Here is a 144,179-nt window from a genome sequence, read left to right on the forward strand (position 1 = left end):
CCAGTAGCTAACATCAAACTAAATTGAGAGAAACTTGAAGCTATCTCAGTAAAATCAGGGACTAGACAAGGCTGCCCACTCTCTCCCTACTTATTCAATATAGTACTCAAAGTCCTAGCCAGAGCAATCAGAGAGCAAAAGGAGCTCAAAGGGATACAAATTGGAGGGGAAGAAATCAAAATATCACTATTTGCAGATGATATGATAGTGTACTTAAGTGACCCCAAAAGTTCCACCAGAGAACTATTAAACCTGATAAACAACTGCAGCAAAGTGGCTGGGTATAAAATTAACTCAAATAAATCAGTAGCCTTCCTCTACTCAAAAGAGAAACAAGCCGAGAAAGAAATTAGGGAAACGACATCCTTCATAATAATCCCAAATAATATAAAATATCTTGGTGTGACTTTAACCAAGCAAGTGAAAGATCTGTATGACAAGTACTTCAAGTCTCTGAAGAAAGAAATTGAGGAAGATCCCTGAAGATGGCACTATCTCCCATGATCCAGGATTGGCAGGATTAATACAGTAAAGTTGGCCATTTTGCCAAAAGCAATTTACAGATTCAATACAATCCACATCAAAATTCCTACTCAATTCTTTATAGAGATAGAAAAGGCAATTTGCAAATACATCTGGAATAAGAAAAAACCCCAGGATAGCTAAAACTATCCTCAACTATAAAAGGACTTCTGGGAAAATCACCATCCCTGACCTCAAGCAGTATTACAGAGCAATAGTGATAAAAACTGTATGGTATTGTTACAGAGACAGGCAGATAGACCAATGGAATAGAATTGAAGACCCAGAAATGAACCCACACACCTATGGTCACTTGACTTTTGACAAAGGAGCCAAAACCATCCAGTGGGAAAAGATAGCATGTTCAGCAAGTGGTGCTGGTTCAACTGGAGGTCAACATGTAGAAGAATGCAGATCGATCCATGCTTATCACCCTGTACAAAGCTTAAGTCCAAGTGGATCCAGGACCTCCACATCAAACCAGATACACTCAAACTAATAGAAGAAAAAGTGGGGAAGAGCCTTGAACACATGGGCACTGGAGAAAATTTCCTGAACAAAACACCAATGGCTTATGCTCTAAGATCAAGAATCGACAAATGGGATCTTTTAAAGCTACAAAGCTTCTGTAAAGCAAAGGACACTGTGGTTAGGACAAAACGGCAACCAACAGATTGGGAAAAGATCTTTACCAATCCTACAACAGATAGAGGCCTTATATCCAAAATATACAAGGAACTCAAGAAGTTAGACTCCCGAGATCCAAATCACCCTATTAAAAATGGAGTTCAGAACAATGCCAAGCAACCAGAGCTTCCAGGGAATAAGCCACTACCTAAAGACTATACGTGGACTGACCCTGGACTCTGACCCCATAGGTAGCAATGAATATCCTAGTAAGAGCACCAGTGGAAGGGGAAGCCCTGGGTCCTGCTAAGACTGAACCCCCAGTGAACTAGTCTATGGGGGGAGGGCGGCAATGGTGGGAGGGTTGGGAGGGGAACACCCATAAGGAAGGGGAGTGGGGAGGGGGATGTTTGCCCGGAAACCGGGAAAGGGAATAACACTCGAAATGTATATAAGAAATACTCAAGTTAATAAAAAAAAAAAATGGAGTTCAGAGCTAAACAAAGAATTCACAGCTGAGGAATATCGAATGGCTGAGAAGCACCTAAAGAAATATTCAACATCTTCAGTCATAAGGGAAATGCAAACCAAAACAACCCTGAGATTTCACCTCACACCAGTGAGAATGGCTAAGATGAAACTTATGGCTGAGATAAAAACTCAGGTGACAGCAGATGCTGGCGAGGATGTGGAGAAAGAGGAACACTCCTTCATTGTTGGAATGACAGACTGTTAAAACGATTCTGGAAAACAGTCTGGAGGTTCCTCAGAAAATTGGACATTGCACTACCTGAGGACTCAGCTATACCTCTCTTGAGCATATACCTAAAAGATGCTCCAACATACAACAAAGACACATGCTTCACTATGTTCATAGCAGACTTATTTATAATTGTCAGAAGCTGGAAAGATCCCAGATTCCCTTCAACAGAGGAATGGATACAGAAAATGTGGTACATCTACACAATGGAATATTACTCAGATATCAAAAACAATGACTTTATGAAATTCATAGGCAAATGGATGGAACTGGAAAATATCATCCTGAGTGAGGTAACCCAATCACAGAAAAACACATGCACTCTTTGATAAGTTGATAATAGCCCAAATGCTCAAATTACCCAAGATGCACAGACCACCTGAAACCCAAGAAGTCTGACCAAAATGCGGTTGCTTCACTCCTTCTTTAAAAGGGGAACAAGGGCCTGGAGAGATGGCTCAGCGGTTAAGAGCACTGCTCTTTTTCCAGAGGTCATGAGTTCAAATTCCAGCAACCACATGGTAGCTCACAACCATCTGTAACAAGATCTGATGCACTCTTCTGGTGTGTCTGATGACAGTGTACTCATCATATACAAAATGAATAAATAAAATCTTATAAAAAAAGGGGGGGGGACAAGAATACCCTTGGGAGGAAATAGGGAGGCAAAGTTTAGAACAGAGTCAGAAGGAACACCCATTCAGAGCCTGCCTCACATGTGACCCAGACATATACAGCCGCCAACCTAGATAGGATGATTGAAGCTAATAAGTGCAGGTTGACAGGAACTGGATATAGATCTCTCCTGAGAAACATAGCCAGAGTATGGCAAATACATAGGCGAATGCCAGCAGCAAACCACTGAACTGAGAACAGGACCCCCATTGAAGAAATCAGAGAAAGGACTGAAAGACCTGAAAGGGCTTGAGACCCCATATGAACAACAATACCAACCACCCAGAGCTTCTAGGAACTAAGCCACTACCCAAAGACTATACATGGACAGACCCTGGGCTCCAACACATAGGTAGCAATGAATAGCCTAGTAAGGGCGCCAGTGGAAGGGGATACCCTTGGTCCTGCCAAGACTGAACCCCCAGTAATCGGGATTGGTGGGGGGAGGGCGGTAATGGGGGGGAGAATGGGGAGGGGAACACCCACACAGAAGTGGAGGTGGAGGGGTTAGGGGGGTGTTGGCCTGGAAACCAGAAAAGGGAATAACATTTGAAATGTAAATAAGAAATACCCAATTTAATACAGATGGAAGATAAAAAACAAAAACAGAACAAAAAAAGAAAAAAAAAGTACATGTGCATGTTTGTAGAAGTGTATGCTTATTCACCCCACTTGTTCAATATTTTACTAATGTTAAAAGTATTTGTGAAAACATAAGACTAAATCACCAGGCATTCTTAAACATCTTGGTAATTATCTGCTACTATAAATGATTTATCTGATATTGACGCTAATTATTAGTAAAAGCACAACAGCACATTTGCACGAGTTCAATATTTGATAGTAACAGTTGGAACACAATTATTTTTCTACCAGAAATTTTAAATTTACTTTAAATAATGGTAATTACTCATTACTATGTGTGTTTACATGTTCAAATAAAGAAGTGGCTTTCTGGAAAAAAAAATATTTGTGATACCCAGGAAGCCCCACCCTCTCAGAAGAGAAAGGGAAGGGGAGGAACTCTTTAAGGACAGTCATCAGGATGTTAAAATGAATGAATGAATGAATGAATGAATGAATGAATGAATGAATGAATAGAGAAAATTGTAAATCAATAAAATAAAAACACCAAATACAAAAGCAAAAAAAAATCAAAAACCAAAAAAGAAATGTGGATTATATATGTCTCATTTACTCTATTTTGAGGTTCAGTGACCCCTTCCCAGAATCTCCAAAAGTGTATTAAAAATATATTTTAAAAAACTTTTTTTTGCTGTTGATAATTTTTTTTTTACAAAAGTTAAAAGATTTATCAAGTGAATTAAGCATAGAGTCTTTAAAGCAGATTTCATACAAATTGAGATAATCTTATATTTTTGACTGTTTTTGTAAGGGAATTTTCCTGGATTCACCAGCTTTCAGTCAATACCATCTATGTCCTCCTCAATTTCCCTGTTCTTCCCCTTTTGTCCCAGGTACTGGCTTTTCATGCTGCTCATACTAATTCCCGAATCACACACAGGGCACAGAGTAGCGATACGTCAAAGTATTCTCTTACTATGAAATTGCCTTTTTAATGACAGCAAAGCAGTAATAAACTTCAGCCCTGAGAAGAGAAATGTTAAGCATACAAGTTTTGAATGTTTATAAAAAACATTAAATAATGCTTACCTTTGACCTGACCTAACAAAGGTCACTGAAATATCTCAAACATTTTCATTCCCTGTGAGATAATAAAAGAAATAAAGAGAGTTAGAAAGAGATAGAGAGAGAATGAGAGAGAGAGAGAGAGAGAGAGAGAGAGAGAGAGAGAGAGAAGGTGATTCTATATAAGAAAATTGTGGCTTTTGAGTATTCGTTTTCATTGGCCCAAATTAATAAATGAGAGATATATTTTCCATTAAAAATACTTGTAGCTACTTAATCTTGAAAGTTTTTTCAAGTTAGGATTAATGAAAGGATTAATATAGGCACATTTGCTATTTTATAGCTTTAGATTTAATGTAGCTATTAATTAATTTATAATATTATTAATTAATATTATTAATTATTTATACATAATATTATTTTTATTATGACTCTCTATCACACAATATCTCTCCCTCACTCTCCCCCTTCTCTCTCTCTCTGTCTCTCTCTGTCTCTCTCTGTCTCTCTCTCTCTCTCTCTCTCTCTCTCTCTCTCTCTCTCTCTCTCTCTCTCTGTCTTCACTCTTCCCAAATACATTCTGATCTCCTTAAGAATGAAAATGACTCTGATGAATCTATGACTTTTATTTATTTGTTGCACTGAGAATAGTGGTTGACTCAGAGTCACAGGAAGTTAATATGAAAGTATACAAAATAACAAATCAAAATAGAATACTCTGCTTTCTCTTTTATGGTAATAATGCCGTTTGTTGTTGTTGTTGTAGTTGTTTTATATAAAAAATGAAAGCAAGTAAGGTAAGGTAGAGATATTATAGATAAAGATCAGTGTAGAACACCACAAAAATGGTATCTTTCCACAGGACACTCTGAAGGTAGGCTTAGGAATTATGTACTTGCAAGAGAACTCTGATGGGGAAGGCAGTAGGAAAACAACTGGTCATGTAAGTTCATAGCAAAGCTGAGTGGCAGACCACTGTAAAAATCTGAGAATGTTTTATTCAGGAAGTTGTCTCCTCTACCAATCTGTTCACGGTTATCCCCTACTTTCTCTTCTATCAGGTTCAGTGTCTCTGGTTTTATACTGAGGTCTTTGATCCATTTGGACTTATATTTTATGCAGAGTGATAAGTATGAATATGTTTGCATTTTTCAACATGCTTTAGCAGACTGTGTGCAATAAGCTAAGCAAAAGCAATTGAGATGAAGATTTTATTTTGATATTAGTCCTCCATTATATTTGGAGTTGGTAAGAGTTGTTTCCAATTCTATAGACTGCCTCCTTGTCCAATTGCCTTTAGACAAGGCAAAGAACAATTGACGTCCTTTGCCTTACAGAAGCTTTTCAATTTTATGAGGTTCCATTTATTAATTTTTTTATCTTAGTGCCTGTGCTTTTGGTGTTCTCTTCAGGAAGTTGTTTCCTGTACCAATCTGTTCAAGGTTATTCCCCACTTTCTCTTCTATCAAGTTCTGTGTCTCTGGTTTTATGTTGAAGACTTTAATTCATTTGTACTTAAATTTTATGCAGAGTGATAAGTATGAATATATTTGCATTTTTCTTTCTTTTTTTTTATTAACTTGAGTATTTCTTATATACATTTCGAGTGTTATTCCCTTTCCCGGTTTCCGGGCAAACATCCCCCTCCCCCCTCCCCTTCCTTATGGGTGTTCCCCTCCCAACCCTCCCCCCATTGCCGCCCTCCCCCCATAGACTAGTTCACTGGGGGTTCAGTCTTAGCAGGACCCAGGGCTTCCCCTTCCACTGGTGCTCTTACTAGGATATTCATTGCTACCTATGGGGTCAGAGTCCAGGGTCAGTCCATGTATAGTCTTTAGGTAGTGGCTTAGTCCCTGGAAGCTCTGGTTGCTTGGCATTGTTGTACTTTTGGGGTCTCGAGCCCCTTCAAGCTCTTCCAGTTCTTTCTCTGATTCCTTCAATAGGGGACCTATTCTCAGTTCAGTGGTTTGCTGCTGGCATTTGCCTCTATATTTGCTGTATTCTGGCTGTGTCTCTCAGGAGCGATCTACATCCGGCTCCTGTCGGTCTGAACTTCTTTGCTTCATCCATCTTGTCTAATTGGGTGGCTGTATATGTATGGGCCACATGTGGGGCAGGCTCTGAATGGGTGTTCCTTCAGTCTCTGTTTTAATCTTTGCCTCTCCCTTCCCTGCCAAGGGTATTCTTTTTCCTCATTTAAAGAAGGAGTGAAGCATTCACATTTTGATCATCCGTCTTGAGTTTCGTTTGTTCTAGGGATCTAGGGTAATTCAAGCATTTGGGCTAATAGCCACTTATCAATGAGTGCATACCATGTATGTCTTTCTGTGATTGGGTTAGCTCACTCAGGATGATATTTTCCAGTTCCAACCATTTGCCTACGAATTTCATAAACTCGTTGTTTTTGATAGCTGAGTAATATTCCATTGTGTAGATGTACCACATTTTCTGTATCCATTCCTCTGTTGAAGGGCATCTGGGTTCTTTCCATTTTCTGGCTATTATAAATAAGGCTGCGATGAACATAGTGGAGCACGTGTCTCTTTTATATGTTGAGGCATCTTTTGGGTATATGCCCAAGAGAGGTATAGCTGGATCCTCAGGCAGTTCAATGTCCAATTTTCTGAGGAACCTCCAGACTGATTTCCAGAATGGTTTTACCAGTCTGCAATCCCACCAACAATGGAGGAGTGTTCCTCTTTCTCCACATCCTCGCCAGCATCTGCTGTCACCTGAGTTTTTGATCTTAGCCAATCGCACTGGTGTGAGGTGAAATCTCAGGGTTGTTTTGATTTGCATTTCCCTTATGACTAAAGATGTTGAACATTTCTTTAGGTGTTTCTCAGCCATTCGGCATTCCTCAGCTGTGAATTCTTTGTTTAGCTCTGAACCCCATTTTTTAATAGGGTTATGTGTTTCCCTGCGGTCTAACTTCTTCAGTTCTTTGTATATTTTGGAAATAAGGCCTCTATCTGTTGCAGGATTGGTAAAGATCTTTTCCCAATCTGTTGGTTGCCGTTTTGTCCTAACCACAGTGTCCTTTGCCTTACAGAAGCTTTGCAGTTTTATGAGATCCCATTTGTCGATTCTTGATCTTAGAGCATAAGCCATTGGTGTTTTGTTCAGGAAATTTTTTCCAGTGCCCATGTGTTCCAGATGCTTCCCTAGTTTTTCTTCTATTAGTTTGAGTGTGTCTGGTTTGATGTGGAGGTCCTTGATCCACTTGGACTTAAGCTTTGTACAGGGTGATAAGGATGGATCGATCTGCATTCTTCTACATGTTGCCCTCCAGTTGAACCAGCACCATTTGCTGAAAATGCTATCTTTTTTCCATTGGATGGTTTTGGCTCCTTTGTCAAAAATCAAGTGACCATAGGTGTGTGGGTTCATTTCTGGGTCTTCAATTCTATTCCATTGGTCTATCTGTCTGTCTCTGTACCAATACCATGCAGTTTTTATCACTATTGCTCTGTAATACTGCTTGAGTTCAGGGATAGTGATTCCCCCTGAAGTCCTTTTATTGTTGAGGATAGCTTTAGCTATCCTGGGTTTTTTGTTATTCCAGATGAATTTGCAAATTGTTCTGTCTAACTCTTTGAAGAATTGGATTGGTATTTTGATGGGGATTGCATTGAATCTGTAGATTGCTTTTGGTAAAATGGCCATTTTTACCATATTAATCCTGCCAATCCATGAGCATGGGAGATCTTTCCATCTTCTGAGGTCTTCTTCAATTTCTTTCCTCAGTGTCTTGAAGTTCTTATTGTACAGATCTTTTACTTGCTTGGTTAAAGTCACACCGAGGTACTTTATATTATTTGGGTCTATTATGAAGGGTGTCGTTTCCCTAATTTCTTTCTCGGCTTGTTTCTCTTTTGTATAGAGGAAGGCAACTGATTTATTTGAGTTAATTTTATACCCAGCCACTTTGCTGAAGTTGTTTATCAGCTTTAGTAGTTCTCTGGTGGAACTTTTGGGATCACTTAAATATACTATCATGTCATCTGCAAATAGTGATATTTTGACCTCTTCTTTTCCGATCTGTATCCCTTTGATCTCCTTTTGTTGTCTGATTGCTCTGGCTAGAACTTCAAGAACTATATTGAATAAGTAGGGAGAGAGTGGGCAGCCTTGTCTAGTCCCTGATTTTAGTGGGATTGCTTCAAGTTTCTCTCCATTTAGTTTAATGTTAGCAACTGGTTTGCTGTATATGGCTTTTACTATGTTTAGGTATGGGCCTTGAATTCCTATTCTTTCCAGGACTTTTATCATGAAGGGGTGTTGAATTTTGTCAAATGCTTTCTCAGCATCTAATGAAATGATCATGTGGTTCTGTTCTTTCAGTTTGTTTATATAATGGATCACGTTGATGGTTTTCCGTATATTAAACCATCCCTGCATGCCTGGGATGAAGCCTACTTGATCATGGTGGATGATTGTTTTGATATGCTCTTGAATTCGGTTTGCCAGAATTTTATTGAGTATTTTTGCGTCGATATTCATAAGGGAAATTGGTCTGAAGTTCTCTTTCTTTGTTGGGTCTTTGTGTGGTTTAGCTTTAAGAGTAATTGTGGCTTCGTAGAAGGAATTCGGTAGGGCTCCATCTGTTTCAATTTTGTGGAATAGTTTGGATAATATTGGTATGAGGTCTTCTATGAAGGTTTGATAGAATTCTGCACTAAACCCGTCTGGACCTGGGCTCTTTTTGGTTGGGAGACCTTTAATGACTGCTTCTATTTCCTTAGGAGTTATGGGGTTGTTTAACTGGTTTATCTGTTCCTGATTTAACTTCGATACCTGGTATCTGTTTAGGATATTGTCCATTTCCTGAAGATTTTCAAATTTTGTTGAATATAGGTTTTTATAGTAAGATCTGATGATTTTTTGTATTTCCTCCGAATCTGTAGTTATGTCTCCCTTTTCATTTCTGATTTTGTTAATTTGGACACACTCTCTGTGTCCTCTCGTTAGTCTGGCTAAGGGTTTATCTATCTTGTTGATTTTCTCAAAGAACCAACTTTTGGTTCTGTTGATTCTTTCTATGGTCCTTTTTGTTTCTACTTGGTTGATTTCAGCTCTGAGTTTGATTATTTCCTGCCTTCTACTCCTCCTGGGTGTATTTGCTTCTTTTTGTTCTAGAGCTTTTAGGTGTGCTGTCAAGCTGCTGACATATGCTCTTTCCTGTTTCTTTCTGCAGGCACTCAGCGCTATGAGTTTTCCTCTTAGCACAGCTTTCATTGTGTCCCATAAGTTTGAGTATGTTGTATCTTCATTTTCATTAAATTCTAAAAAGTTTTTAATTTCTTTCTTTATTTCTTCCTTGACCAGGTTATCATTGAGTAGAGCATTGTTCAATTTCCACGTATATGTGGGCATTCTTCCCTTATTGTTATTGAAGACCAGTTTTAGGCCGTGGTGGTCCGATAGCACGCATGGGATTATTTCTATCTTTCTGTACCTGTTGAGACCCGTTTTTTGACCAATTATATGGTCAATTTTGGTGAAAGTACCATGAGGAGCTGAGAAGAAGGTATATCCTTTTGCTTTAGGATAGAATGTTCTATAAATATCCGTTAAGTCCATTTGGCTCATGACTTCTCTTAGTCTGTCTACATCACTGTTTAATTTCTGTTTCCATGATCTGTCCATTGATGAGAGTGGGGTGTTGAAATCTCCCACTATTATTGTGTGAGGTGCAATGTGTGTTTTGAGCTTTAGTAAGCTTTCTTTTACGTATGTAGGTGCCCTTGTATTTGGGGCATAGATATTTAGGATTGAGAGTTCATCTTGGTTGATTTTTCCTTTGATGAATATGAAGTGTCCTTCCTTATCTTTTTTGATGACTTTTAGTTGGAAATTGATTTTATTTGATATTATAATGGCTACTCCAGCTTGCTTCTTCTGACCATTTGCTTGGAAAGTTGTTTTCCAGCCTTTCACTCTGAGGTAGTGTCTGTCTTTGTCTCTGAGGTGTGTTTCCTGTAGGCAGCAGAATGCAGGGTCCTCGTTGCGTATCCAGTTTGTTAATCTATGTCTTTTTATTGGGGAGTTGAGGCCATTGATATTGAGAGATATTAAGGAATAGTGATTATTGCTTCCCGTTATATTCATATTTGATGTGAGGTTATGTTTGTGTGCTTTCATTCTCTTTGTTTTGTTGCCAAGACGATTAGTTTCTTGCTTCTTCTAGGGTATAGCTTGCCTCCTTATGTTGGGCTTTACCATTTATTATCCTTTGTAGTGCTGGATTTGTAGAAAGATATTGTGTAAATTTGGTTTTGTCATGGAATATCTTGGTTTCTCCATCAATGTTAATTGAGAGTTTTGCTGGATACAGTAATCTGGGCTGGCATTTGTGTTCTCTTAGGGTCTGTATAACATCAGTCCAGGATCTTCTGGCCTTCATAGTTTCTGGCGAGAAGTCTGGTGTGATTCTGATAGGTCTCCCTTTATATGTTACTTGACCTTTTTCCCTTACTGCTTTTAATATTCTTTCTTTATTTTGTGCGTTTGGTGTTTTGACAATTATGTGACGGGAGGTGTTTCTTTTCTGGTCCAATCTGTTTGGAATTCTGTAGGCTTCCTGTATGTCTATGGGTATCTCTTTTTTTAGGTTAGGGAAGTTTTCTTCTATGATTTTGTTGAAGATATTTACTGGTCCTTTGAGCTGGGAGTCTTCACTCTCTTCTATACCTATTATCCTTAGGTTTGATCTTCTCATTGAGTCCTGGATTTCCTGTATGTTTTGGACCAGTAGCTTTTTCTGCTTTACATTATCTTTGACAGTTGAGTCAATGATTTCTATGGAATCTTCTGCTCCTGAGATTCTCTCTTCCATCTCTTGTATTCTGTTGGTGAAGCTTGTATCTACAGCTCCTTGTCTCTTTTTTTGGTTTTCTATATCCAGGGTTGTTTCCATGTGTTCTTTCTTGATTGCTTCTATTTCCATTTTTAATTCCTTCAACTGTTTGATTGTGTTTTCCTGGAATTCTTTCAGGGATTTTTGCGATTCCTCTCTGTAGGCTTTTACTTGTTTATTAATGTTTTCCTGTGCTTCCCTAAGTGTGTTCAGGTCTTTCCTGAAGTCCTCCAGCATCATGATCAAATATGATTTTGAAACTAGATCTTGCTTTTCTGGTGTGTTTGGATATTCCATGTTTGTTTTGGTGGGAGAATTGGGCTCCGATGATGCCATGTAGTCTTGGTTTCTGTTGCTTGGGTTCCTGCGCTTGCCTCTCGCCATCAGATTATCTCTAGTGTTACTTTGTTCTGCTATTTCTGGCAGTGGCTAGACTGTCCTATAAGCCTGTGTGTCAGGAGTGCTGTAGACCTGTTTTCCTCTCTTTCAGTCAGTTATGGGGACAGAGTGTTCTGCTTTCGGGCGTGTAGTATTTCCTCTCTACAGGTCTTCAGATGTTCCTGTGGGCCTGTGTCTTGAGTTCACCAGGCAGCTTTCTTGCAGCAGAAAATTTGGTCTTACCTGTGGTCCCGAGGTTCAGGTTTGCTCGTGGGGTGCTGTCCAGGGGCTCTCTGCAGCGGCAGCAACCAGGAAGACCTGTGCCGCCCCTTCCGGGAGCTTCAGTGCACCAGGGTTCCAGATGGTCTTTGGCTTTTTCCTCTGGCGTCCGAGATGTGTGTGCAGGGAGCAGTCTCTTCTGGTTTCCCAGGCCTGTCTGCCTCTCTGAAGGTTTAGCTCTCCCTCCCACGGGATTTGGGTGCAGAGAACTGTTTATCCGTTCTGTTTCCTTCAGGGTCCGGCGGTGTCTGTGGCAGGGGTCCTGCCGCTCCTGGGCCCTCCCCCACGGGAGCCCAGAGGCCTTATACAGTTTCCTCTTGGGCCAGGGATGTGGGCAGGGGTGAGCAGTGTTGGTGGTCTCTTCCGCTCTGCAGCCTCAGGAGTGCCCACCTGACCAGGCGGTTGGGTCTCTCTCTCACCGGGTCTGGGAGCAGAGAGCTGCTGCGGGCCGGGATCCGCGGGTGTGGGACTTCCGGTAAACACAGAACGTGCCCGGTTCTAGAGAAATTCTGCTTCCGTGTGTCCCAAGCTCACCAGGCAGCTTTCTTGCAGCAGAAAATTTGGTCTTACCTGTGGTCCCGAGGCTCAAGTTCGCTCGTGGGGTGCTGCCCAGGGGCTCTCTCATATTTGCATTTTTCAACATGTAGACACTTAGTTTGGCCAGCATCATTTGTTGACAATGCTGTTATTTTCCAATGTGCATTTCTGTTTTCCTTATATAAAATATTAGGTGTCCCTACATGTGGATTTATTTCTTGGTTTTCAATTTAATTTCCTTGACCAATATATCTCTTTATGACAACATCATGTGGTTTTATTAAATAACTAAAGAAACTAAACATTGTTCTGGAGAGATGGCTCAGTGCTTAAGAGCCCTGAGTGCTCTCCCAGAAGTCCTGAGTTCAATTCCCAGCAACCACATAGTGGCCAACAACCATCTGTAATGTGTCTAAGGACAGTGACATTGTATTAATACATAAAATAAATACATCCTAACAAATAAAAAAACCCAATGGTTTTAGAAAAGAAACTATATACCAAACAAACTAAAGAATCCAATTTAAAGTGGGACATGGGTCTAAACAAAAAATTCTCAATAGAGGACTCTCAAATGACTGAGAAATACTTAAAGAAATGTTCAGTCCACCTAACCATCAAGGAAATGCAAATTAAAACTACTTTGAGATTTGATCTTACATTTGTCAGAATGACTAAGATCAGTAACACAAGTGACCGTTCAACCTGTCTATAATGGAGATCAAGGGGACACTTACATTGCTGGTGGAAGTAAAATGTTGTACAGCAACTATGGAAATCAATATAGCAAGAAGTTCCTCAGAAAATTGGGAATTGATCTACCTCAAAGCCCACTTATACCATTCTTAGACATGTACCCAAAGAACACTTCATCATACCACAAGGACACTTGCTCAATTATGCTCATTGCTGCTTTATTCACAATTCCTAGAAACTAAAAATGATCTAGATGTCCCTCAACTGAAGAATGCATAAAGAAAGCGTGGTATATTTACACAATGGAGTACTTATTCAGTGGTCTAAAAAAGAGACATAAGGAAATTTGCAGGCAAATCAATGAACTAGAAAAAGAAAATCTGAGATAACTCAGACTGAGGAAGACAAATATTGAATGCATTCACTTACAAGTGGATATTAACCATCAAGGAAATTATATTTAAGCCACAGTCTGTGAATCTAGAGACACTAGGTATAGAGGAGGGCTTTTGGTGGGACACAATGATCTGCCTGGGAAGGATAAATAAGATAGATTTTACAGGTGATCTTAGGGCAGGTGGGAATGGTAGTGGGAGGGTTTAGTTTGGAAGAAGAGAATTCAGGTAGAGACAGCTGGAATTGAGGGGCATTTGAGAGGCAGCCTGGAAACCTAGTGCAGTGGAAATGCCATGGAATCTGTGAAGGTGATCCTAGTGATGCCTCTTAGTAATGGGGGATCAGAAGTCTGAACCGGCTATCCCTTGTAACCAGGCAAGTGGCAGGACTGTGGTGCCTTTGGTGGAATTGTTGGCTGAGGAGATCTAGTGGAGATCACCAAGCAGTCCAGGCTAATGCTAGCAAGGACAGACAGTTGATCTCTGCAAACTGACAGTGTGGCCTCATTGCAGAGGACAATATTCATACAGCTCACTGAAAATAGAGATGTTTTTCTGGTGTCTGCATAGAGTCCTCACCTCTATGTTCTTGTACCTTATAGTCTACTGAAAGAGAAATATGGGCACTAACCCAGCCACAAATCCCTCAACCTACAATCTATCCTGCCTATTAGATATACTGGGGCAGTGATAGCACAAAACTTGTAGAAGTAGCCAAACCAATGTTTAATTTCACTTGAGACCCCACTCCAGAAGAGGAAGCCCATGCCTACTACTGCTTGAGTGGTCAGGAACCTGGGAACGGATATTCAAGAGACCTAGGGTAAAACCAAACACAACTAGTCTTTAAAATTTTTCACAAAATGACTCCTGCAGCCATCAGAGAGGTCTTTTCAGAAAGCAGGTGGAGTTGATGCAGAGACATATAGCCAGACTATCTATTCAGACAGAGAGAGAGAGAGAGAGATGCCCAAAATTGAAGGTATCCATAGGATTTCTCCCCTATGAGCTCAGGAATCCCAAGGGAGATGGGGCAAAAAGATTGTACGTCAGAGGGAATGGAAGATACCAGGAGAACATGGCCTACTGTATCAACTAAGTATGGTATACATGAGTTCACAGAGACTAAAGCCCAAATCGCAGGGCCTACAGTGGCCTACAACAGGTCCTCTGAATATATGTTGCTGCTGTTAACTTGATGTTTTCCTGGAACTCCTAACTGTGGGAGAGGGTGTGCCTTATACTTTTGCCTGCCCTTGAGACTCTTTTCTTCCTGTTGAGTTGCCTTGTCCAGGCATGGTGTGAGGGTTTTTGTGCTTTTGTATTGTTTTACTGTATTTTTTTTCTGTCCTGTTTGGTTATTTTCTCTTGAAGGCCTGTTTATTTCTAATGAAACACAGAGAAGGAATGGATTCTGGGATGGAAGGGAGGAGGTGGTGGGAGGAGTAGAGGGAGAGGAAACTGGTCAAAAGATATAGTGTATGAGAGAAAAAATTATTTCCAATTTGAATAAGAAGGATCTACTTTGATACCTTTTTTATATTCTCAAAAAAAGTATTTTGACAATTTAAGGTAGTGATATTTGCAACTTAGAAATAAAATAAAGACAAGAAAAAATAGATTTTTTTTTACATTGGCCACAGAAGGAGAGAAATTTTGTCCTAAGCATTCATCCAGAGTTTTAGGCCTGCAATAATCACAAAATCAAACAAAACCAAATGACCACATGTTGTGGTTTGAGTTAAGCAAACAGCTAGGGAAAACATGGTGATCACCAGGTATCTGTGTAAACTTACAGTTGGTTCTCACGTTATGCATGTGTATTCATGTGAGGTGTTGACCCTGCTTTATGAAACCTTGCTTGAAAAAAAATGCACTGGTTTTAGGATTTTATTAGATTTCTTCCAGAAGAAAGAATTCCAAACCTCTTATAAATCTTGCCAGTCTCCCTAAGTCTGTGAAAAATATTAGAATACTCTGAGCAAAGGTGAAATGCTCTGTTTATTTTCACTCCTATTTTTCAGTGGGGAAATCTCAAAGGCAAGGGCAGTTTTGTGCAGAGTTCTGACTGTTTTGTGTCTAAGCCTCACCCATCATTCTCATAAGAGATCACAAGCTAAAGACTAACCTTGAATGAGAGAAAGGACAAAAGAAGACATCAGTTTTCAAAAGGAAACTTGAGGAAGACAAAGACAGGAAAACGTTGCCAAAATGAGCTTTAGACATCTGATCCCCTCCTTCTATAGTTAGACATGATGGCACTGACCTTTTAAGTAGCTTAAACATATCCACCTAAACAGTTTATTAATGCTTTCTCTGGAACTGGAACTTTTCATAGTTCTTACTTTCAAGCTTTTATCCTAATATCAATTTGTCTTCCTTGTAGGTATGTAGGGAAAAGAAAACCTGTGTTCAGGTCATTTGCTAGGCTCTTAAGCTATTAAACCTAATGTTGAAGGCTGACGAATCACCATAATTTAAGGGAGAATACGGCCGTGGTTACAGAGGTACGTCTGGGATATTGGTAATAGAGAAATGAGTACAAACTGACTGAGAAAATAAAATGAATACCCATTCTTTGCCATTGATAATATCAAGAAGCCTTTGTGCTATTTGCATTCATGCTTTATTCATGTAGGTGTCAAGACATGTTTTGTTGTAGACAAGGGAAGACCATTTTGGGGTGCAGATGCTGGCACTGCCTGAGCTGAAGAACACAGTGCATTGAATGAACATATTCCGCATGTGCTTGTGGTATCAAATTCTTCATCACAGAGCAAGGAGAACGTGTAGAAAATTTGTGCCCATTAAGTGGTTTGATAGCTTGAGAAGGAGTGACCTGCCAGCATCTCTGCATAACTTGACTGGCACTATAGGAGGAATGAGAGACTGTAAGGAACATTTGTCCCTCGTAGATAGTGTGAAGAGAATTTGACATAGCCATGATAGTTTACCTTTCAGAGTCTTTGGCATTCTTCTTAATGACAATATCCAAAAGCACTGGTATTTTTTCAATTAAATTCTGTTGCTGCTGCTGCATATTTCTCTTTTAATCTCTCTAGTGAAGGGAAGGTGATACGTCAACAGACATCCCCTCTTGACCTTGAGAGCGCAAGCAACACATGCAAGGTTCCTATTACAGTCCTTAGCTCAGTCAGCTTCCATGAAACCAAACAAACCTATTGCAGCGGCAGCAGCAGCAGCAGCAGCAGCAACAACAACAACAACTAAAACAGCAACCAAAAATTCACCTATATTCTAATTTTTATAGTATGTATTAACTTAAATGTCAGAGAAGCTACACCCGTGAAACCACATCAACATGTCTGCCTAAGAAAACCTATGTTTTCAGTACCCTATTTTACTTTAGTTTAAAGTGAGTTAATTGCCAATATGGAGGAAGCTAAACAGATCTCAAAAAAAAAAAGTATGCTGTGATATAGAATGTTCTCTTGTCGCTTCTGTCAAGCAACTATTTTTAGACTGGTGGAAATTAAAAATGGAATTAATAAGAGACTAAAAAGAACACGTTCATGCACCGATTCATCTGGAGATCTCATTCTAAAGCAAGATCTAATAGATTAGTGACTACATGAAAAGACTTTTAGAAGGAGATCCTATGTTTTATAGTCTTTGCAAAAAAAACATGTGAAATAATGGCAATCCATTATTCTCCTTGTCAAGAATCACTTTACCTCTATGACTCTGAAAGGGATCTAACTCATCTCCCAGTGCCTCCTATGATGAACAGGAGGGAAAAATGGCATGACTGGGATGCATGGGGACTCAGAGATTATAGAGGCTGTAGGGAATTGACCTACATCCTCTGCATACTTGCTATAGCTCAGAAGCTCGGTGTTCCTCTGGTATTCCTAAGAGTTGAGGTGGGGGTGGGGAAGGGGCTGTCTCTGACTCTTTTGATGGTTTGGGTGACCCTTTTCCTCTTACTGGGTTGCCTCATCCAGCCTTGATGTGGAGGTGTATGCCTGGTCTTACTGTAGCTTGTTGTTGCTCCTGGGGAGTTGGCTCTTTTCTCAGTGGAGGTGTATTGTGGGTGGATCATGGGGAGAGGGAATGTGGAAGGAAGAGATGGGAGAGGGATGAAAAGAAAAACTGTGGTTGGGGTGTATATGTAAAAGAATAAAAAAAGGTATTTTAAAAAATCAGTACCTTTGAGACACACTACCCCCTCTTCCTTTCTTGTCCCACATTTCCAAAGGCTCCAATGCCCCTGCCTCATGCCAGTGGGAAGTTCAAAGCACTGAGCCCTGCCATTGGTATGCAAGTCTCCCCTTGAATGAACTTATTAAACCTACGAATGCCTAAGTCACTTACGTTCTATTGTCTATTATCACAGTGATTTTCAGACTTTTGAGGAGATTTCCTATCCTCCCAAAAGGCCTCACTATGTAAAGAGTAAGCTTTTCATATCTTCTCAGGCATATGGTATAATCTATTCCAATATTTGACTCGACTTCTAGGTGAAGACTTTCTTCCCATTTCTGTAGTTAACCATATGGTGCTGTCATCTGCATTCATGTGTCCATATGGATGCATCGTCTGTCAGATGTGACATTCACCACAACCAGTAGACTAACCTCCAGGGAAAAAACACACTCCATGTGTACACATAGTATGGAGTTTCAAATTCATATGAGGGTCTGACAACTCTTAGCAAGACTAACTCCCGATGGGCAGCTGTTCCCCTGCCATTGCATGGTGAGCTCTCTGACATTTGTACCATCTCTATACTCAGAGCCTAGACCCAGTGAAACTGTTCGTGTCTCTCTCTGTCTCTCTGTCTCCCCATCCCTCCCTCCCTCTTTCCCTTCTTCCACCTCAAAACCCAATTAAAATTACATCATCCCTACTCCCTCTCCTCTCTCCAAATTACCTCATATTCCTCTCACACTGTCTCTAATTCATGAAGTCCTCTTCTTTAAGTATTACTTTTATACTTTTCTCTCTCTCCCTCTCTTCCTCTATATGTGTGTGTTGGACACATGTATATATATATGTGTATATATATATATATATATATATATATATATATATATATATATATATAATAGGCAACAGTAATGGATGCAAGCCGGTTATGATTATTTGTTTGTTTATACAAACACTCATACCACACATGCAAAGAGACATGTAAAATCATATATATAATACATATTTTACATATATAATAACCCTATGTATATTTTTGGGCTGATGACTTGGTATGGGATAATCAATTAGCTAAGTTATCCCTGGGAAAATCCAGTTGTTCCTCTCTTAATTTTCATCCATTTCCTGTATTCCTTCACCTAGCATTTAATGAGGGCCTAGGAAATTTCTCCTGTCCACATGGGCATGCCAACTGTTGCTGTCCTTGTTCAGGTCTTATTTAGGCAACCACATATTTGCGGTTTTGTGAGGTAAGCTTCCCTGTCACATATATAAAACACAATCTCACAGCAGACTTGCTGGCCCTCTGGCCCTTGCACCCTTTCCAGCCCCACTTCCACAATGTTCCCTGAGCATAAAGTGTAGGTGTAGATGTTGTGTTGCAGATGTACCAGTTGTGGCTAGGTACCCTGGGATTAGTGTTTCTGCATTTGGCTAGGCATGGCTTTCTGTAATGGTCTATGTCTGCTTCAGAAAGACGTTTCTCTCATAAGAGGTGAGAGCTACCTGCTTGTATAAGGATAAGTACTTAGAATGCGGTTAAGAATTTTACTGATTTAGTAAAGTGCTGTCAATAGGCTTTCTTTTAAAACCCATGGCCTCCTGAGTCACAGGTAGTTGGCTTGGTTTCCAGTATCAAATATGAGCTCATTCTCTCACTTTTAAAGAAGCCCTGCTCTAAATAAATTACAGTGATAACATTGGTGAGGGAGGATGCATGGAAATTAGCCACTCATTTAAAGGTTTCAAAAGAGATCAGGTTATATATTTTTTCTTTTAATTTGACTTGCCAAAAAAAGAAGTTTAAGTAATAACTTAGAATAACAAATGTGGAAGGAAAGAAGGGTAGGTAGAAGAAAGGAATGATATAGTAAAATATGTTCAAATGCTTCACACACACACACGCACACACACACACACACATATACACACTCACACATGTACAAACAGATGCCATGTGTGAGTGTGCTCAAATGCTGTTTGAAATTAATCTAATCAAATAGATGTTGTTGAGATGGGAAATTATGGCTAACTGGCTTAAGTATAAGAAATATATCAGATCATGAAAACCAAAACAGGAGGACTAGGGAGGTGGCATTGTATGTTCAAGCATGAGGACCTGAGTGCACTGAATGCCTTAATGGAGTTTTCTAAATTTTTTAAAACATACTATAGGTACACAAATGGGTTTTCCTCCCAATATATGACAAAATAAAAGAGTCAACAGCAATAATTTTGCTCATTCGTTCTCTGTGTATAATCAATTTGCTAATGCAAAGGTTTGTTTTTCTTTCTTGCCTGTTGTTTCTTGTTTCCTCTAAAGCCCTAGTGTGGTATATAAATTTTAAATTGTGGAAGACTGGTACTATGAACTAGAAGGCATACAACAATAAAGTCTGATAGGTAATGATTGACCATCATCCAGTGGTAGGTTAATGAGCCATGACACAGAGCATGAAACCTCATGGTTGCATGGGGAAGATGATGTACGCTGCTCTTCCTTTAGAGGTGAAATTCCATTGATGTTCAGTGAAGTTTTACATAAACCCCAGGGAACCATGCATGGCCACCCATTAGTGACAAATCCATGTCATGCAGATTTTCTGGTAACTACAGGTACGAAGAAACAGAGAAGGAGAACCTGAATGAAGAATCTCAGAAAATGGAAACAAGAGCAACAGAGAATTCCTGACACGGCAGTATGAAAAATGTGACGTGCTGGACAAGTTGGTTCTTCAACAGTCTGTGACAGTGACATGGTGACTCCCTGAAGCCAGTAGGAGTTTTGTTTATTGATACCTTGTTTCTCTGCCGATGGAATATCTATAAAGATTACAGTTGTTTTGTTTTTGTTTTTGTCACTTGGAGAATAACTATGACTATTGGCTCTGTTTAGACAATGAAATATGATAACTGGTATTATGTGTTATTAGTTAGGAAGTATTTATTTCTTTTTTTTTATTAACTTGAGTATTTCTTATATACATTTCAAGTGTTATTCCCTTTCCCGGTTTCCGGGCAAACATCCCCCTCCCCCCTACCCTTCGTTATGGGTGTTCCCCTCCCCACCCTCCCCCCATTGCCGCCCTCCCCCCAACACTCTAGTTCACTGGGGGTTCAGTCTTAGCAAGACCCAGGGCTTCCCCTTCCACTGGTGCTCTTACTAGGATATTCATTGCTACCTCTGAGGTCAGAATCCAGGGTCAGTCCATGTATAGTCTTTAGGTAATGGCTTAGTCCCTGGAAGCTCTGGTTGCTTGGCATTGTTGTACATATAGGGTCTCGAGCCTCTTCAAGCTCTTCCAGTTCTTTCTCTGATTCCTTCAACGGGGGTCCTATTCTCAGTTCAGTGGTTTACTGCTGGCATTCGCCTCTGTATTTGCTGTATTCTGGCTGTCTCTCTCAGGAGTGATCTACATCCGGCTCCTGTCAGTCTGCACATCTTTGCTTCATCCATCTTGTCTAATTGGGTGGCTGTATATGTATGGACCACATGTGGGGCAGGCTCTGAATGGGTGTTCCTTCAGTCTCTGTTTTAATCTTTGCCTCTCTCTTCCCTGCCAAGGGTATTCCTGTTCCCCTTTTAAAGAAGGAGTGAAGCATTCACATTTTGATCATCCGTCTTGAGTTTCATTTGTTCTAGGCATCTAGGGTAATTCAAGCATTTGGGCTAATAGCCACTTATCAATGAGTGCATACCATGTATGTCTTTCTGTGATTGGGTTAGCTCACTCAGGATGATATTTTCCAGTTCCAACCATTTGCCTACGAATTTCATAAAGTCATTGTTTTGATAGCTGAGTAATATTCCATTGTGTAGATGTACCACATTTTCTGTAACCATTCCTCTGTTGAAGGGCATCTGGGTTCTTTCCAGCTTCTGGCTATTATAAATAAGGCTGCGATGAACAAAGTGGAGCACGTGTCTTTTTTATATGTTGGGGCATCTTTTGGGTATATGCCCAAGAGAGGTATAGCTGGATCCTCAGGCAGTTCAACGTCCAATTTTCTGAGGAACCTCCAGACTGATTTCCAGAATGGTTGTACCAGTCTGCAATCCCACCAACAATGGAGGAGTGTTCCTCTTTCTCCGCATCCTCTCCACCATCTACTGTCACCTGAGTTTTTGATCTTAGCCATTCTCACTGGTGTGAGGTGAAATCTCAGGGTTGTTTTGATTTGCATTTCCCTTATGACTAAAGATGTTCAACATTTCTTTAGGTGTTTCTCAGCCATTCGGCATTCCTTAGCTGTGAATTCTTTGTTTAGCTCTGAACCCCATTTTTTAATAGGGTTATTTGTCTCCTGCGGTCTAACTTCTTGAGTTCTTTGTATATTTTGGATATAAGGCCTCTACCTGTTGTAGGATTGGGAAAGATCTTTTCCCAATCTGTTGGTTGCCGTTTTGTCCTAACCACAGTGTCCTTTGCCTTACAGAAGCTTTGCAGTTTTATGAGATCCCATTTGTCGATTCTTGATCTTAGAGCATAAGCCATTGGTGTTTTGTTCAGGAAATTTTTTCCAGTGCCCATGTATTCCAGATGCTTCCCTAGTTTTTCTTCTATTAGTTTGAGTGTGTCTGGTTTGATGTAGAGGTCCTTGATCCACTTGGACTTAAGCTTTGTACAGGGTGATAAGCATGGATCAACCTGCATTCTTCTACATGTTGACCTCCAGTTGAACCGGCACCATTTGCTGAAAATCTTTTTTCCATTGGATGGTTTTGGCTCCTTTGTCAAAAATCAAGTGACCATAGGTGTGTGGGTTCCTTTCTGGGTCTTCAATTCTATTCCACTGGTCTATCTGTCTGTCTCTGTACCAATACCATGCAGTTTTTATCACTATTGCTCTATAATACTGCTTGAGTTCAGGGATAGTGATTCCCCCTGAAGTCCTTTTATTGTTGAGGATAGCTTTAGCTATCCTGGGTTTTTTCTTATTCCAGATGAATTTGAAAATTGTTCTGTCTAACTCTTTGAAGAATTGGATTGGTATTTTGATGGGGATTGTATTGAATCTGTAGATCGCTTTTGGTAAAATGGCCATTTTTACTATATTAATCCTACCAATCCATGAGCATGGGAGATCTTTCCATCTTCTGAGGTCTTCTTCAATTTCTTTCTTCAGTGTCTTGAAGTTCTTACTGTACAGATCTTTTACTTGCTTGGTTAAAGTCACACCGAGGTACTTTATATTATTTGGGTCTATTATGAAGGGTGTCGTTTCCCTAATTTCTTTCTCGGCTTGTTTCTCTTTTGTGTAGAGGAAGGCTACTGATTTATTTGAGTTAATTTTATACCCAGCCACTTTGCTGAAGTTGTTTATCAGCTTTAGTAGTTCTCTGGTGGAACTTTTGGGATCACATAAATATACAATCATATCATCTGCAAATAGTGATATTTTGACTTCTTCTTTTCCGATCTGTATACCCTTGACCTCCTTTTGTTGTCTGATTGCTCTGGCTAGAACTTCAAGAACTATATTGAATAAGTAGGGAGAGAGTGGGCAGTCTTGTCTAGTTCCTGATTTTAGTGGAATTGCCTCAAATTTCTCTCTATTCAGTTTAATATTAGAAACTGGTTTGCTGTATGTGGCTTTTACTACGTTTAGGTATGGGCCTTGAATTCCTATTCTTTCCAGGACTTTTATCATGAAGGGGTGTTGAATTTTGTCAAATGCTTTCTCAGCATCTAATGAAATGATTATGTGGTTTTGTTCTTTCAGTTTGTTTATATAATGGATCACGTTGATGGTTTTTCGTATATTGAACCATCCCTGCATGCCTGGGATGAAGCCTACTTGATCATGGTGGATGATTGTTTTGATGTGCTCTTGGATTCATTTGCCAGAATTTTATTGAGTATTTTTGCGTCGATATTCATAAGGGAAATTGGTCTGAAGTTCTCTTTCTTTGTTGGGTCTTTGTGTGATTTAGGTATAAGAGTAATTGTGGCTTCATAGAAGGAATTCGGTAGTGCTCCATCTGTTTCAATTTTGTGGAATAGTTTGGATAATATTGGTATGAGGTCTTCTATGAAGGGCTGATAGAATTCTGCACTAAACCCTTTTGGTTCTGGGCTCTTTTTGGTTGGGAGACCTTTAATGACTGCTTCTATTTCCTTAAGAGTTATGGGGTTGTTGAACTGGTTTATCTGTTCCTGATTTAACTTCGGTACCTGGTATCTGTCTAGGAAATTGTCCATTTCCTGTAGATTTTCAAGTTTTGTTGAATATAGGCTTTTATAGTAATATCTGATGATTTTTTGAATTTCCTCTGAACCTGTAGTTATGTCTCCCTTTTCATTTCTGATTTTGTTAATTTGGACACACTCTCTGTGTCCTCTCATTAGTTTGGCTAAGGGTTTATCTATCTTGTTGATTTTCTCAAAGAACCAACTTTTGGTTCTGTTGATTCTTTCTATGTTCCTTTTTGTTTCTACTTGGTGGATTTCAGCTCTGAGTTTGATTATTTCCTGCCTTCTACTCCTCCTGGGTGTATCTGCTTCTTTTTGTTCCAGAGCTTTTAGTTGTGCTGTCAAGCTGCTGACATATGCTCTTTCCTGTTTCTTTCTGCAGGCCCTCAGCGCTATGAGTTTTCCTCCTAGCACAGCTTTCATTGTGTCCCATAAATTTGGGTATGTTGTACCTTCATTTTCATTAAATTCTAAAATGTCTTTAATTTCTTTCTTTATTTCTTCCTTGACCAGGTTATCATTGAGTAGAGCATTGTTCAATTTCCACGTATATGTGGGCATTCTTCTCTTATTGTTATTGAAGACCAGTTTTAGGCCGTGGTGGTCCGATAGCACACATGGGATTATTTCTATCTTTCTGTACCTGTTTAGGCCCGTTTTTTGACCAATTATATGGTCAGTTTTGGAGAAAGTACCATGAGGAGCTGAGAAGAAGGTATATCCTTTTGCTTTAGGATAGAATGTTCTATAAATATCCGTTAAGTCCATTTGGCTCATGACTTCTCTTAGTCTGTCTACGTCTCTGTTTAATTTCTGTTTCCATGATCTGTCCATTGATGAGAGTGGGGTGTTGAAATCTTCTACTTTTATTGTGTGAGGTGCAACGTGTGTTTTGAGCTTTAGTAAGGTTTCTTTTACGCATGTAGGTGCCCTTGTATTTGGGGCATAGATATTTAGGATTGAGAGTTCATCTTGGTGGATTTTTCCTTTGATGAATATGAAGTGTCCTTCCTTATCTTTTTTGATGACTTTTAGTTGAAAATTGATTTTATCTGATATTAGAATGGCTACTCCAGCTTGCTTCTTCTGACCATTTGCTTGGAAAGTTGTTTTCCAGCCTTTCACTCTGAGGTAGTGTCTGTCTTTGTCTCTGAGGTGTGTTTCCTGTATGCAGCAGAATGCAGGGTTCTCGTTGCGTATCCAGTTTGTTAATCTATGTCTTTTTATTGGGTAGTTGAGGCCATTGATGTTGAGAGATATGAAGGAATAATGATTATTGCTTCCTGTTATATTCATATTTGGATGTGAGGTTATGTTTATGTGCTTTTCTTCTCTTTGTTTTGTTGCCAAGACGATTAGTTTCTTGCTTCTTCTAGGGTATAGCTTGCCTCCTTATGTTGGGCTTTACCATTTATTATCCTTTGTAGTGCTGGATTTGTAGAAAGATATTGTTTAAATTTGGTTTTGTCATGGAATATCTTGGTTTCTCCATCTATGTTAATTGAGAGTTTTGCAGGATACAGTAACCTGGGCTGCCATTTGTGTTCTCTTAGGGTCTGTATGACATCAGTCCAGGATCTTCTAGCCTCCTAGTTTCTGGCGAAAAGTCTGGTGTGATTCTGATAGGTCTCCCTTTATATGTTACTTGACCTTTTTCCCTTACTGCTTTTAATATTCTTTCTTTATTTTGTGCGTTTGGTGTTTTGACAATTATGTGACGGGAGGTGTTTCTTTTCTGGTCCAATCTACTTGGAGTTCTGTAGGCTTCTTGTATGCTTATGGGCATCTCTTTTTTTAGGTTAGGGAAGTTTTCTTCAATGATTTTGTTGAAGATATTTACTGGTCCTTTGAGCTGGGAGTCTTCACTCTCTTCTATACCTATTATCCTTAGGTTTGATCTTCTCATTGAGTCCTGGATTTCCTGTATGTTTTGGACCAGTAGCTTTTTCCGCTTTACATTATCTTTGACAGTTGAGTCAATGATTTCTATGGAATCTTCTGTTCCTTAGATTCTCTCTTCCATCTCTTGTATTCTATTGGTGAAGCTTGTATCTACAGCTCCTTGTCTCTTCTTTTGGTTTTCTATATCCAGGGTTGTTTCCATGTGTTCTTTCTTGATTGCTTCTATTTCCATTTTTAATTCCTTCAACTGTTTGATTGTGTTTTCCTGGAATTCTTTCAGGGTTTTTTGTATCTCCTCTCTATGGTCTTCTACTTGTTTATTTATGTTTTCCTGGAATTCTTTCAGGCATTTTTGCGATTCCTCTCTGTAGGCTTCCACTTGTTCTCTAAGGGAGTTCTTCACGTCTTTCTTGAAGTCCTCCAGCATCATGATCAAATATGATTTTGAAACTAGATCTTGCTTTTCTGGTGTGTTTGGATATTCCATGTTTGTTTTGATGGGAGAATTGGGCTCCAATGGTGCCATATAGTCTTGGTTTCTGTTGCTTGGGTTCCTGTGCTTGCCTCTCACCATCAGATTATCTCTAGTGTTACTTTGTTCTGCTATTTCTGACAGTGGCTAGACTGCCCTATAATCCTGTGTGTCAGGAGTGCTGTAGACCTGTTTTCCTGTTTTCTTCCAGCCAGTTATGGGGACAGAGTGTTCTGCTTTTGGGCGTGTAGTTTTTCCTCTCTACAGGTCTTCAGCTGTTCCTGTGGGCCTGTGTCTTGAGTTCACCAGGGAGGTTACTTGCAGCAGAAAAGTTGGTCTTACCTGTCGTCCCGAGGATCAAGTTTGCTCGCGGGGTGCTGCCCACAAGCTCTCTGCGGCAGAAGCAACCAGGAAGACCTGTGCCGCCCCTTCCGGGAGCTTCAGTGCACCAGGGTTCCAGATGGCGTTTGGTGTTTTCCTCTGGCATCCGAGATGTGTGTGCAGAGTGCAGTCTCTTCTGGTTTCCCAGGCGTGTCTGCCTCTCTGAAGGTTTAGCTCTCCCTCCCACGGGATTTGGGTGCAGAGAACTGTTTATCCGGTCTGTTTCCTTCAGGTTCCGGCGGTGTCTCAGACACAGCGGTCCTGCCGCTCCTGGGCCCTCCCCCACGGGAACCAGAGGCTGTACAAAGTTTCCTCTTGGGCCAGGGATGTGGGCAGTGGTGAGCAGTGTTGGTGGTCTCTTCCGCTCTGCAGCCTCAGGAGTGCCCACCTGACCAGGCGGTGGGGTCTCTCTCCCACGGGGTCTGGGAGCAGAGAGCTGCTGTGGGCCGGGATCCGAGGGTGTGGGACTCCCGGTAAACACAGGAGGTGCCTGGTCCTAGAGGAATTCTGCCTCTGTGTGCCCCGAGTTCACCAGGCAGGTCTCTTGCAGCAGAAAAGTTGGTCTTACCTGTGGTCCTGAGGCTCAATTTTCTCGTCGGGTTCTGCCCACGAGCTCTCTGCGGCGGCAGCAACCAGGAAGATGGAAGTATTTATTTCTGATGATTGAATACTCACCTCCTTTCTTGACATGGTAATTGTGGAACCATGCTTAAATATCACCATGAGAATATGATAAAGCCCCTACAACTAAGAAAATACCAACAAATGTCTTGGTGAAGGTCACCTGCTAATCTATTCTGATCCTCTACCGTGAAAATAATTCTGAAAAAACAAAGACATTGTTACTTCCGGTGCTGTGATTTGAGGCCAGCATTGCCAATTCATTCAGAAATTTTCTTCTACATAAGGCCAGAGTGTGGTACTCAAAAATGAGTTTTTCCTGATGATAGATAAATGAAAAGTGTAAGTAAAGTAGTTCACTTTCTATGGAAGAAGTGACAGGAAGAAGAGAAAAAACCTGAGAACAAGCACAATTTAAATGCCTCAGATAGAGTCAAACCAAATGTCATCCTGATCATCAATTAGCAAAAATCAGCAGAAATGTAAAGACCAAAGAACACAGTTTATCTAGCTACAGGAAAATAAGTCTTCTTCCAACACTCTATTCTGAGAACTTGCTGTGAGCAAAAGAAAGGAAACTGTGTTCAAAATGGCTACATTGCTTCTTAATGGTAGAATAAATTTGACCTCTAACTACTGAAGACAATTTTTATAAATTCTTAAAATAACGAGAAACAAAAATAGGGCATTGCTTTCATTTCACAATGTCCTTAGATGATTGACTTAAAACAAATAACCTTTGCACTGGTCTCCGTTTGTCAGTCATCCTAATATTTTCAGGGCAGCTTAATGCAAAAGAATATGTAGAGAAAAATAACAGCAAAGGCTGTTCCATGTAGGCTGAGGAAAATGGCTGAATACTAAGCCTAAAGTGTATAGAGATTAGCATTGGACTGTGTGTTGGGAAGTGGTGAACAGAGCCAGGGGTGGGTTCACAAGTGTGTGAGCATAGAACTCCAGCAGCTGTCAAAAGATCTGTGAGTATCTATTATTGCTGCTGCATGTATATTGAGTATTTGAGATATAAATCACATTCCTTTTGTTTACCAAATAAGGACAAACATGTACATTAATGCATCAAGATGGCCTTATTATAAATGCATGGGTTTGGGATTAGAATGGTCAAAGTCAATGAGCTTCTCTCATTTAACAGGGGATAAGCCACCGTTTTGGTATTATTGTTTATTTGTTTATTTAATTGTTGTTGTTGTTGTTGTTGTTGTTGTTGTTGTTGTTGTTGTTGTTTGAGGTCTGTCTTTCCTGGAGCTCTCTGGGTTGGATTGGTTGACCCCAGATTCACAGAGAGCTGCCTGTCTCTTTCTCTTGAGTGTAAGGATTAAAGATGTCTTCAAGCAGACCGTCTTAAATTTCATTTAGCTTGAATGGTAGTTGCTTGTTACTTTAACTGCTCATTGACATGGGCCCAAGACAGACTGGAACAGAATAAAATAAAAACTAAGTCTTCACCGTGGATAATTTGAGCATTGCTTAGGTTTGTAGGGTTAAACATATACAATAATCTTGCTTTAAGATCTTAAAGTAAGATCACTTAGTTTTTGAATTTTTTTAAATTAACATGTGTTTTCTAACTATAGATAATTATTAAACTGAGCAAGTGGCCATACAAAATGATGCTTTCTTTCCTTGTTAATAGTGTGCATTACTCAAATGTGCTCCTTTTTGTGGGTGGTTTCCTGCCTGTAGGTCTGTGTGTAATTATATTTGCATATGTTTGTATGTAGAGATGAAAGGCTACCTTTGTGTTGTTCTTCAGGAGCAAGCCACCTTGTTTTTTGTTTGATTGTGTGTTTGTTTTGTTTTCTAAGAGAACATCTCACACTAGACTGAGACTTCACTATCAGACCAGGCTGGCTGGCTAATGAGCCCCAGGGACCCAACTGTCTCTGCTAACCAGCACTGGAATTATATGTGTATAGCAAGACACTTGGCATCTTTACATGGATTCTGGGGGTCAAACTCATTATCATTCTTGCATGTCAAAATACTTCACCATCTGAGCTATCTCTCCAGCCCTACGTATATACAGCCTAAATAAAAAATGGTTATCATTGTAGTGAATATAATTGGCAAGTGTATATCACTTTTAAGTGCCAGACTAAATGCTTCAGAGTCCCACGCTACTTAATCTCCAAATTATCTATCATTCCCCACACCATTAGAGAGTGGCAGCAAAGGAGTTAAGTGTAACACCCACGTAGAATTTTGTTGGTGCCAGTGTAAGGGTTCAAGTTTCACTTAGTATTATAGAGTGCTACATCTGCTATCATGGTTCTCTAAGCTTAGCAGGCTTGGACATTATACACTAAATACAGTGGCTTTCAGTCCAATACATGCGAGATTGGCTCATGAGGATGCATATTTAATAGTTTTGCAAAACTGACTTAGGATGTTGAATGCCATCATTTAACTGAGAACATGACAGGATCTGTAGTGCAAGCCACTGAGCTGAAGGGTGCGTTTACAGCTCTTTACAATATGCTATCTGGAGGCAAAGCATGAATGGATCACCACTCAACACCTGAAATAAAAAGTACAAAGCAAACTCAGTGTGAGAAAGGCTGGCAAAATCTCATATGAAGAATAAAATCATATAGGAATTGGAAGAAGTATACAGTTCTAGGCTTAGTGAATTTCTGCAGTACAAGTTCGCTGATATCATTTGAGAATCATAGTATCTACCAGTTAGTACGACTAGAGAAAGCATTTTAGCATAGTGTTGAGTTCATGGAATTTCAAATTCCTCTTCCCCAAACATGATACACATTGTACTACTACTAAACTCAACCATGACCTTTATGCCATTGCTCCAATTTTCTACAAATTTCATTAACAGTCGGCACATGGAGAGTGCATAACAAATTTGCGGGATGTGTTTTATGGGCTTTGTTTGTTTGTTCATTTGCCAAGAACTAGCCTCTGCTTGAAGAGGGGGTGTCTAGGAACAGTGAAAAGAACGACTGAAAGTCAAATCATAGATCCAAGCTGACAACCTGTGTTCTGCTTGATACAACTTTTCCAGTCTGCTTCTCTCTATGTTCTGCTTTCTCTCTAGAGATTTCTCTGTCTACATTCTTAGTGCTTGCTATTCTAAGATCTCTCTTTCTCTCTCTCCTCTTCCCTCTCCCTGTCTCCCTCCTCTCCCTCTCCCCTCCCTCCTTCCCTTCCTCTCCTCTCTGTTTCTCTCTCTCTCTCTCTCTCTCTCTCTCTCTCTCTCTCTCACTCTCTCTATGTGTGTGTGTGTGTGTATGTGTGTGTGTATGTGTGTGTGTATGTGTGTGTATGTGTGTGTGTGTGCATATGTGTGTGTGTGTGTGTGTGTGTGTGTGTGTGTGTGTGTATGCCTATGTGTTCTCTTGGTAGTTCCTCTCCTTCAGAACACAGGTCCAGTCTTTTAATTTACATATCAATCCAGTCACTTCCTCCAGGTTTTCCATTTGATTATCTTACGAATCAGCATCCTGTGACCCCAGACCTTTGATTCTTAGGAGATAGCAAGCAAACACACACACACACACACACACACTATATATATATATATATATATATATATATAGTGTGTGTGTGTGTGTATTTTTTTCTTAACATTGCAAAAGAATTCAGAGATCCCTCTGCCTTTGCTAAGTACAGATAAACTAGGTAGGACCCTGCCCTGAAATTACCATTTCAACCACACCTGAGCCTAACCTTGTTCTGTCCTAGGCTGATCCTGCAGTCAGAAATCTATCTGCCTTTGTCAGCACAAAAAAAAAAAAAAAAAAAAAAAGAAGGAAAGAAAGAAAGAAAGAAAGAAAGAAAGAAAGAAAGAAAGAAAGAAAGAAAGAAAGAAATTAGCTGGGTGGGATCTCCTGTGATCACTGCACCCTAAATCTCTCTATCTCCTTCCTTAGTAATTTTTGAACATGTTGGCTCACAGCACAGCTGTTTCTGTTCCTTTAGATCTGTGAAGCCCTTCATATAATTTATATTGCATCCTTACTTTTGCATAGTTGAGAAATTACATGTTTTCAAGTTTATGTGCTTACAGCTCTTGCTCATAGCCTTAAGGGCTATCCTGAAGGTCCCAGTGTTACTATTTTGCTGAGACTTCTGCTATCTGATTATTATGGAGTCATTAATGTTAACTGGGAGGTCATTCCTCAAAGGAAAGAGTGGCCCAGCGCTAGTGGGTCCAGAAAATATATACATTATTACACAAACAAGCTTTATGCCCACAGCAGACATTGACACTCATGAAAGCTCGCAGAGAGGCTCTGTCCAGGGGCGGGAATCATGTCACTCTGTCCTCACCAAGGCCACACTGGGCAGGCATTTCTTGTGTTCTTATAGCCTAAAGACATTTAGTTCATCATTGTTAAAATAAAAAAGTCACAGCTTCTGAAACAAAATACAGTCCCTGAGGATTCAAGCAACAATTAAAGAAATTTCCAGGCTATCCTTAGCAGATCTAGGGAATAAAGGCTAATTTAGAAATTACTAAAAGTATATACATCTATGGTTCATAATCAATAGATAGCTAATTCTTCCCTTGACAACTATTAAAATCACCTGCTTCAGGCATGTTATGTTTGTGTGTATATAGACACTATGTCTTTTTATTTTCTAATCTGTGTATTCCTTTAGATGTCAGACTGAGACTTATCAGTGAATAAGCCTTTACTTAATATTTACACATTAATTAGAACAATAATATCATATACATTCTAGGTTCAGATGTCTGGCATCATGAATTCTCGTTCTGGTCTATCTTATAGTTTGCACACAAATCTCTTTGTGTGCTTTTATAGGCAAATATAAGGTGACAAGTTAATTCTCAAATAATATGTTTTTGACCTAGAACTTACTTTCACTAGAGAGCATAAATTTTCAATTATTTTCTTATTTTCTCTGTTGCTAATTAAATGTTTTAATGCTTTTTCCCCAGGGATTGATCTGAAAACAGATATGCAGAGAAAATGATGACTATAAAGCTCTTCTAAATTCACGCGAGTCACGAATAGCAACATCGACCTATGTGAGCAGGTGACGCATTCAGACATACTGTGGTATGCAGCACAGCAACAAGTAATCCTGGGGACCCAGGATCCCCAACTGTTTAAATTACACAGAGCCAGCAAAGATTTAATAAGACTAACGCATCAACATTTCTGTACAAAGCATACATTTTATTTGCTTAAGGCTATTAATAAGGCTTTGCTGAAGTAAAATTTTCACATGCTCTGAGCAGTCTGGTCGAGTGTCCAGCATATGGGAACCGTTCATGTTTTGATTGCATTAATTAATGCACTTAGGAGCCTTCCTCTGTAAGAATCTGACTCATTGATCCAATGAACACACAAGCCAGTCGGCTCTGGAGGAGTCTGCATGAAGTTGTTTAGTCTAGTGCTTCTCAAATTTTAATGTGATTTACAAATCACTTGATTTTGTTACATTGCTGACTCTGATTGAGTAAGTGTGGGATGAAGGCCTGAGATTCTGCATTCCTAAGGAGCTGTCAGGTAACCCAATGTTGCTGTATCTCGGCCAGAACAAGGATTGAAGGACTTTCTCTTGAAAAAGACCACACTCCTTCCTTAAGATAAATCAACTGTGGTATGTTAAATATGACAATTTCTATCTGCGGGTATTATAGGAAACAACATTCAATGCAATGTGATGGTTCAGAGCTCTCTTTGTAAATCTGACTTATAGTTTTACTGTATTTGTAGAAGGATGCAGAAGGAAGCTGCCTTGCTCCTAACAAAGAGGCCTTAGTCTTGATTAGGGAACTGAAGTGCCACAGGTCCCCTCAATTGACGTATATCCCTGCTGGAACAAATGGATTTTCTCAGGTGAGCAACTTGGAGAATCATTGTTTTGAATAAACACTTCAGTTCTGTCCTGGCTTCCGTCCCACAGCTGAAAATGTTGTTTTTGAGTGTCCTTTCTTCTTTATGGCATTGAATAAGAATTTTCTATTCAGCAAGTTTTCAGAGAACAGAATGTTGGCAGATATGGCCATAATCTCTTTTGTGTGAGCATAAGAAAAAGTAAAATGTTTCATGTTGGCAGAATGGTAGCACGTTCCAAATGTACTGAACAGACAAGTTATAAAATACACTTGTCTAAATAAACAGTCATTCTTGGGATATAATACAGCCAAGAAAGGGACACCTCTGAAATGGCACCGAGAAATGTTTGATCGTCCTGAAAACAGGATGTGAAAACAGCGTGATGACAACCCGCTCCTTTCCCTGTCTGGGTGGCGGATGATATAGTCCTGAACAATGCACAAGGTAATCCTCAAGGGCTTTGCTTCTCAAGGTCAAGTTCATACTGGCAATTGCAAAGATGTTTGTTGAAGTGACTTGAATGGCAGTATAAATGCTGCCATTTAACCAAACTGGTTGATCGGGTGACTTTATGAATTGTGCTCCTTACTTTTCTTTGAAAGAATCACTTGTGTGGAAAGACAAAGGAGTTATTGGCCTAGACCAATTAGCCGTAAAGCTAACAGTTACTGGGAGATGAACCCGAAAGCATTCCCACAGAGCTGAGCGAAGCCCATTCACACTCAGTTGAACAGTCTTCAGCTTCTTGCTGCCCGGCTTTAGAAACACACATTGCCACCAGCATTTTTCCTGCGCCTCTTATCATCCAAAACCCCAGCAAGTGAGAACACAATCTTGACAGTGACTAAGCTTTTAAGGGTTTTATTTTATCACATTCTATTTTACTTTAAGAAATGAGTTCTCATTATAGCACAGGGTAGACTTCAACTCTTGATCCCATTGCCTTACTCTAATGTAGGGAGGGGTGGCTGCTATGAGCGGAGCCACTCTACCTAACGACCTATAAATGGTGAGCCTTTGTGGATGGGTCACTGTAGCTTAGTATATTCTTACTCTACTTCTTGAGATACCTATAAAATGATGCACTGTGGGACTAGTTCTGTCTGGATCACTTGGACTGAACAATAACAACAAAAAGAATAAAGTCTCATTTTCTGCAAACACCATATTCTAAGAATGGTGATCTTAAGGGAGGAAACAAATCTAAAAACCAAACTGGAATTATAGCATGCCTTTCCATGTTTATTTCTGTGTTTCAAACTGTAAAACGGGGCTTTATTATCAGTATTATCATAGGTCAGTGTAAGAGTTAGTAAATTTTATAGGGTAGTTACAAACACACATCTGTCATTAAAGATTTGGCCTGTGCATCAGCAGTTCACTGTGTTTTTGTTCCTACTGAAGTTAGTGAATTGTCCTAGGGAAGGCAGAAGACTCTGTTGGTAGAGAAAAGAGCCTGTTAATTAGTGTTTATAACAATTTTCTTTTGAAGAAAATAAACTATTTTTAAATTCACTCTTGTTTTTGAACCTTAATATGACTGATTTTTATTTGGGCAGATTAGACTTAATAGGAAAGGCTCTGTGAGTTACAATCTAGATGTCTTTGTTATTCAAGGCTGTGGCAAGCTAACTCTGAGGAGTTTTTTATTGCAGGTCTGGAGGACTCCAGTGGGCAGGACTTTCCTCCCTCAGCGCTTAGTGCTTTAAGGCTCCAACAATGGTTACTATCTGAAGAAAAGTTCAACATACCAAAGAGCCACTTAAGAAGACTGTGGCCGTGCATTGTGGCACATAACTTTATTCCCAGTTCTCCAGAGGCAGAGGCAAGTGGATCTTCATTCGTTCAAGGCCAGCCTGATATACACAGTGACTACGAGGAGAGCCAGGGCTAAACAAATACATATATTCAAATCAGAAGTATAGAGATATGCAGAGCTTTGAAATACCATTGACTTCAGGATTCTCCTTGGGTTTCACGGACAGAACTAGTCAAATGTACTTGCTTAAAAGACCAATAAATGAAGGGAGACGCATGGGATATTTGGTATTTCTGTATTACCTCAATAAGAAAGCTTAAATGAAACATACTTTATTATGATGATAAGGCATTTCATATTACTGGAAGAGAGGTGGAGAGCCATGGACACTTTTTTTCTTGCTCACATTTAAATGATTTACTATTTTCATCAGTACTGTTTTATTCATGACTGATGTATTTTAACACCTGCATGTCCTTGAACTGACTTTTGAGAGGAAAAGAGAATCATTCTTTCCTCGGTTCTTTCAGAAAGATTTTGTGGTAAGTATCCTTCATGTGCTTTAGACCCCTCTCTACTCAGATTTGCCTCCATTACTTTTCTTTCCAACTTAATGTTTTCAGAATATAACCACTTCCTCTTTTATAAACAAACAGTTCAGACTTTATGCAGCTGAGTATTTTCAGTATCTTGTGCTTGTGGATATTTGTTGAATACTCAAAAGGCAGGCTTCTCTGGTAAGACTCCTTCAGACAAAGATGAATTATTGCCTGTCAGGGGTGTTGGCTACAGACATCACAGGCTCTTTCATGGAATCATTTAGGAACACAGGGAAGCTGAGAGGTAACTGTGGTGGTTTGAATACGTTTGGCCCCCATAGATTCATGTGGTTTCATGCTAGGCCATAGGCCACATGAAGTGGTACTATTAGGAGGTATGGCATTGTTAGAGGAAGTGTGTCATTGTGTAGGTAGGCTTTGAGGCCTCTATTCTCAGGCTCCTACAAGGGCAGAAGATAGTCTCCTCCAGACTGCCCGCAAAAAACACTCTCCTTCTGTTGCTTGCAGACCAAGAAGTAAAGCTCTTGACCCCTCCAACACCTTGTCTGCCTGATTGCTGCCATGCTTCCTGCCATGACAATAATGGACTAAACCACTGAAACAGTAAGCCAGCCCCAATTATGTTTTCTTCATAAGACTTGCCTTGGTCATGTTGTCCCTTCACATTAATGAAACCCTAAGAGAGCAACTTCAGGAGAAATGTAGAATGTATTCAAAATGAAGTTAGGCCTGAAACTGCCTGCAGCATGCAGGCTAAAGTACACTGTGACTTCAAATATTGCTGTTAACATGATGTGAGGCATTATCTTCAGAGACTTGTTGCTGTATAAGAACTAGAGTGGGTGAAGAAAACAGACTCAATGGGGCTCTATTAAGTGGTCCTAGGCAGCTTGTAGGGAATTTAGAAGAGCTAAAGAATGAAATAGAAAAACTTCATGTATACATAAAATAAGTAGGAGATGTCTTCAGCATGTGTAGAAGGAAAGAGTTTAGAAGGCCTTGGAAATGGTGTTACCTTAAACTTCCCAAGGCAGAGGATATTTGAATATAAGGGGATAACAGAAATAGAATAATAAAAAGACTGTTTGGTGACTTCTCAGACTCGAAGGGAAAAGATAAAGGAACTTGCAAAGGCAGATCAACACCAAACAAGTATAAAATTGGTTTATTTATTAAGCAAACTGAACGTAGTATTTTCTATGGAGCACATTATAGTATTTTCTTAAGAGCACATTTCCCATTTAGTTTATTAAAGTTTTTGAAATTTTTGCTTTTTAGTATGAATTATCCATAAGAATTAAAATATAGAATTTTCATACTGTAAATGATTTTTAGGCCAACTAGAACAACTACCTCCATTATAATATTTCTTAAGAAGCTTTGAGGACTGAACCCTATACAAGAAATATACCCAAGTGAGGAAGGTTGGGAATGGGGAAGGTAGTATTCCCTAGGAATGAACACATTAATTTGTTGTCCAGTTTTAAACTTTCAACCCCCCAAAACGTACATTTGTGTAACATTACGTGGACTCAATAGGTTATATTGGAAATAAATGTGTGTACATATATGCATGCAATAACAGTTGGTGAAAGAGAGGCCATGAACCTGTAGGAGAGTGGAGAGGGGTATATGGGGAGGAGAGAAGAAAAATAAGGGTGATATGTTGTAAAATTAAAAATATTTAGAGAATAATTTTTGCCAATTAACTAACATTAACCTTTAGCTACTCAGCCTTCTCAAATGTAATTCTGTGAATATGTCTTAACAAATAGTAGGATATAAAAATTAACATCTCATTTTTATGAATAAGAGGCTCGTAGAAATCAAGTGTTTTATTTCTCTGGGATAGCCACTTATAAATTGCTTATCCAGTTATTAATTACTTAGCCAAGTAACTTTTATAGCTACATTTCTCTTGGAAAAAGTGATATCTGGCGTAGCCAGATAATGGGAACAGAGAAAGTCATAAAGCCAGCACAGCTGCCCGAGAACAATCCAGCAAAGCCGAGCCAAGTGATGCAATTGCTGTCATGCAGTCTTCCACTTTTTGTCATCATATCCATGTGTTTCATGCTTGGGGGGCTTTTAATATTTGTACACATTAGGAGACTGGATAGATGGAAGTTTTCTTATCAATCCTTTATGCCTTCTCCCAGTGGTATTGCTTCTGAGCTTCCCAGGAAATTCTTGAGCATACTACCCCTCCTGCTTCTAGGAGATATCCTTATTTGGACCTACTTGAAGGTCTTCCTTCCTTACACTCTGAAGGATGTGTCTCAAAATAAAGATGCCAGGGATTTCCTCATGAGTGTCTCCAAGATACTCTTGGAACATCTGCCCCTGTACTTTCTCAGGAACAAGATAATCAGGACAAAGTAAATGTACGATGATTAACAAGACTCAGTGGTCTAGAGGAGTCGGCAGCAGTGCAAAGTAAAAGCTTCTTCTTACCATACATGTAGGTAGAATATCTGATTACATTAGAATATCTTTAGAATCTCAGATTAGGGGCCATATATGGATTGTCTTGAGAGGAAAAGAAATAGCAAAGTTAGATGGCCAGAAGTGTCTCTGCCCTAAATAGGGGATTAAGTTGATAGACAATGAATGGTAAAGATAGAAAATAAAAGAATAAAGTATTAAGACTCCCTTTCATAGAAAAGTTATCTCATAAAGGGCCACTGTGGTACCATATGAACAGGGAACGAAAGAATAACAAGATTAGACATAGAAATAAATTCTACAAAGACATAAAATATAAATGTTATATTATGGCAGAAATTGAATAACAACTACAATATCTTTGGCCTGCAGATTTTTCTTTGGCTTAATAACAATTACCACTCTGAACATTAAAGATTGATAATACTTGCTTGCGACATGGTAATCTGCCCAGGTTTCGTTGGTGATTTTCTTTCTCTCTAGTGCCCTTGAAACCACAAGATTCTTAAATACTGGGTTATGGGATTGATGAGGGGAAGTCATTGTAAAAGGTAACTTTATTCTGTCACAGTTTATCAATGATGACTAAACTTATGACCAAGAGGAAGTTAAAAACACATGTCCTCAGAGAAAGATGGTATAATCAATTTTTTGGGGACAGCATGAATCTATCCCTGGCTACTGAATTCTGAATAAATAAGCATCCTGACTGCTAGTTAGTCAGGCTGCAAGATTTCGCACTGACTGCAGTGCCTGACTCCTTATCTCCTCTGAGAGAACAGGCCATCACCAGGGCTGGCTCTCAGCAGGTATCAAGTTAACTAGTTGTACTGTAGTTATAAAATGCAATGTAAGTTGTGTTATTCACATATTCTTAACTTGGGCATACATGTTATAAATATCCTGGTGCTCAGTAAATAAGTCTAAAGCAGGAAACACCATTTAAGGAAATACCTTGAGTAATAGAAAATGGTCATCGAAACCTGTGATCTCAGCCCTTCCTACCCTATGAAGTTCTTCGTGACCATTATAAAAGCTAATGATATGCGTCCAGAAATATCATAAGGCCATAGTTGTCCATGGGATGAAAGGAGGCATAGATAGTTTGAATGCTAATTTTAGACTTTGGGTCCTATATTTGTGATTGGTCATAGACAAGGATTGACAAGTGTTTCTAAAAACTTGACTTTAAAATATAATTTAGTTTTGGTTCTTTGAGTTTTAGAGACTAGATTTCTCTATGTAGAATAGGCTAGTGTTGAATGTGTGATACCCTTGCCTAAGAATATCCAAAGCACCGGGGTACAGTCATTTGCCACCCCTCCTGTCTTTCAGTAATTTTCATACTATGGGATTTCAGTTTGGAGGCTATAACCTTGCATGGTCTTCATCTGTAAATTGCAGATGACATTAATCACCTCATGAAAATCATGAGGATTTCCTTTAGTATGCATCTAGCATAGTACCTGTCATAAACATTTTTTATTTAATGTTAATTGACTCACATATTTATTCATTTATTCATCTTTTGGTATATTAATAAGATGTCTCAAAACCTCTTGATCACTTTGTAAATGTGCAATTGTGTTTAACAAATATTTATTGAATGCTCACTTTGTACCAGGAGTCATGTTAAATTCATAAATACATGCACTAATCCTCCAGGGAAATTTATAATATAGTGCTATGTAAAGGCATAAGTACAATGCACTGCAAGTGATATAAGTGGGACCAAGACAGGAGGGTTAGTCAGGAGCTGTAACTGATGCTGTGGAGCTTTGGATGGATCCATGTTGGAATTGGTATTCATGTATGAGCTAGTAATATGGTTATTAATAAACATTAACATTGCTAACTGCATTCCTGATTTTGTCACATGCATTACCTAACTTGTTCCTTAATCTGCTTAAAATAAATCAACAGATGTTGTCACTGAGCGAAAATAGGATGAACAAATTTCAAATGATAACCAAGGAGTCATTAACAGAATTTGAATGTACTTATGTTTCATATGCCTTATCAACCAATTTTTAAAAGTTGAGAATATCACTGTAGAAAAATCAAGTACTATGGCATGTGTTTGAATATATGGGATAGTGTATAAGGGAACTGAGGGACTAATTTTACAACAATGATTACAAGCATATATAATAAATTTTAAATATGTGCTATAGACATCCAAGCACAATAGCATTCGTTGCTTGGAGAGAGAGAGAGAGAGAGAGAGAGAGAGAGAGAGAGAGAGAGAGAGGGAGAGGGAGAGAGGAGGGAGGGAAAGGGAGGGAGAGAGAATAAGAGAATGAGAGAATCATAATTAAACACATTTCTGATGAATGAACTTACAATCTAGTACACTCATAATTAAACACATTTCTGATGTATAGACTTACAATCTAGGGCACACAGGAAATGAGTGGGTATGGAAGAATGATAAAACCAGTATCACGTAAACTGGAGTATTATCAAAGCCAGAGGATGTAAAGGAGTCTAGAGAGAAGAACAGAACTATGGACAGATGTATTAATGTTTCTTTCAAAACAGCATTATGAAATATTAGATAATCGTGTACATAGAAATAGAATTAAACTGTAATTCTTTCCACAAAATTTGTTCGTTTTCTAAAATATATACCCAGGGATTCTTATTTGTTTCTTAATAATTAAATTACTTGAATTACTTACTTGAAATTACTTGAATTACAAATATTCTAAATTTCCCTGGAGATTTTGTACATGTATTTATGAATTTAACATGACTCCTAGTACAAAGTGAGCATACAATAAACATTTGTAAAACAAAATTGCATATTTCTTGCTTTGAGAAAAATCTATATATTGGGTTCTATGCTAAAGATAACTATATCTACAGTAAAAAGTTGGGTAAAATTACCATTGAGTTAATCAAGTTTATTTAGATGAAAACCAATTAAAATAAAATAAAAACTATGTAAAGTGCCTTTTTTTTTAAAAAATTTTGTTGCTGTTATAGTAGAACCATGATGGGATTGCTATCTGCTTTTGTTTATTTATTACTTTGTGATTGGTTAAAAAAAATTCTCTAAATGATTCTTTCTTATAAATCTCTTTTTTCATGTTGTAATTTTCTGATGAACTCTTTGGGTATCTGAAAGAAATTGGTGGAGGCAGATGGAAATTTGGTCTGATTTCTTAAATTATTTTCCTTAATAAAATGCTGTAGCAACATTTCCCACATCACCAAGTTAAGAGTAACAAGATATGATACAACAACCAGAGTTTAATTTTCTTATTATCTTCATGTTAAAATAATCTTAATCTTATCAGTGATCAGCATCATTGACACGTGTAACTTTGAGGAAAAAAAGGTACTGTCTAAGATCACATGGTTAGCTCCATGGAGACAGACTCTTAGATACATATGTATGTTGTACAACTAACAAATGTCTCATTGTTAAGTGAACAGGCTTATGGCCATGTAGCTTTGAAGATGTCCATATGGAGGTTAACATACATTATGCACGGCAACAAAGATAAGGTATGCATTCTGGGTTATGGGACTTCTACAAATTTGGGCAAGAAAAATAAATGCTTTACTGTAACATTTTATACATGTCTGTGAACCCTGCATATTTTTAGAAGCAGAATTTGCAGATATGGAAGAATATTAGTCTGTACTGTCCACTCAATAATTTGTTTTCTTATTCCAAATTTGTCCTGTGATTTTCATCACTTATATATAATGACTAGAGAAGAAAATGATCACTTCATTAGTTAATGTGAGCAACAATGCAAATCCATGTTAGAAAGATATTTGAGCAGGGTAGAGCTATCCATGAAGTCATCCAGCCACTGTTATGAGTGACTAATCTTTTCAGTATGAGTTGTCTGCAGTGGTGTTGCATTTGATGCAGTGCTATGCACCCAGCAGTCTCTGTCTGCTAACTCACCGAAAATATGTTGACTGTGCATTTATAACAGAAATAAAATCAACAGCGTGGTTACAGGCAATATGAAATATTCTACCTTAGCAAACAGTTTAACAGTGGCATCATTTATAATCCTCAATCTTAAGAAGTCGAAAGATGCCTGCAGTTTTAATTATAAGCAAACAATTTATGGGTTGTAACTTATCTGCTGCTTTGATGTTTGACTTTCAACAAGCTGACCACATTGGAGTAAGCAGTTGTTGATCAGATGAATGGCAAGAATTAGAATCTATTTGATTTTTAAAAAATATCGATGGTTTAGACTCAAAGTTATTTCTTCTTTGACTCCTTCCATAATATTAATATTAATAAATCTGTTAAAATTTTTGTGAAGGTTGATGATTACTGAATGGTTAGAATACCATTCTAACAGAATATGTCAGGAAGATTAATTTGTGTGGAATCCATGTTGCAGGATCTCAGTGCCAGAAATTCCAAGTGGAGGGGTGAACTGTGTATTCCCAAGGTATGAAAACTCTGTGCCAATTATTTGACTACTTAAAGAAAAAGAGTAGTACACAAAAAAGAGGAAACCAGAATATGAGATATGAGCACATGGAAAGGTAGCTGTAATTTAATATGAATGAATTAATAGCATTTTGTCATGTGATAAGAACACTAGTCACTTAACAGCTGTGATTGTCTGTCATTAACTCCAAAAGCCGTGACTATCTGCTAGGAAAATAAGATGAGAAAAAAAAAACTTTAATGTCTTTTAATTGTAGAGAACTATCCACATGTGTAAGCAAGTTTTACTTAATATTTGTCTCCATTTACTAGAAACCAGAGAAATAAGAGAATAACAAATAATTAACAGTTTACATTAACAACAATTGGCTTATGTTATAAATTGCTGTTTATAATTAGTTTGAATGATGAGACAGAACCAAAACATATTTACCCTGCTCTCTCACTCTAGAAGAGGGCATAACTAAGGTCTACCCAATGCAAACTTTCCTACCTAGAAATGGAGAAAGAAATTCCCTGTGAAAGATAGGAATGCACACTGCAGAAAGCTTAGGGAGTGAATTAACATCACATTTGTATACCTCAGATGTTATCCTTCATTGGTCAATTAAAGACATTGTTTCGTTCATTTTGCAGTGCAATTGCTATCACACTTTCTCTAGGAACATCTTCTGTTCTTGAAATTGTATCTACAACTCTCAAGAGAAATCACTGATATATAAGTAAGGCGGAGTTTTATGGGACATCAACTATGGTGACATATATGTGGGTGTGTGTATGTGTAGGTGTACATATGTATAACTGACACATATATGTATGTATAACATATATCTCAGCAATATCTGATGTAATTCACTATCCATTCACAGAAGAACATTTGTAAAGTATCTGTGGCACCATATAGGATATGTAGCTAAATTTTGTTGATTTATTTTTCTGCAAATAATGAGAACTTAGGTTGCATTTAATTAGTGCTATCATCCAGCACATTTTACAAATACACTCTAAATTTTCCCATTTTAAAATTGCAGATTGTGATTATCATCACATGGTAATTAAATCATAGATTTTTTTCAAAGATATTTAATTAGGAATAAACAGGAAAGCCATAATACAAAGCTCCTGCATTTATCCCAGGTTAGGGTCAAACTATAGCTAACAAGGATATAATCGAATATAGCTGCTATTTCTATGATTGCTTCTTAGAAATTTAGATGACACAGACTTTTTTTCAAAAAATATTACCAGCATCAATAGAAAAATGAACACTATGAATGACTTCAAATTTTAAAAGGAAGTTCAAAGAATTAATTTTTATATTTCACAGATGAAATCTTTGATCAGAAATCTCTTTTAATACATTATGATTGAAATCCTTACATTTTATATGCAAATATAGGATGCTATTATCATCTAACCTAAGCTAGACTATTTTAAATCCATTAATGCATTCATTTTGTGGTTTCTTTCTTCTTTTCTCTTTTGTGGAATTTTGTTTTCCCATTCTTAGGACATATCATACTTTTAAGATCAAAGAACTATTATTTCAGTTTCAAAATTAGTTACCAATAAAGGGTAGTTACCTACTATTTATTGAGTGGCTATAGAACTGTGCCCACTCAGTAGGAACAATAAAGACAGATAGGATGTAGTCAATGCATAAAAGAAAAAATGAGAAACATGAGCCCTACATAAAGAAACACCAAGCTCCTGATATTAACTTTAACAAAGAGAATTGTAATTATCCTGAACAGGGATCTGACAAAGTGAGTTGGTGTCCTGACAAATTATTTGAGATTTCATGGCAAAACACTTGATCTTAAGTACACTGTGCTCTGTACAAGGCAATGCTACTTAAAGTTAAAGAGATGAATAGAAGTGAGTAAGATACTGTGTAGTCCACATTCACCTTTAGCCTTCGAGATACTGCACTGACGAAATAGGTGGATAAGGAACATGGTACTTCCTTTGTGTACCTATATACAGAGTAAACAATCATGCACGAATTATTTTGATTTTGAGAAGAATACTCCAAATTAAACTTTGGTATAAATGGACTTGATCAGTTCTCTTGTACTGTCATCTCTGTAAGCAATTTCCTGTCTGGCAGACATATCACCTCTTCCAAAAAGTTTACAATAGTGAAATATGCAAAACTTTAAATATATACATATTCTAGATCTATTATAGCTTATGAACACTATCATTCATTTAAAATGGATGCCTACTTTCATATGTGGATAGTACTCGGTGAATAATAAAAAAGCTATGATTTAATGGACACAATGCCAGACCATTTCACATGAAAATCTCTTCTCCATTGTATGGGAAAGGTGCCAGATGGAGGCAGAAGGATTCACACTTGGAGTACATCTCATGAGCTACTGGTGATGGACTCAACAGAAAAGTACCGAGGGAAAAACTATTGACTGCTTGGAGATCATGCCACTGGCCTGACCATCACATGGAACCTTGGACTTGAAACTGAGATCAGGAACGTTGTCTTCCTTCATTGCTGACATCCCAGGGTGAAACACAGCCATTGTGACTGTTCTGAGAGGAGTATTCTATGATGGTAACAGAGAAAGAAGACACAAAGGAGGGAGAGACCATGATTCCTTTTCCTTCATGGTCACTAATGAGTTCGTGTGCTGCTATTGATTTTATCCATAGCTTTCTGTTTATTGCTCTAGTTGGTGGTGTGAACCTAGGAGACTATGGACTGAAATGAGGTACACTAAAGTCTGGTGTAATAGTCAACTTTATTCAGCGCATCAGACAATTTGTACTCTGAGGGTTAAGACAATTGCATGAGTAAGATGTTCAATCACAAGTACAAGACACTTGTGGCAAAAGCATGTTTTTCTCCACAGAGGCATAGAAATAACAACAGCCACTGTAAATACACTTTTATCTGATATACCTGGGAGGAACACAGAAACACATTTCAAGAAAAATTCTATGTTTTGAAGAAACTGAGGTCATAGGACTCTTATCTTCTTTTCTTAGTGTTTTCTCAAAGCACTGAGAATTCTCACATGACTCCACTCTCGGACTGTATTCTGACAGGTTACCAATGTTTTGTTGCTCTCAGAATGTTGTTTGGTAATACATAAAACAGGGAAAATGGTGTGAAGAAATTGCCACAAATTGTTTCCAACAGTAAGATAGTATACATTTCTTCTTTAAAGAAATTTAATTCTTGGTGGGGTTCCAGATTTGCATAATGAGATTAATCAATTAGGATCTGGCTTTCCTTTGCAGACATCAATACAGCCATTTCTTCTAACTCAGTTGTATTTATATACTTTCCCAGATTCCAAATATTATTTCTTAGAGCAGAGTAATACACATGTGAAAACATGAGTTGACTTACCTTCTTAACAGTCCCTTTCCTGTCTGTCTGCTTTCCTCCAGCCAGTGATTTATTGTTTGATTATCTGTCCAGCATTGACCTTCTGTTGGACAAGTAAAGGTCAATGGCATTTTCTCTCCATCCTTATTGTATCCTCTGTTAGCAGCTTTCTTCTATTGATAGACACCATTGACTCTGACTAACAAGATGTTAAATGTGTATTGTTGGGTACTTGTTTTTTAATAGCACATAGTGCCTTTGGGAACTAATAAATCCTCATAGAATAAGTTCATGGCAATTTTGAAAGACTATGGAAAAGAGTAATTGAAATGTGGGAAAATGTTGATACAAAGAAGATATTGCAAGTTGTACTGACTTAGGAGATATAGAGGAAGAGATTGAAAACTGCACGTCTGATAAGAGTCAGTCCACTCAGCCAGGGTGGAGAGTGGAGGGTGTAGAAGCTGATAGGACAAATGCCCGGCATTCCAACTAATTCGAAGAAGTCTTTGGGCAGGGAAGCCCACACGCTAACATCTTACTCCATGACCAGCATGAGCACAGGCTAATCTCCCACAGACTTTTGGTGTCCCTCCTCTGTCTCCCATCTCTGTCTACATTCATTTAAATTGAAAGTCACTCATAATCTCTTCAATGTATTTGTCTATAAAATGATTATGCCTGAGTAAGTCTAAATTTGGAGATGTATTAAAAATGTCTTAGCAAGTAACTAGTGTTTGTCCTATACGAAGGGTTGAATTTACCCTAAGTATTTTCGGCAGAAGAGTACAAAACAGAAAGTAATGTAAATGATGAGCCTCGTGGTTGAGAAAAACTTGACAGAGGGACGGGAGCTTGGGGTAGGATGATCCTGAGGGTATCTCACCTGCACTTGTTTGTAGAGCGAGGTCCACCTGCAAGAGGCCCAGAACAGTTCAAAATTCTTCTGCAAGTGAGATCATGCACTCCCCACCCCTTTCCCTTTAGAACCTTTTCATGGTTGAATGATAGTAAAACACTGGATTCCTTTGGATTTTTTTTGAAAAGAAGTTTCACTTTGTATTTCATTGAAAAATGATAATTGTACACATTTATTGAAACAAAGTGATTCTTTGAAACATGTGTACATTATGACATTCAATGCGACATCAGGCTTGACCTCCTTCTGGCTCTGAGGATTAAGTCTGAGTACTATGGAAGGTTATATGAACAAGAGAATACTTTTTTCACTCCTTTCTTCTGTGTTCTTTGTTGTGGCTCTTTTAAGTAAGTCACACCCAGTTGAATAATTTTTTTTAGCTCTATTAGTATAGATATGAATCATGTCTTTAAAATCCTTCAGGTTTTAAAACAACAAACAAAGAGAATGGCAAAATCATTTTTAGTCGACTTTGTTTTAGTCACTGAGTTTTGTCTGAAACCCAGTTTATAAGCTTGGGCGAGCACATCAGGAAGCATTGATGAAAAGACCATATCTGTCCTCTCAGAGGGAAAAGGGGAAAATGATATGTCATCACAAGACGTGCTGAGTCCTGCCTTGAGGACTTCTGAGTATTTCTGACTGTATATTTGTTCATTTATTACAAGGTTTGGGAGAAAGTGGCAGGGAAGTAAAGAGAGAAAGTAAAAGAAAGAGAAAGGGGAGGGAAAGAGAAGGGAGGAGAGGAAAGATTCCAGGAGGAAAATGAAAGCATCTCCTAAGGTCTCAGTGAAACTTCAATGTCCCTTCAACAGGACAATGGTTGCAAGGGACCTGAGACCCTGCACAGCATCCTACCCAGCTTTACCACATTGAGGATACTGTCAAGAAACAACTAGTCTACTCCATATCTGCACCTCTCTTGCATGCTCGTTAAATGGAAACATATTATTTACTCTGATGCCATCAGGTCACTTTTTCTTCTCTTCAGGACTTTGATAATAGACAGATCCATATAAACAGAACTAGTTGTTCTGAGTACATTTTAATGTAGATATTTGAAGTCTACGAAAGGCATTTCAACTACTGTATTAAAAAAGTAAGAAGTATTTTTTTAAAACAAGGGAACAATGACTGAATATATTTCCATCACGGTGAAGGATTAATAACAGTGGGTAAATGTCACTGGCTCACTCACACAATGTGATGTGAACGTTCAGTTCCTCTTCCTTCTCTGCTGACTGGTGTTCCGGGCCCTGTATACTGCCAACACACTCCGTTTTGTGACTCGGTGGAAGTACAATAGATCATTTTGTATGTGGATTAGTATTTTATTTTCTTTAGAAAAGTTACTCTTTTGAGTCTCACAGTAAGAATAGTCTCTGACTACTTGTTTTTTGAAAACTGGTGGAGACCGATAAACATGTTGTATTGTCTGTATGTAGTGCTTACCTGCCTGATAGGGGCTCATGGGCAAGCTGGAAATCTTCAGTATCTTTGAGATATTCATTGCGAAACGCTGGGACTTTTGCATTTCAAAAACTTTCTATGGCCTGATTTATTAGCCTCAGAGACTTTGAGATGAAAAGTAAACAAACTTTTTTACTCACTTGGGTGTAAAGGACCAGAAAAATAATCTTAAGAAATAGTTGTTTTTAACTGTAACAAAATGTATGCATTTAAAATGTCTATATCATGCAAAATATTATACGTGAAATTCTTATACACATACAACACACACATACACACCAAACACACACACACACACTCACACATACACACACACACAAACACAAACACAAAACAATTCATCTTCCTCAGTGTGAAATTAAAAGCTTCTAACAGACAAAACTTTTTTCTTGTTCTTTCTGGTTAAAACCAGTACAAAGAGGACAATCTTTTAAAACACTCCTTTGGTATTTCTGAAGATTCTATTGTTCAACCTGTCTGCTCAAAATTCTACTCCTACAGAAGAAGAAATAAAAAATCCAACAGGACTCAACTATTTCTTCAATAATAGCAAGGGAATTAATTTTAATGCACTAAATTCACAAGAAATTCCAGCAATAGAAAGATGCCTCTCAATCTTATTATTTAATTGATCTTTTTGGAACAGTTCATTTGTACCTCAGAAAAATAATAAAGTAGGCTATTAAGTTCTTTCCCATGTATGAAAACAACAGTGACTAATACCCAGAAATCTCCTTATGAATGGCTTTTGTATTTGAACCCCCTAAATTCTAATCTCTAGTAGGTGGCTCTGGGCTTACAGTTATTATTATTTTAAGCTTAAAACTTCCTTGGTAGAATTGAAGCAAGTTTGATTTAAATTCCTTTTATTCATTTAAGATTGTCTGGAATGAATTTTACTTGCACAATGTAAAATATGTTAAATTTCAAAGCATTATACTTTACCCTTCACTTCCTGTCTATTCATTTAAAGAAAAGCACACTATCTATGTGTGAAGCATATGCATGCTTGCACACACACACATACACACACATACTCACATACACACATACGGCCTCACCCATGAGCATGCACACAAGTATGCACATGCACATACACACACATACATGTATGCGGAAAAATTGGCCAGTCAAGAGACTGGGTTATTGGGCCTTGAATTAAACTTCAATTAATTTCTTTCTGCTTCTGGGTCAATATCTGTCACAAGAAAAGGTTGTCAGCCATTGTAAACTGGCAACCCTTTAGACTCAGCTAGAAAATATGTTTTGCCCAACCCAAGTCAACTTGCACAATGTAAAAAAGAAAAAAGAGGAACGTATAGTATAGACCTACATCAACAGAACCACAGTAGTACTGGTGCTGTGTACTGGAGCCTGTGTTCTCACCAACACGTGGTATTAGCAGCCCTTCTTATTGACACATCTTGACGTGCCTGTGGGTGGCCACATTACAGAGCACATTTGATTTTGGTTGACAAAGTACCTTTACATGCGTTTTTCTGTCACTCAGATAACCTGCCATGTAAGACAGCAGTTGGATTTCTGGGTGAGAAAGCTGTTTTTAATTTGTTTGAGCACTGCTTTTACTTTCGGGCTGATGTGCAAACACGGGCCTTGCATTCCACTGTATAAGTTTGGTGTTGGAAATGAATTCAAGATAGGTTATAGCACCGTGCTCTGACTTATCCCTCTTTATAATGATTTAATAAATTGAGAACTCTGGATTATAGTGAAAGGTCAATATACAACCTTGAAAATAATTTTTAAGAGCTATCTACCTCCAATGACAAAATGTATTTCTTTATACTATAAAAGTTTTTTTTCTTTTTTCTTTTTTCTTTTTTTTTTTTTCAGAGCTGGGGACCAAACCCAGGGCCTTGCGCTCGCTAGGCAAGCACTCTACCATATACAAGTTTTTTATGGGAACATTCAGGATTTTTAATTTATTACATATCTCTGGTGCACATATCTCTGGCTCCATAGTTATATTTTAAAGTGTATGTACAGTAAGTAGATACACATACATTTGTAGATTACATGATGTATTTATAGGAAGGAAGACAGCGACCCTGTTTATGAAAATGTAAATTAACAGGACAATCACAGAAAGTAGGGGAGCGATTCTTCAAAGTAAAAGAATATATGCTATCTTACAATCCTAGCAGTGAAGGCCCATGAAAAAGAAAACAGATAGTATGTTGAAAAGACAGCTGCATCTCATAAAAGTTATACACTATTCACAAAAGTTAAAAATGAACCAGCCAAATATTCACCTGAGGAACAGTGACATAGTACTCGGCCGCAGACAACACTGAAACCGCTTTGTTTGCAAAAAACATAGTTGGAACTGAAGATTATTATGTTAAGTGAAATAAGGCAGAACACAGAAAGACAAGTGATATGTATGCAGAATCTCTTAAAGTTATTCTCATTGAGGATGAGAATCAAATTGTGCCTACTCAAAGCCAGGGGTATTATGGGAAGGCAACAATGAGGAGAAGCTTATCACTGGTTAATTAGTTTCATTCATTCATTCTTTCTTTCATTCATTCATTTTGAAACAGGGTTTTCACTCTGTAGCTTTTGCTGGAGTAGAACTTGCTAGTAGACTTGGTTGGCCTCAAAAACCAGAGAGATCCACCCAGTGCTGGGATGAAAGGTATGTGGAGCCATGCTCAGCCTTAATTAGACTTAGGTACGATTAAGAGAAGTGCTGGTGCACAGCGTATTAGTTGTAATCTACTAGAAAGATTTCATGTACTTTCATTTGAAGGTAAAGGGAAGAGAAAGTGATGTGTTAAACAACATACATGTCTAACCTGGAAATATCTGACATACATGTGTATGGAAGCATCACATGATACTTCATAAATATACACTATTTTTGTATTTCTATGTATCACATAAAATACATTTAATTTACTTCCAAAAAATAGAATCTATAGAAGAATTTCTCTATAATGGATAAAATTGGAAAGAATTGCTTAGTGATGACGAAATGGATTGTGATATGTTCTTGCAGTACAGTGGAATAATATGCAACAAGGAACATCCTGTAACACGCAGCTGTGTGGTGAAATCATATAGATTTGATATGTATTAAAGAAGCCAGGGAGGTAAACAACAAGAGTTATGGGATTTCCTTTAAACAGTTCTGATGACTGATAACTTTGTGGTCGTTTCCCTTTGGAGATGAGATGGTTAGTGCTTGAACATGGAATCAGAAAGATGCTGGTTTGCTGGTAGCATTCTTTATCTCTGAGAAGTATGTACACAGGTCTTCATGCTCGGTAAAAATACATCAAACTGCATGCAAAATCTGCCTTCTCTATAATACTATCATTAATATGCTTGAATATTATTGATTAATAGAACACTATCTGTGTGTGGCAAACGTGCATACATGTTCATATATGCACATGTCCACAAGTACAAATATATGTGATGGCCACAAGTTGACTTTCCATCGTATTTTTTGAGACAAATCTTTTGCTAAATCTGTAGCTCGCTGATGTACATAGGCTAGCTAGCCAAGGATCTCAACGGAGATGTTTGTCTCTGCTCCCGTCTCCAGTCCTGGGGTTCTATTTGGGTATGATCACACCCAGATTCAATATGGATGCTGTAGGTCAGAACCAGCTCTTAATGTGTGTGCAGCAATCATTTTTTTTTTTTTTTTTTGGTATCTAGCCTATTGGATTTTTATCTTTTTTTTTCCTTTTTTTTAATTTATTTTTTTTAACTTGAGTATTTCTTATTTACATTTCAAGTGTTATTCCCTTTCCCAGTTTCCGGGCCAACATCCCCCTAATCCCTCCCCCTCCCCTTCTTTATGAGTGTTCCCCTCCCCATCCTCCCCCCATTGTCGCCCTCCCCCCAACAATCATGTTCAGTCTTAGCAGGACCCAGGGCTTCCCCTTACACTGATGATCTTAGTAGGATATTCAATGCTACCTATGAGGTCAGAGTCCAGGGTCAGTCCATGTATAGTCTTTAGGTAGTGGCTTAGTCCCTGGAAGCTCTGGTTGCTTGGCATTGTTGTTCATATGGGGTCTCGAGCCCCTTCAAGCTCTTCCAGTTCTTTCTCTGATTCCTTCAACGGGGATCCTGTTCTCAGTTCAGTGGTTTTGCAGCAATCATTTGACTGACAGGCAATTCCTGAACCACAGATAAATCCTGTCCGCAGCTAATATTTTAATCTCATGTAAATTCTTTGACATATGGGCCCCAATTTTACACACTATTACAGAATAATCTCTGTTTCCATGTTTACTTCCCATATGGTCCCTAACCAGTTTTAATTCTAATTTCCCTACTCAAAAAATCGAACAAACAAACAAACAAACAAAACTAGAGCAATCTCATCTAAATGTTCTACATTTGTTAAATCATCTACCCTAATTACTAATATTTCCCTTTACCTAGTTTGTAAATTACGAATCTTAATACCCTTGAGTATATAGAATATGATGCTGGACATGTGGGATGTGGCCAGGGTACAAGGGAATGAGTTATATTATATCTCTTTGGTTACTATGTTGATTTAGTTTTCCTATGGTATCTGTTTGTTAAATAAAATTATACCAGATTTTATATCACAGATTCTGAGTTTAAGACAATCCAAACATCCTCCATTAAAGGGAATAGTAACCATAGCAAAACATTGGGGATTTAAAAGTAAATACTTTTATTCTAGGATAACATATAAATTCTCAATCTACTCCTTCCCAATTCCTCAAGATAAAGTTTTTCCTTCCTCAAACAATCTCCTTTGTATTTTAAATGTTTTCCAGGAAGAAGATACAGAAGAAACATTTACTCTATATTCTGAAGTTTTCACTGAAATTATGAAAATATGACAAGTATTATTACATTGAAAATAACTAAGTTTGGATCCTTCAATTTAACATTAAAGAAATATCACAATAGTAGATATGAAATGGGTGACCAGCAATAATCACAGTTGAGATTTCAGAGGAGAAAAGATTATCCTGACTCTCATGGAGAAGTAAAGTCAGCAATAAAAATAGGATTTGTATTTTAATGTAATTTATTTTAATTATATTATTTTATTTAATTATATCTTCTACATTCAAGGGAATGAATGTTATTGCTTTGTCATGTATGCATGAAAAAGATCTTGATCAACCTTATCCCACCGACCTATCTTCTTTTATTTAAATTGGATATTTTATTTATTTACATTTCAAATGTTAACTCCTTTCCTGGTTGCCCCTCTGCAAATCCCCTATTCCATTCCCCTTTACCAAACTTCTCTGAGGATGCTCCCCCACTTACTCACCCACTACTGCCTCACACTGCCCTAGCATTCCTCTACACAGGGCCATCAAGCCTTCATAGGACCTAGGGCCTCCCCTCCCACTGATGCCAGATAAGTCCCCTTCAGCTCCTTCCTCTAACTCCTCTACTGGGGTCCCTGTTATCAGTCCAATGGTTGGCTTCGAGCATCCATTATCTGTATTGGTCAGGATCTGGCAGAGCCTCTCAGGAGACACCTGTATCAGGCTCCTGTCAGCAAGCACTTCTTGACATCAACACTAGTGTCTGTGTTTGGTGTTTTCATGTGGGATAGATCCCCAGGTAGGGAAGTCTCTGGATGGCCTTTCCTTCAGTCTCTGCTTCACTCTTTGTCCCTCTATTTCCTTTAGACAGGAGCAATTCTGGGTCTATCGTCTTAACGTCCCACTTGGAAGATTTCTGAGTGTGGGTAGGGTTCACATAAATAGAAGATGAGAAGATGCTCTGTACTTTGAAAAACTTAATATGACGAGCTTAAGAAAATGGATAGGTATGTAAGCAGTGTTACAGTATCCTGCAGCATGGCTTCACTGCCGGGAAATTCTCTTTCTGCCTATTCTTCTTCCCCTTCTTGCAAACCCTGGAAACCAATTGATCTTTTCATGTCTTTATAGTTTTATCTTTTCATAAATGTTGTGTGATTGTAATCAAACAGAATATGGCCCTTTTATATGGGCTTCTTTTGTTCAACAATGTATCACCTCATAGCCTCATAATTCGTAAGTTTTCAACTCCTTTGAATATATACCGTGCTGTGAGAAAGCACTGTGACCAAAAGCAAGTGGAGAGGAAAGGATTTATTTTGCTTACATGTCCATATCATTGTTCATCAATGAAAGTAATCAATGCAGTAACTCCAACAGAGAAGGAACCTGGAGACAGGAGCTGATGTAGAGGCCATGTAGGCATGTTGCTTATTGACTGGTTTGTCATGGCTTACCCAGTCTTCTTGCTTATAGAACTCAAGACTACATGCTTAGGAGTGGGACCCTCCCACATCAATGACTAATTATGAGAAATGCCCTAAGGCATGCCTACAGCCTGATCTCATGCATCAGTTTCTCTGTGATGTTTCTGCCTCTCAGATGACTCCCTTTCATGCCACGTTGACAAACTGTACTGTCTTTTCTCTTTGCCATCTTAAAACAAGGTAGGTTCATCTGGTGGGAAGATAGAGTCTCAATTGATAAGATGCACCCTCAGATTGGCCTGGAGGTAAGTCTGTAAGACATTGTAATTATTATTGGTATGGGAAGGTACAGTCTATGTGGGTAGTGCAATCCAGGGCAGGTGTTTCTGTGTTGTATAACAAAGCAGGCTCAATAGGCCCTTGAGATCAAGCCTATACTTTAAGCAGTGTTCAGGTGCTTATCACAACAATAAAAGAAAACTTAGTCATAAGTTCTTAAGGACTTTTGATGGAAGAATGCCATGCTCAAATAACAAAATGCGGTAGGTTAAGAATTGATAAGTTATGGAGAAAAGGTATTTGGGATAAAGAGAGTTAAGAAGGCTGGGACTGGCAACTTAATAACTGTAATTTAGGAAGCCTACCCAAACAATGAAGAGGTGTGGTATCCTGTTTGGATGGTTAAGGACTTGAAGACAAGGATGGTGGCATAGCATTAAACCGAGCCTTGGTTCTTTGAGCATTTAGCCACATGGGGATTAAAACAGCACCCAGAGTTGCAGGAATTATGGACGTTGCATTTGAGCAGAGATCATCAACCTCTGTAGGTAAAGAACATTTCAGAATGACGCAGCGGGGCCCTTGGCATGAGCAGATCTGGTGGTGAGTTGCAAGTCGTAGTGTGAAGTAGAGAGGAGGGTCATTTGTGTCAAAGCTGGCTAGATTTCAGAGACGCTGCAAGGGCAAAAGCTGAGAGCACTGATTTCACTGGAGGTGGAATCTTGTTACTCCTGCTGGAAAGAGGTGGTTGTAGGAAGCAATAGTGATAATAAGTACAGGTGGTGGTGACTGAGAGAAGCAAAGAGTGGATGAAGGGAAGTAGGTGGAGGAGGTGGATCTGTCTACGTAACAGCATCATATTTATTTCTTATAATATCTCAAAAACAATATATCCAATAAGCAACTTTTTATTTCCCTTAAAGTTTCATTAGTATTTCCCTCTTTATAAGATGGTATAAGCATTCCTTATTGCTTATTAATTATTAAACAGAGAACGTTCAATAGATCCCTGCTGTGCTTTCAGTCAAACTCATCTCCCTGGGAGCTACCTGCTTCTGCCATGCACACAGCCTGTTGTTTTATCCTATGCCCATCACTATACACAGCATGGCTCTGGTGGTGCCTAAAATAATATTAACCCCATTGCAATAGCACCAGCTTATGCTAGAAAAAAAGAGTAAGACATAAGATATTCTATAACTCTTTAATCTTACAGTTGATAGTGTAAAATATTTAATGTTAAGTAGCCCATTGTCATTCCATGACCAATATAAAGTGATTCAACAAAGTCATAAAAAGCAAGTGGTTTCTCCGACAATGGAAAGGGAGTAAAAGGCGAGGGCAACCGTGTCTGTTGGCCTTTGGTTGCTTTTGCTCCCTCCTATATTTCTACTCCTAAGCTTTAAATAGCTCTGCTCCCAATGTCTATTCAAATGCTAACAAGTCAGAACACACACTCAGAAGGATGCTTCCCCGCGCAGTCTGTAATGAGGAGATTACACATTTCAACACCTGGAAGTGACACTCTAGAGAAGAATTTTGATCCCCTAGTATAAAGAGTCTCATTAGAGAAAATGAAATGTGAACTCCTCCTCTGAGGACTAGCCTGTTCTCTTAGGTAAGCACGCTGCACTTACACTGCAAAGGCGTTCTTTGATCTTCTGTGAGTCCAAGTACTCTGCATTCCACTCTGTTTAAAACAATGCTTAATGTTTGTTTTGTCATTACGAGCAGTCCCACTTTGGTCTCTTTGAATTGTTGGCAACAGGTAATTCGACTTAAGTCTTTTCTAGACGTCCTCTTCTCTCTATTGGCTGATGAAATTTCCCTGGTGTTAACACCTGAAAACACTGTTCTCCTTTCCCTTTCATGATGCAATTACCAGATACCTTGTTAAGCTGCACCCAGGAAGTCAGTTGAAGAACTGAAGGACCAACTAACTTACCTTCTGACCTTTGTTAACAGGAAGTTCAGAAAGACAACTCAGAAGTTAACCTCCCCTTCTGGGGGTTGTGAAAACCTAGAGTTTGTTAACAAACAGCTTCTGCGTGTCACTGTTCACACGTCTATTTTATATTTGATTCATTGTGTTGTAGACATATCAGAAACCTGTGACAAATGAATTGTGTTAGGTTTTAAAACACCAGCGACAACTTGGTAAACATGCAAAATGGATAAATAGGTTTTCAGATCATTGTTTTTTTTAAACCAGTCCTCTTCATTAAAATGAAATTTTAATCAACTCAAAATTAAAATGTCATTTGTTGCTAAGACTTTCCAGCAATACGAAGTTGTGTAAACAGCTGGCAAATTTCTTGATATCACATCTGGTAGGTGTGGATGAAACTCATTAGATTAAGTCTTCTCCCCATGGATGTGTGCCAAATTTTGGAGATGATAAGCATTTATTCCTGATGGCGGTCGTTTGTTCTTTGCCAGCTCCTAAGTGCTTCCTTCTAGCCATGGATCGCATTTCCGCTGGCTTGTGAATCACTCTGGCCACCACATCCCTGTGTATTATAATCCCTGTGCAAAGTAATTCCTAACCAATCCAAAACAGTCCAAGGGAACTCAGAGTTCGCTGCCTGGCAGCAGCGGCAGCTTCCAGTCTAGGCAGAGTTCTAACAAAAGAAGGAAGTCTGTGCAATTCTGAAGGGTCACTTGAACATTTGATTACAGACTCTGAGAGGCTGCTGTAAAAGGCCTGTTATAGAGAAGACAGGAGTCTGAACAGTGCGATACCAAAGAGAACTTCCGTTTTCTTTTAGATATCCCCCAATAGGTAACTGGAGAGTGTTTTGGTTCTCTTTGAGTGGGTGTGTGAGAAAAGGGCTCAGGCAAGCTATGTGTAGATGTGTGTGGAAGATGGGCAGAAAGATAGCAGCACACGGCTTGCTTCAAGGTGATCTTAAGCGATGGGTACAGTGTGATTCCGGTGGAGTTCTCTATCTTTCTCAGTGTGTGTTTTGAAGAGACAGGGCTTCAACCATGGAAGTGACTGATGCTAATAGAATTCTCTATTTACAAGAAAAGTGTAATGAAATCTGTTACAGGTGACAACAAAGAAATGGATAAATGGTGAATCATATATTTCTATCACTAATACAAGGATGAAATTCAATTTGGGGATGCATATAATCAGTGACCCAGCAGACCGATGATTCATTATTTTCAATTGTACTTGGTAAGATATAATTTAATGTGTAGTATAATATAATAATAAACTATTATGTCTCTATTCTAGTGAAGGTATCAACTTTTGTGTTCCTCAAGCCATTCTCCTCACCATAAAATTGCATTTTGTCTTTTGTCTGGCATACTCACTGATAGAGATAGTCATCACAAAAACATCTCTAATTTCAACGTACTTAGTATCAGATGCTTGAGGATATTTTGAAGTTAGAGGATGAGGATTCTTCGAGCCTGACACAAAACAGAATGTAAAGAATTGAAGCAGTCATCCTGCCCTTTTCAGTAGATTTGGAGTGACTATTCCAATAAGACCTGTCTTCACACGTAAAATTCTGCAGTGGGGGGAGGGTTGGGAGGGGAACACCCATAAGGAAGGGGAGGGGGGAGGGGGATGTTTGCCCGGAAACCGGGAAAGGGAATAACACTCGAAATGTATATAAGAAATACTCAAGTTAATAAAAAAAAATTCTGCAGTGTCATGAATTACCATGAACTTACTGGGATGGCTTTTTAAAACCAGTCATGAAACTAAAACAATGCTGGTTTAGTGAAGTTATCATGGAAATTTCAAATTACCTAAAGATATCTAACAGACTAAATAAAAACACAGTGAGGTAGAATTCAGTTTTGTATTGATGACACATAGATTAAAAGCTCTCACAAACTCATGCAATAACATAAATTTGTTAATAAAAATAAGAAAGGCTATAGCAATTTAGATTTATAATCTAGTCTAATCTATAATTCATCAACTTTACTCTCATAGCAACTGGACTAATTCTGAACAGGGACAGGTGATTCAAATACCTAGGTTTTCAAGGACCAAGGGTGTAATGGAGAACAACTCACAGGGTTTTTAAAAAAATGTTTTAAGAATGTTTTATGGTTTGTGAGTTTCACATCATTCACCCCAGTCCTGTTCATCTCCCAGACCTGTCATAACACACACACACACACACACACACACACACACACACACACACACACACACATACATACACACACACACACACACACAGAGAGAGAGAGAGAGAGAGAGAGAGAGAGAGAGAGAGAGAGAGAGAGAGAGCGCATCTCATTGTGCAAGCCCACACTACCTCCTAAAATGGTAGACAAATGTCAGGGCCAGCTCATCCTTACCAGCTCATCCTTACCGCCAATGTGAGCTCTGCGCTCTGCTGTGCTGTCCAGAGAAGAGGGAATGCAGGGCCTACTTTCCTGAGTTCTGCAGCAGGTGAGGGACAGGGATAGCCCTCCAGCATTCATGACCCTGTGGGCAGCTTTTCTAGTCACTGGGACTATCAAGAGGGGAAGGGAGACATTGCCTCCGCACCAGTGCTGTCACCTGGCAAACAAATGGTTAGGTCAGTTCTCTCATACTCATGCCGTCCAGCCAGCTCACCTACATCCCAGCCACAGGGCCAGAACTTGGTGGCAACTCTACCTAGGGCTCCAGATGGCAGGATTGGGCACTCACAATAAGCTACTCCTCTTCACCCTTAAATCTCCAGTTCCACCTCTCTTCATAATGCTCAAGCTACTCTACTTCTGTGGTGGTTTGTAAATGTTTGGCCCAAGGTGTGGCCTCATTGGAATAGGTGTCGCCTTGTGGGTGTGGATTTTAATACTGTTATTCTAGCTGCCTGGGAACCATTATTCTACTTGCAGCTTTCAGATGCAGATGTAGAACTCTCAGCTTCTCCTGCACCATACCTATCTGGATGCTGCCATGGTCCTGCCTTGATGATAATGGACTGAACCTCTGAACCTGTAAGCCTACCCCTAAAACAACTCTAAAACAACTCTTTGTCTCTCATCTAGGTGTTTGGTGTGGTGGCAAACTGGTTTCTAAGGCCTGACTGAGTCAAGTGCTAGAGGACACATCGGCAGGTGATATAGTGGTCTGGAGATCACTGTCTGTCTTCCTTCTCCCAGGCTATGCTGTGTGTTAGTAGGCATGGTTCTGTGTTTCCAGGGCCTGCCCATGCTGCAGGGTAGAAAGGACAGGTCTGTGGGCCTGTATCTCCTAACCACTGTCCCCACCATGTAGCATGCAGATTTCAGGTCTCTGTCTTCCTTTTCCCTCACTATGCTGCCTAGAGTTGGTTTGGTTTGGTTTGGTTTGATTTGATTTGATTATTATGTGTCCTAGGCAAAAAACAGCTTTGACATCAAGCTAGGATTAACAAAGAACTGCTGCTGTCTACTCTGGCCCAGATTGATATAAGAACAGCACCACCAACATGGTGATTCTTTAAGAACCCAAAGTGCCATGGTTACTTCATCCGCCGCATAGTCAGAGACAAACAGATAGAAAGGTTAACTGTTTCATGAAATGTTCCGTATAATGTATCATAGATGGGGATCACCACTGGTTGCTAACTTGACTCTCCCCTCAAGTGCTCCAAGTTGTCAACGAGGGTGCAGAGGGTACCTGGAAGAGAATGGGGGACAAGAGACGCAAAGAAAGATGCCAAGACAGGAGTCTGATCAAGGTGACAATTTTATTTTTTCCCAAGGCTGAGTTTATACCATAACAGGGGTAACAGAGGAAGGGGGAAGTATGAAACACAGGCCAAGGACACAGTATTCATGTGGTCAGGGAATCAGCTGATGTTGACAGAATGTTAGAAAGGTCACAGTTTTGTTATATCTATTGGTCAGCAGGGTGTTGGTTTTTCAGAAAGGTTACAGGTCATCACACTGGGTACCTTGACATCAGGTGTACTGTTCAGCAAGGTCAGAACTTTATCATATCATTATTCATCCTGATCACCAGATTTGTATTAGTCTTCTGCAGCTGACTGGGGATTTTCCATGAACCCAGTCATACTTAACTAACCATAATAATAACATCAATAATGGAGGGTTTCAAGGGCATCGCTCTCAACACCAAGTTTCATGCATTTCAAATTGGAAACTCATGTCAGGGGGTGAGGATCTAAAATACCCCTGAGTTCAAAAGGCCATCTACTTCTCCTTTACTTGGAAGATATACATTCCCAGTCTTGTTCTTGCTGGTGACCAAATACCACGCTGTGGGGCCTTCGGCCGGTCTTTAGTCTCACATTAAATATATTTAAAGAGCTCTATCCAGCAGAAAACTTTGCTTCTAATTCTTCCAAAAGAATCACACGCATTTCGAGTGATAGTGATTATTACGATTGTACTCGGCAGCTGTTCCTCCCTCTGCTTCTCTCTCTCTAATGTCTCTTGATAGGCTCGTATGTGCAGCTGCCTTGTGACTCAGTCTTCCAGCCATCCCAATCTTCATGACTTAGTCACGATCTTTACAGATTTCAGTTTCCCCTCTCTTCTCTCTGTGCAGGCTGCAGTTTCTATTTTCCCAACATTATAAACAATTTCAATTTTATCTTTACTTCCCATGACATTAAGCAAATAAGAACTAACACAATAGCCCTTAAAAACCAAAAGCATAACAAAACAACCTAGATCAAGATATGAACTTCTGTTCTTGACCCTCTTGTGACCTGTTAAGCATCTCCTCGCCACCTCTCCTGTTACTTATTCTCCTCCACCTTGAACCAGTTTTAACTGGCTTGTACCATTTTTACTTCCCCAAGGCTAATTTGATGCCTCTAACACGGAGAATCTTTCTATTTTCAGGTATCATTTTAGAAATGGTCTCATAAAGTTCTGTAATTTCAACTGTTTCCTATACACCAATAACTCTCAAACCTTTTACTTATAAAGTCAAAGCTATGCAGACATCAGAATGTCTTCAATTCCATGTACTAAGAATGTCTCCAAATTATGTATTTTCAGGATTTGACTCATCATCTTGCAACAAAACTCATTCAGTTCTTTGTATTGGTCAACAACCTTACTTTGTGTCTGTCTATACCCATGTCTACTCATTCTTCTGCATAGATGTGTACATAGATGTGTGTACAAAAAAGCTAAAAGCAGCTTTAGATGTCCTTCCTCAGGGACTGTCTGCCTTTGTTTTGAGAGCAGGTTTTCTCACTGGGTTTAGCTAGTTTTGCTGGCCTTGATCAAGACTTAAGGGTATTATTGGCTCCACCTCTCCAGTCCGGGGATGGAAAGTGTGTGTCCTCAAACCTGACTTTTTTTTTTCTTTTTTTAACATGAGCTTTTTTCCCTTGTTTAGTTTCTTATGTGGGCATGCTTGAGCAGCAAAAAATTTACTGAGCTTTCTCCAGAGCCTCAACAGCTTTTCTTTGTCTTTAAACAGCAAATTTCTGTCTCATTAGTCAGAAAATTTAGCCTTAGACTAGATGATAAATTTTCTCATGTTCCCTACATCTTCACAGATCTCAGGTCCTGAAGACAAGGCATATTACCATTTCCCAAAAGGATATCTTTCCTATCAGTCTACTGAGCTGGTGCCAAAGGTGCCTTTCCAAATATGTATTTTAATTTACTTCATCTTATGTATATGAGTGTCTTCCTTTCTTGTGTGTCTGTGCACCATTTTCAAGTCTAGTACTCATGGAGGCCAAAAGAGGCAATGGTGCCTCAGGACTGGAATTTGATGGTTCTAAGCTGCCATATGGGTGTTGTGAATTGAAACCAGATCCTCTGTAAGAGCAGCCAGTGGGGTGTTTTTTTTTTTTTTCATGTAATCATTGTGATTTTATTCTTTTTTTTTCTTTATTAACTTGAGTATTTCTTATTTACATTTCGATTGTTCTTCCCCTTCCCGCTTTCCCGGCCAACATCCCTCTAACCCCTTGCCCTCCCCTTCTACATGGGCTTCCCCTCCCCATCCTCCCCCCATTACCACCCTCCCTCCAACAATCACGTTCCCTGGGGGTTCAGTCTTGGCAGGACCAAGGGATTCCCCTTCCACTGGTGCTCCTACTAGGCTATTCATTGCTACCCATGAGGTTGGAGCCCAGGGTCAGTCCATGAATAGTCTTTGGGTAGTTGCTTAGTCCCTGGAAGCTCTGGTTGCTTGGCATTGTTGTTCATATGGGGTCTCGAGCCCCTTCAAGCTCTTCCAGTCCTTTCTCTGATTCCTTCAATGGGGGTCCCGTTCTCAGTTCAGTGGTTTGCTGCTGGCATTTCCCTATGTATTTGCTGTATTCTGGCTGTGTCTCTCAGGAGAGATCTACATCCGGTTCCTGTTGGCCTGCACTTCTTTGCTTCATCCATCTTATCTAGTTTGATGGTTGTGTATGTATGGGCCACATGTGGGGCAGGCTCTGAATGGGTGTTCCTTCTACCTCTGTTCTAAACTTTGACTCCCTATTCCCTGCCAAGGGTATTCCTGTTCCCCTTTTAAAGAAGGAGTGAAGCATTCGCATTTTGGTCATCCGTCTTGAGTTTCATATGTTCTGTACATCTAGGGTAATTCAAGCATTTGGGCTAATAGTCACTTATCAATGAGTGCATACCATGTGTGTTTTTCTGTGATTGGGTTACCTCACTCAGGATGATATTTTCCAGTTCTATCCATTTGCCTATGAATTTCATAAAGTCATTGTTTTTGATAGCTGAGTAATATTCCATTGTGTAGATGTACCACATTTTCTGTATCCATTCCTCTGTTGAAGGGCATCTGGGTTCTTCCCAGCTTCTGCAGCCAGTGTTCTTAACCACTGTTCCATCACTCAAGCTGCACAAAGACTTTTGAGCTCTTAAAGGTACTCTGTGCTTCCCACACTGTTCAGTAATTCACTGCCCTCCACACAGAGTACATGTACACAGTGTCATTTTTGCTCTGACTTGCTCCTCGTGCCGTCTCAACACATTATTCTATCCTTAGAGTTCTTGTGCCCAGTACACATCCATTTTAAAAAGGAAAGAGAAATACAGACTAAAATCAACTTTATTTCTGACATCAAAACCTAACAGCATTACAAGGTGCAATGGAAAGAAACTCCAGACACAAAACTGAAGTGTACACTTTATTTTGCAACTTTAAATTCCTTGAGTTCAGGGGTTGAGGATTTAGCTCAGTGGTAGAGCACTTGCCTAGCAAGCTCAAGGCCCTGGGTTTGGTCCTCAGCTCCGGAAAAAAAAATCTTGAGTTCAATCACATTTTCTCAAACTTTAAGATACTTTTTTTAATTGTAAAGGAAGGATATTAATAGTTCTGCAATAGAGTCCCTCTAGGGGATAAATTGGATGTATATGAAGTTTCTATGAGGGTTATTCGGTGTCATTTAACAATGACTAGTTATCTTTCATACATAGGAAAATAGTAAGTATATGAGAGAAACAACTGTGGAATGTTTGGGACCCATTCAGCTCAGTTGCTTAAAGATTTTTCCTATCTCAGCAGAGTAGAATATTAATCAAACTCACTTCAGAGAAATGGTTCAGGAATCAAGTAACTAAATAGAAGTAAATTGCATAGCAAATAGAAAACAGTGCATACAATTTGGCTGTATTATAAGGAATGGCACTTTACCTTTTAAGTGTAGTTTTTTATGTCTTTCTACCATTTTTTCTAGCCTGAAATGGTATAAATTGGTGTAAACTATACAGAGTAAAATAATCTGAGAAGGAAACCTGGGGTATTCTAAAGGTACAGGAAATATCCAACAGCTGTTACTTCCAGTCTTCCACGGTTATTTTTACTTTCTAGTTTTAATTATTAAGCCAAAGCGAAAGAGGTGAGTCAACGGTGGAAATGTTAGCTAGAAAAACGTTGATGCGAAGCAGAATTTGGCTGACTCAAAGGGAGTTTATTTCTCTGTTGTGATCAATGTAGTTAGACAAGGAGTCTACTCCTTGTCATAGACAAGACAACATCTTCAGGAGACTCTGAACATTGAATTATCATATTTTTTTTTTCAGAAAAGAAACATCAAGGTCACTAGGGGGAGGGTCCATAGTGAATTACAAAGAGCATGAGTGTGTTGCACACCTACTGGGACTAAGCTTTTCTGATTTAGTCTTCGAACTTTCCTGACACTACTCTTTCCTGGGCACATGGCTCTGTATTATAGGAACTTGGTACTTGAAATATAGGACTTGGTGTCTTAAATTTTTACTCTGATGAGTTACAAAGTATGATAAGTCTTTAAAGCTCTAAATAATACAATGGTCTAAGTAGTAAGATGATATTATTTTCCACTTCCAAGTATGAATTATTTTCATTTAACTTTTTCATACAATATATGTGGATCATGCTTTTCCCTTCCCCCAGTTCCTCCCAGATCTTCTCTCCCTTCCTACCAACCTGACTTTTATCTTCTTACTCTCTCTCTGTCAACAAAAACAAACACCTAGAAACAAAACTAAAGCCAATTAAAAACAGGAAACCCACACCAAAACCCCGGTGTGAATTTTTTAACTCTTGTTTCAGCCTCTTTCAATGCCTGTGCTAGGATTAAGAATGTTTTGTGGGCCTGCAGTGAACTAACTGCAGCCCTGGACTGCTGCTGAGAGAAGACCTGAGCAGTGTGTTCTCTCCTATGTAAGAGGCAATGGCCATCTTTTTTTTTTTTTTTTTTTTGGTTCTTTTTTTCGGAGCTGGGGACCGAACCCAGGGCCTTGCGCTTCCTAGGCAAGCGCTCTACCACTGAGCTAAATCCCCAGCCCCGCCATCTTTTATTCACACTCACACAGAAATGTTCTGAGGAAGAAAACTCATTTACAGGCGACAATAGGAATTAATATTACTTTAAAATTACATTTGTATTCTTTCATATCACAAGTTCCTAATTGCTGAGAGAAACACATATCCACACATCAGAAAAAAAAAGGCTGCTGTGAAATGTTCAATAGAGGAAAGTCCTACAGAGATAAGTTTAACAGGAATTTTACTGGTTCAGTTTCTGTTAAGCGCCCCACTGGTACAGATACATCAGCCACTGAACATAGGTCCTTAGGATAATACAGCAACCTTGGCCATCAGAGGAAATCTTGAGAGAAATATATATATATATATATATATATATATATATATATATATATATATATATATATGTATGTATGTATGTATCTTGAATTTCTGGGAAGCATTTTGAGTTCGGACATGAATTGTAAAACTACCTTTTCAAGGATGTATTCCTTGTAGATGAGGAAGGGCACAGGAGGCTCCAGTTAAGGAGCTATTCATAGTTACTGACTGCTAAGGGAGGGGATAAATATACACAAGAGAAGGAAGTGTTGGCAAATAGGGGTCCAGAAGGAGTAGGAGGAGGATAAGAGAGGGCAATGGAGTGAACATGAGCCAAATTCATATTTATGCATGAAACTGCCAAAGGATAAATATTATTTTTTAAAATCAGTCTCCACTTAATATCATGGTTGATTAAAAAATGTTTAAAAATCTGTCAGCTAAGATCTAAACTGATTCTTTTGGAACATGTTTTATATTAATTAACGAATCATTAGAAAATTAAATTTAGTGAGATCAGCTGAGAAGTAGGATATGTTGGAAGTTCTAGTGTTTTCTATACTGGTATGGGTCTAAATGTCATTACTGGGAGGACAATGAAGGCATTCTCAGGCTGTGACCTAGGTGATGTCGACAATCTAGTAAAAGGGAAATCTTAGTCCAGGTCTGGACCATCAACCGACATGGGATACAAACTTTCTAGGAGAAAAGTAGGGTTTGCTCCACAGAAAGGGAAGAATAAAACTATGGAGTAAGTGATATGCTATATAAGGCAAGTTTTCCACCAGACTTAGGAGAAACCTGAGTGAGGATTTCACCGTTAAACGCATTTTATCTTTAGTACAAGAAGCTAGGTTATTTCCCACTCTACATTAGGCAAGTGCTATGGAATTAATAGATTCTCGAGCATCAGAACTTTTGATTCTTCTTATACTAAAGAAAGGAAAGAAGTATTTTACTATATATACACATATTTATACATATACATATATGTGTGTATATATACATTTATATACATACACACACACACACATATATATATAACATATATTGTTATATAAAAAGACATAGTACAGGGGGAAAATCAGCTCAGTAAATATTTAAGATTTGGCCACCAGTGTCATTTGTCAGAACAATCCTCCTCTAAGAAGAAGCCAGACAGCAAAGTCTGTTGCTATCCAAGACTCATGTAAAACAGTGGAGAACAACTAAAATTGGCTTTTTCTGCCATCACACAAGTATGGGATGTTATCTACTCCTTATGAGGTGTTTTTCTGTGAGCACTTACACTTGTTTGCTGATCTTGTCAACTTGGACCTGTGACTAGGTTTAACTGACAGGGCCTAGAGGAAGTACCACTCTCTGTTCTGTCACCTTTCAAGCCTGTGCTGCTGGGAGCTTAGAACTCCATGTAAGGACTTTTACTGCACTGCAAAAGTATCTTAAAGACAGAGGCCTTGAACTTAACTTGGGAGAGTAAGTACTGACATAGTCATCTAAGCATTCCAGGCAGACCAAAGGTCACCCATCCTAACCCAAATGAGAGTCTTGGTGACTTCACTTCCCCCTGACTGTGACATGGTACTATGTACCATGCTGTTTTCAGTCCTTGAATCTTAGATTTGAATCCACTGGGCAACCTATAGCTGAAAAACAGAATTCCATAGAGAGGCTAGAACAGAATAATGATTTGTAGAGTGGATAAACGCTCACCCATATGTCCTATTTCTATGGAACTTTTCTGAGATTAGCTTTAGTTTACAAGGGCAATGCATAAATAATAAGTTAATACACCTTTAGAAGTGCAAAAGAAAGAACAAGGCCCAAACTTTACTTAAAACTCTTTCTTGCCTTTCATTTAAATTTTTATCAGCTGAACCATGTATTGTTATGATAATTTATGACTGCTTTCCAATACAGACTCATTGAAAACAGCTGTTTTGTGTGATGAGGTGTTATGTGGCCTGCCCACATATCTTTTCTCTCCTCAATATAGCCATTCACCACACACACACACACACACACACACACACACACACACACACACACACACACACAATTAACAGCACTGCCTTAGAGGATAAAGAGAAATATTTACTCTGGTAACCTGAGGTTAACTTATTTAAACTCAAATTAAATGAGAAAGGTTACCAGAATTCCTCCCTCCTAGAAAGGAAACAGTATGTTATGAATCAGAGACTGATGAAAAGAAAACTCTAAACTTGCCTGGAGACCTAACTCAAGCTGTGCTGAATTATTTAATTATGGGACGATTTTGCATCCTTTTGTAAGGACCGTGATTTACTCATTTCTAACCTGACAATTAACTCTTTTGTTTTGAGTAGAGAAAGAACTTAAGTAGTTTAAGCCCAGATCTCTTCATGCATCTCACAAAAATCTAAAAAGAGCAACAGAAGAACAAATCACACACACACACACACACACACACACACACACACACACAAACACACACGCAAATGCCTTTAGCACAATCAGAAAACAGGAAAGACCTTAAAAGGCTCAAAGTAAAAGGGAAACGATTTCTAGCGGAGCTAAGGCTTGAGGTCCTGTGGCAATGCTTTGAGGGAGCAAGGATGTATGGAAAAGGCCAGTGGGAGAGACAAAGGATGCAAAAGCACCTCCTTAGAAGTGCCCAGTGGGAGACAGAAACAGAGATGCTATAGTATCTCCCAGAAAATCTATTTCAAAAGTGAAAATGACTGTAGCTGCAAAGAAGATTCCCAGCAAATCAAACTCTCCCTGTGTGGAGGGATTTGGGAGTTGCTCCTGTTGTACTGACTTTACCTGGTGGTCCAGAATACGAAAGTATGAGAATAAACAGTCCGAAAGCTTTATTGAGGGAAGAAAATGTGACTGTCACTTTGGAAAGACAGAAGTTGATTTGAACTAGAAATCATTAAAATCCCTTTTCCTCAAAGTTGACTTAAATATTTAAAGCATTTAAAAGAAAATAAACAACAACAACATATAAAACATATATATATATTTGTTTCCTGCCGCGGTAACAAAATGCCTAAGGGGTTGGGGATTTAGCTCAGTGGTAGAGCGCTTGCCTAGGAAGCGCAAGGCCCTGGGTTCGGTCCCCAGCTCCGAAAAAAAGAACCAAAAAAAAAAAAATGCCTAAAATCAGCTTAGAGGAGGACTCTGGGTTTAGTCTACGTCTTCTTGGGCCCGTTGACTTTTGGAGCTGAGGTGAAGCAATGCAGCGGACAGAAGCAAGGGGCAGAAGAAGGCGTCTTATCTCCTTGGCCCATGAGGCCACACCTGATTGTGAGGTGAACGGAGAAGTGTAGCTTCAGTACGCAGAGCCTAGGGCTTCACATGACGTGTAGGGTGGTGGGTGATTGCTGTGAATTTATTTTCAACAGTGGTACCTGCTTTACCGTTGATCCTTAAATGGACGTGTTAAGTCAAGGGACTCGAGTGGGTAAGCAAGTGAAGCCAAAACCCTTTCAGATTTCCGAAAGAGCTTCCGACTTAGAGGAAGGCAGTGTAGGGGAAGAAAGAAGAAGCCAAGTAAACATTAAGGTTGCGAAATTCCTTTAGCTTCCATAATTACTCGGTATAATGACTTACAGAAATCTAGGCATCTTAAAATAACTCCTTTAAGCACATTTTTTTCCTATTCCACGTTAATTAAGCTTGTTCCTAGCTCCTAAACTCCAAAGTGTTTATTGAACTTTGCAAGGGGGATAAAAATCAAGAAGTCCCACCTGGTGAATCAGCTCCACGAGATGTGTAGCTCACATGAAAACGGGTTTTTATATGCATCAGGTTGATGATGCAACTAACTTTGGACTTAAAAGAATCACCCAAATTGTAACTGATCAGATGTTCCGTCAATGTACAGAGCTGATCTTTTGCAGGGATGAATGGAAGGGTCTGCATATTATCTCTACATAAATAAACACTTCATTTAGAAATTATTTTGTTCCTTTTAAAATAATAAAATGTCACTGTAGAGGGAAGGCATGCTGTGTGATGGTGCTGGCTTTCTACTAGGGTAGTGTTTGTAAGGATGCTTAGAACATCTGCTGAGTGCCGGGTGTATTCCGAGAGGTCAACAAACATTGAATTCATCTCTTCACACAGCATCTTCCATGATCTTCAGCTTTGACTGCGTGAAAGGAACAATGCACACTTCTTTCTCAAGTGGAACAAATTTCTAACATGCAGACAGAAAATCTAATAGTTTTCTTCCCTCTCTATGTGAAGCAACTTTTCATAGTCTAAAAGCTGGAATACAGGAGGGAAGGCAGACGCTGGATTTCTGGGCATAGCTTGTTGCTCTCAAAAACAGTCATGAAGAAAAAAGGAAGCTGTTGACCAGCATGAGTGCATGAACTTATCAATTTTACTTACTACAAGGAGATTGGGGTCCATACAGATAGCTAGGTGGGTTAGCATGTATTACTTTCAGAAAGCAGAGTCCATTTTTAACTGAGAAAGAAAAAGAAAAGCAACAAACGAAAACCACATAACTAGTGATCCATTGTCTTGCAGGAGTAGCACAGTATCTGCTCTGCCACTGTGAGAATTTCCCTTTTCCCTGTCTGTTAGGCTACCTTACAGGGGTCAGCATATTTAAGCAGACTTACCATGAGCTCATGCAATGGCTGGGCTCCTGGTAGCCAGGTGTTTATTGTTGTGGCTGCCTAAGGGAAATCAGGTACTTTTGCCTGGTCCTCAAGCAAACACAAGTTTCCGATCTTAACATAAATTTAAATTAAAGCTAAATACAATGCACTATTCCTACTAATATATCATTTGTATCTAAACACAGGCAATAGTAAGACAATAACTTCTTTTACCCAAATATATATACAAACGAGATACAAAGTAAGTCATATCAGAAAACATCATTGCATGTAAGTTTATAAGCTCCAGAGGAAATGGTCCCAGGGACGCCTTCCTAGACCTATACCGAAATGAATGAAAAAAGATCTGTTTTATATTAGGTATTATCCCCTTAACCATTCTACTATGTTAAGTGAACTAAAATGATGGAGAAACCCCTATTATCCAATCCTTTGAGAAATAGCAAAATATTTATGAAATGAGATTATGGTAATGACAATCAGAAATCAGTTTATATTTTGAATTAATATAAATACTAAATCAAAAAAGGTTTATAAAATTGAAGAAGGATTTAAACTATGTTCCTGACTTCCATCTACTAAGATTGCTGGTCAGGAGGCCAAATCATTCACATTTCCAGAGACCTTAAGCACAGACACAACCTTTCGTCTATACATTTTAGCACCACGCCATTCACCCACATGAAGGTGCTTTTAAGGCCTTGCTATTTTTTTTTTTTTTGCCACATAATAATCCACTGCTGTATTATTACATTATAAAGACCTTTCAAGATGCAGTTCATCATTACTCCCTTATTGGACATAGAAAATAGTTCTTAATATTTTAATTTTAACCCAATACTTTAAAAAATCGGCTTCTACCAACATATCTTTACAAATGTATAATAACGAATCTTAACTTAATTTTTCTAAATGGGATGTTTAGAACATTCTAGTGTCATAGAAGCCTTTTTACAAAGTATTTTTAATCAGCAAAGTAATAGATTTACTTATGTTATTATTATTGACACTTACTCTTGGTTGGTCCCTCCCTCCTGTCTGCCCTTTCATCTGTTTCCTATGTCTCTTTTCTCTATATATTCTTCTGCCTCATTAATTCTTTTTTTTCTTTCATATCGCATATGTTCTGTTACTTTCCCTATTCACTATATTACTGCTTTTTTGCATCCTCTCCTGTGTCCCTTTTTATTTTTGGCCTCTTATACATAGTCATTCTCACATAAGTCACAAGCATAAACATTAGAAGCTAGGATCTGCATTGGAAAGAGAACATTGATGTTTGTATTTCTGAGTATGTTACCTCACTTAATACAGCAATTTCCAGTTCCATATACTGTCCTGCAATTTTATAATTCATTTTTCATTACAGGTAAATACAATTTATTTCTGTATATGAACCACATTTTCACTGTCACTCATTTGTTGATGGATGCTTTAATGGCTAATTTGGTTTTCAACTTGATTCACTGAAGAAATGGCTCCATCAAATAGGCCTAAGTATATGTGGCATTTTCTTGACTGTGGGTTGGTGAGGGGAGCCTAGACCTCTGTGGACAAGGCCATTTCTGTGCACATAAATCAGGGACAGTATGAAGAAAAGTAGTTGAATGTGAGTCAGAAAGCAAGGGGTATAAATGGGTAAGATAACTGCATTTCTTTGAATTCCAATCCTTCTCGTTGACTTCAGTCATTGATACTTTGTCCTGTACGGCTGGCTGCTAGAACCAGTTTTACTCTCAGTTCAAAACACAAATCATAGAATCTTTTATTGTATTATCAACATAGTTTTCAATTAGTATTTTTGGAAACCAGAGATGTTAAATAATACAAACTTTGGCATTTCGTGTCTAGTTATTTTAATTTAATCAAAATTGTATTTTTAAATATAAATTTTGCCTACTTAAAATCAAATTCTGTGTAAATGACTCATAATCTTTACTTTTTGCATAATTTTAGTTGTGTTCTATTACACAGAATAATCTGTCATGGTCTGTGATTAATTACAGGTATGTTCTTGATTTTCTCATTTTTTCTTTTACTTGGTCTTTGGTGAAATTTCAGTGTAATTATTTTTAACCAGTCATGGCATGTAGTTTCAGGGTTTTGTCACACTTAAAAAGACTACATCAAAGTTTAAAGTATTTTTTGCTTGTTTGTTTTTTAATTTTGACTGTTGTTGACTTACCTATTTTATATTTTTATTGTTTTTCATTCAGTTAAATTTATTTTGATGTAGGGTAAAAGTACGGATGTAACTCTCTGAGTTATTGTGCAGTTCTAATGACATCATCTATCAGTATCCTTAGCAATTACATTGCTCTGTTTACTGAACACAGTCTTTGTGTGGGTTTAGCAGAGCTTCGATTTACATCTCATTTTATGATAATCTGGCAGCAGCTAGCGTACTAGACAAAGAGAACTGCTAAGATGCTGTGATGCAGGGGAGTTGATAAGATACTATGAGGTCTGGGAAAAGGAGAGCATCATTAGCAAATGGTGTTGGTCAAACAGGATGCCTGCACACCAAAGATTCCAGAATAGACCCACACTTACCACGCTGAACAAACTCAAGTCCAGAGGAACAATGACCTCAACATTAAAACAGATACTTTCAACCAGACAGAAGAGAAAGTGGGGAAAAAAGACTTAAACCTATTGGCACAGGGAAAGACTTCTTGTTTGCTTATTTATGGATTGATTGATTGATTGATTTTTTCCCTGAATAATAATTTTTCACATAATATATCCTGACTGTGATGCCCCTTCCCTCCTCTCCTTTCAGTTCCTCCCTACATCCCTTACCATCTCTTTCTGTCTTTCTCCAAAAAACAAATAGGCTTTTAAAGGGTAGTAGTAGTAGTAGTAGTAGTAGTAGTAGTAGTAGTAGTAGTAATATAATGTAATAAAATAAAACAAAAACCAACACACTGAAATTATACATAACAAACAAACAGAAGATAAAAAGCCAAAAAGAAGGCACAAGGGACAGACCCACTTATTTCTACACTCAGGAATCCTAAAAGAAACACTAAACTGAAAACCCTAATATGGACACAAAGGACCTGGTACAAACCCATGCAGGCCTCCTTTGGGAGTTCTTATGTGCTTTGACAATGTTGATTTAGATGCTTTGGTTTTTTTATTGTTTTGTTTTTTCGTCTGTGTGTGTGTGTGTGTGTGTGTGTGTGTGTGTGTGTGTGTGTGTGTGTATGAGTGTGTTTTATATCTCCTCCCACATTTTTTCTGCCTCTTCTTCAGTTGATTTCCCTGAGGGGAGGGGTTTTATAGAGACATCCCATTTAGGGCCAAGGTCTCTCACTTCTGTAAAATATTTACCTGTGAGTCTCTATTTGTCCCCATCTGCTGCAGGAGGAAACTTCTCTAATGCTATCTAGGAAGGGACTTATGTATGAGTGTAGGAGAATGCAAACTCTTATGAGAACAGCACAGGAAGGAGAGGTAATTTAAGAAAGCAGAGCAACAGGAGAGAGAGAGAGAGAGAGAGAGAGAGAGAGAGAGAGAGAGAGAGAGAGAGAGAGAGAGAGCGCAGTTTTACAGAGTTAGTTTTACAGAAATACTGCCCGGTGGATATCCATGTCTCTCTTGTGATAATCAGGCCTGTTGAGCACTGAGCTGGACTGGAGGTAGACAGGCATAGCTGGACACTGATGGGTGAAGTGAAGGATCTTGTTCAGCAATAAGTATGAAAGCAATGAATGAACTTTGGAACAGCTTCATAGAACTGGTCTGTTTATTGAGGGGGAGAGGTGAGAGAAGGTTATTTGTGCCCTTGGAGAAGTCGCCATGGTCTCTCAGGCAAGGTTTATGTAGTTATGTACCATTGGCCAGGGCAGAAGTATAAGAAGATGGCCCATCTACATGCTCAGAAGCTGTAGGATATTAGGGGAGAGTTGGAACCTTATAAGGTCAAACAAGGAATAAAGTTTCTGGAATTAAAGATCCTTCAGCCCCTCCTCTGTCACCCTTGACTGTTAGGTTCTACACTGAGACAAGTCGCAGGTGAAGACATGTTGAACCAGAGAATGAGTAGGAGCCAGAAGATTGGAACAGATTCCTAGTGTTAGTTTGAGGCCAAGCAGAACAATATCCAAGAGAAGCCAGTTTGAATCAGTCAGCTTGAAGAGAACTTTGAGCCAGATCACCTGAGTTGAATCAGCCAGCCAGAGTTCAGAAAGAGATAAAAAAAAGGGGGGGGGGTGCGTTTATTCAGCAGTAAGATTCCAAGATGATAACTACCTCTGGTGAATAAAAGGTACTTTTCAGCAAGAATGTAAGTCCAATAAGAGTGTCCTGTTTAGAAAGTCTTTTCCTCTGACAATGAGTTCAAGGTTATTCCCTACTTTCTCTTCTATTCCATATTTTTCTTTTCTTAGTTCCTGTGCTAACGATAAATGCCAATCAATTGATGGAAAATTAAGTATTTTAGAGTTTGTTTTCATATCATAAATTTGTACAAGTAGCAAAAGTTCCTTATCACACACTTACTATACAATCAACCAATGACAACTATAAATCAATCAAACAAAAATATAATATTATAAGAAGCCTGCCTATTTTCATCTGCATGCTTAAGAGTGCTTTACAAATCTGCTATAGAGTCCAAGATTCTCAGTTTTTCTCTGCTTCAGAGATAATTCTGACAGTCTTCTCAATTAGGCACAGCTACAGAGACTCTGCAATAAAAAGTTCCAGTGGAGCTATGCAGTGACTTCTTAGTGTTGACGTAAATGGCTCATGAGTGTTTGTAAGCGGTTGACTCTTGTGATTTGTTTACTTCACCAAAGATAAGGCAAAGTGCTTTCCAGTCTGCAGAGACATAGACTTTAACGATCATTGATGGAGATTATTTAACAAGCATGATGAACTCAGAACACAATCTGATCATGGTTTGCAATAGTGGGGACATCATCATCTAGCATAGACACTTGATATTTGACATGTGAATGCTTCACCAAAGCCTTAGGACTTAGTTGTAGACAAAGACTAGCTCCCTGCCCTTCATGTATACAGATCATTGCAAAATGAAGAGATCTGCCAAGGAAGCCACCATGCTGAGTGAGCAAGAGGCATAACAAATTGACTAGTATGAATGTTTCCTATGGAAAGATCCCAGTGAATAGTCATTTCAGCTTCTGGTTCACTGATTTCTACTATTAGCTATATTGATTCAATGAGAAAAGCAGCTGTTAAACATTTACAATTTTTTTCTTTTAAAAAAGATTCAGGATGGCCAACTGTTTAGAAAATATGAAGGAACTAAGGTGTGTGGGGTGTCCTACTTAATCCCAAGTGTTCTACCTTGATTTCCATCTGTCACATAGTAGTCATTATGATTCCTGTTGACTAAGACATGCCAAGGTATTGCTGATACTCCATTCCAAAGAGTAGCTAAGACAATTCTCTCACATTTCATGGCACTCTCGCTTATTTTGCAATTTTACATGTATTTTGATGCATTTCAGCTTGACCAGAATATAATAATTATGACATAAAAACGATGTCTTGTGACATTAGATATATGTTGATAGCAAGCTTTATATAAGGCATCCTTTGGATGATGTTTGTTTCCAAGTCTAAAGCAAGAACTCCATTGTTTAAATAGTTCCAAGACAGATATTGCTGCTGTTAGTAAGCATGCAGATAAGTTTGACCTTAATTGGTTAATATATGAGTCCATAACTAATTATTGGGCACTGTGACTTGCATAACACCAGAATATTACCTTTTCGGCAGCTTGTCAAAGACTGACACTGAGTCCCTGAGGTGATTAGTAGTATATTTATCAGCCATCTATTCCTTTGCTCCTCAATATCACCACTCCTTACTTCTACCATGTATAGTTATAGCATTAATAATCAACAATATTTGATGATAGAAAATGTTTGAGATATGGTGAAGTGACTAAATTAGATGTTCTGATTTCTTTCATTATTCTTGTTGAAGTTTAAAGATCAAAGAAGGAGATAGTTTATAATTAAGTGTTAAATTCTGAAGGCAATATGAAAGTTTATAAATGAGATTGAACATCATGCGTTAAAAGCATTACCGAAATTTCACAGAACCAAAGGAATTTGGGCAAGGATTTGAAGAAGGATAGGATTTGGGCAGGAAGGAAAAGATTGAAAGTATATTTCAGATGGAGTCAAGTATACAATTAAAAAAGGGTTGAAAAAGAGTTCACATATGCATAAGGACTTGAGACAGTACCTTATCTGGAGAACAGGCATCTCAAATAGCATTGTGATTTCTCTATATACTCATCAATTGGAAGTTTATTTGGGGCAATCATGTGGAACAAGGCAGTATATAAAATATTTCTGAGAGATAGGTCTTGATAAATGTTTAAGAATCAATGGGGATTGTTGAGATAAAAGAATAAAATACTCATGTTTAAAGATCTCAAAAAAAATCAAAGTATTATTCTAGCAGATTAATCATAGGTTAAATAAGAAAAGTCAGGTAGGGTTGGAAGAAACAATGTGACCCAAATATACAGGGCAGGGACATGTTCTAAAATCCATTGGCTTCTAAATATATTCTTCATTTAACTCCTTCAGTGTGATTATATGAAAAAATGTGAGATTTCCATCACTGAACACTTTTTAATCTGATATTCATTTTGTTTCTGAAAACATCTGAAAGGCAGTCATAGAAGGCCTTGACATTTCTCATGGTTCAGTCCTTGCATGGATGTGTGGTTGTTTTAAGCTTCTACTTGATTCAGTTTCCCCTCTCAGTCAATGCCTGAGTTTGATGACACACTGCCTGATAAAGGGAAACACTTTGGGATCAGTACTGCCTCTGCAACGGCAATGCCATCTGTTGGGTTACTTCTAAACATGGAACTTCAAGTCTATATTTGTAACACTATGGAGTGTGAAAGAGGTGACATACAGGACAAGGGCCTTTCTTCCCTAGAGCACACTCCAGTGTATATATGGGTGCTGTCAAGTCTGTCTAAAACACTCTACTCTGAATCTTTCCCTCAGTGTTTGTTCTTATATTATTTAAACTCTCCTCTTTTACAGCAGTTGTTACCTTCCAACTAAACCCTTGTTCCTTTGTGTTATAATTTAGGAGTTAGGGAAACAGAGAAGCCTCTTTTCTGAAACTATGAAATGTGCCAAGAAAAGGAAAAGGTTCTGGTTGTGACAGACATTCTTGAGGAAAAGCAAAGAAGCCTCACAGTGCTAAGGATCAAGGCAAGAAAGGGTGACAGTTTCCATAGAGCTGCAGAATGCAATAAGTCCTTGATAATTATGATCAGAGAGGGCAATGGTGAGAGTCCACCAGCCTTCGAAGGGTCCCTTTTTTAAATTCAGCAAGGCTTCCCTTCATATGCTGAAGATTGTGGTATTATAGATTGCCTGGGGGAATTGGAACTACAAACATGGTCGTGGTAAAATCCATGAGAAGCTAAATGCCTTGATGGCTGAGACTGGAAGTTCACCCTTTTGTTAAGTATGCTTACCACCTGTGTGGAGACCTGATTCATGCAATTGACACTATTGTAAAAGACCTCAGATCCCTTTTTGACACTCCTTTAATTATCTTTATCAGGTGGAATGAAGAAAAAGGCCCCCGATTCTTTAGGAAGTGAATGATACCAATAACAGGGAAGACCAAATCGACAGGGTTATTGGAAGGATACAGTAAGTTGTTTACTATTGTATTTTTGTATTCTAGTCAGTAAATATATCTTAAATGAACTCAAGTGGAAAACTAAATAAAAACTACCCAGCATGCAGTAGTACAGAGAAGTTACCAAGATCGCTGTCTCAGTGCAGAGTGACATATTGTGATATAATTTAACGTTTATGCACTACCTTAACAAAGTCAAGGGAAAGGCAGAGCTGAAGCCTGGACATTGTTGGCAGAAAATTTCAACATAGATTCAGTCAATATTGGGGACCCTCTTAGATACATACACTTCACATTGTATGGTATTTACTAGGTAGCTGAAAAGTCTTTGTAAGATAAATTGCACTCCACTAGATGCAATGTAATGTTAATTATTTTACCTATAGAGATAGTTATTTTTCTCCTTTGATATTGCTATTGACTGAAAAGTATTCTTTGGTATAAAAAGAAGTGAGAGTGAATTTGAAGATTGATGAACTGTGGTCGTGGTGTTTTTAACTCCTAGTACTACAAAGCAAGACCAATTTATAGAACAGGACAGGGCTCTCTTGTCGTATTATCAATAAAGAGGATAATTTTGCACAATGGAGACTTGCAAGCAATGCCCATCTGTTCATTATCTCTGCAATAGTCTAGTGAGATTTACATCTTCAGTCAAACATACCGAACATAATCAAACTTAGGCATATACCCACTTAGAATTTGAAGCGGATACAAAATATGGAAATTTCTACATATATAACTGATATATTTGGACACGTGCATTTTTTGTCTCAGATAATATTTAGTATATACATTGTCCTTTGAGCTTTGTTTTGTTTCTTATTTACTGGATATTAACATTCATCAATTTACTCTGATTATTCTCTTGCATTTCCAATTCATATTCTGATTATTAGTTCCTTGGGTTTAGAATAACTGGGTTTGCGAATTGAAAAGAGATCAAATTCTTAGAAGGTGGGTCTCACACTACTAATCCATACATGTTCATGTGTTCAATTATAATGTCTTTATTTGTATAATGTAATTGTATCAGAAAATAGCAATAAGTATTCCAGTACTTTCAAATACATATTTGATCTGCCCAGTTTACAACACTGTCCATAGTAACTGTCCAGGGTCAACTCATGTAATTTCTCACTTTGAGCTATTTTAAATTCTTTATATGTAATGTATTTAAGTAGTCCTTCAGTACATATTTACCAGTCCCTGCTAAGCTCCTGGCAGCATTTTCTGCTGTGAAATTTCGGTGAAAAATAAAATAATAGAGTGCTCGTTCACTCATGGAAAACTCTTTTTCAGCGACTGTCATGAGGAAGCATATTGGTAAACTATATGCTACGTGAAACACTGAAACAGTCCAGCAAAACGAGCAAGAATGTGCTTTGCCGTGTGTGCCTTTCAAGTAGAGTTATGCGATGACGTTTCAGAGACTTCTCTAGGGTTTTCTATTACTGCGATAATGGTATGATTACCAAGAGAAAATCAGGAAGGAAAGGACTTATTTGGCTTACGTAGCCTGATCATACTCCATTAATAAGGGAAGCCAAAGCAGGAACCCGGAGACCTGAACTGAACTGAAGGTCATGGAGGACTCTGCCCCCTGGCTTCTTTCCCTATATTTCGTACACATCCCTCCTCCCCAGCCTCTTCCTTATACATCCCAGGAACACTTCCATCTCAATGATTAGTCAAGAAAATACCCCCCTAAGCTTACCTACAGGTCCATCTGATGGTGAAAGGTGGGGTTCCCTGTTTCCAAACATGTCTACATTTGTGTAAAGTTCAAGAAACCAACCAGTACATCTGAACAAAGACCTGAATGCATGCAGAAGACATCTGATTCACTGGAAGGAAAACATTCCAGGTAATAGAAACAGTATGGCTACGTACTGATTATGGAAAGTTCTAGCAAATTGGAGTCTGGAATTCTGCAGAAAGTGCAAAAAGAAATGAGAAAGTGGAAGAGGACATTTTCAATCATTGCTAGAAAATTGAGCCTCAAGTAAAGCAGAAACCACTGTAGGTGTTGAATAGAGTTTTGATTCTAAATGACCCACATCATCTTATTGGTCCAGATTGTTTTGTTTGGACCAATCCTGATGAAATATCTGAAGTACAGTAATTCAGGTGGAGAAATGATGGCTTAGCTAGGGGGCAGTGCTAATGTCAATGAGAAGAATATTTCTGAAATACTTTACAACCGAATTGTTGCCAGGAAGATAGGAAGTTAAAGACTGAGCAAAACAGAGGTATCGTGGGTGATTCGGATTTTTCTGGACTTTCAAGGACAGATATCTGACTTGCTAAAACAAGGCTGAAAGGAGAGTAGAGAGTTTGAAGAAAATGTTTGGAATCTGGTTGGTGATACATTAATTTTTATACATGTATTTTCTCTTAAATTTTCACTTAAGGTGGAGCATGACAAACGGAAGAGGACTGGGCTCTAGATGCTGCCAAGAATTGTCTTTGGAGAGATGACATTTCAAGCCTATAAACTCACTAGGGTGAGGATATGGTGTGGACAGATAGGAGTATGGGATCAGTGAGATGCTGTGCTCTAACGTCAGAGGCTTGAGAGATAGGGAGAATCCAGCAATACTGCTACAGGAAGAAACAGCCTATTTCATATGGAAAAAACCCATCCTAGAGCAGAGTGGGTAACTCCCTCCCACACAGCTGCACGGCCATTACAGGAACATCCAGAGCATGGCGTGATGATCTGTTCCGGGTATAGATCCCAGTACTACACTGCAGCTACAAACTAGGGTTTGTATGTTTTCATACCTCTGTATTTTTTTGTTTGCTTCTCTTTAGTTACCTTTTTATGAAATATAGTTTGGTCATACTATTTCTCCTTTCAATCTCTTCCCAGATCTTCCTTACTAAACTTAGGTTCTTTCTCTGTCCCTAAAAACAGACACACACACATACACATACAAAACCCAAAGGATTCCACTCAAAATGAATAAACAACAATCAAGAAGGCAAAACAAAAACAACCCCAAAGAGACCAAAACAAAAAGCACAGAGAAAACATGGAGTTCATATAACCTGGTTAAATATTCAGACAGGCCCAGAGAGAAAATGCAGAATGGAAGGCATTGGATCCCTTAGCCCTAAATGGGATGTCTTTCTTTTTTTTTTTTTTTTTTTTTTTTTTTTTTTTTTTTTTATTATCTTGAGTATTTCTTATATACATTTCAAGTGTTATTCCCTTTCCCGGTTTCCGGACAGACATCACCCTCCCCCCTCCCCTTCCTTGTGGGTGTTCCCCTCCCAAACCTCCCCCCATTGCCACCCTCCCCGCATAGTCTAGTTCACTGGGGGTTCAGTCTTAGCAGGACCCAGGGCTTCCCCTTCCACTGGTGCTCTTACTAGGATATTCATTGCTACCTATGGGGACAGAGTCCAGGGTCAGTCCATGTATAGTCTTTAGGTAGTGGCTTAGTCCCTGGAAGCTCTGGTTGCTTGACATTGTTGTACTTTTGGGGTCTCGAGCACCTTCAAGCTCTTCCAGTTCTTTCTCTGATTCCTTCAACGGGGGACCTATTCTCAGTTCAGTGGTTTGCTGCTGGCATTCGCCTCTGTATTTGCTGTATTCTGGCTGTGTCTCTCAGGAGGGATGTCTTTCTTAAACCCTTCCTCTCAAAGCACAGCATTCTATACGGAGGAGGAGGGGAAGGATTGCATGATCCAGAGTTGGTAGGTAACTCCAAGGACACAGAGTCTTCCAGCCACAAAATGCCTGGAGCACATATGATTTCACTACGACTGGGACAATGGGTCCAAGCTCTGCACAAACTCTAACTGGACAAAATCCTGGAATAGTTTGTCCATGTGAAGGTCAGTTAAAGCTCGTTGGCATTGTAGCTTTGGGAGGTAGATTTGAAAAGTGATGAAGCGAGTTAAGTGGAGAGATGGTTCTTCTTGGAGAGTGAGGTCAGGTTTCGAGGAGGGGAGAGATTTCTGCTAGGGCAGAAATCGGTTCCTTTGCAGCAGAGTGGGTTGCTATGAAAGAGAGCTGCCTGTGCGTTTTGTCTGTTTTACATACACCTGCTCACTGTCTGTCACTTTCCCATGTACTGTTGCCAGGTAAGTCTGTCTACCACCTCATTAGGCAACATGGGGCCCTTGCCAGACACAGCACCAAATCTCTGACTTCCAGCTTAGAACACAGTGAGCTAAAAGCACACAATCCCTCCACATATCACCCGCCTTCTGCTGTTCCTTTGCATAACAGAAAACAACGACTAGTAAAAGCAGATTCTGGTTAGTGCTGGGGCTGACATATATATATATATATGTCAAATATATATGTCATATATATATATATTCATATATATATTTATGAATGACAAAATAAGAAAAGAATCAAGGAAAGAAAGGAACAACAACTACTATGGAAATTTTGTTAAAAAAGAAAAGAAAGACATCATTTTAGTAACTGGAGGAGAAATTTGGTCAACGGTGTGGAGATTTTCTTTTCCACGGAAGTGATTTATAAACCATTTTCTGTCCTCTATTCCCAATGCAGAGAGCATGTCTTACTGAGGCTCATTAGTGCTGACACAGAGTCATGTGTCAGTGCTGCAGGAATAACTTTGGCTGCAGTGTATCAGTTTGGTCCGTTGTAGGAGGCTCCCCTGTCCTCATACAGCTAATTTATGTGAGAGCATTTTACATTTTAAGATTTTTTAAAAAAAATACATGTAGTTTTAACAATCAAAATAACTTCAGTCGAACTTGGCTAAAACTTTTCTGAGGTTTTCCTCTCTACCTCACCACAGTTTAAAATCTGTGAGCTCTAGGCTATCTCAACACGATCCATTGGCGTTGTGGGGTATATCATTCGACTTGCGAAGCATGACCAGGAGCCTTTGCGGATCACCTGGAGAATAACACCTCAGTTCCCACTGGCTCTGTGCCCAAGACCCGTGGTGGCAAGCCACTTCTGAACAAACAGCAAGAGCAACAACAGGCTAAATTTAGACTTGCCTCAATAGAGAGGGAGTTGGAATCAGGCCTAGCAGTGGTGGGATCCTGGCTGAGTCGGGACTCACCTCTGCCAAGCTTCGATTTCCCTGCGAACGTTAATAGCTGAGCCAAGGACTCAACAGATGGAGAGTGGCCAGTGAAAGGACGGAAGAGGAAAACACCAAGGGAGAGGCTTGGAGCAAGAGATAAATGCTAGCATGTCCTCAGAGTCTTTAAGATCTGGTTGTGCATTTTATCTAAGCCTCGATTCCTTATCTGTGAAAACTTTCCCTTGAACTGTGGCATGATTAGTTTGTCTCTTCATCCGCTTCAGGGATGCGGTACTTGGTTGCCATCCTTCTTCCTCCTTACCAAGCAGACTTAGTTCCCTTGACTGGAAAGAATTCTTCTGGAAGAAACTTTGCTGAATGCCTCTGGCACCAACATGGCACCAGTGGAGGCCACAACCACAACTGCAGTATTTTAAAACCAGTGTGCATCTTTTATTCACTTTCTCAGGCCTGTACTTAAAATAAAATAAAAAGAAAAATTAGCACTGAGTGCATGCGGGCGTGCGTGCGTGCATACGTGCCTACGTGCGTGCATACGTGCGTACGTGCGTGCATACATACGTGCGTGCGTGCATACATGCGCGCCCAGTTTTTAAATGAAAAACTGTTAAGGTTTACTGAGTTGCTTAAGCAACCCCCCCCCCCCCGGAAACTGACTTTATCTGTAAAATTCTCTTATCCAACAGACTTAACTAATAACCAGATAATACTTAATGCTCCCCCAACTCTAAACAAACAAAATGGCTCTGCTTTTGTACGGGTTTTATGGGGCCGAGCAGATGTCTGCAGCAGCTGACATGACACAAAGCACACAGCGTAGCAGATAACACCACCGGAGCACACTGTTCAGAAAGGTCTCCTCTCACTTTGCTCCGCCAGCAAGTTCAGGGAGTTAACAATCAAAACCGCCTCATGTATTTAAACTTTGTGCAGTGGGTCATATAAACATTCTTTGAGTTAAATGGTGTAATAGATCTAAAAAAAAATCTCTTACCCGCTTTCTTTTCTCTCTCAGATTTATCACGCTGTGATATAAATACCCACAGTATTTTACAAGACAATGAACTTGGCTTTTTCTAAGGCCAGTAACTTTTGCTGATTAGTGGAAACCCAGAGAGCTGTAAAATAGCGGTTTGACACAATCTTGAAGTTTTGAGAAGTGCATCCCTGGAATATAGTTTGAGTTACAGTGTGATCATATTTCTTTTTTTTTAAAAAACCCACTTTACATTTCTGAAACAAAAAATGAATATACATAAATAACCTTACAAATGGCAAACTATGCCAAAATCATGCATGCAAGAAAAGTGCTAATCGGCAACAGATAGCCAGTCTAGAATACATACAAGACTTAGTTTTCATCCGTTTGTTTATTTCTCTTTTTCTAGCCTTCTGGGAGACGGGCCAGTTGGATGGAAGTTGGAAATAAGGACCTGAAAGTTTTAGTAATTTCTTCATTCTTGCCTTAATACAAAATGACACTGTTGGTCGCATAGCTATTTGTTTGGCTCTTGGAAACTATTAGTTGTAGGTCTCTGGAGAATATCATAGTTTCTAGGGAATTTTCCTCTTCCTTGTCTAATAGTATTTTCAATCTAGACTGTGAGATGTCACCCCAGCTCTGTTAGCTCTACCATGACAAAACATTTTCACAATATAAATGCTGTCTTGTGAATCACGAGAGAAGTAACCATACTGATGATTTCTCCTCCCCTCGTGGGGCTACCTTTTACTGACCAGATTCCTCTTAAAGTAGAGGGATCCTGGAAGATGAAGACGTGGAATGCTCTGCTGGGAACCAATGGCATTCCTTTTTTCCATTCCTCCCCGAAAGGCCTGAAAAGAAAGTCTACTCATTTTGGCTCAACAAAACTTGAACAATGGGTGGTGTGTGCAAAGCCTCTTTCCCACTAGACCTATGGCGTTAGGCTGTGAGTCTATTCATAGAAGACAATGCAGGGCCTCGCAGCTTAGAGCAGAGCCCTCTCTATCTCTAGGCTCCTCTCATTTGCTTTCTGGCATTTTAATCCTTAGCATTACCTAAGAATTAAACTAAGAAGAAAACGCGGATGTCTCCAAGCCACAGGATGCTGTTCTTTCACTCCATGACTTATCTTCATTTGGAATCCTGGGAGGGGCCCTGAGAGGCTGTCACCCTCCTCCGGAGCCCTGTTTATTCTGTCAGACGCTAGCTGAAAGGTTTTTTACTCTTAATTCATCTTCATCTGGTAAAAACTCTCTTTTGGGGAGAAAGGGATCTATGTTTTATTTATTTTTTTAAAGTTTTGCCCAACAAAAGATGAGGTGACATTTCGTAAGAAATCTTTTGTACTTGATTTTAGAGATTTAGTTTGGTTTGTTTCGTTTACTGACTACTGAATTTACTGATAGAAGTATAAAGGGAAACCATTTGACAGATTGGAAAGAACACGAGATGAAATTCACCGAATTTGGAGTCAAAACCTAAATCACGGTTGAACTGATAAACTATCTAATACATAGACAAGAATTTCCAGTATGTGTTTATTGGTTGAAGTTTGAAGATAAGCAATCCACTGGCTAACAGAAAACAATCTTTCCTGCTATAGTTGACAAAACTGTGACTGAGAATAGAAATGCAGACATCAGAGGATTTACTACCCATCTAACTTTATCTTTGTCTTTTTGGACTATTAATACAATGTCCTAATTGTTCAAGGATATTGAGGAATCAGGGGTTTGTGTGCTGGCTAGCTTTCTGTCAACTTGACCCAGCTGGAATCTCTCAGAGAAAGGAACATCGATTAAGAAAATGCCTCCATGAGATCAAACTGTAACCAGAGAAGCCTGTAGGTACTTTTTAAAATTAGTGATTGATGGCAGAGGGCCCAGCTCATTGTGGGAGGTTCCCTGTCCGCCCTCACCCCCTTGCCTGGTTGTCCTGGGTTCTATAAGAAAGCAGCCTGAGCAAGTCAAGAGGAGCAAGGCAGTGAGTAGGACTGAGTCTCTGCATCCACTCCTGCCTCCGGGCTTCCTTTCATGTTTGGAAAACTGGTCCTTTACTTCATTCTCTGTTGAATTAGTATAAGCTAAATAAATCCTTTCCTTCCCAAGTCAATTTGGTTCTGGTGTTTAATTACAGCAAAACACTGACTAGGACAGTTAATAACTGAATTTTCTCCATGATGTTGCTTCCATTTTAGATTTGGTCTTTCTCACAGAGGAAGAGAGGTACATGAAGTTTGTTGACTATAAAAACATACCTAACTCCTAAGGGAATTTTTATAAAATTATTCTGACTAGAGAATGAAAGCAGCTAATTGATGGGTATATTAAGAATTTTCTCATAATTTTCATTTCATCAATGGTAGTTTTGTTTTCCTCTTACAATGATGACCACGTTATCCTCATTCATATAGTGTCTTACCATGTCGCCCAGGCTACCCTCGAATGCTCAGTCCTCTTCCCTCTGCCTTAAGTTTGCTAGAACTACAGGTACCCACCAATGCTTCTGATCCATTATCAAATTTTAATATGAAAATGTGACCTGCTTTCATACTGCATCCCTTTTATGTTTGGTCCCTAAATCCTGAAAGGAGTAAGGAAGTAATTATAATTAGCTTCATGTGTCTTAGACCTTGTATGGGAAATGTCAGGACTTGTTTCCTGATTGTTGCTAGCATTGCTTCTCTAAGGAGATTTGCTTGGTAACACATAAAAGAAGCTAATGATCAAATAGTTCAGTTTTGAACAGAACACCAATGGCTTATGCTCTAAGATCAAAAATCGACAAATGGGACTTCATAAAATTGCAAATCTTCTGTAAGGCAAAGGACACTGTCATTAGAACAAAATGGCAACAAACAGATTGGGAAAAGATCTTTACCAATCTTGTATTCGATGGAGGGATAATATCCAATATATACAAAGAACTCAAGAAGATAGACTACAGAGAACCAATTAACCTTATTAAAAAATGAGAAACAGCGCTTAAAAAGGATTCTCAATTGAGAAATATCAAATGGCTGAGAAACACCTAAAAAATGTTCAATATCCTTAGTCATCAGGGAAATGCAAATCAAAACAAGCCTGAGATTCTACATCACACCAGTAGAATGGCTAAGATAATAAACTCAGGTGACAACAAATGCTGGCTAGGATGTGGATAAAGAGGAACATTCCTCCATTGTTGGTAGGATTGCAAGCTGGTACAACTACTCTGGAAATCAATCTGGAGGTTCCTCAGATAATTAGACATAGTACTACCTATACCACTCCTGGGCATATACCCAAAAGATGCTCTAACATATAGCAAGGAAACATGTTCCATTATGTTCCTAGCAGCCTTATTTATAATAGTCAGAAGCTGGAAAGAACCCAGATGTCCCTCAACAGAGGAATGGATACAGAAAATGTGGTACATTTACACAATGGAATACTACTCAGCTATTAAAAACAATGACTTCATAAAATTCATAAGGCAAATAGATGGAACTAGAAAATATCATCCTGAGTGAGGTAGCCTAATCAGAAAAAAAAAACTCATATGGTATGCACTCACTGATAAGTGGATATTAGCTCAAAATCTTGGATTACCCAATATCCAATCCACAGACCACATGAAGCTCAAGAAGGATGACCAAAGTGCAGACGCTTCTGTCCTTCTTAGAAGGGGGAACAAAAATATTCACAGGAGAAGATATAGAGACAAAGTTTGGGGCAGAGACAGAAGGGAAGGCCATCCAGAGACTGCCCTACCTGTGTATCCAGTCCATAGAGAGTCACCCAGACAATACCAGACAATATTGCTGATGCCAAGAGATACATTCTGACAGGAGCCTGATATAGCTGTCTCCTGCCAGAATATGACAAATACAGAAGCGGATGCTTGCAGTCAACCATTGAACTGAGAAAGGGGTCCCCATTGAAGGAGTTAGAGAAAGGATTGAAGGAACTGAAGGGGTTTGCAACCCCATAACAACAATACCAAACAACCAGAGCTCCCAGGAACTAAACTACTATCCAAAGAGTACACATGGACAGACCCATGGCTCGAGCAGCATATGTAGCAGAGTATGGACTTGTTGGGCATCAATGAGAGGAGAAGCCCTTGGTCCTGCCAAGTCTCGATGCCCCAGTGTAGGGAAATGTCAGGCTGGGCAGGTGGGAAGGGATGGGGGTGGGATGGGGAACACCCTTATAGAAGCAGGGGGATAGGGGATGGGATAGAACATTTATGGTAGACAGGAAATAAAGGCATATCCTTCTAATTGCTGTCTGGCATCCCTCTTGCAACACTTAAAGGAATTTTCCAACATTATTCATTGGTAACATAAGCCAAAATTATGGGCAGTCTTAAAGATGACCAAATTGGATTCGTGGTTTCACTGTCCTTCCAGGCTCAAATTTATTGTTGCTCCCATCTTTTGGTAGTTACTGCCCTCATATGGACGGAACTCAGTAACCCCAAGAATGACTATAATTTGTTACAGCGACCACACTATCTCCCTCTGTGGATTAGTCTGTGGGTTGTGGGAGGTATAGGTTGATCTACAGCAGCCTTTCCCCAGACAGGGAATTAAGAGATTTGCTGACCACTTTTGAAGACTAATTTCATCCAGACTCACAATTTGAAAAATTGTAGTGTTTCTTCCTGTAGAAAGTGAGTAATCTCATTATTTCTACCCCTTATTCTAGGAATTACCATACTTTTAAGACTATTTTGTTGTCTTAGTGTATTTTCTAGTTTTGAGTATGGGCATATTTTCCTCATATTTATCCTAGTCACATGTGTAGGGTATCTTGTCAGTGAAGTGTGGTAGCTTTTACTGTGTGGGAAAATTATCTCCTAATGCTTCTTTATAAATGATCATTCCTTGTTTTCCTTCTCCTTCCTTCTAGGACTCCAAATGCTGTGTCCTTTGTTTAAGTACATTTTTATGAATCATTTGAAAATTTCATACAATGTATTTAGATTATATTCCACCCTTTTTCACCATTTAACACTTCTTGTCTTCCCCCATGTTACAACCTCTCAACTTTTTATTCCTTTTCTATATATAATAATTTGCCCAATATTATTTGTCTTGTCCAGGTACACATGGATGTTGGGTCACACCCGGAGCATGGTTGACCTGCCAGGGACAATATTCTTATTGAAAATATACCCCCCCAAGCTATCAATTGTCCATAACTTCTCAGTCAGGAATGGGGGTCAATATGAGCTCCCCCCTCTCTCTCCATGATAGAATGTTGACTGGCTTAATCTTGTGTAGGTCTGTTGTAGGCGACCAGAGCTGATGTGTTCCGTGAATGTAATAGTCTTATCATTTCCTCAAGATATGGCATAGCTTTGGTCTTCCCTGACCTCTGACTGCTATTATTTTTCTACCCTCTTCTTCTATTACATTTCCTGGGCCTTGAGGGGAAGGATAAGAGAAATAATCCAGGCATCCCTTTTATAGCTGAGAATCCCACTAACAACTGTTCTGTGAATTGTGACAAATCATGAGTTTCTGTGTTAACTACCATCCAATGCACAGAGAAACTTCTCAGATATAGTCTGAGAGCTGCACGAATCTATAGGCATAGAGATACGGATTTAAAAGGCTAGTCCCATTGGCAGGATCATAGTATCCGGCTTAGCCCTGTACCTGTCAGATTTGTAGTACTAGGTATGTATTTCTCTGTCAAGTTGGTTCTAAATCTAATCAAAAAATGATGCTCACCCTGACAACTTTGTTCTAGTGTTGTGCCCATGAACATATATTGGCACATGGCCCACTATCATTGTCTATAGGGTTCACAGCTAGTTAATGCTCCCTTTTTTCCCCTCAGTATCCTACATAGAAACATCCAGTATTAAGAAATCTATCAACAGGGACAGAGATTACCAAGACTTGTACGGCATCTTGGAGGAGCAATCCAGTGCTCGCTCGCTGTGGTGGCTATTCCTGGTTGTCAACTTGACTATATCTAGAATGAACTACAATCCAGAATTAGAAGGCTCATCTTTGATCCTGATTTTGAAGCTAGGAGATACAAGTTTCTGACCTAGATCTTGATATCGGGATCTTGAGGCAAAGTGGCTATAAATTCCAGGAGCTTAAGGCAAGGAGATCTCTGAGTTCAAGGTCACCTGGGACAAAGGAAGTCCCAGATCCAGGCATGGTAGTACACACCTTAAATCTGGGACACACCTTCTGTTGGAGACTTATATTAGGACATTGGAAGAAAGAAAACTCTCTTTTTTGCTTGCCTGCCTTGTGGGATTGAGCCACCACTAGATCCTTGGACTTCCATTCACGACTGCTGCTGAGTTGGACTACAAACTGTAAGTCATCAACAAATTCTCTTACTATATAGAGATTACCCATATGTTCTGTGACTCTAGAAAACCCTGACTAAGAAACTCTCTCTCTGTCTCTCTCTGTCTCTGTCTCTGTCTCTGTCTCTGTCTCTCCCTGTCTCTGTCTCTTTTTCTCTCTGTCTGTCTCTGTCTCTCTCTCATAACACACACACACAGACACACACGTTTGTTTGTTTGTTTATTTATTTATGAGTGTGTGCCTCTGTGAGTTTATGTGCATCAGGCATGTCAAAGAGCCCACAGAGGACAGAAGAAAGCATTAAACCTCTGGAACTGGAACTATAGGTGATGGTAGCTTGGCATGTGGGCAGAACACTAAGTCCTATAACAACAAAGGCATTTTTTTTGTAGCTCAATTAGAGGGGTTTCTTATGAAATATTTTATTAAGACCTTTATGTCTATAAATTTCAGGTTTCTTTGGACGTTTTCCATCATTCTGCTGTTTGGGAATTAGGAATGGCTTCCACTGACTCCAATCTCTTGAAGGGTTTAGTAATTTTTAATTTATAATTATAATTTTATAAACATTTATTCTACATGATACTATCTGCTTCCAAAGAACTGACTTCCCTTAAGAAGATAGATAACTGAGGCCTCTTAGTGGCACAAGTCTATATCTGCTGCTCCTCTCCAGTAGGGTTTAGTCCTTCTGGGATCCCAGTGGGGCTGGAGATTTTGCTTAACTTCTTACCTTTTGTGCTTGAACAGTTTATGATTTCAGTTGACATCCCAAGTAGAAACCAACCACAGTCATTCTTACTTCACTGTCACATTTTCATGACCAGGATCTTGAACTTCAGGTGTAGCCGTCAGAAAGCCATCCATTCCAGGTATTTCCTGTCCATTGCTGTCAGTCACCAGAAACTCTATTGAACCCTGTGCCCCTTTCAACGACTTCTGGATTTTCTGATTATTTCATTTCAATTCTTCCCTGTTCACTGAACTTACTGTTAGAGTTCTGTTTTCTCAAGGATGGGTTGGGTGAGTCAGTTTTAACAGACTGTTTATTTCTTACTTTAATGTTCTCTAATAAATTGCGTTTTTCTTATTGTTCTCAGCAAGAGAATTTTATTACATTGAGAATAGCAATCTAAAATTAGTTTCATTTTCAAAATACCTTTTTTGTTTAAGCTGACATGCTAAATTCTAGAGCACTCCGCTATATAGAAATAAGAGAAAAAAACCGAGACAAGCTATATTTTAATGTCTTTGATCAGTGCTAGCCTTAAATTTTTCAAAGCAAACATCAATATTATCAAGAAAAAAAACAAATTATTTCTACTTCATTTAAGATCTTATTATTTAAGGTATATTGAAGATGAAAATTAATGGTATATTTTGCATCGTTTCTTTCAAACTATGGCATGAAGTCTACATGGCATTTGTACACAGCTAAAGCTCACTTTTGCCAAGCTATATGTCCCAGACTTGGGAACCACATTTGCTTAGATGGCTACTACCTCTGGACACACAGGTATAGATAGATAAAATGAAATGTATTTGATTAAAATGGTAAAAGGAGTTCAGTTACACTGTGAAAGAATTACCCATTTATTTGTAAGATTTTTGTAAATTATGCTTTTGTATGTTGTCTGCCCACCCCACCCCACCCCCAATAGAACTCCTTCAAGAATTAGCAGAAGACTGAAGCAGACCTTGTGAAGACCCTCTGCTTGTATAGAATGAGCATTAGGTCTCTATATATTTTTTTAATTTTATACAGTGGAGCATTAAAAACACATATACTGTCACACATTTCAAAATTGTTTCAGAAAAGATATAACTTTAAAGTTCTCATATCCACTTTACCTTTTTGCACGTTTTTATACAAAACATTCTCTCATACCCCTGATTAGTTTGTCACAGTGGGGCTCTCTGGTGTGTCATAGGTTTGTCTTTGCCATTTTTACATGGCTACTATGTCTGTGACATATAGAAATTAAAAACAACAACAACAAAAAACTCCTCTTAATTGCACAATTTTAAAAGAGAAGGAAAGGAACACCTCACAAGCTAAATCACACACACACACACACACACACACACACACACACACACACACACACACGCACACGAGCATGCGCGCGCGCACGCACATAGAGAGACAGAGATAAGAGAGATGAAAGAGTGACAGAGACAGAGAGATCGCTAAATGGCACACAGAGAGAGTTAAATAATACAGAGAGAGGTCATTTGGGCCCTTCCTCTGACCAGTGGTGACTTGTGACACAGGATGATCAAGTGTTTAAGCAGTGAGAGTTTAAAAGTCTGAGTGAGACTCAGGACAATGAACATGCCTTGTTCTAAGACCTAATAGTCACTGACTGAGTCTGACAGTCTTGGAACAGTTTATAATCCTGGTATTGTAATTGTTCTCAACTGTGTTACACATATACGGAAATGTAAATTCAGAAAAGGTAATTGCATAGAAAATGAATTAAGCAGCTCTAGTTCAAGGTTGATGCAATGTCTGAAATCTGAATTGGTGCTCTCCACTGTCTCCTGGATGATATACTTTACATATTTAAAAAAGAAAAAGGTATAGCTTAGCCAGGAAAAAATTTCCCTGCCTGGACAGGCGAGGGCCTTGTCAATACTCTTAGTTGAGGAACTATAAGCAGTTGATCGCTCTTGGGGGGAGCGAGTGTCAGTTTTCTTTTCATGGCCGCTGATAAGTTTGTTCCTATGTGTGGCCCTGTACTGTGAGGATTCTAAGCCCATTCAGTGGATTTGACAAAGAGGACACGCAGGTCAGAGAATAAAGTGCAGGGGAGGGGAGTGTGACCTGAGTTGGAGAGGAGATGGTGGGACAAGATTTGCTCAAAACACACTATACTCACGTATCAAATTCTCAAACAATAAGCAAAAAACCAATTATTAAAAACTGCTTGACTTGAAGTTGGTCTGATATGGTTTTAGGAGATGAAAACACTTGTTATGCAAGTCTGACAACCTAAGTTTGATTCCCAGAACCCAGGTAAAGGTAGAATATGAGCACTGACTATATGAGATTGTCCTTTGAGTTCCGTATGTATTCAGACACACACACACCTTACACACTCAGGCAAATGAGAATAAAATTATTTTAAAACTTGTTTTTTAATAGCCCATGCATTTCACTGATGAAGATATTAGAATGAATGTGGCTTACAGGGAAATATAAAGTAGAAATTACACGATTTATTATTTCACATATGTCTAATTTTAAACAGTGTTGGAATCGTAGGCTTAGGGCAACAAAACCACCTAATAGTGTCAGTTTCTACAATTTTGAATAGTCAACTGCATGGTGTCTCCTATGATTCAAGGTCCTCTGACAGCTAAGGCAATATAAAAGATGTCAGAGTGAATATTCCTTTTCTTATTATAGTCAGTAGGGCATTCATAGTGAATAAGTCTACTTTCATAGTCTGAGATGTTCTGATGGCAGACAGTTTTAATCTTCATTAAGAGGTATCTGCTCTGAAGATAACCACATTTGATACTACCGGGTACCAGGACTCAGACACTCCTGATTTTCCTAACTGTTCATTCACACTCGTCATGCGCTTCCCTTTAGAGAGGCAGAAGCCATTCACTGTTAGCACCGAATGCTCTAAGCATGCACATCACCCCAGTTTTCATACAGCGCCACTGGCTTTTCGAGCAGTCTCATGCCTCAGGTTACTACTGCAGCCTCTTGCCAAGGAGATCTATCCTAATCTCTAAATTTCACAGAAATCATTATGCCTTTGAGAGGTAGCAGATGAACAGGTGACACACATTTCTTTATAGTACATGGAGAGCTGAGACAGGCACCACTTTGTGGTCGCTTGCCAGCATGGCTGCTTTGACAAGAGTAGAAGAGACCCTCTTCCCCCACCGCCCCACACAAACACACGTGCGCGCATACACACACATGCTGCTTTCCCAGCTGTGTCTTGGTGAGTGCCAAGTGTAATTATGAGTCTGCTAAGCTCAAGCTCCTGGACTAACAGAGAGGAATGAGCTCATAAAGAGCTTCACTGGGCTCTGCTTTAACTATATGTAAAGCCACCCATTTTTAGCAGTACTGTCAATTCCATTACAAGTCTGAAAAATAGACACCTCATAAGAGAACTGTGTCAGTGCTGAATTTAAACATGGAGACAGGAGAAGAAGCTATGCTATCATCAGTGAGCACCTCGTTTTGCCTCTCTTGGATAATGGAAGACATGATTTAAATTTAATGCCCATAAGGCTTGCAGTCAGCTTGATTTTGGGTGACTGACAATGAAGAACTTGATCCACCAGCTCTGAGTTCACTGCTGTAAAGGTGCAGCCCTGACCAAATTGCACTAGTAAGTAGAAACACAGTATCCCACACTCATGCTTTCTTTCCTCTCCTTTCCTCTTCCTTCTCCTCCTTCTCTTTTAAAATTTAACTTTACAGATGACATAGTGAAATGATTGAAGTGTCACCCAAGGAGACCACAGTCCCTCTAGTATAGTCTAATAAAACATACTTGAGACCATAAAAACCTTTTGGTTGTGCTACATGTATGAATGCACACAAAATTATCTAGCAATTCCGTGTATATACAACTGCATGAGAATAAAGACCTGACTGTTCCATGATTATAAAAGAAGGGGAAAACCCGTACACTTTCACTATTCAACCGAAAGAAACTCACTGAGCAAATCGTTAATAGTCATGGCAGGGTTTTTTTCAGCTTTTGGATTGGTGATTACTTAAATGAGTGTACATATTAATTTAGAAAAGCAAGAACCAAAACATCAAATATATAATCGCACTTTGAAAACATAAAATTCACTGTCTGTCTTATCCATGTCCTCACTATGTATGCAAAGAGAAAGGCATGGGGAATGCCTTCTGAGATATGGAAAAGGTTCTACATGGGTAGATATGAAGGAAGGAAACAAAGGAAGTTACTTAAGCAAGCACAAGGACACTTAGATGTAAGTCCATGATATAATCAACTGTGGACACATACCCAAATCACGTGGATACTCCTTCAATTGACTACATGTTTTCAAATGTAATAATTTCATTCATTTTTAGGGTCTATAAAAGCAAACTATTCTTGAGTCATATAATAGTGAGTTCTTTCCATTACAAATATTTGTCATGTCTTCTCTCTGCTCTCTCTCTCTCTCTCTCTCTCTCTCTCTCTCTGCTCTCTCTCTCTCTGCTCTCTCTCTCTCTGCCTCTGTCTCTCTCTGCCTCTGTCTCTCTCTGTCTCTCTCTTTCTGTCTCTCTCTCTGTCTCTCTGTCTCTGTCTCTCTCTCTCTCTCTCTTTCTCTCTGTGTGTGTGTGTGTGTGTGTGCACGCACACACCCATGTATGTGTGACAAGATGTGCTTTTGACATGATGTATTCCTAAAACATTCTTAAGACAGATCACTGTATCAAGTTTAGTTATCTAAAACAGAAATATGAATAATCAGGGTAGGGTAAATATTCATTTTGTATGCATTTAGATATGAGAATTTTTTTAAAATATATGTTCCCATTAACTCAGTGGCTTGGTTTGTATCACACTTTATCCAACAATAATATTGTCAGTAACCATGTTAGTTCAAACAAAACCCTGCACTGGACAAAGCCTCAGACAGGTTTGCACAGAACTGACTCTTGTAGATAAAGTAGACCCTACAGGCGGGAAGAAGAAAGAAAGGCATGGGTGGTGACGAGAGCAAATAATGAATTAGTGATAACACACACAATGCCTTCTGAGTTATAGATCATAGAATTAAAATAACAATTAAAAACCTACCTTGTTTTGAAATTGAAGTCGTGTTACCTACAGTTTTTTCTCTAAGTACTGACTGATAACTTCTTAAATGAATAAGTCGTTTATTTTGTTCATTTCTCTTCCCCAAATACATGGCTTACACATTCTTCTTAGATTCTTAATTCTGAATTCTCTTCCCCTTTGAAGGGCTAGAGGGAGATGTGATGTTGATTAACATGCAAGCTTTTTAATTTTTTTCAAGGTTACATCTGGACACTTAAATTACTGACCATACTTGTGTTTATACTTTCTCAGGAGTCTTAGCTTTCAAGAGGGTCTTTTTTTATATTACTTCTGAGTGTTCATTTAAAAAATACCAAATAGCTAATGACTTTTAATAACAAAACAAATACTGGATTAAGCTTTAGGTAAATTAATTTCAGAGAAATCAAATACTTATCTGTGCAGTGATTGTATCTTATTTGCTTTTGATATAAATTTAAAATCAATATTTATTGCATTTGGGATGTGTTAGCGTTTATTTTGAAAGTCAAATATTCAAAAAACAAAAGCAGCAGGCAGAATTTTATTTTACTAAGTTTTGAGGCACTGTAAGCATATTTCAAAAATGAAAGGTAGGGGTTGGGGATTTAGCTCAGTGGTAGAGCGCTTGCCTAGCAAGCGCGAGGCCCTGGGTTCAGTCCTCAGCTCCGAAAAAAGAAAAAAAAAATGGAAGGTAAATAAAATTATAATGTCACCGGTGTATTTTATCTAAAACATCACTATGTTACAAAAATTACATTTAAATACCCAATATTCATGTGGCATTTGAAGTAAACCTAACATGTAAGTGTTCTCGGCTTAATTTCTAGATAAAGTATACTATAGTTTGTGTATTTCTTTTTTTTTTTCCTCTGTTACTTTCTGCAGCTGTTCTCAGTCTGTGGGTCACAACCCCCACAGGAGTCACATACCAGATACCCTGCATATCAGGTAATTCTGTTACAGTTTATAACTGTAGCAAAATTACAGTTATGAAGTAGCAACAAAATAATTTTGTGGTTGGGGTCAAGATAACAACACGAGGAGCTGTATTAAATGGTATTCCCATCAGGAAAGTGGAGAAACACTGACTGATTTTATAAATGGTGAACTTGAACAGGAACCCAAGGGACACTTAAATTTTCTAGAACATACTACTGTGAATGAATCATGGGTAAGATCAAGCCTTGCAAAACTATTTTTATGACTGGAAATCCCTAAGAATTAGAAATGCAATCATGTATTCAGTTGTTACGCAATGGAAAGAGATAACACCGATATCATTTGGAGTATACAGTGCACATATAATTTCAGATGGAAACTCTATATCCTCGTACTCAGCCAGACAGCATAAACCGAAAACATACCAGTGCTCTGTGGGATGACCTAACTAACTGGGTCAGGAATCCACAGCTGAGCGAGAAGACAGGCAACAGGAGTTTGTAGTCTGTGTTGCTTGCAGCCAGAACAAAGAACGGGAACTGCTCAGGGCAGTGCTCTGTAAGAAGGCTCCTTAATACTATCCAAGAAATAAATCTGCCACTGGCTATGATCAGGAATAGCTGCTCCTGAGTCTTGGTTTTCTTTATTCCTTAAGATTCAGAGTTTGGTGATAAAATGGAACTGGTGATTTGTACCCCATTTAACGTCGGTTTGTTTTCAGCCTTGAATGACGGTACCACCACCAGCACTTTGTTAGACTCCTGCCTCTAGATTTTTGTATTTTTATTTTTAATTAGCTATGTTTTTATAATGTATAAAGTTCTATTTTATATCACTACCCAAGGTATTTATATAGTATGAGAGAAAGGAGAGAGTGATAGAGAGAGAAAAAGAAGGGGTGGAGGAAGAAGAGAAGGAGATATGACAGGCAGGAAGGAGGAAAGGTCAAACTGAAAAAAAAAACTGAAAAGGAATGAGATAATCTCCTTGGTTTTCTTCATAAAATGAGGCATAGAACCTTGACAAGAAGAGGAAAAATAAAACAGAATTGATGGTTCTCTAGTGTAAAATAAAGATATTTTCCCATGGAAATATAAGCATTTTCTTGGATTTATGAAATGGTATTCATATTAACTCTTATTTAAATATAAGTTTCAAACCAAAACTACGCTCAGAAGTTTCTAGCAGTAGGTAGCTCATGTAAGATGATGTGGCAGTCTAAAATTATGCTTTAAGCAAAATCTGGGTTGCGTTTTCAGTCACAGGTTTGTATTACCTTTTTGTGATGTTCATGATTTGGGCTACAAATTAAAGCAAATGAAGGAACCGTTCATCAAGATGTTACCATAGTAGAAGAAAAAAATATCCCGAAGATGATTTTTTGAAGGATGTTACCTTTTAACAAGACATTAAAAACATTTTACTAATAATTATTAGTATATCTTTATTGATAATTGAGTGAAAAGACAAATGTTTCTACATGTGTTGGATCAAAACTTTATTTCAATTGGTTGTTTTTTTTTAATCAATTATGGAAAATATTGAGTCCAGAATTATGAACAGCAACAACAATCACTGTTCGATGCTAAAGCCTTCACTGGAGAGATATAATCGTTTGAAAGCGTTGGGTTCAAATCAGGAAACTGGACGATGGACCGCACCTCTGCCCACTCCCAGCTTCCGCCTTCTTGGACTGCTAATGCGGTATTCCTGTTATCCGGAGATCCACTATCGAACTGTAGCTGCGGCTCCACCCGCTCAACTGGAGGGGGAAACGTGGTAATACGGTAAAAGAAGCACTTTGTAAATCATCCTTCAAATGCTATCCTGGGAGGAACCAGATAGAACTACGAATCTTAAGTGTTTAGCAAATAATTTTAGCTGTGCATTCTAAACGCCGTGTTCCGCCTTTACCTAATTACAGAAATATGTGCTGCAGTTTGCAGAACTTCGCCACTGTCATAACTTTCCTTGAAGTTCAGCCAACCAATGATAATAAAGCTGTCACGAGATTAAAGGGGGCTGCAAGTCATTGCTTCTGACATTTATATGTAGCATGGGAAATGCAAACAAGTCTGCGGAGTTATTAGTAATATTATGGGTTTTGAATCCTTAAAGAGCAGTGCGTAAGACATCTGCCTCGACCAGGAAGGTGATACATCCAAACTGTGCTTCCAGGCAGTCCCCGTTTGCCTGGATTCAGGAAACAAAGTCTAAAGGGAGACAAGGAGCAAATTGGATGAAGGATGCTCCTACCACCCTTAGACCGAGCAAACTTAAGGACGTCCAGCTCCCCCACACCCCTGTCCCTTTCTCAGGACCCCTTCTTGGCTTGGCTGCCTGTCCTGAATTTCAGTGCCAGCACGGAACTTGGAGCAGCTGGCATCGTGTCGGGGAACCATAAAAACCGCTCCTCTGAGGTTTCCCAGCTCTGCAGAAGTTTGTTTTTGTTTAGTGCCGGACACTACACAGAAACAGAATTGGGAGGAGGAAAAAACCCCAACATTATTTTAAGTGCCATGGAGAAAATCTATATTTTACCATTGCATTTTTATCCTTTTTTAAAGAAAAAAAAGGCCTCTCTCACCTTTCCTTGGATCATGAAACATTTTTCCTCCCATGACAGAAAAACACTTCTAATGTTTTTAATGCTGGTCACCCACAAGGCTATAGCAATGCCAAGCCTTGCTTCCAGTGTAAAAGCGCTCCTAAGAAACTAATCTGGGTGTTGATAGTCAGCTGTAAATTTGGTCGCTGGTATAAGGCAATAAAATTAAATAATGACAGTTTGTAATTGATACATAATAATTTGCACTCAGGGCTTGTGTGTAACAGCGCAATGGCTAATCTTCACTCGAGCTATCCTGACTGACTCATCTTCTGTCTCATAGAAACTTCACCTTGCAAGTGACTCCAGCAAGGAGGTGCCTGAGCCTTGAGGCACTGGGTTGGCTCAGGTGCCATTAATAACCAATCAAGAACCCCTTATCTGTCAGGCACTGTATTAGGATTCCACAAATAAAACTGCTAAATGTGTGTATCTACCCTGGTCTTATTTAAAAAAAAAAAACAATTGTTTGTTCTTAGCGTGACTAAGCATGCCCACAAGTAAGCTTTGAGATAAATGCGAGTTCGAGCCCACTCTTTGTTTCTAGTGGTTCAAAACACAACCGAGGGATTTCTTAGAACATTTATTTTTATAACTATTATGAGAATGAAGAAGTCACTACACTGTTTAAAATTTTACAGTGATTTTGAAAACTGCTTATTTGTAAACGATCGTGTGCTATCTTCTTAGTTAATTAGAGTTTTTCGAGGAAGCTAATATCAATGGGTGATAATTTTTAATTTTGCGAGCCTCAAATAAATCAGGCTATCATAAATATTCTATTGAGCGTAGCACTTTAAGTCGACTGTCATCGTTGGCTTAGTGTTTAAAGGAGAACACTTGCTGCTGGCTCCATAGCAAGTGGGAGACTGGGATGCAGAAAAAAATGCCGACATTCTACCCGAACCGCTTTTTGAAAACACACTGTGTGTTGCTAGAGTGTACCTAGTGTTCTAATGACACATTACCTGTTCACACTGTATGCAGCTTACGTTACTGTTCAGTTTTTAACTAGTGGTTAGAAACTTCCAGCCAATGGAAGATCATTAAGAGAAAGTAATTCAGAATTACTGAGTACTAAGTTTTAAAAGTATTGACAGCAATGCGTGTTGCGGTGCTAACGTATGCGAAGCAACGCAACGGGGTTCTAAGTTATCCAAGGCAGCACTGGAATTGGAGATTCCTAACGTCTAGAACAGACCTTCTGAGCTTGCACCCAGAGCCAAGGCTTTGCAGACAAAGTTGCACGTGCATTTTCACATGACCTTTCAGGGGTATGACTGAGACCAAGGAGGTTTTGCAATAAGAGAGAAGAAAGGGGTCCCACAGAGGAGCAAAGCAGAAGTGTAAACAGAGGAGGAGGCATCTCAGGGAAGACATTTGAATCTGAATGGTGAGTTAATGATTCAATTAGTTTCCCACTTTGTTAAACTACATTAATCCTTCTTTATCAGGTCCCCATATTGAAACTCTTTGAAAAGAAAACTGCAAAGGATCTTAAGAAAAATTCTAAGAGCTATAAGCTTTTAGATTGTTAATGCTTCCCAAATACACGCTGCCCACTGGAAACTGTGGAGATATTGTTCTAGGAATCTTAAGACGTGAATGGGGCATGTTCCACTAGCCTCCCAGTCAAAGTGGTTCCTGTGTGAAGTAGGCTTACAAAGTGTGCACTCTGTTTCTAAGCCATGGAAGAAAACAACTATTTCTAATTTAACAAAATAGGAGAAATGTGATTTGAACATAATTGACTATATGTAAAATATTTCCAAAATATGACTGTGGAAAGTTGAAAGGGACAAGGGTGAGATTTCTGTTTTTTCCTCTTATTGTTGCTGTTGGTTTTGAATTTTCTTTTTTTACATTCTATTTGCTTTTATACTTACCTTTCAATTCATAAAACATACAGAGTGGATCCTTGGATTCTTGGATACTTGTTGGCATTTGTCCCTATACTCATCAAACACATTTCATTATGATCAGGCGAACCCTATGCTATTCTCACAATTACATATTGTTTCAAATATTTACAACGTAACAGATGTCAAATTGGTTCACTAAATATATGAAGAGAATGAAGAGAGATGGAAAGCTAGTGAAGCAAATTACCCACCGGCTAGTGAAAACGCAGCCAAGGCGGGCTGCTCATAAAAGTCAAACTGCCCATTGGAATTAATTTGGATGCCGAATTCTGTAGTGCAGTTTATTTTAAATATAAACTAAAACTCAGTTTGTTGCATAAGATATAGTGAAGGCTCACTGGAATATGAGTCAAGCTGTTTAGTTTTAAATTATACCATAAGCATCTAAATTTACACACACACACACACACACACACACACACACACACACATGCACAATGTATGTGTGACCACTGAGATGCTTACAGTGTATTACATATGTATTATACGTGTATGTACTATATAGATGTATACCTATGGCATCTATAATTACATATTAAACATGTATGTTAGACATCTTTTCTTTTAATACTAAAGTACCTTACAATGAAAGTCTGCTATCATTTTTTTCCACGTGACTTGATATCTTCTAAGTGGTCTATGGGTTGGCATATACAAATTCCAAATGATCAGAATGTTGGGAAAGGACTCATTTCAGAATGTACAGGCAGCCGAGGAACTTCTAGGAAAAGAGAGCAAAGAAAGAGGAAAAGATGAGAGAGAATGAGAACAGAGCCTCACCATGATAGTGGCATGTGTTGAAAATAAGAAAACCACTCTCTGTTACATAATAGAATTTTTGTGTTCTAAAATCAGTGAGTTAGAATGCCGGGTTCTTTCTAATGGATTAATTCTTACAATACTTGTCAGTGAGGTTTTCACAAAGAGTATCTGGTTTACCTATAGAGTACTTTTTGGTCTCTGTAAGTACCAAGGCACTAAAGATATCTATACTTCATAGGAACAGTGACAGAGCTAAGGGGGGGGGGAGATACGGACACGAAAATGAGCAAATTTAATGAAAATGGAAATGGTTGAGGTGATGCTGGAGATCATATCCCTTTTTAATCTCTAACATATTTATTGTTTACACCTATAGCTTTATGTATGATCTCTGTGTAATTCATAAATGATACAAATAAAATTGGCTTTGATTTCATAGAAGTCAGTGGCATAACCAAGGTCAAGCGCACAGACTCTGAAGTCTAACTGCTTGGATGACATTTATCATGTCTCTGTAGCACCTTCTGTGGCAATCTTCACTCAATAATGTGAGTTCAGCTGTAACTCGATGCCTCAGAATTCAATTGCAGAGGGGCAGTTTTGTGTGAAATATGTTAAGTGTGTGCTCATTTTAGCAATACATATATTAAAACAGGACAACACAGAGAAGAGCCCCATGGCCGCTAAGCAAATATGGCACAAACCCATGAGCATTCTATGTTTAAAGAGAAATAAAGTAGTTAACCTTGGCATTTGCTAGGTGTTTGGTAAATGTCAGCTCTTATTCTGTAGATATTGTTGGAATAATATACCATAGGAAGTTCACTTTCTAGGACTGGAAATTATGGAACTCCTTAGACATAAATTAGAATAATGGAAAGTGTTATTTTAGAGAACTCAGTGGAAATTTCCGTGAGTTTTGCTTTAAATATGCAAGGATAGAGAATATGCATTCTCAGGTTAGGCAGTATGAAACGAATTCTATGAACTCACTTATTAAAAACATGCATTATTTCACTCTGGTCACCCTTAAAAAATTATTTTTCAGGGGGCCGGGAGAAATGATTCAATTGTTAAGAGCACTGGCTGATCTTCCAGAAAACCTGTTTTTGATTCCCAGCACTTACTGGATGGCTTGCGACAATCTGCAGGGACAATTCTAGGGAATCCGCTCTGCTCTTTCGGCCTCTCCAGGCACTAGGCAATGGTGCACAAACATGCAGGCACAACACATAAACACAACAATTTATTTTTTTATAAAGTATCCTAAAACAATACTTATGATTTAATTTTTTTCACATTTCAGTTTTTAAATACACACACGTGAGCATACAAGTGACTTTTAGTAGGCCAAGCCTATGTATGACTGTAACCCAGACAAAGACCTTTTCATTTTATGCCTCAGTATGGTATGAGAATTCCGTTAACACATGCAACTTAAAATGAAACATTTCACCCTGCCATCCTATGCTCAGGGCTCATAACTGCCAAGTTAACTATGTGCTGCGGTCACATCCTCCCTACGCGGATCATCTGTTGCCTAAGTCATCACTGCAAGGAACAGAGCAGAAGTTCATGTTTTCTTCGCTTTCCTGGCTCAAAGATGACTTCTCACACTCCATTTTGCCTCATAACAGCTTTCTGGAGGATCAGGCTGCATATCTTTGTGACCCTTAAATGTAACAGAGGTTGAGTGGGCAATCCTCCTTTGATCCCCACAGGGTAATTAGCCCTAATGACATTGGACTTGGTGATCAGTGCAAAGGAGACAAAAGATGCTGTAATGCATGGTTCCAACAATTCTTACCGAATATCCCCTAGGAAGCTTGGTGCCAAACATTTACAACTTTCACCAAATTAATAATCGTTTGCTTTTCTGAGAAATAATTTGAAATATGGAGTAGCTTAGTGTAAAATAGATTTGTATCAACAGACTTTAGCAAAGACTGAAGGTCGATTCCTTGGATAGAAACTGAAAAAAAATAGAGAAAACAGACATTGAAAGCAAAATAAAGCCTATAAAAATGAATATTTATACTTTTAAAAATATAATTTTTTACGTTAACTTAGGATTGATGTTTAGTGAGAGTTAAATCATTACTGAAGAGTTTTCTGAACATTTGAATGTTAATTTCTTTTACTTTAGCAGCTAATTTATTTCAAATTAAAATAGTCCAGAAATAAAACATAAAACCCAGCTCTCCTTTTCAAAATAGAGGACCTCAGTCCTACATGGCTATAGGGTGAATCACTCATCAAGAAGCATAAGCAAAACCAGGAGACTTCAAATGTGACTTGTTCCTTGCTCCCGTAATTATTGTATCCACTGTAAAAATTCCACCTGTCCTACCCGTAAACACTGAGAACTTCCATATCTAAGAAAGTAAATGCTGTTCCCATTTCCTCAGTTACTTGGCTCAGGATCATCAATAGGTGGAGCTGGACAGTGACTTTTATCAGGAAAATAAACGTGTCCTATATTTCAGGAATGTCTCTTCTGTGCCCTCCTAAATCCAAACATGGTTTCATTCTGTTCTACTTGCTATTTTTTTTGCATATATATTTTAGGCTGCTCTCTCATGTCTGGACCTTAAGTCTCCTATATGCACAGTTCTTCTAGCCAGTCCTGCTACCAAATGAGTTTATTTTCCCTTTGTAAACACGCTGTCTGCTCAGACAGTCTTTTCTGGCGTTAATGTATCTTATACTCTGTTGACTGTTTACTTTAGTATTTTCTTCCCAATCTTAAAACCTTGCATTAGTTTCTCTGCGCTCTCCCAGCAATGAGTTCTGAAAGGAGGTGCTTGTCTTACTTGCCTCTGCGATGGGAGACACGGGTTGTGGCAAGAGTTATGTTTGCATTACCATACCGAGCTGAAGTAGGTGACTGCAGAGGTGAGGGAGGCAGGGTGGATTGTAAAGAGTCCTTGAATTCCACTTGGAAAGCATTTCATTGTTTATTAATGTTGAGTTTCAAGACACATGTTGCTTCTTACCAGCAGTTAAGACTGACCCCAGGAGGGTACTCATCATCAATGACTGCACTTTCTAAAAGTTCAAAGGTCATGTGGAGTAAAAGATCCGTCACAGTTCTTGAAAAACAATGGAAATATGGACGGGGTGAGAAGGGGAAATTCAGGCCTGCAAAACACTTTGAAGATGAAAAGCTCTTGCGAGTGCTAATCGTGAGGAAGATAACCAATGGGAACCAAAATAACAAACTCTTCATCCTGGAGGCTGCTACCTCCTCCTTCTCCTCCTTGACTTTTTTTTTTTTTTTTTTTTTTTTTTTTTTTTTTTTTGAGCTGTGGGATAAAAAGGTTTTGATTTTTCTTTTTAAGTAGCACATTGACTGAAGATGAAAAATGGCATGTACTTAGGTCATTAGTAGGAACAGGAGCCAAAGTCTTAAAGACTATTAATGTGCAGCTTCAGAAAGGTTAAGATAAGGCTGGCTGGCTAGGGGTAAAAGATAAGTGGGCCAACAAAATTCCTGCCTGCTGTAGCAAAGTCCAAGTTGGAGGGGATGGGGAAAACTTTTGCCATTTTGCCCATAGAAATGTATATTGCAGTGCCAGAATACAGACTTCTTTATACAAATTGGTCTGAAATTACTTATAGTTATAAAGGAGAAAAGGCACACATTTTTACTTATTAATGTGTTCAAAGAAGACTCTTATGTTTTTATATGCACATATAGATAAGTTAAAAATATTTAGTAAAATTCTCTCTTCTTAAAACTAGTTTACTTTTTGTAAAGTGTATGTTGCGTCTGTGCGAGTAGGTCACCTATGTACTGCAGAGGCCAGAAGAAGACAGCAGTCCCCTAGGACTGGTATTACAGGCAGTTGTGTATCTGCCAAGCAGAGTCCAAGGAGTGGCACTTGGAACTTCTGGCAAAGCAGCAATAACCATTTATCTCTCTGACCCCTTAAATTCTCTTGAAGTACAATAAGTTCAAGATTCTTTATTTCATTTTAGATATTGGGCTCAAGAAACATGAATCACAACCTAAGATTTTAAACTAACTGGTCGACCCAATATTGAAATATAATCAAAATTCTGTCAGAGTTAGTGTTTGCATTGCAGTGGTGAAACACCATGATGGGTGAGGAAAGGGTTAATTAGGCTTGCATTTCTACATTGCAGCTTATGATTAAGGAACTCAAGGCAGAAACTCAAACAGGTCAGCAACCTGGAGTCAAGAGCTGATGCAGAGGTCACGGAGGGGTGCTGCTTACTGGCTTGCTCCCCATGGACTGCTCAGTCTACTTCCTTAAACAACTCATGACTGCCAGATCAAGGGCACCATCCACAATGGTCTGGGTCCTCCTACATCCATCGCTAGTTAAGTAAATGTTCTAAGGGCTTCCCTACAGCCCCATCTTATGGAGGCATTTTCTCAATTTGTGTTGTCTCTTCTTAGATGTCTCTAGCCTGGCCATCAAATTAACCAGCGAAGGTACTTTGTTTTGGTGATAACATTTTTAACCAGTTTTAGAACCGAGTTAAATATATTAAAAATATTTGTGATCATATCCTGTTAAAGTGTCCTTCATGTTTACTTTAAAAATATGTACATTATTTTAAAAAAAACTAGCCCTCTTCTTCTGTTCAATAGTTATGCATGTGGGAGAGGAAGTTGTGCCTCACTGCCTAGATTATTGTTATGGGACTTAGCAAACTGGGATGAGCAACAGGCCATAGTCAAACAGCCGCTGTCCATGATGGAGACTTCACTGTAGATACTTTTAAGGTCTGATCTTGTTTTGCTCAGATGCTAGCTTATCCACCTACATGCTCGGGCTTTTCAGGAATCTTTGCCAACTCAGGCATGTTTCTGAAATTGCAGAAAACTATAGAGGCAACACTTTCACAGAGGAGACGTTTTTACTCTAAATCAGTCTTTTACACATGGATAGATGACACAGTGGGAGTTTAAGGATATATTTTGGATGGAATATGCACCTGTATGTTGAAGCTTAATATCGTATTTGAAACTAGGGAAGGTTCTCTGAGAGAGATCAAGAGTGTCAAAAGAGTGAATGATTGTCCTTATGCAAGAGGGAAAAAAAGGAGAAACCTTCTTCTCCAGGTCTTATGAAGAAAGTGGGGCAATGCATATATTTAATATACATATGTATATATAAAATTATATATGTATCAAGAAATACATAAGAGTAGAAAACAGGAGTGGCATTACTGTTAAAGTCAACAAATCACTAACATTATAAATGTAATATGATATTTAATTATAGCCAGACAACCTTAGGAAGTCTCTTTCTTGCATTTAATATCAGTCAAATCTATGAAATTAATCAATGCCAATTTAGTAATATATCTATTATGATTAGAAAAAGACTACTCAGTAATTAGAGGCAGACTTATTGGCATCCAGGGACATTGAATTCCTTATTCTAGTTATAGTGCATTTCATGGTTTTCTTTCCAATGTTTGAAAAGGGAAAAATAGGTAATGAATTTTTCTTAAGTTCAGATCAAACATCAACCTGAAAAAAAAGGAACAGAAAATCTTCACAGAATATTACGTAGACACTCTATGGATACAGCAGTTCATTAATTACTGTAATATACTCTTAGTATATAACCATTCAGTTTTCAGAGGAGGAACCAGAAGCTTACAAAGGTTGGGTAAGTCACTAGTAGTCACAAACACCTCTCTAGGCATAACCAGAATTCAAATGAATGATTATTTAGGCTCAAAGGCTAAACACTGAAGCCCTAATCTGTTGCTTGTTGGATTACATCAACAATAGATTAGTATAGGTCACACCACTGCTCAATTTTTTGTTGCCACTTGCACTGTCATTTTCTGAGGACACATTGTTTTATATCTGTGTACGTTCATCTCCAAAGGAATTCCCCTGTGTTGTCACGTGATACGTCAGGTCTCTCCTGCTTCATGCATGCTATGTCATTGGTATGATTTAAACCAGAAGGCAACAGAGTTTTTATGGTCTCTCTCTATCTCTTCTCTAGACAGAAGAAATACCCTCAGCATTGATTTTAAATTATGTATGCTGGGCTCTATTGTTAATGGAAATATTTTTTAATTTAATTTAATTTAACTTCTGAGCAGGAAGACAGAGAATTAGTTCACAAGGGAATAACCGTGTAAAAAGGTTGTATAAGAATTTCTCTTGGAATAATAGAAAGCATCATCCAGAGCAAATTTTCTAAGATTGCTATGAAGAAAGTAGAATACATTTGAGCAAAATCAGCATGTCATGGTCACTTTGGGATCGCCACCCTTTGTTGCACAATCAAATTTATTAAAAAGTTGGAGGCTGCATTAAAAATTTATATTCACATGTTTCTTTTCTGAAAATATATTTGCCTTTCATGTCCAAGCTAATAGTCTACATGAAAAAATGCAGTTTATAATATATTATAGAGCACTGCTAAATGCTTTACCCTCTTAACAATATTTCTGTTAGGCCCGGAAGGGGATAGGAAATCCATAGGAAGACCAACAGAGCTAACCTCCACCCCTGGAATTCTCAGTCTCTGAACCACCAACCAAAGAACATAAAACGGCTGGTTCAAGGCTTCCACACTCACATGCAGCAGATATGCAGCTTGACCTTCCTGTGGATCCCAAACAACTAGAATAGGGGTTCTCCCAAAAGCTGTTGTCTGTGTGGGATATGTTCTACTAGCTGGGCTGCCTCATCTGGACACAGCGGGAGAGGAAGCTCCTAGTCTCACAGACACTTGAAGGGCCAGAGTTAGGGGATACCAGAGGAGCCCCCACTCACTCAGAGGAGAAGGAGAGGGTGTTGGGGAAGGATCGTGAGTGGAGGAAGCTGGCAGGATGTAATGTGAATACATAAAAAATTAAGCTAAAAAATTGTTTCCTTCAATAATACAGTCCAGCATATATAACTTAAAATCAATGCTAATATATATATATATATATATATATATTTAATTTTTTTCTTGACAACTAGCAAGTTTATTTGTTTTGTTTATACTTGACATCTAAAATTTTAAATAAAAATTATATTGATACACGATATATTGATACATATACATACACACACATATATATATGCGTGTGTGTGTGTGTGTGTGTGTGTGTGTGTGTGTGTGTGTATTCCATCCTGGGGAATTTCTGTGTTTGGGGGGGGCTGGGTGGGAAGGAATGATCTAACACATCTATCAAAACTCAGAACATTAGTGCCTCTGAAAATTTCTAGAACAAATGAGAACCAGATGTAGAAAGATAAGGCCATGAGATGATGAAGGCAGTGATTAGAATAATGTGTACTGGATCCAAGGAAAGCAATGAAGTGACACTACCAGAAGGTGAGGAGAGCCAGGAAGCCATCCTTCCTGGAGCTTTCAGAGGCAGCATGGCCAGACACTGACGGAAAACCTGCAGCCACCAGAAATGTAGGTAATAGGGGAAAAGGGAAAAAGGGACTTTAGCAACAATGTATCTAAGGGGGGGGGGGGTTGGTTTATTTATTTTTTTATTTTTATTTTATCTTTTTAGAGATATTAAGTACATATCCTAATTTATAGGGAAAATTCATTAAGGTTCTAGAAATGAACAACATCATAGAGACAGTTAACATTAAAAAAAAAAAAAACCCTAAGAGGTATGTAATTGACACCATATCTACGTTTTAATTCACAAGGGAATTTCACTTCCTATTATCCTGCAGATCCTATCTTAGTCATCCTTTTGTATTTGTATAAAATAAGTACCTTCTTCATTTTATTTGAACTAGAGAATTATAGGTTTCATAACGTTTTTCTTTAAGTGTAATTCTTTTTCAGTCTAAGTTTTTTTTTCCCCAATTCTATAATCTAAATTCTAAACTGGATTAAGAACTTAAATTGAATGGAAATAAAGATTAAAATACTTGAGAATAACAGGATGAGTGTTAGGCGAGATTTATCGGTAGAGTAGAAATGCACAAAGCTTAGGCGTGCAGAGACATGGGCAAGAACTGTGGAACAGTACGAATGAGTGCTGTGTGCCCTCAGTGCCAATGAGATCATTTCCTTAGGTTGTGATTTTTATCTTTCAGAACTCAGTGAGTTGCTAAACATCTCAGGCTCAGACTACTGAATTTTCTTAAGAAACAGAAGATTGTCCCAGTGTCTCAGGGCTTCAGCTATGGGGACCTAGAATATAGTGTAGAACACTGTAATGGAGTTTTTCCTTGCTTCTTTTTAATTGTTTTATCTCAGAGGAAAGCAACACATTTGGTCAGAAAGACAGCAAGTGGAAAGGCCTGTTTTAACTTCAGAGGTAGTTGCTTTAGAATTCTGGGTACAAACATATTTGTAATTTTTTTTTTATTAACTTGAGTATTTCTTATATACATTTCGAGTGTTATTCCCTTTCCCGGTTTCCGGGCAAACATCCCCCTCCCCCCTCCCCTTCCTTATGGGTGTTCCCCTCCCAACCCTCCCCCCATTGCCGCCCTCCCCCCATAGACTAGTTCACTGGGGGTTCAGTCTTAGCAGGACCCAGGGCTTCCCCTTCCACTGGTGCTCTTTGTAATTTTTTACAATCTGCACTTAGTCTAGCTACATGTTCTCGGCAGAATTTAGTTAAGTTTGTTTGAACATTTGTGTTTACTTGTGAGGGAGTCTGCATGGGAATGGGTATTAAACTGATATATGTTGGATTAATAACAGAAAAACACAATACTTACATGAGATTAGCATTTTACATATGTATAGAAATGACGTCATATATAAGGGATGAAGAACCAGTGAAGTCAAGTTTTAAAGAGCTCATCCTCATTTAAAGAGAACATACATGCCATTTTAACAGAGCATACAAAATTGCAGAGTCGGACGACAGATAGAATGGTTGGGACTGAGGCACTGAACTGAGGGAAAAATGCTAAGAGACAGGTTGTTTTGTTGTTGACAGTTGTTTTCAACACAGTGTGAATCTGCGTTGGCATTTCCAGCATTCTGCATGTGGTTCTCTGCCTGCCACAAGGCAGAGGTTTTCCTGTGCCTTTAGGCAACAAGAGGAGATTGGAGAGCCCTTCCTACACTAACCAGTTCTCAATGTCCTCGGTAGGGTTTACCGTAGCATGCTACATTTGGCTGTTCCTATTCTCATCCCCTTCATTGGCACACGATGGCGAGTTTTTGTTTTTGCTTTGTTTTGTTTTGTTTTTGTTATTTCAGTCAAATGATTGCCATTATTACTCAATGCTCTTAACATCCGTTGAGGCCCAGGCCAACGCTGATGAGGAATGCCGAGGGCCTGTATCCGTTGACTTGTTTCTTGGGTTTGTAACTATCTTCTCTTTGAAATCGGAAACAGATATCACTCAGTACATTGTATTTATCAAGTGAGTGGGTTTTCACCCTGTTTCCCATAATAGAGCAGGTTTCCATAACGAGATGTTACTCCCCTGGGTAAAGTAGCCGTGGTCACCCTGATCCACTAAATACTCTACTATTGTAAACTCTGTGGTTGAAGTGCATGAGTGCACGTGAGTGGGAATGTCTGAGTGTGCGCGATTCCTGAACATTTTGAGGATTCTGTTGAAGCCATGTGTAATGCCACGACTAAATCCACCCCTTCCTATGCTAAAAATAACTGAGAGGACCATACACAATTATTTTTCTTGACCCATTGATAATTTTTCACCTTTAACTCTCTCTTGTCCTGATTCCTTTTATAGATTTATGTCAGTCTCCTGAAGTTCTTTTGTGGCTATTGGTCTCCTTAGATTTTCTATTGTTTTCTTTCTGCTAGGGTAACGTTTATCAATTTTTATTATTATTATTAGAATATGCTTCAGTTAATTTGAATTTCAAATATGTCAAATAAATGTATCTATGCTATATACAGAATTTTTTTAAAAAGTTATTTAATTTTTTTTCACTCCAGATTTTATCCTCCTCCTGGTCCACCCTCTGACTGTTCAACATTCCATACCTCCCCTGACCCCTGGCTCCACGATGATGTTCCCAACCCCCAACCCCATCCCACCAGACCTCCCCACTCCCTGGGGCCTGCAGTCATTTGAGGGTTAGGTACATCTTCTCTGACTGAACCCAGACTCAGCAGTCCTCTACTGTATATGTGTTGGGGTCCTCCTCTCAGCTGGCATATGCTGCCTGGCTAGTGATCCAGTGTCTATGAGATCTCGGGGCACATGTTAATTTAGACTGCTGGTCCTCCTACAAGGTCATCTGCCCTCTTCCTCAGGTTCTTCCAGCTTTTCCCCAATTCAACCACAGGGATCACCAGCTTCTGTTTATAGGTGGGGTGTAAATAACTACATCTGACTCTTTCAGCTGCTTGCTGTGTCTTTTGGTGGGCAGTCATGATAGGTCCCCTTTATGTGTGTGCTCCATAGCTTCAGTAATAGTGTCAGGCCTTGGGGCTTCCCCTTGAAGAGCTGGATCCCACTTTGGGCCTGTCACTGCACTTTCTTTTCCCCAGACTCTTCTCCATTTCCAACCCTGCAGTTCCTTCAGAAAGGAACAATTATGGGTCAGAGCTTTGACTGTGGGATAGCAACCCCATCCCCCACTTGATCTCTGTCTTTCTGCTGGAGGTGGGCTCTACAAGTTCCCTCTCCTCACTGTAGGGCATTTCATCTAGGCTTCCTCCTTTTGAGTCCTGACAGTCTCTCACCTCCCAGGTCTCTGGTACATTCTGGAGGATCGCCCAAACCTCTTACCTCTTGAGGTTGCCTTTTTCCATTCTTTCTCCTGTCCTTCAGGGCTTCAGTCCTTTTCCAGCCACTCAATACCTGATTATGTTCTCTCTTCTCCTCTCTGTCCTCTTCCCCACCCAGGACCTTTCTTCTTCCCTTTCTGTGGTTGATTTCTTCTTCCTCCCAAGTGGTATTGAGGTATCTTCACTTGGTCCCTTCGGCTTGTCAACAATTTTGAGTTCTGTGAACTGTATCCTGGGTATTCTGTACTTTATTTTTTGCTAATATCCACTTATTAGTGAGTAGATACTATGCATGTCATTTTGGGTCTGAGTTACCTCATTCAGGATGCTATTTTCTAGTTCCACCTATTTGCCTGCAAAACTTGGGAGGTCCTTGTTCTCAATAGCTGAGTAGTATTCCATTGTGTAAATGAACCACATTTTCTGCATCTATTTTTCTGCTATGGGACATCTGGGTTGTTTTCAACTTCTGGCTGTCACAAACAAGGCTGCTATGAACATAGTGGAACATACGCCCATGGCTCCAGCTGCATATGTAGCAGAGGATGGCATTGTTGGGCACCAATGGAAGGAGAAGCCCTTGGTCCTGCCAAGGCTGGACTCCCCCAGTGTAGGGGAATGGTGGGGGCTGGGAAGGGGTGAGTAGATAGGGAGGGGAACACGCTTATAAAAGAAGGGGAGGGGATGGGGTTGGAAAAGGGGCCTTAGGTCCAGGAAACCTGGAAAGGGAGTTACATTTGAAATGTAAAAAAAAAGAAAAAAATTAAAAAAAGATGTCTGGGTGCTGAGGAAGGGGTGTGAGAAGAGAGGGGGGAGTAGGAAAATCATGATCAAAACATATTTGTGAAAATTAATTCAAAGAGAAAAATGATGCACATTTATGTTTAATTTTTAGATTCCTTATCAATACCATACTATTAATCAGATTATTAATTTACTAAAATGAAACAATTTTTACTTCTCTGTAAGCAATTAATACATCTTTTTTTGTGGTGGTCTAAAATCTCCATCATAGATTTCAGTGGTAGTCATTATTTTGCACAAAGATATGTGGGCCCTTCTGATTTTGATGTCTTTTCAACTGCAGAGTGTTTTAGATAATACTGTCAGATTTCTGAACATTTTGTTTGCTCTTTCTCTTGGCTCTTCTTCTAAAACTACTGTTATATAAATGAACCTTAAATATGCTTCTCTAATCTCACACATTTTCTTACACTTTTCAACATATTATCTTTGTACAATTTAGTCTTGAGAACTATCATTCAACTATCTCATGGTATTTCCTCAGTACCTCTTCCGTTATGCAAACTTATCTTTTTTCTTACATACTTTGTTAAACAAGTGACTCCCATTATTTGTTCTTTTACTAGTTATTAATTTTATAGTGTATGTCTGTTACTTCACAAATACAACTCCATTTTTGATAGTAATTTCTATTTCAAACTTATTTCTTTTAACCTTTTCTAAGTTTAATATCTTTATTATGAGAACTTTTGGAATGACATTTATTATCAGCTAATATTGTCTGAAAATAAAACAAAATAAAGCAATGATAGTATTTTAATGGAGGTTAGCAGTGTACAGTTTTCTTCCAGGAAGAAATACAGACATTTTTGCAGTGACAGTGTACAATGTGGAAAACTTTCTATTTTGTTATTTTTGAGGCATATTAATTGAAAAATTCTATGCTGTGTCCAATGATATTGATCTTGTTCAGATATATTCAGTCTACAAATCAATTAGAGATAATTTACTGATACAGAATATAAATATAATTTAAGCCATCTATTAAAGCACAAATTTATGAAGTGGCACAGTTGGGGGGACAGTCCATCTTTAGACTTTAGGAAGTAAGCCTGTGTCCTAAGGCAATTCTTTCTCTTTTTTTTATAGCAATGTGAACAGATTACTTTTTGGGGTCAATTTGATTTGTCTATTGTTATATAGATCAGAGTCCTCAATTCTTTCTTTAGTACTTAACACTAGAAAGATCAAAGGATATCTATGTGTTGCCACATAATGACTTAAACCTAACATCATGAACATGCACATATAACCTAATATTTTAGGGAAACAGGGCATGCCAAAAGAAAGATATTACTACCCAAATAGTATTTTACTGAGTGACTATTGTTTTTCAGAGACTGTTCTAAGTTTTTGGTTCTGTAAAAGTATAGTCTTATTAAATATGTATTCCAATTGATACTGATTAAACCATGATTCAGGGTAGACTCCATTTCTAGGTCTGCCATTTTTTTAATGATCAGTGTACGTTCATAAATCCAATATGAGGGACATTGGAAAAATCCTATTCCTAAAACATTCATATTATATATGGCTGTCATATCTATATCTGCATCTATATCTACATCTATATCTATGTCTCTATCTGCATCTGCATTTATCTATCTATATCTATATCTATCTATATATATTATATGACTTCACTGTATACTTTCAATATTCTCTATAAAATGTAAACGCTCTTTGAAGTTCTGAGTCTTTATATAGCCACAAGTTAGAACATACTGATTTGCTATTTAATCATCTTTCTTTGTATCAGGAAGGAGCTAGGGAAGCTTGTAGTTATTGACTTTCTGAAAAAGAATGAGGTGAAAGCCATGTGGGGAGATAAGCAATGGAGCAGCATGAACCTATGGTGGCACTGGTGGCACAGTAGGACAGCATATGCTTATAGTATATGAAGAGCCAACACTTAAGGCATATGATGCTCCACAGTCACACACAAAGTACAGAACACGCGTAAAATGGAACAAAGCCTTTCTTATTCCCAACGCCCTCACAAATACTATGCAGAGTCCGTTCCTAAGCCTTTGTCCAAACACAGCTTCCTTGCTTACTCTTGCTTATTGCTGTCTTTCTGTTGGAGGAATGGGAGCTCCCAAACATTTATTCTCTTTCAAAGAATGGAGGTCTATATTACCCTGTACAGGTTGCCTGAACAACATGACTCCCTGATAAAGAGACTTATTAGATTTATTAGAAAGGATACTGTGCAGGAGAGATAAAATATGTGGCTAAATGCAGGCAAAGCAGTTCCAGATGCTACTCAGTTCTCCATGTGGCCTCCTTGAAAGCTCACCCAAAGGTGTTTACCAGTGTTGCCCCAGCTTGCTACTGCTCTCAGTCAGAGAGCTCAGCCACGAGGTTATTGAAAATCTAATTTTTAGTTCATAGTCTACTTGGAATATAACAATTTTGTTGGCCTCTTGGTCTCGTCTTCTTTCCCCTCCATTGCCACTTGCTTCTCTGTGTGTGCACACTGCAGCAACCAGCAACCATTCTTCAGAACAGTCAGTAGTGCATGAGAACCGGAGAGAAGCCTATTATTTTCTGGACTTTAGAAACACAAGGAGGCTGTGATTTGCTCCGGTTTACTCAAGCAGCAGCATTTCAAAAAGGTTTGAGGAAGTTAGGAGGTGCTTCAGGCTGAGACTGCACAATTTGTCCAAAGTACATAAGGTCGAAGAAAACAATGAATCACTGTTCCATAATTGCCTCACCGAAGCCAGGGCAGTGTTCTCTTTACAAAGATAAACTTACTTGAGAAAGGGCAGGAAGAAATACTACGAGGAATATTTGGAAGAAAACACTGTTTCGATAAGCCTTTAGAAGAGGAACTTCACAGGACTGCAAGTTATCAGAGCAAGAGTGAAGCAAGGGCCTCTCTCTCTCTCTCTCTCCCTCCCTCCCATCCCAGGAGATCTGTTCTGCAATTGACAGTCCCCTGTTGTGCATCTTGCTCCTTGGATAGCTTTGGCTGATTACTGATGGACCAGGTTACTTCCTCTCTTGACTCCAAGTCACCTGATCTCAAGTGTGACCAAGATAAAGATACAGAGTGAATATAGATCTCACTCTGTTTTTAAATACTTGAGCTCATACAGGGATCACTAATTTTGAAAACGAAAGATGGTATAACTCTACCTAACTGAAAGGCATGAAGCACCCGTGCCAGCCCACAGATCTGCAGAGTCACAGATGACACTACCTGAGTTGACAAGGCGCCTTTCTTCTTCGCTCTGTCCACTAGGTGCTCTGTTGCAAAGCCATTGCTTCCTGTTTTGCTCTGATACCTACCCAAGAGAAGAGAACAAACACTAAACTTCTTTATTCTGTCTAAAGAAGGTGACGATGACCAATAATAATTTGTCATGGGGTAATTTAGCTGGAAGAAAGAAACCTTTTCCCATGTGATTTTAATGCCTAAAAATTATAAGTCACTTCAGGTAACAGAGGTGAACTGTAACCACAGAAGATATTTAGACATATAAAGTCGAGAAGTTAAGTTCATAGCCCTGTTATGATCAATGTCTAGGCTTCTATTGTTCTCTAAAACAAAAATATAAGTCCAAAGTTGTCTCATTCATTAGCCTGAGCCATCTTTTTTGTCATTTTGATTTAATGACCAATGTATGCAATCACCTCTCTCAGTTTGATGATTCAGTTCCACACTACATAATTAATTATTTTATGATGTCATTTGCTGTGTTAACAACACAAACATAGCACAACTTTGAAAGTTACAGTTTTAAATATTTCTCAATATTTCCATAGTTTAGCAAGCATAAATCAGGATCCCCCACAAGTGAGAATTCATTCTCCTAGTATAATCAAATCTCCAGCTATATCTTCCTGTCTCTGTAGGTCGAGTACACACTGATTGCTTTGTTCTTAGGTCTCACTACTATGTCTTGTTTCTGACTTATATTACTAATTCTCTCTATTCTCTAGCATTTACATATCTTTACATTCATCCACGTTCACCATTATGTTTACCATATGTGCATGTGTGTGCTCTGTGTACATACGTGAATGTGTGTGTGTGTGTGTGTGTGTGCGCGCGCGCGTGTGCGCGTGTGCCTGTGCGTGTGCATGTACATGTGTGTGAAGGCATGCAATTGCTAACAGGTGTAATTCTCCTTTGCTGTACACTGAGACCTGGTCTCTATCTAAATTGAGGTTTGCTGTTTGAGCTACTCTCACTTGCCATGTTGCTTTGAGGAGTCCCTATTTATCCCTCCATCAAGCTCACTGAGCTTTTAAGTTGCTTTAGTGGGCTGTATTCAGGTTCTCATGCTTGTAGCCTAAGTATATTTTTATTTTTTATTGGATTTTTTTCAATTTACCATTCAAATATTATTCCCTTTCCTGGTTTCCTGTACATAGGCCCCCATTCCCATCCCCAACCCCCTTCTTCTATGAGGGTGTTCCCCCACCTACCCTCCCACCCCTTCCTTCCTCCCCGCCCTGACATTCTCCTACACTGAGGGGTCCAGCCTTGGCAGGACCAAGGGCCTCTCCTCCCATTGGTGCCCACCGTGTCCATCCTCTGTTACATATGTAGTTGGAGCCATGGTCTGCCCATGAGTAAAGTTTGGATGGTGGTTTAGTCCCTGGGAGCTCTGGTTGATTGGTATTGTTTTTCTTATGGGTTGCAAACCCCTTCAGCTCCTTCAATCCTTTGTCTAACTCCTGCATTGGGGCCCCCATTCTCTGTTCAGTGGTGCTGAGAGCACCCACCTCTGTATTTGTCAGGCTCTGACAGAGCCTCTCAGGATAGCATAAGTATTTTATTCATTGATTTTTTTGTTCCGTCCTGCTTTTCACCAGTCTTAGAGACCTTGATTCATGATCAAAGTTTGTCTATAAGCATTCATAATCATTTAAACGTTTTATACTTAAGGGACGTAGGATCCAAGACATTGCTTTTAATACCTATGCAGTGAACACACATACACATTCACAATGGTTACTATGAACATCATTTCACCATACAGAACCAGAAATGAGCCTCAGCACTACTCAGAAGCTTGTCCCCATTTCTCTTCTGAACTTCTATATAACCATATGACTAAAACTCTAACTCATTATTTTTGCTCTATACATCTTGTCTTTTTCTTTCAATAGTAGACAACTCCACAGGACCACTCCAAGTTGAGCAACTATTGTAGATGTAGCAGTGGCTTTCAGGAAGGAGACTCTCCTATCTTTCCCTCTACCCACCTGGATGCTCGGTTTTCCATATAGTTGCTGCCTTTCTAGAGGTTTGTCAGGCTTCTCATAGAAATGAGTTTGTAGCACTGGCTTGATTCCATTCTTTAGCTCCAAGGTCAGAGACCACTATCTACCTTCTGTCTGTCCATTCTAAGGAAGACTGGTCCCTACCCATAGAATATTTTCACTGATACTGTCATTTTGGTTTCTAGTCCTGACAATTCTTGTGACTATTTTTTTCTCACTTGCCTCTATCCTTGTGGTCTCATGAGTCTATTTCCTGCCTGTCTCTGTCTTTGGAGAAATAAGTCAGGAACAATGTTTGTTTTGTTTGCCTATTTATCTGTCCCCAATGCCTCGCATGGAGCTAGTATGATTGCCAGGTTGATTTTCTCAGTGTTGCTGTCCTCTGACACCTTTCCATGGTAAGAATAAATGAGAAAAGCACAAGATAACCTCTGACCTAACAGTTTCCAAAATCTGGCCCGGGAATAGAATATTCTAAGATAAACATATCAGAAAGAAGAAAGAGGATGACAGAACGAAGTCTCCTTGTTTAATGCAGAACAGCTTTCATGTGATGCCTGTGGAACACTCACTGGATGCCCCAGGAGACTATGAGCAGCACTGATTACATTGCTGAGGATGTCCTCTGTTAGAAGAGTCTGTCAATGGAATCATGATGCTTGCTGGAGAATTATGTCTATATTGTTTCTGAATAAAGGCAATATTTGCCATGTGTGTTTTATATTGGGAAAAAAAATCCCAGCACCTTGTCCTCTTAGTGATTATCCAGGTCTTTTTGTTTTATTTATTGATGTACAAAATTCCACATTGCCATGACAATAGATTTCAGAATTTAGACAAAATGCATGTAAATGACTTCTGTCCTTGACTGTTAGACAGTAAATGACATGGAAGGTTTTGACAGTTGACTACAAAAAGGTGGAAAATGAAAGATAATGATCAGTTCAAAACATCACGATGAATGGTTATCCTTAAAGATTTCATCAGTGAGTTTCCCAGAAACATTATAATATATTCAACTTTGAATCTGAATGAACCAAACGCTTGGCTCATAGTGATCATGCAATTAATGTGTATTAAATTATTATATGAAGAAGTCAATTAAATTTTATAAGTGATTATACTTCTACATTGATATTTCATTATAATATAATAGCATCATTAGGAGGTATATAGCAGGTCTGTTATTAAACCCATTTAGCAAATAACGAGACGGAAAGCATCACACTGTGTAAGAAACTTTGTGTCTTCAGTGGTGTCTGCTTCAATGAATATAAACATCACCTAGTCCACGTAAGCACAATCATTGTCTAGGCATGCAAGTAGAGGTCAAGAAAGAAAGAAACATATAGAGGGACAAGCACCAGGGGACTCTGCCCCTTTGCCTATAGCCTGTTATTTTGCTTTTTGTATCTATTTCTCATATTCTATATTTTCTTCTTTTAAATTCTTTTATCTTTTCACCCTTTCACCCTTTCACCCTTTCACCCTTTCACCCTTTCACCCTTTCTTTCTTTCTTTCTTTCTTTCTTTCTTTCTTTCTTTCTTTCTTTCAGCAGGACATGCTCTTCCAGCTTCTGCTTCTCAAGTGGTGAGATGAAAGGCATGTGTTACTGTACCGGGCATTCTTTATCTTCTTTCGATACTGTCAAGAACTGAGGTTTCCTGCGATATTGTAGGTTATAGTTGGAAATCGGGCTGCTCTGGACTTCATGGCAAGTTATCACACACCATTCCATTGGTTCTTATTCAAATTATGTTAAGAAAACATGACCCTTGAATGAGCCAAGAAGCCCAGATGTGTTTCTGCTATGGTATTTAACACACACAGCATTCACTTGCACAATATTAGTGAGTAGCAATGTAGAAATAGAGACATTTCTGATCCACAACCAATCCTCATTCAAAAGCAGGGATGGTTAATGGGTTGTAATAATGCAACAGAAATTGTGCCTTTTTTGAAGGCTACTATCTTAATGAAAGCCAGACCCTATTCTGGTCTCCAAGAACATAATAAGGAATGTAAAGTATAAAACTAAAATCAGCAAGATAAAGGCAGACAGAGGATATATCTCTAATGGTTGAGACCTTGCTTAGAATGTATAAAGTCCTGGGCCACTCCCACTAGTGAGGGAGTGACAGAGAGACAGAGAGAGGAGAGAGAGAGAGAGAGAGAGAGAGAGAGAGAGAGAGAGAGAGAGAGAGAGAGAGAAAGCAGAAGAGGAGGAGGAGGAAAACCAAAAGCTAAATATGTCAAGAATAATGAAGAAAATGTGTTGTCACCTCTTGATGTATAAGTCTATTTACACTAAGAAAGAGGTAGAGTAGTTTTCAGAGGATGAGGTGCTTGCATACAATTCTCATTAGAGAAGAAAGAGATAAGGAGATATTTTTATTAATATTTATATTGATTATTTGAGAATTTCTCATCATGGACATCATGCGCACTTGATTTCTAGTCCTATATGTGCCCCACACACTTGTGACCTCCCCCAAGAAGAAAAATAGGGAAGAAGTAGAACAAGGGAGAGTGGGAAGAGGAGGAGGAGGAGAAGGAGAAGGAGAAGGAGAAGAAATAAAAAGAAGATCAACTTATTTTGAACATGGTTAAACTCTCAGTGGCCAGCCCCTTAAAGAAAACTAAGTCTTTCCCCACCAGTACTCCCTCCAGAAAACATCAGTTGAGGAGATCTATTCTTCAGTATCCCTAATCACAATTTTTAAGAGATCTCTTTGAAGGCTGAGAAAGAGATATTTTATGCAAAATGTTAAATAGGCAGGTGAAAAATTTTGCTCTCAGAACATTTAAATTGATAGTTTGTTAAAAGGGAAACATGATCTAATAGTGACTCCATCTTGAGAAAATCATGCTGAACACCATGTTAGTAGTTAGAAGAACACAAGAGTCGTTATCTGAATAATAATAGAAACGTGGAAAAGATACTTTTCGTATTAACTCTAATTAGTGAATTCCACATGCTGCCAAGGCATAATACATCAAGGATCAGTTTGGTCACATGTTATGCTTTCCCCAACGTACAGTGATTATTAATTTTATTACTGGTAACAAATATAACTTGAGCAATGTATTAAGCATTTCCATGTACAAGAAAGCATTAGTTAACAAATTCCTTTGTGGGAGGAAGAATATTTAATCAGTTGTAATTATTCCAACACAATTTTTAGAGTAAATGGCTTGACTGCTATCGCAAATGAAATATTCCAGAATATTAAAAATCTTTTAAAGATTGTATTTCCCAAATTTAGTTTCAGTTGCCCATCTTAAGGTACTAAATAAAAATTGTATATATGTACATAACATCCACTTGACTCTTTTCTTTTTTGCAGTTCAACTGTGTGTGTGTGTGTGTGTGTGTGTGTGTGTGTGTGTGTGTGTGTGTGTGTGTGTGTGAAGAAAAGGTCTTACAGTGTACTATGTAGAGTGCTAGGCAGTCCTGGAATTCCCTGTGTGTAATAGGATGGCTTTGCACTTGCTGTGATGCTCCTGCCCCTATAGTCTGAGTGTAGGAATTATAAGAGTGTGCCAGCATACCCTGCAAATCTGTTTTTACTATTACACAAAACTTCACTCTCTAAGTAATCAATTCTTATTTCTTTGAAAAATTCTATTCCCCTGAAACAGAAAGAAGATTGTTCATGGTTTTTATTCATTACCATTATAAATATTTTACTATCCTTAGAAAAATTATGCCAATATTCCTCTATATAAATGACTAAAACAAACAAACAAACAAAAAAACCCCCAGACAACAGCAACCAAACATCAAAAACCACAAACCAAAAAACATACAAACAACAACAAAACATTGCAGTGCTGTGGGTCAAAAGCATTCTTAATGAAAACTGCCAAAATTTAGAGCAGCGCAGAGAGCAAAGCTGTAGTTGAGTCTTTTCGAGCTAATGGGTAAATAATCTGTTGTCAAAATTAGTTATTGTGTAGTCATGTATATTTAGATGATAGGCTGAGGCGACTTTGAGGTTGCTATGGTTTGGTGGGTAATTAATGTAGCTAAAAACAGGCACACTGGAAAGTGATGTGGATTTGAGAGCTAGCAGTATACTTTAATCCTAGTTATTTTGTGTGTGAGTTTGTTTTGTTAACGTTGACCCTGTTGATGAGTTATATACATTTCTGGCAAGATGTGAGAAGAATAACTCATTCAGATGGAGTGAATTTAAAATCTGAAATGTGGTGATTATGTTGCATAAGTTCAAGATGGCAGCTTTTTGCAATGCATGGCAATTTACGCTTAGACACTCAACTGGTCAATGGTAGGGAATAAAAGATGTGTGGTGCTTAGAAGTACAGGAAACATCCTTAGCATAACCCTCCCACTGAGGCTCCTGGGTCACAGCAGAATAGTGGGGAGAAAGAGTCAGACATGGTTGATTACTTCCCGATAACTGCATTTGCTGGACACAACAGATCAGTTTCACAGAGGAACTTACAGTGGTTGTGACACAATGGACAAGACATGTATAAACTCAAGCCAGACCGAATTCCATCAAAGAAAAGGAGAGGAAGAGATAATATTTGACTTACTGTGGAGATACTGAGCATTGAAATTTGCTGGAAGAGGGAGACTTGATGTGTTGCTCCCCCCACTCCCAAGTAGGCTGAAAACTCCAGGGCAGGTCATATGCTCAAGAGCAGTTGGGTAACACAAACTGGACTTGGTGGGAAAAGAAAATAAGAGAAATCAAAGTTTGACAATTAAGGAGGTAAGGCAAGGCCTTGGAGGAGTTGAGGAAAGGAAATCTCAGCTCGTGACAGGAAATTCTCAAAGAATTACTTGAAATATTATTCTAACAGTGAGAAATGGGGAAACTTTCAATTATTGTGCAATAGAGTGTTTAATCACTAGAAGTGAATAAAAAAGGAACAGTATATATATATACACAGTATGTATGTATATAAATATAGAAATACAACCACCAGGCTGCATAATGTTACTTGTCCATACCATTTACTAGCTGACTAATTGGTATTGGATAACCAGTTGTATTTGATAACCAGATGGTGTGCTTTTCCCTGAGGAAGACTCTCCTGCTCTCAGCACTTTTCTGCCTGTAGTTCATTGTTTAATGTTGAGGACTGTTGGGTCTCTTCTAATTAGGATGTCTATTGCTGTTTTCTTTATTCAGCTTATGTGTAGGCAGTCATGTTGATGAGATTTTTATGGGTGTAGCTTCTAATACTTCTGGGAGACAGAATCTCATAGCACACTCCGATATTTTGGCTGTTAAAGGTTTTATACTCAGAAAAATCCCTGAGCCTTAGATGTAGTGGTGTGGGAGTTGTTCTGTAGATGTATCTCTTGGGACTGAGTCCCACACCTCTGTACATCTTCAGTTTCCTGACATATACCAGGTTATTCACTAAGCAAAACCGAAAGGGTAAAAAAAAAGAGAAAAAGAAAAGAAACAGAAAGAGAAAAGAACAGATGTGTTTTGCAGTGAGTATTGGTGAGCCAAGTTCTATAAGTCCTTTAGAAAAAGGAATAGAAAATATTTTAGAAGTATTTTAGCCATTGGAAAGATAATTTATGCTACAGAATTTTAAATTGAAAATATCCTACAAACATAAGAAAGCTTGAATAAGGACAATACTTCATAATAAATTTTAATATAACATTTACATAGGTTTGTTCTTTTATTAAGTGGATTAGTATGTTTCTGGACATACTTTGTTTAACTCTTCCTTTCTAAAGCTCATCACAATGTTGTATTACAGGTTTTTTTTTAATACAAATTCCTTTTTCACCTCCTTCAAAAATGGATGAAATGTTTCTTACTTTAGAAAAATAGTTTCTTATTAGTAATACTTCAAGCAATTAAAAACTACTTGTGCGTATGTGCTATGTGGAATGTGGTATAGTTTTAATTATACAATTGGAAAAAGGATTTCTTTCTCTGGTGTCAAATAGAGAAAAAATTCTACTGAAAAACCAATGTATCTCTACCATTCAAGTATTATTTTCTTCTATTTCCACAGTCACAAGGTTTGTCTCCTGCATTGGATTTCTAGTTTATGAGCATCAGTGAGTCACTCAGGTTCGTGCAGGTAATGCTTGTCAACATTCTGATCTTCCACGCATAAATATCTTTCCAAATGAATCCTCCATTTATTCCTTAAAAGATAACTTCTGTAACTTAAGTTTATAAATTTATAAGGAGAGCTGAATTTTGTCTTGGTAATTTTTTTTTACAAAAAATAATACAAGTTGGAAGAGTGTTGTTTAATATCCACCCTCTCTGCTTCAATGAAACTGCATGAAGATTTTGGTCCTATCTGTTATTTTTTTCTGACTATCTGGCTTCTAGTTGTGTTCAGATACAATGTAGGTACTCATTAAACATTTGATAAGTGAAAGATGAGTAAATGGAACACAGCTTGGCTATCAGACCACAGCTATTTTAAAGAAAATAGATTTTCATAAGAAATGTGTCTTTATAATATACCATGCCACAGAAATTTCCAAATAATTCCTAAAACAAGGAAATAATGTGTTTATTTGAAGGATGTATTGAGCTCATTAGTCTCCTTATCTGTCTTATATTAACACTTTTACAGTTCACTGAACATCTTCCCTATGGCATTTGCTGGCATAAAGAGATGAATATGCAAGCAGCAGTCATAAGCAATTTGCAGATTCAACGCACTTCCCATCAAAATTCTAACACAAGTCTTCACAGATATGGAAAGAGTGATTCAAAACTTCATATGGAAAAACAAAACTCCCAGGATAATCCAAGCAATTTTCAACAATAAAAGAACTTCTGGGGGAAATCACCATTTCTGAACTCAAGCTGTACTGCAGAGCAATAGTGATAAAAAGCACATGGTATTGGTACGGAGACAGAAAGGTAGATCAATGGAAGAGAATCAAAGACCCAGATATAAACCCGCACACCTATGGACGCTTGACCTTTGACAAAGAAGCCAAAACCAGATAGAGGAAAAAAGAATGCATCTTTATTAAATAATACTGTTCTAACTGGTGGTTTGCATGTAGAAGAATGCAAATTGGTTCATATTTATCTCTTTGTAAACAGTTCAAGTCCAAGTGGATCAAGGCCCTCCATATAAAACCAGATACACTGAATCTAGTAGAAGAGAAAGTTGGAAATCGCCTCAAATGCATTAGCGCCAATGGGTCAGGCTCTAAGATCAATGATTGACAAATGGGACCTCATGAAACTGAAAAGCGTCTGTAAGGCAAAGGATACTGTCAATAGGACAAAACAACAACCTACATCTGATAGAGGGCTAATATCTAAAACATACAAAGACCTGAAGAAGTTAGACTCCAACTAAGAAATGGGGTTCAGGGCTAAACAGAGAATTCTCAATACAGGAATCTGGCTGAGAAGCACTTAAAGAAATGTTCAACATTACTAATCATCAGGGAAATGCAAATCAAAACAACCCTCATATTCTACCCTACACCAATCAGACAGTAAACTGTTCTTTGTAAACAGTTCAAATCCAAGTGGATCAAGGACCTCCATATAAAACTAGATACGCTGAATCTAATAGAAGAGAAAGTTGGAAATAGTCTCAAATGCATTAGCACCAATGGGTCAGGATCTAAGATCAATGATTGACAAATGGGATCTCATGAAACTGAAAAGCTTCTGTAAGGCAAAGGATACTGTCAATAGGGCAAAACAGCAATAAACCAATAAGAAAAAAACTCAAGTGACACTACATGTTAGGGAGGATAAGGAGAAAAGGAACACTCCTACACTGCTTGTGGGATTGTAAGCTGGTACAACCACTCTGGAAATCATTCTATGGTTCCTCAGAAAATTGGAAATAACTCTACATGAATACTCAGTTATACCACTCTTGGGAATATATCCAAAAGATGCTTTGTCATGTCACAAGGATATGTATTCCACTATGTTCATAGCAGACTTATTTGTAATAGCTAGACACTGGAAATAACCCAGATGTCATTCAATGAAGAATGGATACAGAAAATATGGTTCATTTACACAATGGAATATTATTAAACTATTAAGAATGAGGACATCATAAATTTTGCAGGTAAAAGGATGGAACTAGAAAATATCATCCTGAGTGAGGTAATCCAGATCCAAAATTGCATGCATGGTATGTACTCAGATATAAGTGGACATTAGCTAGAAAGTACAGAATACACATGATATAACTCACAGAGCGTAGGAAGTTAACCAAGAAGAAAGGCCCAAGTGTGGATACCTGAAAGCCGCTTAGAAGGGGAACAAAATAATCATAGGAGGCAGAGACAGGGAGGAACCTGGGTGGGACAGGGTTGGGTGGAAAGTAAAAGGAGAGGCAGGATCACGTATGGGGAGAGACAGGAGGGATGCCAGAAAGCCAGGAGAATGAATTGAAATATGTAGTAGTTGGGGGTAGGGGTGAGGGAACCCCTAGAAAGCCCTAGAGACCAGGGGTGAGAGAGGCTATCAGGACTCAATGGAGATGACATTAACCCAAATGCCCAACAGTGGGAAGATAGAACCAGAAGAGACCACTTCCAATAAATAGACAGAGTCCCAAGTGGAGATACCAAACTACTCACCCATGTTCAGTATTTTTATTCTAGAATTGTTCCTGTCTAAAGGAAATGCAAGGACAAAAATGGAGCAGAGAGGGGTTGGGGATTTGGCTCAGTGGTAGAGCGCTTGCCTAGCAAGTGCAAGGTCCTGGGTTCGGTCCCCAGCTCTGAAAAAAAGAAGAAAAAAATGGAGCAGAGAATGAATAGAAGGTTACCCAGTGATCAGCCCAACTTGGGATCTATCTCAAGCACTCACTTCAAATCATGATACTATTACTGAGGCCATATTGTGTGTGAAGACAGGAGACTGTCATGGCTGTCCTCTGAGAGTTTCTACCAGAAACTGACTGAGAACAATGTGGATAGTACCATTGAATTGAGCTCTGGGACTCATACGGAAGAGTTAGGGGAAGAACTGAAGGAGCAAAGGGGATGGCAACCCCATAGGAAGAACAACAGTGTCAACTAACCTGGACCCCTCAGAGCACCCAGAGACTAAGCCAAAATCCAAGGAGACTACATGGACTGATCTGCAGCTCTGGGTACATGTGTAGCAGATGACTGCCTTGTATGGCCCCAGTGGGAGAGAATGAACTTAATCAAGTGGAAACTTGATGCCCCAGGGAAGAGGGATGCTGGTGAGGGTGAGATGAGTGTGGGTGGGCAGGTAAGGAAGCACTCTCACAGAGCTCATAGGGGAGTAGGGATAGGGCGAAAAACTCAGGAAGGGTGGACCAGGGATGGCTATAACTTTTGGAATGTGAACAATAAAATAATTTAATAAAAACAAAAGAAAGCTCAAAGTCTGGTGAAGGCATAGACTTGGAATATAGAAACTTTGAAGAATATAAATCCCAACTATATTTGGAACCTCTGAAGCTGATCATTTACTAAAATTATAGACTTTCATCAATATGACCTTGAAAGAAAGCAGTGATTCAACAAAGCAAACAATGTAGTAGAACAAGGTTTGATCCATTTATGTTATTGTGCATACTACTGAAACAATTTAAAGAGGTGAATCCTAACGCATGTTTGGACAATAACAGAGATTTTCTATTACACGGAACAATGGAAATATGAAGAAAGATGTTCAAATACGATTCAAGTAAGAGGCAGGAAAAGATCTAGAAAAAAAGGATCTGTGACTGTGCTAAATTTTCAAGAGGCAAATATTAAAACACAGAAAGAGGGTCTATCAAAGAGGAAAATCAGAGGATGCTTTTTAACAATATGCAGTTCATTAATCAGGAGAGTCTTGAGTTAAAAGGAATTATGGATGAGTTTTTGCAACTGCTTGGCAGGGTTTGACGACTACAAAGTTTTTTAAGAATATTCTTAGACATTTAAAAGAAACATTTCTAGCAATTTCTTTTTGAAGCTTTTGTTCATTTTACGACAACAAAACACCTTCCCAGTGTGGGATATTTGGAAAATACACTGGAGAACATAAAAGAACTGCACCCATACTACCTTGGCCTGTCAGACTAGATCCATTCAACTCCTGTCATTCCCCCTGCCTGCAGGTCACATCTCCATGATTACCTGCATCATTTAACCTCCATTAACCTCAAGACTGACATTTCATTCTACTCCCAGTCTTGATGCAAATGCAACATTTTCACCCTGCCTTCAACGTTCCAACCCAAGGGGGACATGTTCACAATGAGAAATAGTGGAAATCTGAAGGGAACTTACGCATGAAAACTGTCTAATCACTGAGCATCAGTAGCTGATGGCCTTGTAAGCTGGTCTTGTAGCCCTGTGCTATATAAGACTTTTGCATTCACAGTGGGTGTCATTTTAAGTTCTCACATCTCATTTTTGGTGTCTACAACCTAAATTTACAAGCCGTTAGCCATGAAATATATTTTACACACACACACACACACACACACACACACACACACACACACACACACACACACCCTGTCTATATAACAGAGGCTCATAACATGCAAAATTTGTATAAATGTTTATGTTTACAATATTCTGTATTTGTATAATTTTATCTTTAAATGAACACTGTTAATATCGATATATAGTTGTTTTTAATAAGAATGAATAAAATCTATGATGTAATTCTCTTATTTTTTTTAGGGATAGTGTTAAAAAAAGACTTGTGAGAGTGTTTGTGAGTGCTTTGAGAGTACTGAATTGCACTGTGAAAAACTGCTTTCATATGAACTGTGCATGGCAGTTTTAACTATTTCTTCATAATACTTAATGACATTGAAAAAGAGGTCATTGCCTAGCTTACTGTATTTACATATATGTGCACATGTATGCACACAAATATATAATCTACACATGTATGCAATTATTGGTGTAAGTTTTTAATGACATCTGAATACAAATCTTATCTGTGTAACCAATATGCTGCATTCCCACCCCATCCTACCTGAACTTGATATGTACTTCATTCAGGCTAGCTTTCAGTGGGCTTTCATTCCTCTACAATGCCTCTACATGATTTCACCATTTCTGGCCAGGTTCTTCTGGGTGATGTCTGCGCTGCACCTGGATCTACTTATGTTTGGTGACTTCTAACAAAGATCTAACCAATATATACTGTCTGGAAATTTCATATACACTTAATAAATATAACATCTGTCTCATTTTATATTTGCATAAAAATGACATTAAATTCTATGTAAACATAAATCATTAACATTTGTAAATTTTATTTAAAATATAATTTTGCTCTTTTTTCAATATTTTTCAGCCAACCAATAAACACTTTTTTTTAAAAATCTTGAATCTTATATCTCCAAAAGATTAGCTATTCTATAAGAGGCCTTCTCTAAAAGGTAAATATGTTTTCCTTTCAAGTCCAAAAGGCTCAGTATGTTTGGGAGAAGCAATGTACATTGCCTTTGAAGATGTCTGAAAGTATTCACAAAAGTGAGACCCTCAGCAGGTTTACTTCTGCTCTTCTAAGCAGGTGCGAGCCACTTCAGATTTCCTCTCTCATTTTTCCTGCCCTCTTCATAACGGTTCTTGTGTTTGGCCACCTGTCACAGCTCTTCTTGTCCTTCCTTCACATTCCAAGATCTCTCTGTCTCCAAACACAGACCTCATTGTGAACTGTGTTGATATGGGAGCAGCCATCAACATCTAAAAGCAATCCCATTTTCCTTCCCTATGTTTGTTAAATGGAATATGATAAAATCATCAGAAACTAAAATGGCATGATGTTGTTTGTCTGTTTCCTTGCTGTCTGGAGATTCTATTAAAGGTAGTGCCACCTGTCCTTCAAGCACTAAGTCTCCATGCTAAAATGTGCCGTTGTCAAGACTGTTCTTCCTTCTTTACATTGTTTTATTTTACAGTGAATTCATTAGTTGTGTTAATTCCACTCATGGTTCACTTTTATTTTACCTTTATATGAATTAGCTGCTTCTAAGCCTTTGGAAATCATGCTAATAGATAAAATTGATCGAATGTGAACACATTATATGATAAAAACTTATACTCAATGGAAATTATTCTTGTGTTGTGTTACTCGTGATAGCGTAATTATCAGAATCATACTGTGGAAACATGTCTAATAATCTAATAAAAGAACTTTGTTTAAAGCATATAACATCATATATAATCATCTAAAGTGAAATAAAATATTTCATTATATAACTAAATTAAAACACTATCAATTACCATTTGATAAACTACCAAATTAAGCCATACAAAATAAAACTAAGAGTGTGCTTAGAAAAATATAAATCAAAGCATAGAAATAACTCATCAGTTAAGAGATTTAGGGTAAAATCAAATACTACTGTTTAACTATAGGAATGTGACAATAAATTGCCTTCTAATGACATTCTGCTATAGTCACAGATCAGTGCCTTACATCATCAGAGAAGCTGACTTTTGCAGCAGATGGAGCAAATGCAGACACCCAGACCCAAACAATGTGCAGAGAGTGGGAGATATTAGAACATTCAGCCCTGAATGGGATATCTAGCGCAAGTCCTTCCTCTCAAGATTTAGGGTACCCCATGGAGGAGAATCTAGAAAGAATATAGGATCTGGAATGGATGAAGGAAACAAAGGAAACTAGGTCTTCTATACCCAATAGGGACAAAGCACATATGAACCCACAGAGACTTAGGCAGCATGTACATGATGTACATAGAGGTGTATCAGATGGGGTCTAGAGATGAAGGGAGAATTGGACACATGCCTCATCTTTAACCCAGAAGCTGTCTCCTGTTGGTAACCACTTCCAAATGAAAATGTAGTTTTCGACAATGTGTCTCACTAAGGAAACACACTACTCCCCAGGGTGGCCACAAATCCGGGCGAACAAAAAATGAATTCAATGGCATTTTTGCAGGATTCTTGACATGTCATGACTTTTGTTTTAACTTAGTGATTTTATTTTGTTTATTTTTATTTTCTCCTTCTTTCTCCTATAGGTCCTTTGTGTATATACTGTGTCTCCTGGTTTTGTGTTCTTATGGGATTTTTGAATGTGGGAAGGAGTGGATCTCTGTATCTGTTTCTTGTGCCTTTTCTGTGGTTCTTTTCTTTCTATTTGTTATCTTTGTTCTATTATGATGTGTTTCTCTTGCCTTTATTTTAATTACTTTATTTTACCTTTATTCTCTGAATCTTGGTTGTTTTCTAGTGAGAGGCAGAGGAGATGTGAATCTAGATGGGAGGGGAGGTGGGGTAGAAGTGGGAGGTGTGGAGGAAGGGGATACTATAATCAGCATATATTATGTGAGAAAAATATCTATTTTCAATAAAAGAAAAAAAAAGGCGAATGTCCCCTTACCAATAACAATACCTGCAATATCTTTTTCTTCCAGTTTATCTGTAAAAGATTATGCTGGCTTGCTGGGAATTCGTGTCTGCTCTCAATAACAATTTAGAAGACAACATGCAGCCAGATCTAACAGCTAACCTCACCCTATGACATCAGTTGGACGTCGTAGAGCAGGACAGGAGTTAGTAGAGTCTGAGATGTGCTGGGATTGATCCTGTTTGTCTACCTTAGATGCTTTGCTAGATGCTCAGAAATGGGGAGTCTCTCCACTTTTAGAGCTTCAGTTTATGATCCAATACAAAATCATTACAATTCTCAGTCCAGTATCTACCTATTCATGGGACTAAACAAGACAGTCAAATGTTGAAGTTATACAATACTATTTTATAGCTCTGTGATACAGCCAAATCGTAGGATGAAACATTTAAAACTCTTACTCGCTCTATTAAAAGCATTGATGAATTAGTGGCCACTGAATGGTATAAATTGTATACATAGTGAGATTATTTTTTTCCCAGTCAGTTACACTCGATGGGTAATTTGTTTTGCGAATTGTTAGAGTAACTGAAGAAAAGCTTTCTATCCTGCTTCCGTTAGTGTTTACTTTATACCCAATAGCTATTAGAGAAAAATATTAGTTGCATTTTTGTTGATTTTAATTTTACCTGGAATAAAGTTTGAAGAAGTGTATATCATGTCAAATTGCATGGAGAGATTGGTAGTTCGGGGAAGAACTGGTTTCACATTTTCCAGATATGTGGCTCTCATTAAGTTTTAATATCTCTACTTAGTGTCCCAGTACCATTTGTCTGCTGTGAGAGGCAAATGGGGAGACGGTGTTTTGATGGCTTGTGTGCCTGTGCGTGGGTTTATTTATTGTTCACTTGGTTTTGGTAAAAGCAGACAGTATTCTTTATTATTAATTGATGAATATTTTGGCTCAGCATAAATCATTGATTCACCCATTATAAAGTAGTTGTGTTCACTAGATAATGCTCTTAAATCAAATAAATATTGAATACTGCCATAGAAGAGATGCCTGTTAGTAAATGCCCTTCTACTTGGATGCCTGCAATGGGCTTTCCCATTCAGCCTGGAAAGGAGCAGCTCAAAGGGTAACATTAAAACTGCCAACAAAGGTAGTTATTTATAGTGCATTTTAATTCACTATTCCCAGAATTGGTATCCTTTCTTTCTTTAGTCATTCCACCTTCTCTTTCAGCGGTATCATGACATAAAACAACCTATTTGAATTAAAATACCACTGACCATTTGCATTTCAAAACTTTACCTTAAAATATTTATTCATAGTGTTCTGTTTTAACCTGAGGTGCAGATTCAATTCTACGGATGGTTTAACAGGCAAAGGGCCCTCAGTAAGATAAATAAGCCATTGTTTCCCTGACCTCTCCTTAAAAATTGAAGGAATTATAGGTATTGTGTAGGGGGGGAAAAGGCAGGTTAGAATTACAGACCTTGTGAGGCACAAAGATAAGCTTTGTAATACTGGTATTAAAACACGAGTTGCTTTCTGAAAAAGTTATAAAAATGACAAGACATTGTAGAAATATTTTTCCAGCCATATAACTGGTAAGTAGGAATAGTTGATATACGATATTTTGCATCTGCTTCCTAGATAGGAGAATTTATTGATCTATGGCTACCAGTATAAAGCAGAAATTGACCTATGAATACTTTCAAAGGAACACCAGAAAAATCATTTTTTTTGCAGGTGTATCATTGTCAAACAAGTAATTGTAAATGGTAATAGAATAAGAATTATATTTTATCTATTACATATATGAAAGCTGGAACAAAAAGTAACCTTCCTTTTTCTCTTGGCAGGACATCGTTGGAGACTGAATTCACAATGTTGCTGAAATTTGTTTTCTGTGTATATAAAAGTGATATAAAAAACAAATCCAGATTTTAGGTTAAAATTTCACTTCAAGGTAACAAACTCAGGTAGGATATAGATAGTTTCAGGTTAAAATCCATGTCCATAGACTCATTTTTACTTGGGCAGTAACTTTCTGTTTATTTATTTGGCTAACTATTGATCAATCGATTGATCAATTGCTCAGTCTATTGATCAATTGCTCAGTCTATCCATTCATTCTATCGTCTATCATCTATCTATTTATCTATCATGTACATATGTATGTATGTATGATCTAACTACCCATATCAATCTGTCTATCATCTATGTATGTATATATGTATGTATGATCTCTATCATCTGTGTGTGTGTGTGTGTGTGTGTGTGTGTGTGTGTGTATGCAGGTGCGTACGTTGGAGGTCACCGAAGAGACCAAGAAAGGGTATTAGATAACTTGAAGCTGAAGTTGCTGGCGTTTGTGAACCTTCCCGTGTGGATACTGTGATCTGTACTCTGGTTGTCATTGTAGAACAATGAGTCCTCTTAATCATAAAGACATTTCTTTATACATAATTGAACAAATTAATTTTTATGTGAATGTGTATGGCAAAGGAGGTGTACGTCAGTGGTTAGGTGCTTACCTATACTGGGTGTGGCCTTTGGAATGTTTGCTGTCCCCATCCTTATCTCCACCTCTCTCATGGTCAAGTCTTAGTCATTGATAACATCTGATGAGCACTTGTGTCTATAGGCCTCTGAATCGCCATATTGCATGAAGATATACATGCACACATGCATATATACCTACTGTGCTTTAGTGCACCAGTCTTCAAAAATATCCAAATGATTTCTAATACCATTTCTCCAACATAATAAATGTACTAGAATTCTAAGGTACATTGACACTTCTCATCAGCTGTCATCAGTAATGCTGACAAGGTTTCAAAAATTTTTGACAAGTGTTTGAAATTATTTGTGTAACCGGAAGTCATAAGTATGTCTTCAAATTTTGTCCTGGTTCGTTTTAGTTTGCCATTTTCAAAGATTAAAAAGAACAAAATGCTTTCTCGCTTAGAGAGCTGGTGGTGTGCCTGAAGAAGAATCTGATGCAGGCTCACTGGAACCAAATATAGGATTCTTAGTGAAGGTAGGTGGGGGATGTCTGAGGTCAATGCATGCTCTTTCTAATTAAAGAAGCATAATTTTTCATTTCTCGGTTCTTCTAATTTCTTGTCTTTTTATTTCTTGAAATTTGTTCATTTTTCTTTGGAAACTGGATAAAACTAGCTTTAACTAAATATGAAAGACGCCTTGTAGTTTCTGGCACACAGACATTGTAGCTTGTTAGGTTGTAAGACTGGAGTTTCTTGTTTCATTCTTTGGCCATATTAATACTGTAAATGTTCCTTATTTTACCCCTTCACAGCGGTTTTCCCTTCAGCCATATTTTATAAATTTGTCATTCAATAAAACGCCAGAAGAAAACCAAAAGTTACATTAACTTTGTCATAGTTTTGATAAACGTTTAGAACCATTTGTTTTCTATTCCAGAAGAAGACATTCTTTTCGGGCTAATTTAGCTTTGAAAGGGCATAACTAATCATAAAGACAACCCCAAATTAGGGGACATATTTGCACTCCTTTGACCTTTACTTTGATTTCTTTTTACTTTGTGCATCAACCTTTTTATTAGCTGAATGACAGAAAATTGATACATCCTGAAAGGTCCAGTTTACAGGTTCCTCAGTTGTAAAATTAGGATACTACTTTGATATAGTGACTATAAGTGTACATTACTACAATTTTATATGCATTGTGTGCACATGAATATATATGCTTATATTTTATATAAAATTTATGTCATAGTCACTCATAGATTTCATTATTTTTTTCTGTGATGACCTTCTCTGTAGTCATGTTTTTTCACAACTTGGAGAAACATTAAAATACTTTAATTACACCCAAGTTTAAGTATGGCCACTTAAGGAGTAGTGGTCATTTGGAAAAACAAAGAGAAGCCTACACAGAGGTGAAGGAAGACCATCCACACGTTTGTGCTGACCTTTTTCTTGCTTCCTTGTTTTTCCTTTGCATGAGTTAAAATGACAAAACATTTTTTTAAAAAGACAGAAAGATGAAAAGTTCGCTTGAACTATGAACTAGCTAATGATCCTTTCACCCCGTTATACTTTAGTTACCTTCTACTTTACCAGAGAAGGCTTAGAATATAGCCTACAGGAATTCACTGGAAAGCAGAAGCCAGACATTCTTTGCAGATTTAAGTCCTTAATTAGGCATAAACTAATCATGCTGTTAGCTGCAGAGAAGAGATGACACATAATTGTTAGTGCTAATTTCTTAATTGTTAGAAAGCCATCCTTCAGTACGTGCTTCATCCAGCTAAAGTGATCTGCAGGGCGGCATTGCCCTCCAAGCGTCGAAGAACGAGTACTTAACAATATACTTAATTCTATTTACTGTGTCTCACAACAAATTTGATTTCCTAGAATATAATTCCCCTTTACTAAAGGAAGATTGATGTGGCTCCTCAGTAATAAGAATGTGAAATTAAGTCAACATGTATAAATCTATTTTTCATATTAAATCATCAGCTTGCAATTATCCTTTCATAAGTGCAGAAGACGGAGGAACACAGAAAATGTCTATTAAAAACGTCAACTCTCTAAACTGCCCTTGAACTTACGTTTCCTTCAAAATTGAAGCTGGATTAATAATTAAAGCCATTATTAACTCATAATCATCCCATGCTGTGACTTTTGAAGAGGTCAAGAAATCAAATATGTAATATCGATGTGTTTCCTCCTTGGAAAGAGGAATTCAGGCTTTCTGAATGCTGTGGTCATTATAACAAGTACTCCACTTGAATAAGTCATAGGAGACACCAATTTAAAATTTCTTAAAAATGAGAAGTAAAGAAAATGAAATTTAGATGGGTCCCAGAACTGAGAATGTCATCATTTTATTGGTTAATAAAGTGGGATACATTTCTCATTAGTACCAGGTCAAAACTTATTTCTATAGTTTTTCCTCATTTAATCTCCAAAAGAGGAGGAGGGATCAGACATCAGTTTGTTTGTTTTTGTTTCTGTTTCTTTGTTTGTTTTGATGCAGTTCTTCTATAAAGTCCTGGCTTGTGTGGAACTTGCTGTGTAGACTTCCTGGTCTCAAACACAGAAATCTGCCTCCCTCTGCCTTCTCAGTGCAGTAATTATGGCCAACATGATACACTGAGACTAACAAAAAGCAGGGGAAAAATTAAATCTGTTTCTCCAGGGCATCTCAGGTTCCAATGGACATAGCTTTGCTGTGTGCATTCACATGATGTCTCTTAAATTACCTGTCCTGTTTTTGTTTGTTCTTTTGTAGCTTTCCATTCCAAGGTCATCATCCTAGCATCTCCACCATACTGTGGTCTCCATTGCAGCCTAGGTTTCTTTCTTTGCTTTATACACAACTTTCTTGGCCAGGGATCCTTTTCCTGCCACATATTGCCCGAACACTCAGACTTGCCTTTTAAATCTGGTCTGAGTCCTCCACGACCAATAATTATAATATACATACTTGTAAAATAAGCATCACTTAGACTCTGCCACACAGAGCTGCCAACTTAATACATTTGTTGACTACCTAGACCACGGCTAAGGCAGCCTCTGAGTGTTTCAGAAGCGGAAACCTAAGAAATAATTTTCCTAAATATCCCCAATAAAGTGGTAACTTACTCTTCTCAAGAGAAAGTCTTTAATTAACTTACAGTTTTATATCTCAGAGCCTGCAGAGTGTAGTTTCTGTCTAATTCCTGAGCTACTAGAAGATGTACCATTGTTTTTCATATTCACAAATATGAAATAAATCTTTATTACTGAGTGTTTGCTGTACATGTTTTCAAATCGTGCTAGTTCGATCACTTTACCCACTCTTACTTTCTAAAAATCTGGCTAACACCATAAACCTGAATGCTGTGTTTTCAGGACATTCCTCATATGAAAGCAATTTGTTTATCACCTTGAATCCCGAGTTTCATGGACTCAGTACAGTTTAGATGAATCTCTTATTAGAGTATCTCTTTGTTTGGGTCTTATTGTTGTGAACAGACTCCATGACCAATGTAAGTTTTATAAAGGACAATATTTAATTGGGACTGGCTTACAGGTTCAGAGGTTCAGTCCATTATCATCAAGATGAGAGCATGGCACCATCACAGCATCCAGGCAGGCCTGGTGTAGGAGGAGCTGAGTTTTACATCTTTACCCAAAGGAAGCCAGGAACAGTCTGAACATCCCCAGGAAGCCAGGAGGAGGGTCTCTAATCCCACCCCCACAGTGACACACTTCCTCCAACAAGGCCACACCTTCTAATAGTGCCACTCCTTGGACCAAGCATATGCAAACCATCACATAGTATAACATGGGCATATTTTAGTAATGTCTTCTTATATTTCAAACTTCAGAGTTTGGTCTGTTTTGACTGTTTTCCTGTTAACATTCTGGTCTACCTCCCATCAAACTTATACAGTCACTTCTTACAGAATTCTTGGGCATTTCTTTATATTTTTCAAGTTCTTGCAAAGTGGGGTCAAAGACTTAAGAACAATATGGTCAAGAAATAATATTTTTATATTACTTTACAGTCTTGTGACATAATATCTGACAGAAACATTTTTCTCTAGAACCATTTGGTGCCATACATCATAGTAGTAGGTTTGTGGTAGATAATGGATAATAAGAGAAAGAAAGAGAAGAGAAATCTCAGGATCTTGATACAAATGTTGAAGTCATAGACTATTGAATTACTTGCTCTGGCTAGGCCCAAATTCTCAAAGTTTCCACAACCACCAAAGTAATGCAGTCACCTGGGGGTACACATAAAAACTGTGAGCTTCCAGAGAACATTTCAGGGTTATATGGAAATGCTTGATACAGAAAATCTATGTTTCATCTTATCAACATAAGTTCACATACTCTCAGTGTATGAGAATACATTTTGTTTCCTTCATTATTCTGCCTTCTCCTCTCCTACTGATGCTAAATAGGTCTCACATATAAAGAGACAAGCACAAAGAGAAACAACTAGCACAGTAGGAGTTAGCCTTGGATACTGGGATCTAAATTAAAAGAAACACTTTAAGGCAATTTTCCTAGTTTTATAGAATTATGCCTTTCAAGCATTAGAAGTGTTGTATTTAAAAAAAAAATAACCCCAGTGAGTTCTTATTGCTAGTAGCAATTATGCATCAACTTTTTAAAATTCTAATGTTTGAGTGTGAGTGCACAATGATGAAGTAAATTTTCGCATCCTGGAGAGAATTTTATACAGCAAAAAGCTATTGGGAAAGCCTGTGCAATTGCTGGTCCGCAGACAGAGGATATTTTCAGTGCTACACCAGAAAGGTTTGGAGACCAGTGAATGAGCTACCTCTGATCAGAGGATCAGTGATGGCGATAGCTGCAAGACTCATGGGCAAAGTGCTGTAGAAGCAAAGGGGAAGGTCGTTAGTTGTCTTTCTTTACTGGATGCACAGGTCGAAAATTCTTGTAATGTAGCTATTCTCTTTCTACCAATTATCTTAATTCATAACAATATTTTAATTTCATATGAGTATACCTGTTTTGTTCTTTGCAGAAATTCAACTAAACTGTATTCAATTTATTTTATTCCTTACAGTGTTGACACCTTTCATACTTATATTTTCCAAAAATGTAATAATCTCTCATTTATATTTATTTTCTTAAAGGTCAAATATTCTTTGAATATATTATTGATAATGTTTGAAATGAAAAGTGTTTTTCAAGGACTGAATTTGACTTGGGCCTTAGGAGCTGTAATGTTTACACAGGAAAACAATCTGTATTTAATTTCCATATATTCTTGAAAACATTTGTGAATATTTAGTGATATTTGTAATGCCAAGAGAAACGAAGTGTGCCAGGTTGCATGGTAACACATCAAGAAGTTCTGGTTGTCTAGCCAACAATTCTCCTATCTGATAAAATTAATAAACTATGCGAACTAATGGAGTTAAAATATAAACACTGTGAAAATCTTAATATAAACAGCAAAGTGTATGTCTCTGGAAGTTTGTAGCTAAAGCAAAACTTTGAACGTAATTTAAGGACTTGTGGTTTGAATTTCATGCCATGTCATATATTGCCATTCCATAATCCTAGACCCATATTGTGAGTAGTGGTATTCATAATACATTTAGATACTAGGTCATAAGTATCTCTTAAAAGTAGATTGTTACAATGTTAGGCGTCTTTATCAATGCCCCCTGTGAGATTATGACATTTTTATTTATGTTTTACAAGTCAAGTAGTAATGTACCCAGCAATTGTTTGCAAATATATATTAATTGCACATTCATGCAAAACTCCTAACTATATTACAATGTGTAGAAATTGCTTCCAACACACATTTAAGTTCAGAACAATGCTCTTAAATTCATCCTAGGGAAGCAGTGCTTCTGTGTGTTGCAGGGGATCCCCCTTATCTGAGGGTCCAAGTCTTCAGAGGGGTGTCTTCAGTCATGAGCATCTAATTTCTCATTTCTAACCTCTTGGCTGATACTGAAGTCTGGGTAGGCTACATAACTGCAGTATTAATCTGTGATGTTTATACAAATGAGTAATTGATAAATGTACAATTTGTAAAGTTATTTATTTTTGGTCTCAACAGTTAACCAAGATGATTGGAAGGAAGAAAAGAGCACCAGGAGGTAGATATCTGACAGATGAGTGCAAACGGTTAAGAACATTGTGTACATCATTTCCATACCTACAGCAGCACTGCGTATACCTCTTAGAGCGTGGGCATTTTCTAAAACTCTGGATTTAAAAATTGTAAACAATGCTGTCATATGTCAAACACGAGACTTTTTACAATTTACCACACTGACATTCCAAGCAGAATCAAAATGTTAACAGCTGTGTTCATAATATACAACCAGTTTAATTAACTTTGCATGATAATTAGATTTTGAGGTAGTGGATGCAGTGTGGCCAGTACGACCCTGAGCCTGTCCAAAAACACTCCGTGGAAGACTCCCTGTTTTCCCAGTAGAAAAAGAACACTTTAGTAATATACTTACACATAGAGAGAAGGAACTTCAGAAGACTTTACCTAAATGAAGAACTTGCATTTGTTTTAGTCAACTGAGTATCCTGATGCAGGCAGACATAGTCCCTAGATCAGGAAAAAAAACTTGTTTATTTCTAAAATTCAAAGTGTACTTTTAATGTACGAGGTTGTTTTAATTTTACCACAATAAGGTCCTAATGGATGTATAAAAATAATGCTTGTGTTATACAATATTATACCAATAGTGATTCCTGTGCTATATTTGCTTTTAGTTTTGATTTGCATAAGAGAAAAATTAAAACTGCTGAAAGTATTTTAAGAGATTCTCAACCAAACAGAAAAAAAAAAGGAAAATTAAAAGCTCTAATCCTATTAGTTAAAGAGAACTGTCCAATCTTGTATTCTTTGTGTGGTGCTGGAGATCACACACAGGCTGTTCCTGGTTCCAGCCTGTCTTCACCCCCACATTTCAATCTTCAGGCTTTCAACAGGAAATTCTTCTAACAAAAAATTCACAACACATTTAATAGGTCGTTTGCTTTTTGTTTATTTATTTAATAGTGAGAGCAAATCAACTCTGAAACAAAGATGTAGTACAGGATTAGACAAATAAGTAAATATGTAAGTATCATTGATAATCAGAACACATGTAAAACAAGTACCCAAATGGCAGAGGTAGAGTGTGTGTGTGTGCGCACACACACACACATATACACAACCCACACACAACTCACACACCACACCACACATACCACACACACACACACACGTACCACACATACCACACATACACACACACACACATACACACCACTACACACACACACACACACACACACACACACACACACACACACACACAAAATCCTGAAGGGGAGAATTGGAATTACAGCTATTGAGGTGGACCCACTGGGGTATGTGTGTATATGTGCCCATGTGAGTGCGTGTGTGTGTGTGTGTGTGTGTGTGTGTGTGTGTGTGTGTGAGAGAGAGAGAGAGAGAGAGAGAGAGAGAGAGAGAGAGAGAAAGGGGGGAAGAGGGGGAGGGAGAGGGGAATGGAGAGGGGGAGGGAGAGGGAGGGAGGGAGGGAGGGAGGGAGAGAGAGAGAGAGAGAGAGAGAGAGAGAGAGAGAGAGAGAGAGAGAGAGAGAGAGAGAGAGAGACTTGGTTCTTAGCAAATTAATGTGAAGTGTTTCCTGCAGTCTTCAGTCATCTATTTGAATAACTTGTTGCTATTGTTCTCCAAGATTTCTTCTTAAACCTAAAGTTTACATTGAAATCAACCTCATCTTATTATTTCCCATCTTGAATTTGAGAACAGTATTTAAATAGGTGAATAATGATGGAATTGGCTTTGTGCAACTCTCCCTACCTGGTATTTTTAATGAAAAAATAATCTGCTTCCATGGTATATGTTGGACAAGTCTGATGGCATTGTTTACTTGCTAAAACTGGGATGATAATGTTCCTGGAATCCACTTGTTTAGTGCCCATATTCTTTGAATATCCATATGTGGTAGTTTCAGTGAAAATGGCTCCCATCAGCTCATAAAGAGTAACACAGTTAGGAGGTGTGGCCCTGTTGGAGTAGGTCTGCCCTTGCTGGGGCGAGTGTGCGTGTGCATGTGCGTGTGTGTGTGTGTGTGTGTGTGTGCACATGTGTGTGTGCACACGTGTGTGTGTGTACACAAAATATATAGAATATATTCTATATATTCTACCTGTGTTGTGTTACTGGAATAAGTGTTCTCGTATCATTTGAGATGCAAAAATTACAGGTCAGAAAATACAATTCTGTAGATTTAGAAACTTTTTTTGTATAAAAACAATGAGAATCGGAGTGGTAGACTTTGGTAGAAAAAGCCTATTGCTTCATCTGATGAGACCAAGATGGATTTGTTTATTATTCTACCAAGACTATATAAACACAATGTGGATTAAGCACATGTTTAAACATAAACTGATAAAAACGGGCACATGTATAATACTGGTTCTTAGCTGATGCTAATATAAACATACATTCAGAATGAAGATTGCTGGAGGCAGTGCTTGTGGTACAGTCATCTCTTGCTAATGGTCTGCTGATCACATACTGACTCTTCTGGGTGAAACAGCATCCTTTCTCAAGGGGGCCAAAAAGCAGCATAAAAATCTTCATACATATTCAAGGTAGGATTCATGTTTTTTTTTTCTGCCCAGAGTTTGAGAAACTACCCCACTGGACTTCTCCAGGAAGCCCAAGTGTCACAGAATACCCATACAATTCCATCAAATTAAAAAAAGTCTGGCAAAAATCAGTATTTAGTTTGCAATGCCTCTGTCAAATCTGGCTTTATCCTTCATTTGTTTTTCTTTTTTGAAATCTCCTCTACTTTATTCTGTCCAGAACTATTGGAAGTAGAGCATTCAGATATCTTCTTCGGTAATTATGACACACTACACATTAGAGATCAGGTGTTCTTGATACTCTAACCTTTTCTGGAAGCAATCCTGACCTCTACATTGTCTTGAGGATAGGAACTTAGACAGGAGTTCTCTTGGAGAGCTTGCATTCATTATCTCTTGACCCTCTCTGCCCTCAAGAACCATTGATGATATTGGTCTATACAGTTTTGGGGACAAAGGTCAGAATATCCATGCTAGGAAAAGACCATTGACTGAAGACTTCTGGTACTGAAATACCTCCTTCGCATGGGGAAGCATTTCAGGAATCTCAGGTGCTAGTTGAACAGGTTCTTATGGGTAGAAAGGAAGTTGAACCAGTAATCCTCACCAAAGCTACACAGCATTCTGCAGGTAGTCATGTGGGGTGGGGGTGGGGTTGAACTCTTCAGACAAGGTCAGAGAAGTTCTGCCAGTTAAGAGACTCAGTTCTCCATATTGCACTGAGCTCAGAAAACTATGTGGACAATGGTAGACTTTGACCTTTACTAGCAGGGCAAGATTCTCTTACTGCCTCTGAGTCACCTGTTTCCCCTATATGGCAAACAGCTAGTACAGTTTATGAAGGGTATTT

Source organism: Rattus norvegicus, chromosome 5 (genome assembly GCF_021556685.1).
Source record: "Rattus norvegicus strain SHRSP/BbbUtx chromosome 5, alternate assembly SHRSP_T2T, whole genome shotgun sequence".
Lineage (NCBI taxonomy): Eukaryota > Metazoa > Chordata > Mammalia > Rodentia > Muridae > Rattus > Rattus norvegicus.